This window comes from Indicator indicator, chromosome 17 (assembly GCF_027791375.1).
Source record: "Indicator indicator isolate 239-I01 chromosome 17, UM_Iind_1.1, whole genome shotgun sequence".
Taxonomy (NCBI): Eukaryota; Metazoa; Chordata; class Aves; order Piciformes; family Indicatoridae; genus Indicator; species Indicator indicator.
This window is the reverse complement of record NC_072026.1, coordinates 12,615,958-12,760,136: the sequence shown is the minus strand read 5'-3', so window position 1 is coordinate 12,760,136 and position 144,179 is coordinate 12,615,958.

Below are 144,179 nucleotides of genomic sequence, written 5' to 3'. Positions count from 1 at the left end.
ACTGATGTATGGGTTCCAGGGGACATGATCTAGTTGGGGTTGGCCCTGCTGCAAGGGGGTTGGACTGGATGACTTCTAGAGGTCCCTTCCAATCCACCACAATCCAATCTGTGACTATTCTGTGATCTTTCTCTGTAGGAGTTTGAGAGTGGGGTGGGGAATGCTGGATATCAGGAAATCTGAGCAGAGACCCAGATTTCCAGCTTTTCACATCCTTGGATGTCCTGCATGTTTAGCTGGGAATCTCTTTCCATGACCCCAGGAGGGCAGTGAACTCATAGGTGGTGTGTCTGCTGGAGCTTGCAGGGAGGAGCCTCAGCTCTTCATTTCACAGGGGACTAGTTCTACTTCTGTTAATAATTCTTCAATTGATAGCATTCAGTGAAGGAAAACTTCATGGTCAAGAAAGGAAACAACGTAGTAGGATATCAACATGCGTGTTTTGTATTCTTGCTACTCATGTTGCCATCATTTTGGGGATGAACTGATGTACCTGGTTCAGCTGTACCTGAATGTGAGACAAGCTGAATTATTTAACAATGGGAAGCACTGATTTGGAGCAGTTCTAATTTTAGGAGCTGCTGCAATAACAGTTCTTTATGGCTTTACGCAAATGATGAGTGAAATATTTTCATGTGCAGATTTTGTATGACTTAGCTTAAAGGATAGGAAGAGTGAACATTTTTATCATCTCTTTGCTGTGTATTGAAAGTGTGTGAAACCCTTACTACAAACCTGACAGTGTTAGTCATGACTCTGAAGCCCTTGTGCTCTATTGGTAAAGAGACTTCTTTTAAGTCAAGTGTTTCTAGACCACAAGAGCATCGTTTGTATCTCTTCAAATGAAGATAAAACCAATGCCTCCAGTGTACAGTACAGTGGTAGTTAAATATCTCGATTCACAGCTGTATACAGTGGGGTGATGACAATGTAATGATATCCTTTATGATATGTCAAGGGGACATATAATTTGTGTTGGCTTTTACTTTCCCCCTCGTTTTTTCCTAAGGTTAGCTATTTCACCTTGACTTGAGGCTGTATTTTTTTTCTCATTACATTCCTCTATTATACATTATTTGGTTTGGTTACAGTCACTGGACTTTAACTGCTCTGACATATTAATTTTTAAGGACATAAATGACTTCATTAAAATAATGTCCTTCAGATAAATGCACTTGGTAATGTGATTGGAAGTGGATGAAAAGAAATATGAAGCATCAGCTTCTCTACATTAATAATACACTATGAGCACCGAAAACAGCACAATGTGTATTTTAAAAACTACTTAGTTAACTTTCAGAAGTTCAATCTGTAGCCTACATGCTTGATTCAGTTGTGTTCAACCATTTGTACAACTGTCAGGATCTTCTTTTTTAATATGCTTCTAGTCAAAACTCTGTTTTATGTTTGGAGTATTCATTTATATGCAGTATCAGTTTTTTGGTATCCCTGCTTATTCTGTGTTATTTTTTGGTGATAAATACCTTCTAGTTATGAATCTGAAACAGAGAGGAGCACTTTTTTTTGGATCCTGATACGAGATGTTTATTGGAAGTGTATTACAATTACAGGAGGTGATTTGGAACCATTTCTGGACTCCTTTGTTCCCAGTTCTGGTCTCCTTTCTTCTCTGTCTCTAGCACAGAGCAATCATGTTAAACCTATTCTGCTAAAAGGTGGACAGAGTCTCTGCTGTTGCATTGTTCCAAGAGAAGTGGGGACAGCAAGTAGCTACTCCAAATCAAGCATGAATCTCTCTGTAATGGTCCTACTATACCTCTTGCCAAGAGGTGTATTGTAAATACTAATGTATCTTATGGCAAACCTCTGAATTAAGCTAATGAGCTGTGATGTGCAGTAATTACAGTGACTGGAAACTTCAGATCTCTTCTGTTCTCCTTTCTGGTTTCCCTTCTGCCAGACCTTTCTCTTCTCCCTGTGCTGTCTGTGGGAGCTCCCAGAGCCCTGATGTCACCTTGCCTGTGACTGAAGGAGGACGATGTGAAGCTGCCTGGCGGACTCGCTGCTCACCCGCGCTGCCCATGGCATCTTGTCAGCTTGTTTCGAGGTGACCTGGTTTGGACAAGTTGTTTCAGATGTGCACTAGTGTGACTGAAAGCTTTTAGCTGAGTGGTGATTTCTACCTCCCCTTCTCCAGAGCTGTCCTTAGCTTCTGGAAGGGCTTTTAGCTTTCTTCATTAATCAGCAAGTTTGTATATGCAAAATGCTTTGAGATAGTAACTGTGGTCCAATGAGCCCATGAACATATGCATGCTGGAGAGCACGTCCTAAAATCCAGCTTTACCAAGCAGTATTTGTGCTTCCTGCTGGAGGCTGAGGAGGTCCTGAGCTGAAATTATAACCTACTTGCCCTGACACTCCCCGCAAGCCTCACAGCACATTTAAGGGACGTATTTAGCTGCTTTGGGGCCATGAAGCCTTGGCTACTTCCTTCATTTCTTCAAGAGTAGTACTGTAAAATGAGGTACATAAATGCTGGGCTGTTGCAGATTAAAAACATTTCCTAAAAAATAAAGTCAAAATTGAAGCTGACCCAAGTTAAAAAGCAATTTTCTGAGAATGTAAAGGCATAAAGGAAAGTACCTGAACATGATTTTAAGTGGGCCTGTGAATGTGGAAGATGGGTAGCAGGGATAAAAGGACTCAAGCAGCAGCGGGGTGCTGCTGATGGGGAGAGCCCTGGACTCACATGCTAGAAGCAAATTTCAATTAAATGAGCATACTTCATGTAACTATTGAATTCTCTCTGGATAAATGGATTTTAGAAGAATATATGTATTTTTTGAAACCATGAAGTCACTTGATAAGGTAGTAATAAATCTGTCAGGATTTCTACTTTGGGCAAAGCTGAGCTGAAATACTAGATTCATTTCAATACCTAAAGCCGTTTTGGGGTGGGAAGAGACTTTCCCAGCTTTGGAATTAGATTTTTCTGCAACGAGTATTATGTTCTTGACCCCATATCATTTCCTTTGAGCAGCAGCAGTGTTTAAAATTCACTGTAATGCAATAAGGCTGAGTTCCATCTAAGCGTGTGCTGTGCTGCTGTAAGGCAGCACTGGCAGTGGCTGTTAAGGCATTGAACATATGTGAGGTAAACACAGGGCTTTCTTCAGGAGTAATTAATAATTTAATCTCTGTGAAGTAGAGGTTGCACTTCGTTTATCCCAACTATTCTTTGATTCTTCACTTTAACCCATTTTAACTGGCATTTCTCCCTTTATCCCCTCCTCATCCACACAGGCTGTCTGTATAACAAGCTCTTTCAGCCAAGACTGATTTTATTTCTTTGAGATTGCACTAAGCTTTTATTTCTAGTAAAAAATAATTGTGAGTTACTGTAAAAGACCCTCTCTGATTGAACAGACCACCTTTAAGAAAATGGTGTGATGAAGAGACACAGTCCCTGCTGTTGCTGGTACGAAGCGGGCCCTGTCTTGGTATAGCCATTGTTCCTAGACCAGGCTGTGGAGGCTTGGGCTGACATGTCAGTACATCTGTCTGCATGTGCCAAGCTGTAACGAATCACAGGCAACTAACTTGCTCTTTGCTTCTGCTCTCTACTTTCAAGTCTGCCACAAGGCCTTGGACCAACCTGGCTGGCACTAGAAGATACTTGCCTGTATCCCTGTATGTGCTGATGTATTGTAATCCACCAACATCATGTCTTTAGGCTGGGTAAAGTTTCTCCAGTGGCATAGCTTGTCCAGCTCTGTACCCAAACCAGATAAAATTGGCAAAACACTTGGGGTCTTTTTAACTGAGTCTAAAATCAGGCTTTCCCTACCATAACCCCTATTTTCCGTAAGCAGTAGTATTCACAAAGCCTTGTTTTCCATGCATTTGTATTTTGTGCTTGAATTTCCCCTAGATGTATGCAATTTGGAAGACTTTTTTTCCCTGCAGTTCAGACATCTCTAAATTCTGAATTTTCTGGTGTCTGCAATGCACAGTCTGTGGTACCCTCTTTCCTGTGATGAAGCTAGCAGAGTCTGTCACTTCACAGCCACTTGGGTTCAAACCCTTTTTGTTATTTGTGTGAAACTGGATAACGAAGGTAAAAATTCTTAGTGAAGGATAAACAGGCATACAGAATGATTAGATAGGACTAATTGTTTGGAATACTCATATGTTCATAAAGAAGTCTTGTCCCAAAGTGCTGGAAAAGTGTATCTAGAAAGACAGTTGTTCTTTAACAGGAGCAGTCATAGACAATGGACCACTGGTTTTAGGTAATCCTTTCTCTGGATTTCCACTACTCTTCTTTTGTCACTGGAGGATGGGGTTGATGAAAATCTCCATATTACAAGTACAACCTTGCTATCTTATCCTTTCAGCATCTTGCTGCAGGAGACAGACTGGCTGATGGGCAATGACTCCAAAAATGCACCCACACCCTTTGGGTCTCTGCTGTTCCTTTTGTGAAACTGGGGTGAAGTCTGGAGATTTTACAGCTGAAAAAGGTTTGTAAAAGTCAGGGACCAAAGGCAGAGAATGAGTGTGCTACCTGGCAGTCTGCTGCTACCCTTTCTCATGTGAGCAGCTGGTCAAACATGGAGTCATGTGGGTTGTTTCCATTAGTGGAATTTAATGAAAGGACTCATTTATTTTTTATGCACTTTTTTATTTAAAAAGAATGCATAAAATTCCATTTTATTAAGTATGGCAGGAGCTGAACAGTGGGAGGCAGACATTGTCTCTCTCGCCTTTGCATTTTTTAAGTCCTTTTTAGCAAATATGAAAAAGCCTCTGAGTAGCTGTTGGTGATCATCCAGGATGCATTTAGGTTTTCTTGTACTTTCTGCCCATTAGCCTGGCCTCTGCTGCCTCTCTTGCTTGGGCACATGAGTCATTATAAAGCAGTAGCTTACAAAAATCTCTCTGACTGCATGGGCTTTGGTTTCCCTCTGGAGTGTTAAGGTTGTTTCCTGAGCCTAAACCCATACCTAATAATTTCCAAAGAATGACCCAGCACTCTTGAGTTCGTATTCTTTGTCACAAAATAAACTCTCTAATATATGTCCCAAAGAAGCTAATAAAATGCTGAAGGTTATTTCACTTTTTTTATCATTTTTTGTAGTATTTATTCATTAGTAACCAAGACATTTAATTTTAAATATTGCTGATACTTAAAAGTGTCTGAGTGATTTTTTTTTTCTTTTTTTTTTTTCTGTCGGCTTGTGTGTCCTTTAGCTGAACTTGCTGCAGCAGCATGGGAAAAAGAGGTCTCCTGGAAGGTTTGTGATTCCCTTGAAGTTTCTCATCAGAGCCAGTCATGGTTATACCTAGGGGGAAGAACTGGGTGGCTGTATCTCATGTGAAGAAGAGGTTGTGATGGCTCTTTAACTGAATGTGTCGGTGTGAGCTGAAATTCCCCCCCCACCGACAATAACCAGGCTAGCCCAGTCTGGAAGCAAATGAAAAGCTGTATTTACAAGCAGAGTCTAAAATCTACAATGAAATGCAATGAATATGTGCAAATATACAAAATTCACAACATTCACAAATATATACAATCAACAGAAAAAGCACAATCGATCTCCCTTTGCTTCCCCCCAAGGGGACCCTCCCAAAAGGGCCTCTCTCTCCCAGGAGCTTTCCACCCAGGCCCCCCTGGACAGAGAAGCAGAGTTAGTTAAGCAGAAAGTTGTTAACTTAGCTGCCAAGGTCAGTGTGTTATCTTCAGCCAGAAGAGAAGAAGAAACAGCAGCCAGACAGCCCAGCAACTGCCCCCACTGCCGAATGCAGAATGTGCAGAGTGCCCACTTTGTTTTGGGTAATAGTTCTTAAACATTTCTATCTATCCAATGGAAGTGTTTAGAACAATCGTTATTTTGCTTTCTTACACCCAATAGTGACTTATTTACATTCTTTCACTTTCTCTGTTCTGAACTTTGCAAGGAAAAATTAAAAAGACAGTTTCAAACCACCACACTGAAGTACAGGGCTGGCTTAGTGGAATCCTTGGCATAGTGATGGTGACACCCCTTAACCCTTTCCCACATTTGTGTGAGGCTCTTGGTGCATACGTAGGGAAGCACTTTCTCTGCAGATCATGTGGAGTTTAGGAGCTACATGGGTGCCTTATTTCAGCTGTGGTGAAGCAGAAGCTGGGCAATGAGCTGGTTTTTCCCAAGTCACAGGGTGGCTGCAGCCTGGGGCTTTGAGTTGAGCACTGTGAAGGAGAAGTAGCTGCCATGGGCATAGATCAGAGCTTGAAGATGACAGGTGTTGCTCAGGTGTCTCCCAGTGACCTCTGGTAGGTCAGGTTGCTTGTTGGTACCCAAGTAAATTTTGGTTTCAGCATAGTTTTACTCTACTGGATAAACTGACAGTAAATGCAGTAGCACCAATGAACTATTGCAGGGTACCAGTGAGGGAAGGTATGAGGTTGGTAAGCTCTAACATCATCATTTACAAGGTTCTTGTCTTTGCTGATTGTTAATCCATCCACAGCGTTGACTGTCAGAGGGGCTGCTGGCTGTGCTGCTGCTGAACTCCACAGGCATGTCAGCCCTGTGGATGTCTTTGTCTCCAGCAGCATCTACCAAGACAGCAAGTGGAAGTCTGCGTTGGATACCCCTTTTCTTGCCTAGGGTGCAGCTGGAGACCATGCCCATACTCTTTGACCTGGATATTGTGCACCCAGACATTTGAAGTACAGCCAACCCTGTGAGTGCAGCCTGCACTGGAGTTGAATTTTGAAGCAAACTGTGACAGTAATTCAACATAACACTGGGGAGTCAAGGTAGAGAGATATGTCTCTAATTTATTTTTATTCTGTAACACAGAAACAAGTTCTAGCACATTCTCATTTCAGACCAACTGGCAAGTATTTTCAATATATTTTCAAAATATTTTCTTCTCTAAATTTAATTTGGACTAACAATTCTTTAAGTGCTCCTGTCTAAATTGGCTGTGGCACTGTCAGGTTGGCTTTAAGTATTGCCTTTCCCACTCCTGCTAGCTGGAACAGTTGTGCTTTTGTTTTACAATTAATATTTCCATGAAAAGTTGTAAGGTACTGTAGGCATAAATATTTAATATCTTCCCTCCCTGTTTCTTTATTGCTGAGCTTGGTGATAAGTTAGTAATTCAGGCTGAAATGCAGATAAAACAGTAATGTGAACAGTTTAAATCTGCATTTTTCCAAAGCTCCTGTGGTCAAGATGACTGTGTTCAAGCAAGAGTATTGCTGTTTAAAATTGTTTACCTCTACACTTCAGCTGAATGCTGCTGTACATGATAAATGAGGTAAATAAAGGTGCCTTTCGGGTCCCAATAACTGCACAAGAAACCTAATCATTCTCACTAACATAAAATAATTTAACAAATGGAACAATGTCATAGCAGCCTAATAAGAAATTTCTCTATACTCTACCACATATGACCAAAGCCTTTCCACGCATAATTCAGGCTTTTTTTTTTTCCTTTCCCATTTATATTAGGTTTGTTTCAAGTTTAATATGGAATAAAACTTTGTGTGCAACATCCTGCATTTTGTTTTTTTCAGAGTTGATTTCATTTTTGGTCTGGACACAAAACATTAATTACCTCTCTGTCCCCCAGGGTAACTGGTACCACTTCACCTCACAGGTAAAGAACATAGGGATTCATGGCACTGCTCCTCAGGAGAAGGAAGACTGCTGACTTTAGGTTCAGATTTTCATCTCTCTAGAGACACAATTGTCACTTAAGTGAAATAGAACAGTATTTTTAATGACAGATGATAAAGTCTTTGTCCCACTCTCTTCCTCTCCCTCCTTCCTTTCCTTCTCTGCCCCCCCCACCCCCCCAAAGGAAGTAATTTCTGAGCAGAGATACTACTATTTAGAAAGAGTAGTATTTGCACAACACTGAGGGGCTTTTGCTAGCCAAGACAGTGTCATCTGGCTTGGTGTTTTCAAATGCTGTTATTTTTAACAGCATTACCATTTGAGGCAGAAATTAATCCACTGCTTTGTCAAAGTAATCGGGGTTATCTCCTGCAGAGATGTGCCTGTGAGACTTTGGTCAGAGGGAATTTGTCTGGAACTTAACTACCTCTCTGCTTGTTTAAGCAGGATAAAAATCTTGGTTTTCTGTCTAGAGTACACAGTCAGAGAGCACCAAACAGAGATTTAATAAAATTTGAAATTCCTCTCCAAAGCACAGTTTAGTTGCAGGTTTTGTATGTTTACCTGAAGAGCCAACTTGTGCCCTAATTCTCCATTTTGATCCGCTTTGTAAGCCCTTCTGTCTTGTCTTGCAGATGCTGGGGGGGTACCTCATGTAGCAATGCAAATAAAAATAGAGCTGAGGGGAAACACAACTTTATTAGAGCACTGGGATCCTGAAGAAATGTTTATCCCAAAGTCTGCTGGTTAAAACAAACAAAAGAACCATCTGTGAGAGTGTCTCTCAATTCCAGCTGCTTGAATCCGACCATTACTTGAAATCTATGGATACTAAAATCTCCTTGGCCTCATTATGTCTTAATTGGAAGAGAGACTGGATGTTGCTGGTGTGTTTTGCACCACCTTCTCTAGAAAGCTCCTGGCAGCTGTAGAGATGAGCTGTTCCTGTTGGAAGGTTGGCAGTTGGATATGCTGTCACCTCCTCGCTCTGCTCCAGCTTCCTATAAGCATGTGCTTACTTGCAGCTGCAGCTGCTGGGTGCAGCTTCCTGGCTACTGGTGTGTTTAAAATCACTTTTGAGCCTTAAAAATATCAAGAGCTGTGTTTCATTAACGTGTTCTGGTGGAAGCACAGATGGTGCATTTTCAAAACAAACCAGGAAACACTTTAAAATAAATGAGGAGCTGTTATCCTCTCCTTTGGTGCCTATTGTAACCAAATGTTAATGGGGTTGGGCAGAGGCATGGCACAGGCTAGATGTTTCTCTTTGGTGTGATGGGAGCAAATGAAGACAAAGTGGGAATTAAGCTAACTATGTCTATCCATCCCAAACACAAATACTCCCATCTTTGAGTGAAGAGGAGTCTGAGCTTTCCTGATGAGCAGCTCTGCCATGAGGGCAGAGTGGGGCAGCAGCTGAGAAACCTGTAAGTGACATCAGTGAGCTGACCATGCTTCTGAAAGAGAATGTCTAGGAGTCCCTGGGTGGGGAAATGTTTTAAGAAGGCTGGATTTGGAATATCCTGTCATGAGGGGCTCCCATGGTTCAGAATGAAGCTGATGAGTATGTTTCATGCTGACATTTTCCTGTCAAAGCCAAGCCTGTTTATAAGGAAAAAGGGTTAATTTCAGTGAATTTCCTATTTTGAAAAAGTTTGTAAAAAATGTGTTCTCAGTTCAAAGTGTATTTATGACCTGACATTTAAGCTATAATACAAAACAAGCCTCTAGACTGTACTGAAAATACAAAGGCCAAAGCCACTCTCAGGTAGTTTTAAAACCAGACCATTTTTTTCCTTAGATTTTTTTTCCTTTTCCATTTAGTAGCTTTTTTTTTTTTTTTTTTTACTTCTTGTCTAGTTGATGAGTATTGCTATATATACATATATATTTACTTCCTAAATCTCAATTATTTTTATTTTTTAGAACAGCAGAGCAATTTCTCTGGGTGAAGGTACTCTTGTCCTGGCAGGGTATGAATGATGGCGTTTCCCAGCCTGCTGGCACTAGGTCCCTTATTCCAAGTGGTGGGTGCAGGATACTACTGTTAGAATGACTTGTGGAGTTGTGACAATGGGCAGGAGGGAGTCAACACTGAACTCTTGCTTGGTCACTCTTCTCTTAAAAATATCTTCAGGATAGGCAGACTTCTACAGTGTGACCACAGGTAAGCTTTTCCCCCCCATCTGTTTTTTGAGATCCCATTGCAATTACCCTACAGAAAGCCTGTTGGTATTTAGCTGGGCAGTTTATAGCAAAAATAACAAGTGTATCTGTGTGAGATTTGGGTCCTATGTTCTTTTTGTAATTCCTGGTTAAAATGCTGTTTGGAAGTAGCAGGACCCTGAGTCTGGCTTTGTGTGCAGTTGTAATGCCATGTCTCTAAAAGAGATTGGAAGAGGCTGCCCAGGGAGGTGTTCAAAACACTTGTAGACATGGCACTTTGGGATATGGTTTAGGGGGCATGGCAGTGTTGGGTTGACTGTTGGACTCGATCTTAGAGGTCTTCTCCTACCTAACTGATGCTCTGATTCTGTGAGATTGCTGCTGGTTTCTGTTGGTGAAAATAAACATGGATGAAGGCTGGTTTGCTTGATGGCTCACTCTGCAAATGCAGCTGGGGGAGTGGACATCCAGGAAGAGCTTTGTGCCCTTTGAGAGACTTGGGGAACAAGTCTGAAATCCACATTGAGGAGTCAGTGGAAGGGAAAAGGTGGGAAGCTTTGTTTGGATGGTGGTTCAAGAGCTGATAGCACTAATTGTAAGAAAATATTTCTTCTCCATTAGAGTCCATGTCTGAGTATCCTAACAAATGTGGGAGCATGCCTGTTAACAAGGAATCACTGTCTTATGTGGTGGTGAGGGACATGGTTTAGCACCAGCCTTGGTAGAGTTAGATAATGGTTGGACTTGATGATCTTAAAGGTCTTTTCCAACCCAGACAGTTTATAATTCTATGAATCTGTGGTTATTTTTCTTGTGTCACTGTTTCTCCTGCCCTTATACACAGGATCTTGAGTTAAAGGTATTTGTTTTCCATGTGGAACTCTTGCTGTTCATCAGTGTGTTGCCATCCTGGGTTCTGTGTGCTTCTTTCCCCAAGAAGTCCCATATAACCTGCTAAAGTTCAACTGGTGAGGGTTCCCCCAGGCTATAAACAGTTTCTTTTACTCCTATTAGTTTATTTGGAAAGTTGAAAAGCTGGAGTAATCAAAAATAATCATTGGTGTCAAAACTATGTTGAATTATTGAAAGGAGCATAGCAGTGGGAGCTACAGATAATTCCTCATTCTGAAAATGAGCACGTCTTCTGTTATTGCTGCAGTAATTACCTAAAAATACCTAATACTTAATTACTTCCAAGGTGTCAATCTTCATAACAGTTTATTAGGAGATTCTAATGGATGGAGCAGCTGCTTCCACAAGCAAATCTATTTGTGGCTGAAGCTGACATTCTGCTCTAAATATTATTCCACCTTGATCAACTTTATTTCTCCATGTGCATCTTGTTACAGCTGCAACAGATTGAGAAGGGAGGGTTTATCCATCTGCAGTGGGAATTATGTTGCTCACTCAGGACTTCCAGATTCATCCTGATAGAGCAAGTAGAAATGTTTGCAACCCATTTATAATGATGAAGAAGCTGGAATGGTTGGTTCAAGACCCTGGTCGTAGCTTCTTGATATTTCATCCATACAGATGTCTGATTGATAATTCAAATACTCCTCTTTTGGGAATTGTCAAATGTATGAGACTGGTGGTGTGAGAGGACAGCATCCACTTGTCTCTGATGCACAGTGAGCCTTAAGGAAAGGGTTATGGACAGGGCTGCTCTGTGTGATGGTGTTACTGGTAGGGGGGCTATTCCCTAAGGGTCTTGGGCAGAAAGAGGCAAGTTTGCATTTGTGACTGAAAGATTTTATATAATTCTGAGTCCTTCTTTGTTCATTATTGGTGTTGATTGCCAAATGCATACTGGGCATTTTGAACCAACAGTTTCAGTCTGGAGAGCACACAAGTTTTGCCTATGAGGAGCTCAGTGGAAGTGGTGACTAAAGTAGGACACAGTATGGTTCAGAAGCCTAAAATCAGTCTCTTGTTTTGTACAGCAAATGTTAAAAAAGCCCCAAATTAATAAACAAACAAACTACTAGAAGCAACTTGAAAGCAATACTCTCTAATAGCAAGCTCAACCTTAACTTGATTAATATTGAATTCTACAAAGCTGGGACATCAAACCCTGTTGTGTTTCTGCAGCACTGTTTTCTGTGCTTTTCTGCCTTTTGAAAAATTTGCTGGATCAGGTACTGCTAAGAGCTCCAGGACTGCCCCCCCCTTCATTTCAGCAGCAGGACTTTCATGCCTTTGAAGCACAAAGGTTTGAGTTTTATCCTTCTACTCCTGCAATTTCTTTGGAGACCAAGACCACTTTACAATTTACTTTAGACCTTGCACTGTCCTACTTAGTGTCAAATAAGTGACTGAGCCACTTAATGTCCTGTCTCCTCTTCTGAGCTGTCCTTCAAATATCCCTACACCTTGGGCAAGTTAAGATTGGATCCAGGTTTTGCTGTATTCCTGGTTTTCTTCCCCACTGGAATTTGGGACAGCAAAAGACTTAGCACAGAACAGTCTGCTTTGCTGATGGTGCCAACCAGAGTAATAAATTAAAACCAACCTGACAAGAATGGCTTTTCTTAGTTCTGGTAGTTTTCATCCATTAATTCTCTGAGAGCAAATAACAGGTGTCGCAAGCCATAATATTTCTATTTTGAAGCCCCTATATTTTTCATTTAACACTGAGGAAGGTTATCTGTATTATCTTACTGAATCTTCAGAGCTGCTAAGCTGTATTATGCATGTGTTGCATTGCAGCTAGCAGATGCTAATTTAACCAAATGTTCCTCTAACAACTGCTTTGAAAATCTTGTTACAAAAGGTGCCTTGAAAGAGGAAGATGTGAGTGCTGTTGGCAAACTGAGCTGATGTTGTACAAGTTTTCCTGTGTTAGCTGTTCCTTGTATTTGCAAATGTAGCTAAACCAGCACAGGAGTGCCTCCTTGGAGGGCAGCTGAGTTTTCATTAAACATGCCTGTAAAGTTCAAACTGGGTTGCGCTGAGGAAGAAGTTGGTATCGAGTGGTGCTAAGCAGTCAGCTTGAGCTCAGTGGTAGCCAGTGAGCATTAGCAGTCCAACTGACTTTTCATGAGATAATCTGTACCAGTCACACATGCAAATCCTCTGGGTGTGGATAATTGAATAAGGAACAAGATTGTGTGTTAATTTTCATTTTTAAAGACAGATCACATATTTCTGTGGATTGCCTCTCATATCTGTTGGGAAGATACCTCAGGAGACAAAGCTTTCGTGTGACTAAGTGAACACAGTCTTAGAATCATAGGATTGTTTTGGTTGAAAAAGACCTCTAATATCACCAAGTCCAGCCACTGACCTAACACCACCATGGCCATTAAACCAGGACTGACATCAGACCACACACCTGTGATTACTACAGTAAAAGTAACTTGTTTTTTTCTGATGAATTCTGTCACGAGGAGTGTAGATCTTTGGGCTTTTATCCTGACTGAAAACTATAACTAGCAACTAGCAAGTACTCATAGGAATGGCTGCTTACTAATAAGCAATCCTCCTGGCTTCTGGATGAGTGAAGGAAGCGTATGAAGTGGGAAAGTTGGTGGCAGCTGTCTTAGCCTCTTGATCCAGTTCCTCCAGGTTCTCCTCAGAAGATGCCCTGAGACTGAGCAGCCTTTGGGACCCCACTGCAGCTGCTGCCTTGGCAAGATCCGGATGATCTCCACATTGTGGAGCGGTTGCTCACTTGTCTGTTTGTCAGTTCTGAGGTCTGGATTGCCTACTGTGACAACTCCTTACCCATAGTTTACGCTTATTTTCTGACACTTTCCTCCTCAAATCTCATCATGGCTCTAACATCAGCCACCACCTCAGTGATTATCTGATGACTAATACGGCCATGCTCACAGTGCTGCCCTGTACCACCCTTCTTCCCTTCACGTTTCATTTGCTTGTGTCTCTGATACTTCACTTAGATACTAAATTCTTAGTCTCTTGTAATTTTTGTGAGTATCATTGCTATGGTGCAAATGAAGTAAGAGTAGTCATCAACACTGATGTCCATGAAATTAGCCGCACCCCTGCCTTTGGTTTGCTAAAGATCTCTCTGGCTATTGAACACAAAGTTGTGGTGTTTGTGTTTTTTTGTTTTTCCCTTTAATGTCTTTGGCTGAATTAGGCTTTAATACTGGTGTCAAAATTACATTTGTGACCCTCTTTTTTTTTTTTTTTTTTTTGTCAGCAGTTCAGATGTTACACAGATTGTGACTGCTCTTCAGAGCAGTCCAGGAAGGAGGAAAAATATCTCATCAGAAAATGCTGCCTCTTAGTCTGGAAAAAAAAAAAAAAAGATTAAAAATGGAGACATGCTTTTTACATTGGTTCTTGTTCTAAAGGATAGGTATGCAACAGAATTACCTCCTGGCAGCCTGGTCTGCATAAAAAAAGTTTGACTTTGTAGGAAAATATTAAAATAAGGAAGAAAATGAATTCAAAGCAAAGGCATATAAGCAGAGAAGCTTAGAGCTTAGTTACAGCTTTCTTGAAGTCAAATAAAGAAAATGTATTGTGATGGGTCATGGGCTTGTATCTTATCTTGCAAAGGGCTGCTACTGTGAGCAGGGTGGTGTATGTTGCAGAAGCTCCAGTTTATTCTCTCTGTTACTCTGGATAATGAATATTGTTCAGAAGAGAATGCAAATGCTTTTTCTTATTTCCTGTCTCTAAAATCAGGACAGAGAGTTTGTTTAAAAAGCAACAAAAGGATTAAAATGGGATGGAAAGCCTGCAATTATCTGTGATAAACAATGCATTATGTTTTGGGTTGTGGGCTGCGAGTCTGTCACTGAAATGTTCTTCATCTCATGCAATATTTTGTGCTGCTGCATTGCTTTTCAATTATACAGCTTAAAGGAAAGTTTCCACTGACAAAAGCAGCGAAAGCACATTGCTTTTTTTTTTTTTTTTTTTTCTTTTATAAGTCTCAAGTGTCTCTTCAAATGTAAATTCAAATGACAGGAGTCCAGGAGTTTGAAAGTTATTAGAAAGATATGGATATATGCAGCTAATGAAATAATGCTCACTTATAATATTTCAAGACATGCAGAACATTGAAGAAAACTCAGCAATTTCAATCTTTAATATAAGCTGGAGTTAAAGTTTGGGTGGTTTTTTTGTGTGCTTGCTTGCTTGTTTGTTTTTTCTCCATATGCAGCATATGTTAATCTATTGCTGAGCATTCGTCTTCCAGATTCAATTTCCACCCATAATCTTTTATTTATTACTTTCTTTCCCATGAACACAGCTGTGTATTCTGATCTATGCTGCTGAGATCTGGCGTGGTGCAGTGTATGGGGAACCCAAGTGATTTATTGTGGAAAGCTGGGGAGGACACTGAGGGGGGCTGCAGAACAATCTCACAATAAATATTAGGTTTGATTTCCATTCAGCTTTGCAAAGTTTTTACCCCAAACTTTCCACCAGTTGCTGATTTTGATGGTGAATGGATAGAGGGACAATTTTTTAAAGCCATGTTGAATCTTGGGAATAGCTAGCAGTTTCTGCTGTATTTGGCACCAAATATCTGAAAGTTGTGGAATCTTTAAAGGTCGTTTAGTTCAACCACCCTGCAATGAGATCACATTTGGAGTGAAAAAAGTCTCCTGATGGTTTAAGGTATCCACTATTTCTGTTCTGGGAAATAATTCAGCAATTGCTGAAAAACATGAGGGTAGCTGGTCAGATCCTGCTTTTGAGATATTTTGAAAGGTACTGGATTAATAATCAAGCTAAAACAGTTCAAGAGAACAAATAGGGTATTTAGAAATAAAGAATCATAAAGGTTGGAAAAGACCTCCAATATCATCATTATCTCAACACTGCCACATCACCACTAAAATGTGTCCCACACTTTTGATGGCTTTGAAACCCCTCCAGGAATTGTGACTCCGCTGCTGACCTGGGCTTGACAACATTTTTTGGGAAGAAAACCTTAACCTCCTCTGGTGCAGCCTGAGGCAATTTGCTCTCCTTGTGCTTGTTACTAGGGAGAAGAGCCCAACCCCCCCACCTGGCTCCAACAGTTGCAGATCTCTGATATGCAAATCAATTTTTAGTGCTGATATATTGATGAGGATCATACAATGCTGATAACAATCCAGCTGCTGCTCTTCTCTGGTTGGCAGCAACGTACCTCTTAACTGGGGGTTTTCTGATACTGGAGCATCATAATCAAGAAGCTTGTAATTTTGAAGGCACAGAGAGAAATGATTGTTATGTATTAAATGTAATACTGAGTCTGCCACTTGGCATGCAGCAGCTTGTTTTGGAGTGGTGGTGGTTGTAAAATTGTTTAAAAAAATACAAAACAAGATCAATCCCCCTCCCCCAAACAAAAAAAAAGAACCCAAGTCTCCATCTTCTCAAGCAGTTTCCTTGCTGTAATGTGTGTCTGTAAATCAATATGTATTTTATTTTACATTTCACACTAGGATACCTTCTTCAGGTACAATGGCTGACCTGCAAGGGGATGCTGGACAGCTGCGTGGGAACGGCTTTGGAGTTTCAGTCAAAACCTGTATGAAGTTATTGAATAACTTTTCTTTGACTTGAGTGCACTACACTTCGACCCCCTGTGAATGGTTGTGTCTGTGCTGTCAGGAGTGTGCTGCACAGAATAAAAATATCTGTTGTAGGTGCAAGGAAAATAAGTTCAGCCTTATCCCCTTGGGTTTTTTACTCATCTCCCTACAGATGTGCTCAATTCTCATCTCACCAGTGATTCCACCTACTTCTTTCACTCCACTGTTTCCACTGTCTGAAATGTGGTTAGACACAGGCTCATTTAATAGATTGCACTATGAATTGATTCTTCCTCCTGCCACCAAGGGAATATTTTTCCCATTGCTGGCAAATGCATGTTCATTCCTGGGTGTTGCTTGACATGTGAGCTCCATCCTTTCGCTGCCCACTGTGAGGCAAGGAGCAGAGCTGATGGCCTTCCAAGAGGCACTTAGCTGACCTGCTCCCTGCTGATCCTGATTTGTGCACTGCTCAGTGAAGGAAGGTTTCTGGGAAGAGATAATACAATTTAATAGAAGAGCTGATAGAACTTGGAAGAGGACTCTTCTCTTTTTATAATCTCTGTTGGTTGGTTTAATGAAATCCAGTGCGTATCAACAAGCTGTCTCTTGGTTGTATCCTTTGTCATTTGCGGCCAAACACTGCAGTGACAGTATTTCTTTAAAGCTAGGGAAAGCTGCTAAGGTGTGGTATATTTATTATCTGGTTATTGTGAAAGCTGTCTCACTTGTGAGTCCTTTTTTGCTGCAAACTGTCCACACTCAGCTCTTGGCAAACGCAGTGTTCCAGTTCTGTGCTGTTTTGTGATCATGCCGTGATGCTGAGGGAAGGATTGTATCTCAGAAAAGTAAAGAAACAGTGCTACATCAGAAAAGTCTGTAACCTCTGGGGTTTGGCCTTTGAGGCACAGGCAGTGATGTTCTGCAGAGCAAAAGAAGAGAGAGTGTGTGGATGCTGCTGGGTGACAGCTGCTCAGGTGAGCAGCTGTGGCAGTGGTGGTAAGTCATAGAATGTTTTGGGTTGGAAGGGACGTTTAAAGGTCATCTAGTCCAACCCTTCTGCAGTGAGCAGAGACATCTTCAACTAGATTAGGTTCCTTAGAGTGACCTGAGATGGAATATTTTAAGGGATGAGGCATCTACCACCTCTCTGGGCAACCTGGGCCAGTGCCTCACCACTCTCAGCATAAATGTATTTGGTTTGGCTGAGCTGGAGTTAATTCTCCTTGGAGCATCTTTCTGGTGCTGTGTTCTGCAGTGTTGTAGCTGGGTGTTGATAACACAGCAGTGTTTTGGCTACTGCTTAACAGGTGTCCAGGCTGTACTTTTCCAACATTTCCCCACCCTGAGAGTATGCTGAGGGGTGGGCAAGGTCTTGGGAGGGGACACAGCCACGCCAGCTGACCCAAATTGGCCAAAGGGGTATTCCATGCCATATGATGTCAGCTCATATATATATATATATATACTAAGTGAAAGAAGGAAGTGTGGGGATATTTTTCCAGGGCATTTTTCCTCCAGAGAAACTGCTAAGCATGTTAGAACCTGGGACTGACTGCTTCCTGGAAGTGACTGCGGATCATCTGCTGATGGGAAGCAGAGAATTACATCTCTCTTTGCTTTTGCTTCCATGTGTGGCCTTTGCTCTTTGCTTCTGCTTAACATTATTAAACTGCTTCTACCTTACTACTGTTTTTTTTTTTTGTTGTGTTTTCCCCTCTCCCCTGTCCCTCTAAGAAGGGGAGTGATGGAGTGGCTTTGGTGGCCATTTGGCCCCCAGCCAGGACCCAACCACCACAGCAAACAATTTCTTAGCTTAGCTGAGTCTAAATCTCCCTTTTTTTTTCAGCTTGAAAACTGTCAACCCTTATCCTGCTGCAACAGACTCTGCTAAAAAGATTGTCCCTATCTTTTTGTCCTGAGGCATCTTCTCACAGGAGTCACAGCTTGTGGAGATTCTGGTGAGAGACCCACTTTGGCTGATTGAATGTCTGGAAGGTGTCTGGCTTGGGAAATTCCTGTGTTCTGAGTAGTTGGAGGCTGGAGGAGTATTCCAGGAAAATGTCATGTGATGCTGCATTGCTCTTGGATACACATTTCTAGGCATTTGCTGGTGAGAGCTATTGGAAATGGGACAGTGGGTTAGCTAAATCTTTGGGCTGATCCAGTACATCACTTCTGTATTCATATGCAATTGGCATGCTAAACACTGCTGTTAACTGCACTGAAACTTGCAATGATTAATCCTAATTGCTATTCATTATTTCCATAGCATGTCAAATGTACTTGAAACAATATCTGGTAGGTACTAAGTGTTACGACACGGTTGCAATAAGAGATAACTGCTGTTCTGTGCTGTGGTGGGTGTTTTAGCTTGTGTCTGTTGGCACGTGTGCCTCTGCAGTATGATACAAAGTTTGCTGGGTGCTGAGGCTGGGTCCTCAGCTGATGTAAATCACTATAATTTCTGACTGGTGGAGCTTCACTCAATCTCAATTTAAATCTGACCTCTGGGCTTTGGATGGTTGCTCATAGCACTGTTGTTACCAGGTCTGGTGACAGGCCACCTTTGCTTTGGAGTGGCACATGGGGATTTGTCCTCCTCAGAGAGATGGCTGTAGCAGGAGAAAGTTCTGCCAGTTGCCTCAGTAACTCAGAGGTGTATGTTTGGATAAATGTACAGACCATGCTTCACTCTTTTTCACTTCTCATGCAGTCATTTCCTTGGGAAACACAGATGTAAGCCTCTGAATGTGAATGTCACATTGAGCTGCTTGGTAAATCTTACCTGTTACAGTTACACTTAGTTTACCCCTTTTATAACTGAGAGTGCCACGGAGGTGAGGTGTGGGGCTTTTAAGAAGTACTAGGAGAGAAAGCATGGCTGTTTCAGCTATTTTATAGCAAAAATAGGGTAAATCACTGCTTCAGTGCTGTAAATTACTTTCAGCCTACTCCAGGATTAGTGTGTGTGTGACAACTCCTGCAGAGAAGCTGATGTGCTGGAAGTATGTGCTTTGCAGGAGCTAACAATACCTTGTTTGTGTACAGGTTTTTCATTATTTTAGTTTTTCAAGATCATTTTAATGAGTCTCTAACCCAGGTAGGGGCTCCTGACTTACTCCCAGGGTGAGTGCAAGTTGGAGTTGGAAGTTTCCTGGGGCATTGCAGGTGGCTTCTGGGGCAGTACCTGGGTGGAGTTTTGCAGCAGAAGAGAGTAAACAGGAGAGGGAGTTCATTAGGCAAATATAACTTTCAGGCAGCTTATTTCAGCTGATAATTTGAAGACTCTTAAGAAGCAATCTGTAAGCAAAATTTTAGTCCTCACAGAGATGTTTTATTTCTCCTTTTACATCCTCTGGCAATCTTGTCTGAATTAATATATAGCTGGATAGCTACTGACTGTGGCCACATAGACTTTGCTTACAATGTAATACTTGGCCTTTGGGTAGACCTGCAGCAATTTTTAAACAGTAGTTTGGTGATGGGGTGGTGAAACATGTGGTTACAACTCTTCAATTACAGGGAACATCTGATTTAAGCAGAATTAAATGGGTGGATGGTGTAAGGAATGTTTTCTGATCCAGTCTCGCTGAACAGACAATTAGCAAGATCATTAAACTGCCTCATTATTACCATGATAATTACAGGATTAACACACTTGACTTCAATATCTCTAATTTGTTTTGTAATATAAGAAAGATGGGGAGACAATTTTGCTACATTTGAGACTTCTGGACATCTAGCATCAGAAATAAGGACCTCTTGGTAGTTAAAGAGCAACAGAGGTGAGATGGCTGGAGGACAGGGGTGTGTGTGGCAGCCAGAGCTGCCAGCTCTTCAGGAATGCCATAGGCAGCCCTTAGGTTTTGAATTCAATGCATTTTGCCTGGTGCTGTTTTGGTCTGGGAGGAAATTTCAGATGATTTCCCTTTGTGAAAATCTCTGCATCAAGGGAAAAACATCACCCTGGGTAGCATATTTTAATAGCTCCAGCAGCAAAGCTGAGGAAATGGGTGGTCCATGGTACCTTAGTGAAACTTTGTCTACGTCAGGTCACTGCACTAGAAAAATCAGCAGCTACAGCTCTTCCAGTGTCTGCTGGGAGCAGGCACCTCCTGCTGCAACCCACCTGCTGAAGCTGCAAAGGCATCTTGTAAATGCTGAACTCTAGGGCAGGCACCTTTCAAGTGCTAGGTGTGCTTATTAAATAAACAAGTCCTGTTTCCACCTTTCCTTACATCAGCAAAAATACTGGGAGTATGACAATGTTCTCTGATACTTTGCACAGTAGATGAAGTCTGTAGAGCAGCAGGATGTGCAGCAGTGTGTCAGGATGAGTTCAGGTGTCCCAGTGACTGTTGTCTCCAGGGCTAGTGGCACCTTCTAGAAGTGTTAACATCAGTGTATCAGTATTTTCACTGAAGACCTCAGAAACATGCTGCAGGCTGGTCTGGGCAAGTTCCCAGCCAGCTGTTCAGTTCAGTGTTTGCAGCTGGTGGCACGTGATGCAGGTCCCCACACTGTCACACCCAGTTGCTATGGTATAGGTTGTGGAGCCAGCCAGACATCATTTCAAACCACAGAGAAGTTAATGTGGCTCAGAGGGAGTCTGGGATAAAAATCTTGAAGGTAGCAGGCACACCATTACCAGTAAGGTGGCAAACCCTTCAGGAGCCTGGTACTTCTCAGGGTGCCCAAGAGATGTGAGCTGGGGAAATAACACAGGGAGCTGTGTTTAGGGGTGAGTTGTACATCACCCTAACCATCTTCGTATCTGCTGGGAACCTAATTTTCTAGAGAGACAAGGCATCTTGAAGCTCCTGAGATAAAGTCATCCAAATATAAAAGCTTGCCATGGTGCATGGATATTCTGCCAATACGTTCAAAGGAAAACTTCCTTGGTTTACATGCTTGTTTGTCTGTCTGTTGGAAAGGACAAGAGAATAGAACCAGCCTGTGTAACTGGCTATCAGGAGTCACCTCATGCTTTGGTAGACTGAGGAGCTGTTCAGTCACTGCAGTGGCCCTCTGTAGTGCAGAAAAGTACCATCCTTGAGGCTAGCCTAGGAGGAATTTGCCTGAGAATCTCCTTGGATATCAAAATAGGATGAGGCATAGGTAGCTGTGTATCCATCCACAACTAAACAGAGTCATACATATTAAATAGACATAACAAAGCTACATATGCTAATACATGGTGTGTGTGAGCTCCAAAGATCATTTACTCCAGAGATAAAGTAGTAGGTGCTGAGTTTGATCAGGATATCAAAGGTACTATAGGACCTGTCAGGTGTGTCTCCTTCATGTTACTCTGAAAATTTTAACTTGAAAAGACAAGGCAGAAAAGGGTCTGACATTATTAATGATGACAAGCTGCTTCCCCAGCACTTCTTGCTTATTTTCCCTTAATGAGCTTTGGTGGGACAGCTTCTCTGATGAGATGCTGTTGCTGTTGCAGCTTGTTGTGATGCTGGGAGGTGAGGCTGGTCCCTGCCTGTTCAGTGGATCCATAGGCTCCATGGTGGTGGGACAGAACCTGGGCAGCTGTTTGCCAGGGGCACAGAAACCCAAGCGTAAGCTCAGGTTTGTCAGCAAACAAACATAATGTGACTGCATCTCCTGTCAGAATGGGAAGAAATGGAGGCCTATTCATGTAGGTTCAAAGAGTCTGGAAGAACTGGAAGCACTGGGGGAAAGTGCAGAAAAGTAGATAAAAATTGCTTGTTGCACCAGGGGAGGTTTAGATGAGATATTAAGGAAATATTTGTTCGCCAAAAGGGTCTTCAGGCACCAGAACAGGCTGCCCAGGGAAGTGGTGGAGTTGACATCCCTAGAGGTGTTTAGAAGATGTTTAGATAAGCAGCTTAGGGACATGGTCTAACCATCATGTACAGGGAGATGTTAGTCTGTGGTTGGATTAGGCAATTGTATGATCCTATGCAAAATTAAAATGGTTTCTCTTCAAATGAGACTACTCACAACTGTAATAGCATGGCAGGACAATAATGCTGTTGGGACAAACCCTAACTTTATTTGGGCAGAAACGAAGCCTTGTGAAGTCAATGTTCTATGCCATCTGCTAATTTCTTTTGCAGCTCTCACACGTTTCAGCCCTATGGGCAAAGCTGGATTGCAGCATGAGGAGATGGAAACCTCTCACAAGAGACTGCATCAAAACATAGCATGATGGGTATGGCTTGTTATGGGCTGAGTATGACAGAAAAAGCCTGGTATGATCTCAGTGTGATGAGGAAAAATACTGTTATCAGCTGTGGAAGTGAAGGTTGATTTATTGTATCTGTAGAATAAAAAGATGACAGGTCAGAAAGAGACAGGTGTTTCTCAGGGCAGTTTCTTAGGATTACTGCTCGTTGGGAAATATCTCTTGCAAAAAACATTATTCCTCTCACTAGGCAGATCAGGTTGTGACTGCACCTTTGTGGCAGGCTCCCTCTGATGCTGCGTGGTTTGACTGCAGGCTGTACTAGCTGTAATGCTAGCTTGTTTTTTTTTTTTTTTTTTTATACGAGGCAGGACTGTAAGTTCAGTTTCTTGATGGCACAGTGGAGTGCTTTTGTCCTGAGAGAGCCATGTCAGTACGAAGCTGCAGTACATTTACTGAGAACTGAATAAAACATTTCCCCTCCCCTTCCCTGTGCTGCCTGCTAAGAAGCGCAAACCTATCAAAATCAGCAATTAGTAGTGAGAGAGACTGATAGCAAACCCATGGCTTTTCCCTTCTTGATTATTCTGACATAGTTCTAGTTATGTATTCATTACTTTCTACATCATTATGCCAATTCGACAGCACTGCCAAGTGAAGGAGGAGGCAAAGCCCCGCTGCATCAACTTCCATCTTCTATTGTGCATTGTAACTTTGGTGTTTTGCTGTTGTATTGTCTCCTTTGTGCTCACAGCTAAGTATCCCTCCATTATTATTTAGCTGAAGCTGCAATTGCAAAGTTTATCTGCAAATGGAACAAAGCAGTCAATCATACCCATTTGTTTCTGCACAGCTGCTAGATCTTTTACCTCTATAGTTTATAAATCTGGAGCTTTTCTTCTCTTGCTCTTATTTATTACAGTGATGTATTGTCTGGTTTCCATTTATATCTAGTTTCATACAAGAGCTGTTATTTTTAGCCTGATTAGAGGAGAATTGTTGGGTGCATGGCTCCAGTTTTGTGGAGATATTCCCACTGATTTCAGTGTAAGATGGATCAGGCCAGTGATGCATGAGGCTGTGACTAAAGTTGTACAGCTTTTCCTGCAGCAGAAGCATATGTGCACAAAAAAGTGGCTAAAATTTATCTGTGTTGCGTGCTCCTGTTAAACAGAAAAGCGGTAAATGTACAGAGCTGCTTCTTCCTCTGATGACCAAAGCAACATCTCCAAGATTTTCTTCAGGAAGATTAAGCTGATTTGAACAAACTATTGTGAAGTGAGCCAGGAGTCAGGGGTGCTGTGATCACATTCTGGAAAGGAAAAGGCAAATCTTTTCTGTCCTGCTCTGCTCCACTGTTTCATTTCCTAAATCAAGACAGAAAATAAATATGTCCAAACAGGAAGTTAAGAATGCTTTAAAATATAATCTGGCACAGAATGAAAGAAATTCTGCAAATCTGGGACATGGTAAAAATAAAATACTTGCAGATTTCCAAATAAATGTTTAACTTGCTGAACTGACCTCAAATATTTCGCTCTACTTTAAATTGCATTTCCATCAGATGACCTGATGCTCCATGATGTGGATGCCTGAAATCTTCACTGTCTTTCATGGGCTGAGCCCGTGTAAGACTGCCATGCAAACCCACAGATGCCTTATGTCTGTTCAGGGTGTGTCCCCCCAAAATGGAAGAGATTCCCTCCTTCTCCTAAGGAATTGCCTTTTTGTTTGTTTGGTTTTTTTTTTTTTTTTTTTTTTAATTTGTAGAGGTTTTTCTTTGTGTCCAAATGAAAGTGAAGCTAAATCTCAAATACTTGAAATCCTCTGCAAAACATCTTGCTTTTATTTCAGCTTGGTGATGCAAGTGAATTCTGCAGTAGCAGCATACACTAAATATAATTTTTGCTTTAGCCCAGGGGCTCTGGCTTTTTTCTTGTTTAATATTTGAGCAGCAGATGGAGCAAAGGACCAGATAAATACCTGCTGGATCAGTGTTCTTAAAGGAGGTGGAAGGACAGGAGGAAAAGAGAAAAGTAAAACCAGAACAGTCTCTGGTAGCAAAGGGAACAATGAAAACAGGAAACAGGTACCAGGAAGGGACAGGGGGATGAGGGGTGCTGTGGAGTGCTGGGGGGCCCATTTCCAGGAGGCACCTTTTCTTGGCCTACTCTAGCAAAATCCAGCTGAATACTATGCCAAGGGCAACATTTGTGTGAATTTTGGGGCACTAGGAGGTTAAAGGGCAGTAGATCATTATTCCTTCCACCCTGCCAGCAAGAAATTAAATCAGTAATGCTAGCACTTGGAAGAAGTGTGTCTTTTTTGCTCCCCAAGTTCCAGCATCTATCTATTTCTGTTAAAAAATAAATCATATTTCAGAAAGTTTCAGAAACAAAGATAGAAAATGAAAGAACTCAAAAAAACTTTTTTTTTTTTTTTTTTTTTTTTTTTAAGGTAGTGACTTCAGAGCCTGACACCAGACTTCTCAGTACTTCCATGTGGCAAGCTGAGGTGGAGTTGTTGTCACATACCTAGGCCAAGATGGGTCAGAAATAATTATGTTCTAGTTGGTTCTGTGTGAAGGATGGGAGGTTAGATGTAACTGATTTCTTGTGTGTGCTGCCAGCCTTACTGCCTCTTGTGTCCCTCCTGATCAGAAGCAGCTTCTCTGTGACAAGATCTTCTGCAGAAGGACAAAAGTATTGCTTTGATTTTCAGGTATACTTCTAAAGACATAGATAATTCATATGCAAATTTCTACTTAAAACAAGAGAGGAAACAATCACTGGTGTGTTGAAGGGCTAATCTGGCCTTTATTTTGTAATGTGCACTCTTACTTATTAGATAACTAAGCAGCATGAAGTCTGAAACGAAGGTTAAATTTCTCTGAGCCTACACAAAATATTGGCTGTCAGGTGTATTAAAAAAAAAAAAGCCCATGACATACTTCCAAACAACTGCAAAGCTATATATGTGCAAATCATCTCCTGAACAATGATGCCTTTGGTGACTTACTGGTCCATATCACACCTACAGCGTTATCACAATAAGTAAATTTTCCTAAGCGTCTAGATGTTTCAATTGCAGACCTGATTGCAATTCTGTTTCAACCCATTGATATTCCTATTAAGTTTGGCTGAAAGGTGCCACATTTTTTGCTCTGCATGGATTCAGTGCTGACAGTTATACCAATGAATTGAAGCAGCTATTCCATCTGCAGTCAGACACCCATGATAGCATTCCCTGCTAGTCAATAAATTAAAAATGCTAACATCTCTGCTTTTCTTTTGCCTGATGCCTGTACTACTGTTTATGGCCATCTCCAGCCTGAAAATTGCATGGTGGTTTGCATTTGATAATTCTCCTAACGCACTGGAAAGATAGATAAGTAATTGCCTCTTGCATATTGCAGATGTAGAACCAGATGAAAAAGATGGATGTTAATACAAATGTGGGTATGGAGGGTCCTGGAAGGTCTTGTCTTCTCAAAAAGATAGTGTGTCACATTCGTGTCCGTGCCAAGTCCTTGTCTTCAGGGCCTAATGTATTGATTAAAAGGCCAGTCTAACCCTTACTCTATATATCTTGTAATGCTCATCTTTCATATGTGACACTTTTCTCTTAAATCTCCTGTTGAATTGTAAGACAATTAATCAGCCCTTAACCTTTTCATGGCTGTTTTAATTATGTCAGGTCTTCCATTTATGGATTTGATTTGATCTGGCCAGCAAATGATCAAGTTAATCATGAAAATGGGAAGAGTTCTCAACATTCTTTCTTCTGCCAGATCTTCTGCTTTGACAGTGACCTCATCACTATCAGACCAATTCGTAACATTCTCTGAATTTGGCTCTTTTCATTTTCATTAGTTATAGCCTCTTTACAAATCATTTATTGGTTGATGAGATTATTTGTAGAAACCTATTTAAGGATGTGAATTGATGAATAAAGAATTTCCTCAGACTGTTTGGAACATGTTAGGACTGGTACTGCAGTCCTGCTAGCAGACCACTAGACTGCTCTGCATGATATCATGTGACTCATTTCTTCAGCAAGATCAACATTTCAAAATAAAAATAAAAGGATTTTTTTTTAAGGAGAAAAAAGGTGAATTTTTAATGAGACTGTGCCATGATGCTTATGAAACATCTGTTCCTTCATGGCAGCTCTCTGTCACTGGAGACACAATGGTTGCACTGATGTTATAGCTCTCTTTGATCTACAATTCACCTTGTCTGATCACAGCATGGCTGTCGTGGTTGTGTAGCTCTAGCACTGCAGCACCCTTGTCCTGATGGAGTAGCTTGTCTCTGTGTCTCTCCAACTGTCTGCAGTTTCCTCCTTAGCACTAACAGGTGCTGGTGAGCTGCAGAGTCTCTGATCTGTGCATAATATTGCCTTGTTTTCATTCAAATGTGTCTGAAGAACAACTATTCCCCAGACATCTATGCACATACAAATCTGCCCATGGAGATTCTTGCAGGCTGCAGATAAAGCAAGGAGATAAGACAGACTGAATGGTTTGAATTCAAATAAACACGAAGAGAGAGTCTGGTTTAGGGGCTTGCCCTCTGTCCGGACAGCTTTCCACCACTCTCTGTGGGGAGGTATGGACTTTAAAAGAAGCTGCCCAGCTGGTGTTAAGCTCTAGTAAAAATAGAGACCTGTTCAGGGGAGTAACAGTGTCTTTGAAGCAGCCTTTTATTTCACTTTTTCCGCACCCCCTAGAGAAATCTTTATACACCACCCAGGCTGGCCTGTGGGGGCAGATCATTAGAAGATTGAGAGACCTATAGGAGCAAGCAGGAACTTAGTGGATTTGAAGCCTGCAAGAGTTAATTTTCAGTTCCTGTCTTTTGGTACCAAATCCTTGTTATAAATTTGTCCATGAAGTATAAGTTCGTATCTGCTCCTGCCACAAGAAGGAAAGCTATTCCTGCCCACATACTGCTTTGGAAAGGAAATAGCCCTAGAAAGTAAATATGACACAGCTGAAGGACAACAATTTCTCAGCCTTTCTGGTGGGCAGATTTCATTAACCTTCCAAAGTATATCATGGATGCTTCTACCTGAAGCTACTGATCATATTGAGAGAATTCTTGTACAGATCAAAAACCCCATAGATAGCCATTGTGCTGTAAGGAGTGTGGGTAAATACTAGGGGAAAGAATGAATGAGGGCTGGCATTTTGTTCCTGCTCTGGCCCAGCTGAATCTTTCATACACCTCTATGCTGACAGTTTTGGTGTAAGAGTTCCTTGAAAAGAGGATTATTTATCTATTTCTTTCTGTAAGTTTCTCATGCAAGCAATGCTGGGACTGACTTTCTATCTATTAATCTTCTTGGAGGTTTAGGAGCTCCCTGGGTTGTTTAGGCAAGGACACTGGAGACAGAGCAAAATCTGCCTCAGGATGCCCTTGTCCCTCGTAAGTGTTTATATGAATATCATTCCCACCATGTCATTGCATGCACTGTGTTGATTACTTCAGATACCTTGATGCTGTAATATAAATGTGCAGCATTTAATTATGCTGCTTGGCATATTTCTTTAAAGAAGACTCAAGAGTTCATTTCCCAATATTATTTGGGTCCATAAATGATATGGAATGTGTCAGAAATAATTAAGAGAAATGACAGTGAGCATTACAACCTCAGAAATACTATTTGCAAATAACTTTCAGCTAAACTTCTCCATCAGCACTGAGAATTTGTTGCAAGAGGAGGAGCTGTCATTTAGTTTTCTTAGCAGTGCTTGATGTTCCCTTGCCTTTAGTGTTGTGTGCAATCATGAGCAATTCCACATCGTTCTTGTGAAAGAGCAGGAGGGATCTTCAGACATGTTATCTTCCAAAACAATTAAAAAACTTACTGCACTTCCCCAGTGCTAATAATTGGCAAAACTCAACACGTGGTGAGAACACTAGAGAAGGTTGAGTTCTTTTGTACTTGGGCAAAGCTACTTTCCTCTTTACCTAAATTACAAGACCTGTTTTTCTTCAGACTTGATTGTGAAGCCCTAAAGGCAGCACTGGTGGGACTGAAAAGTTGTGACAGCAGCAGTGTCAGCAGGAGAACAGGTTTTTTTTTAATCTGCTCCCTTGTGTGCCAGGCACAGAACTGATCATCGCAGCTGTTTTAAAGGAGTGTTGTGGGGTCAGCTTGGCTGGGGCAAAAGTGTGGGTACCTGCCTCTCCTGTTTGGTGTGACAGGTCTTGCAACTTCATTACCTCAGGCTACTTATGACAATTTGAATTTCATGTTGCTTTTACCTTAGAGGCGAGGTACATTGTCTGTAGCACAAGTGTCAAGGATGAAAGGTAAATCAAGCAAGCCCTGCTGCCCAGTTTTGTGCACTGGTAAATCCAGCCCCTTCATGTGCAGACACAGCTGCTGCCAACCATGCTGCAGGCACAGGGAGGGCACTGTCTGCTTGCTGAAGCACAGCTGCTGACACGCACACTGAAGGTTGGCAAGACATCTACTTCTGGTGATAACACATCTTTTTAATCCCTCCAGGGATGGTGACTCCACTGATTCCTTGGGCAGCCTGTTCCAGGGCTGGACAGCCCTTTCAGGAAAGATACTTTTCCTAATATCCAACCTAAACATCCCATGATGCAACTTGAGGCCAACAGAGTAGGATGCTATGGGGAGATTGGCTTTTTGCAGGGTTTGGGTAGGAAGCCTCTCTTCTCCCTACATTGGGGTTCCCTTTTCTTCACCTGTCCCCTTTTAAGACTTGCAGCAATTCTGCTTTGTATTTCCCTACCTCTGACCCTCCATCTCCAGCAGAAGTAGTATCCGTCCCTATTTCCCTGTTGTGTTTTCAGTTTCCTGTGGAAGGGACCACCACTTGAAAAGAAAGAAGGAGGAGAGAAGCAAAACAAGTGGTGTAGGGCTGGCACAGAAAAGTTGAACAAGCCCCTAGTGAGGAGGGTTCCAAGGGCTGGGTTGGGGTGAGCTGCTTTAGCAGAGCTGTCCTTTGTACCAACCCTGCACATCTTTTCCCAGAGCAGCAGACTGCACAGGTTTGAAATAGTCCATTTCAGTCTCTTCTAGCAAATGCAAAGCAAACAGGCTGTCCTTTTCTATAGGCAGCACCCTGGCAGCTGCCTCCTTCACCTGTACCTGTGCAAGTTCTGTGAGCATCATCTGTTCTGCTGTAAAACCCTAATGGAGACATGACAGGGCTGGCCTCCACTGGTGGAGGTCAGTACTGAATTCACCTCACTGCAGTTTTCCTGCAGTGCTGGGTCTCCACTGAAGCTGAGCCACACTGAGTTACTGCAGTGCTGGGCTCTACAGTGAAGGTAAAGCCCCAGTTGGCACAGAGACCTGCAGCTCTCAGTGACTTTGCAGAAAGCACATAGTGCAAGACAGAGCATCTGCTGCTGTCTAGGAAATAGCTGTTTGATGGGAAGTCTTTTATCACTGGGAAAAAATAAGAACTGAAGAAATAACAGATGACACTGAAACTTGAGGTGTAAGGTACAGCGATTAAAGGAAAACAGAAAGCTGGTTTTAGGGCTGCATAGTCTTGGTCATTCTAGGAGTTCGCACTCCAAAGTCATATTCTGTGGGTTTTATGCCTTGATTTAGAACACAACTGCCCAGACTATGTGACACTTGCTACAGAGCCTGGACAGCATACAGTGCATAAGAGGTGTGGCACAGAAATATCCATGGTCAGTGTTGCCTTATTCACTTGTCTAAACTTAGGGTAAAGTTTATTTTTTCAGAATTGTTGTGTGCGATGATGTAATTAGAAGCTGGGGTACATGGATGTTTTCTGCTGGGCATTTCTGCATCTGAGACCTGCACCCAGCAGGTTTATGGCTTTTTAGTTGTGGTTGTCTGCATAGGGCTTACTTCCTGAGGAACTCCAAGTGTTGCTTTTATCTTTAGCATTGATTGCAATATAAATAGGACAGATGTGCAGAACAGTAAAACTAAACAAGAGGAGTTTGTTGGATAATTAAGACAATTAGCTAAAATTGTTAAGAATACTCTTATAGTTACTTCCATGAAATGTTTTGGTTTTCATTGAAATACAAAGATTCAGGAAATACTCACTAGCAGGTAACAAAACAATCTTGCAGAGGAAGGGTTTACTGACTTTATTCTCTTACAAGATTGTGGGAGACTTGGCACAAGGCATTTCTGGGTTAGGTAGAAGATAAAAGGGAGATTATCAAGACGATTAGATTTTTCACATTTGTTTGCTGAAAACTAGGCATTCAGAAATGCCTGGAAATCCATTACTGCGGAAATCAAAAGCAGATTTCTCTCAGTTGCAGGAATGGAATGCACCTTTTTAACTTTCTTCCCAAATATCATGTTTTTTGCTCAGTCCTCTTTAGTGTTGCAGACTCTGTTCACCTGTTAGCAGAAAAATGTGCCCATTCTGAGGTTTCCTGAACTAATTTTTCTGATCATGACCAATGTGATGGTATAACTCAGCAGTGTATGTGATTGGTTCTTGCTAAAAGGAGAGTCTCACTGGAAATGAGAGAGGCCCAGGTTTCTTCTAGCCATCCCCACAAAAGAGAGGGTTTGGGCTCCAGATTTAAACAGGTATCCAAAAGTCTTGCCCCAGTTCTCATTAGTTTTATTTCAATGTTGTGTAGACCTTTGGGGTCTGATCTGAAGCCTCTCCTACAGTTTTCCACTGTGTATTTGGTGTGATGGGGATGAGTTGTGAAATATTGGTAGGGAATTAGGACTGTGAAGTTCCACTGGATTTCATGGCTCAAAAGCTTTATGTTAAATAGCTAAAATGCGTTAAAACTAGGACTTTTAAGAAGTGGACATTTTGGACGTTAAGGTGTTAAGAGGCATTGAAACATCTTGGGTGCACTGCTTTTTGGTAGAGCAGCTGTGAATCATTTAAACATTGAGTTTCTTTATTTGATGTGTTTTTCTGATAGATCACAGAAGGCTTTTAAACAAGGACACAGTAATGCTAGGAACAAACTAATTTCCCATGATCTCTTGTTGAAGTATTTCAGAGCTGTTGAAAGGTGCTGTATTTACACTGCCCCAAATACACATTCAGCAGGAGGAGGGAAATGAAAAGGATTTATTGTGTAGTAGTTTATCAAATGTCAAGTGTATGAAACAAATTCCTTTTTATTTCAAGTAGAGAGAAATAATCCAGGTTGTAGACTGAACTTTCTTATACCAAAAGACAATTTTTCTTCATGTAAAAGAAATAAAAATGTCAACTGGCAGCAGGTGAAGAGGTTGTTTCTTCTGAACACCTCCCCTCATACATCAGCCTAGTATCTAAACGAGTTTGACTGTTAACTTTGTAGAGCTTTTCTTTAATATAATCTCATTTATTTCTGTCTTGTTCTGGAGATGAGGGAAAAGAATGAAGAGTGCTGCTCCTGTATTAATGCTCCAATGAAACGTTTCATTGACACACAGGTGTTGTACTGCAATTCCACTGATCTCCCAGACTTGTTTTAGCTACCTTGGGCTATGTGTCCTGGGGCCAGCTGTGTCTTGGGCTCCATCATGTGTAGCATGCAGAGAGCAGTCTGCTGTGTTGGCTTATCAAAAAGCTCATACTGATCATGGCTTGAGATCCTATTGAGATCCTAGATGTGTGAAAGCACAAACTCTTCGTTACAACCTGCATGAAAACTTTGACAGTCTGGAATAACAATAAAATTTCTTTTTAAAGGCTGCCTAATCTTAGGATAGTATTGTTGGTAACAGTGTGTGCTCAAGCTATGAGGACTGAAATCTCACATCTTAAAGACAAAAAAGTCACATATAGCCAAGTAAGATTATTTAGCCCAAATTGTGGCATTGTAGCATTGTGTTACTATGTATAGACAAAAGGCAATAGAACTTCAAATTCTCCTACAAATCCACAGAAAATGCCTTATGATGATGCAAGTCTTATTTGCCATTTATTCATATACGTGTTAATGATGTTTACAGTCCATGAGTAAGTTACCCAGAACATATATGTGACAAGATGGCTTCATTCCCTATGCTTTGATGGGAGAATGAGTTCCTGCAGGAAACTGAAAACTGCTCCTGCCCCTTCTACATCTGAAACATCCTTCATTATGTGAGACAATCACCCAGATGCATGTGTATGTTGATTTACTTTGCTTATCTGCACAGTTTTAACAACTGAAGTAATAACATTAATACACAGATGTATCCAAACTCTCAGCCTGATATTCCCTCTTATAGCAGGGCAAAGCTTGGGATTTTATGGGCGCATGAAATCCACTATAGGTGAAAGTATCTAAAAAAAAATTGGATGTAAGAGGCTCCTCCAGGGTTGTTGCTTGTTTTTGGGCTGGGTGAATTTATCCTGTTACTTCCACCTTCTTTGCTGGCATAGATGTCTTTTCCCATTATATGTATGAGGTTCAGTGCCATCATAGTGAAAACCTCAAAAGACAGAAGTTGGCCAAGGAAACTAGGGAGCTTAAATGAAATAACAATCCCTAGGACTTTTCACAGGTAATAGTCAGAGGGGAGGAAGTGCATGTTGGTTATTGAAGCTGACATGCCTTTCGGTTCTCTGATTATTTTTCTTCTTGGTGTACACGTGTTGGAGCTGCTTAGGGTCAGTATTTTCTGTGTGGCTTGGATCAGTCTCCCAGCTCAGAAACCAATTACTCCTTTCATTTTGTTTGGGATCTCACTGCTGCTGGCAGAGGATGGAGTTGACTGGCTTTGTCAAATGACTTGAAGGTCCAGTCTTTAACTGAAATCTCCTTACTAGTGCTGGATTGATGGAGTTAGCGGCAGAGGATGGCACCTTGTTACTGAAGTAGAGCTGAGGTGCCCCTTCTGTGTCAGATGCCTGCCCTGAATTGCAGGGTGGGGGAAGACAGCTACTCACAGGTAAATGCTAGCCCATGAATCTTCACAGAAACAGCTTTTAAAATGGTCTCTGGAAGGTGAAAATGTGTTTTGCAGCTCTGCATTTGCTGCAAGAGAGTTGGATGAATAGTTTTTCATGTGTGAAGTTTTATTGCTGACTTGATCCACCAGAGGAGAATACACAAAAGCCCAGCACAAGTGGATTGACAGATTCCAGGAGCTAAAATATGAATCTTGAATGTTTGTCAGATGTTTTGCCCCATTCTTGGTGAAGACATGCCGTTTAATCAATAAAAATGAATAATTTAAATTCAATATCTTCCTGTCACTATCAATAATACTTTTGTGAGTGATGTATTACTATTGTAATTCAATTTGTCAGACACCACCAGTTTTACATGACAGTTTGTTAAAATTTTAAACTTAATTTACTATAGGCAGTTGACTCAGGCTGTTTGAATTACATTGATATTTTATCTTAAAAACATTGATTTTCCTCAAAGTCTCTTTTCTGCCTTTGTGTTTACTGCATTTAAAAAACAGGGAGAGGAAGACTTTAGTAGGAAGGGATGGGCAGAGCTGGAGGCTCAACTCCCGTCTCCCACCACCCAAGCTGATTCTGGTAAAGCAAACAGAGTTTGAGTTCCAGGAGGTGATGATGCTCACCAGGCTGTGATGAGCATGCTGGTTCTCTGCCTCTTTTGTGTGCCTTCTGCTTACCTTTGCACTCATGTCCAGCTGCTCAGGAACTTATCTTGGGTCACAGCCTCAGTCTTTCCAGCTGCAAGATGGTTGTGTGGAGCAAAGTAAGATGGCGTGGCCTGAGTGGATGCCTATGGCATGGGATGCTTTCGCATCCATCAGCACTGCAGGGCTGGCACTTTTATGGCTGCAGAAATTACTCCTCACCTTAAGAGACAAAGGGCACAGTTCATCTCTTAGGCACATGATTGCTTTATTGCTTTGTTAATTCACAGGCGTAATTACTTCACACACAGACATTCAGCCCTGTAGCTTTCTCCCATTTTTTCTCTCTCTGTTTGCAGTGTTTTACCTTTTTCTGGTGGCTGGCTTTCAGATGCTGCTCTCCTCTCCCCCTCTGCCTTTGTTGCTTATGTATTACTGGTTTTGAGGAGAACAGCACTTGCTCAGTAAATCAGGTTCATTATATATAGATCCCTCATACTTTACAGAGCTGCTTGGATGAATACAGCCCACCATGTGTATAAAAAAAATAAATGAGTGAACACCAGAAGATGACAGAGCTCTCAACTTATGTTTAAGCATTCAGAGAATACAGATTCTATTTAAAACCATTATGAATAATAACATATTTCATGGAAATAGCCACTGTTTGAAAGCTAAACTGAACTTCCTAAAACATTGGTTAAAATGATTGGTGTTTTTGTCCACTGCATGGAAAGGAATAATCAAATGATTATAGCAATCCTTATAAGAAGATGGGAGGGACAGAAAACATGGTAGTCAGCAGCCAGCTCCTCCTAAGAAAGCAAAAGCCACAACACGATTGACAAGGGTGTCTTTTGAGTGTGCAGTAGCTCCTGTTGACTTTAACCGCCCCTCCCTCCCACCCCCCAACTTGATTCTGGAACCACAATGCAATGTGAGTAATTGCATCCTGGAAAAGGAAAGTAGCAAATAGCAGTTTGATAGCTGCAGAGATGCTCTGGGGCAGGCACTTTGATAGCAACAGGCTTCGTATCTTTGCGTGGGAATGAGCTCGCTGGGAGAAATTCAGCCCCTGATGAGGGCTGGCACAAGGTCTCTGCAGCACTTAAACTAGTCTGAGATAATTTTTTCCTGCACGTAGGTGGTTCTTGCTCCCTCTATGCTAGGGTAAATTTCCTTGGCCGTGTTCTTGCAGAAATAACATTCTCCCTTGGAAGTTAAATGCGCCAACTCAACACTAGAAATGTTTTGGTGTATTAGTTTTACACAAGGAAAAATGGTTGAACTGAGCCCTATAGATCTTATTTCACCATAAACATAATTTCATTGTTTGGCTTGATGTGTAGGGATTAAAGGCCAGCAAAAACAGTGGGAGATGAGTGAAATGAGCATATGCCTGTTCTTTTCATATTTCACTGCTGCTTATTATTTATGTGCACCATTTCTGGTGCCAGAGCAAGCTGGAGCATTATTCTTGCACCAAAATCCCAGTAGGAACAAAAGATGTTGATTACCCTAAAGGAGACACTGTTCAGAACAGGAAAGAGCTGATGGAGGCAGTTCTAACAGCACAGGAGAAACACAGGGTGATGTCAGCCAAGGGGATTGTAGTGATTTGCTTTTTGTGAGGCTCTTTGTTGTCACTGAGGAGTTAGAAAAGGGTCTGGGAAGAGTGAATGGGACTCTGGCATGGTTTTGCAGGTGGTTCCTTTGAAGTGTTAGGGTCAGCATGGGAGAAAGGTGCTTGCATAGGTACCAGGTGGCCCATGGCACAGAGGGGAAAGGGGCAACGATCAACCACGTCTTCAGAATAAAAAGCAACAGGCTAGAAAAATGCTCATTGCAACAGTCTCCGGAGTGGATTTGAGCAAGGATGCTGAATAAAAGGTGTTGCACCGGTTGTCTCTCACACCGTGGTGGTGCCGGATTGTTGACTCAGGAGTGGATTCTCCAGAGACTCTAGTGATTTGTGTCATCCCTGTGAGTGTGTTGCTGGGGAGAAGGGGCAGAGGTGGTCTTATTCCGCGTTGTGTGTGAGTGTGGAGAAGGATGTGCTGCACACCGGCAGAAATTCCAGCCTGACTCACAGCCATGAGCACCGACAGTCAGAGAACTGCTGCTGAGCTTAGCAAGCTTTTAGATGTTGGCAGCTGCCTGTTTGGTTTCTGCACTGATTACCAGGGGTGACACTAGCACCCAGCCTTCCTCCTGAGAACTCATCAGGCAGCTACGTTTTCTCCTCTTTGCCCACACCACAGTAATTTTCACAGCATCCCACTCTAGCTACACAAAGAGAGGATTATAGGTTCAAGTGCAGAGAAAAAAAAATAGCAGCAGCAGGAGTAGGTGAACTTTTTGAAGAAGGAAGATGCTATTTTTCATGCAAATGTTGTTAGTAATGGAGAGCGAGGGGAAAGGAAAAACAGAACATACATCACACAGAGGCAAAATTGTTTCAAAATAGGACATTTTTCACAGGTTGCCAGGAGATGTCGGCTACTCTTTAAAAGCAACTTGGTGATATGCTGGGAATCGCTGCACTGAGTGCACGCACACGATTGAGCACTATCCCTGTCTAATGTAGGATATCTAATTGCTGCATCCCTGTTTCTGAGGAGGATACATAACTACTGCCAGTGACCAATGTGAAAAACAATGGAATAATAAAATCTGTGGCAAGTGTAATGAAAACTTGATTTTAATTTCAGCTGTAGTCGATGCTTTCCTCTGAAACATGAGGATGAAATATGTTCACTATCTGCAGTAAGAGCATATTAAGACAAGGATGACTAAAAGCTTGGCTTGCCCTACAAGTCAGGGGTACTAATGAGTATTTCGTTATTGTATTGTCAGGTTTTATAGGAGTGAATTCATTTTCTTGCTGTTGTTTCAGCACTAATGAAAGATTCTGGCCTGGAAGGTTTTGGGGAACTGTGCTTTTCTACTCACAAGGTGCGGTGGAAGTATGAAGTCTAGACACACTCAGGCCCTTGAAGAGGACATACACAGTAGCAGTAAGGGCTACTCTTGGTTTTCCTTTTAATAGAATGGCTTTATTTAGAAAAGATCTTTAAGATCATGAAGTCCAGCTGCTAGATGTTTTGTTGGATTGACCCTGGATGGAGGTGGAACTGAGAGATGAAAAATCAAGTTGCCAACAAGTCATTTAAATAGTACTGTTTGATGTTCTACAAAAACTTGATTAGATGAATGTGCCCATTTCAGTGGGCTTTTGTAGAGTGGAATTATTCACTAACAGTTATGAGTGGAACTTAGGAAATTACCTAAGCAAGGAACTTTTACAAAGCCCTAGGAAGACCCTGCTGCATATTTATGTATCTAAAAACAGTTGCATGTCTGGCCCTGTTGGAAAAAGGAGAGCTTCATGCTGGGAATAGATGATGAAACACTACAGAGGCTGCTTTGGATGCACTTGTAATCAGATTTTTTTCCTGATGTTATTAGTGAATTTGAAATGTGAATACCATACCAGTTTTAATTACTTCACAATTTGACATGGGCAGGATTTTTTTGCTGTGTTATGTGACCTGTGATTTATTTGGTTTACTGCAACATGCCTAATAGAAGATCTCATGGTGTAGTCCAAGAAAGAGCATGTGTTGCTATAGTAATTATATGCCCAAATCTCCAAATCTCCCTGTCTCATTCATTAGCTTCTAAGGTTTCTACTACAGGTCTTATTGGTACATACATGAAAGGCACCAAGTCCAGTTCATTGCAAAATTAAAGCCGCTGAAACCCCAAGGCATTTTCATCTCGACAGAGTTCTGATAAAGGGCCAGAAATGCTGGCATCTGAGAGATTTCTTGCTAAGGGCTCACACTAGGATTTGGAATAAGCCCTTCAAGCACTTCTTTAGATTGACAAACCTCTCTGGCAAATGTCACATCTCAAAAGAGTCTTAACAGCACTTTAGCTTCTGCCCAAGGAGAAGATTTGTTCTTTACACGTAACTGCAGCCAAGCCCCATGCAAACAGCAGTGTTCATGTCTAAAGCTGCTTCATTGTGAGCTCTGTAGCTAGCATTTGGTTTCTCCATTGCTCTTCTGTGCACATGATGGATGTGCTGGAGTACCATGAAGGCAGTGACTGATGCTGTAAGATGACAGCAGCAAAGCTGGATACAGGCTGTCAGGTTTTTCCTCCCAGTAGCCACCAGCCACCCTGCGTTCCCAAGCCCCAAGGGTCTTGTCTTCACTCCTTTCTGCTTTCGTTCCCCAAATCGTAGTTGGTGTATTCAGACTGGAGTAATACAAGCCCTGAACTGTCACTTGGAATTCTTTCGGGCACAAGTGATTCTGATTTAGGTGAGAAGCAGCCTGTTGACCCTCTGCACTCTGTGAGAGTTGATAACTGTGAGCTGAGATTACCTGTTTATGGAAAGAGCTGTTAATCACATATTAATCCTGCTTTTAAATAACACTGGGAGAATCCTAGCATAAGGTGAGGATGAGTGTTTTTTAAAGACACTTTTGGTGGACCATTTGATTTCTGCAGTGGTCAGGTACCAAAGAAGATACTTTTACTGATCTTGAGATCATGAAGGAAAGGACTCTATCCTGTAGTTATGCACAAATCATCCTGAATTTGTGAACTGCAGCCCTGTGGTTCAAATCAATGATTTTAGGTTTCTCTTGTGCAATTAAAAACTTTCAAGTGATGGTGGAATATATGCACGTGCTCGGTCTCCATGTGTCACTATGCCTTGTGGTCTCTTCTAGTTCTTTATGGTAAGAATACAGAGAGTTTGTGTCTTTCCTCTCTCTTCTTTCCCCCATGTACCTTCTGAAAGAAGGAATTCTCCCATTAATGACATCTTTCAAAAAGACAAAGCAGTAAATGTGGGGTTCACTAACCTGTAGTGCTTCATCCAATTGTAGTATCCAGGGAGTCAACAGGATCCAAACTCTTCTTGGAGAACCAGTGCCAGAAATGGGTGGTTTACATTCTGGCTGTTCTCTAACATTTTCAGTCTAAAGAGCAGGAAAGAGAAAACAATATTCATGATTATGTCCAGGATCACGCAAGATCTGAATTTCTTTTTGAAGGCATTTTTGGTGCCCATGATTTTGCCCCTTCCAGGTTTTTGCAATGTGAGCTACAGTGCTTACAAGCTACTTGCACAGATGCTTCTCTGATGCAGCCATGCCAAGGGCATTATAATGCCATGTAGGAGAGGGATGTGAAGCCCTACGGACTGATAGTGATGCTGAAATATGCTTCTGTTTCCTTACCTCTATGTCTGTCTTAGTGTGCCCATACACATCACATCCCAGGCATTAAACAACCAGAATCTGGGCTGTCAGGAAGGCCAAGCTATGCCCACATGAACTCTATTTCATAATTCCATTTTCAGATACAGCTCTAACCCTAAACAAAGGATCCAAATTTCATTTTGTTTCATAGAATCATAGAATCAAGAAGGCTGGAAGAGACCTCAAAGATCGAGTCCAACCTGTCACCCTAAACTTCATGACTATCTAAACCATGGCACCAAGTGCCACGTCCAATCCCCTCTTGAACACCTCCAGGGATGGTGACTCCACCACCTCCCTGGGCAGCACATTCCAATGGCCAACCACTCTCTCTGTGAAGAACTTTCTCCTCACCTCCAGCCTAAACCTCCCCTGGCGCAGCTTGAGACTGTGTCCTCTTCTTTCATGTTTCAACTTCTTTCATGGTGTCGAGGATGCATAGCAGCGTCCTTCACCATTGTAAGGGTCTCCTGTGCTGAGATGAATGCTTTTCAAGCACATTGCTTTTGCTTCAGCAGCTGCAGAGTAAGAATAAATACACTGATCTACCTGTCTCCCCCTAACGTGTATGAGCAATGTTTTGCAGAGGAGATAAGGCAGAAAGCCTTTAAGAGCCACATAAACCTAAAACTGGCCTCTGCTTTATTGTGTTCCTTGTACTTTTATGTAGCCAATTTAAAAAATTTTACAACCTTTGTGTTTGAAGTGATACAGCAAGACAGTGTGTTTGGGGGAATCCAGATGGAAGTTTATTTGTCAGGCTGCAAAGGCCAAAGAGAATTAGGAATTAGATGCACTATCATTTTCCCCCCTTACTGGAGTTTTTACAGGATGCTAAACCAAAAGCTGCATTCTGTGTGTGAGACAGTGATGGGAAGAACATCTTTCTCTGACACCTTTTCCTTAACTCCCATTGTGCCCCTCTCTTTATTTGGAAGGAACAATGCCACCTGATAATGAACTACTTTCTATTCAAGGCTGCAAGTCAAATATTCGTTTCTCATTAATAATTCAATGTGACAAATTTATTACCTTGAAGGTGCTGCGAGGCAATTAGACAATGGGAAATTGTGTCTTCCTTTCAGCTCACTTAATTGGCTTTCAAGTGTGACATTCATCAAAACCTTGACTTTCCATGTAAACTTTCCATTATGCAAGGCATGGTTCTGACACTGGAACTATGAGCATTTGGCAAAATTCACCTGGGGGGTAACTCCGCTCTTTTTTAATAACAAAGAGAGCAGGAAGGAAAGTGTGTGAGAGAGGCTTCAAGAAGCTTAATTAAAGTCAGTGGAGAAATTATCATCACTTGGTACTTTTCACATGATAAAATGGCCTGTGGTTACGATGTAATTTTGGAGTTATGGCTGTTTGCTCTCTTTGAAGGAGTGCTACAAAATTGTCAGTAAAATTAACATCTTTATCCAGTTCTTTCTAGGTTTTTTTAGTTTGTGTTTTTTTTTTTTTTCTCTGATGAAATGGAATGAATTGAAGTTAAATATAATATTTTTTATTTTTCAAAGTAATGATATGTTATTAAACAGTGATAGAAAAGAGATTACTTTTCTAATAAGGACTGCATGGCAAAGAAACCATTTGAATGTTTGATTTCATGTTCTTTGACTTATTCTCCAGTGTGACTGACCAGTGCTGACCTTTAGAGACTTCCATATGAGCTCTTGAGTCTGAGGAGTGTCTTTGACTAAAGCAATTTATTTTGCAGTTGTTGCATGTGTGTTTTGAATTGCTGACATTCACCCTGGGTTTTTTGTTATTTATGTGGCTTTCTTCTGTATTGTGTAACTTATTTGTATATGGCCGCAGTCTTTCAAGGACACCCTTAAAAAATGAAATTGTTGGTTTCAAAGGTCTGAATTGTCCTTGTAAGCTTACGTGCAATTGAAAATTCTCAGCAAGTAGCTTTAAGGGTGTGCAAGGTTCAACAATTTTTCTGATTCCTTTACTTGATGATAATGAATTTGGTTTATTGAAAATGCTTGTCACTAGCATCTTCTCCTGCCTACAACGTGCTTTTAAAAATATGTTGAAAAACTTTCATTTGTCATCTTGTGTATTTTTTTCTCTGTTAGCCTGTGCTCATCATTCCGTGTTCTGTGCTTTCTCTTCTGAGAATTACTAAGGCACTACAATGTACTTTTCCAAATATGAGTTGAAAGTTCTTGTGTTCACTTTCCTAGAATTTTGCATGCAGTGGATGGTATAGTGTTGTGGAACTTGTGAATACAAGGAAAGGGTGTCACATTAAAATATGCTTATATATGATGTGCACAGAATCTTTAAGGTTGGAAAAGTCCTCTAAGATCATCAAGTCTCTCAACCCAAAATCACCATGCCCACTAAATCATGTCCTGAAGTGCCATGTCTACACATTTTTTAAACATCTCCAGGGATGGTGACCCAGCCACCTCCCTGGGCAGCCTGTTCCAATGCCAGCTACTCTTTAAGTAAAGAAGTTTTTCCTAATCTAAGCCTTTTCTAGTGAAATTTAAGGCCACTTTCTCTTATTCTAACACTTGATACTAGGGAAAAAAGACCAACACTCACCTCACTGCAACGCTTTTCAGGTAATTGTGGAGAACAATAAGGTCCCCTCTGAGCCTTCTCTTCTTCAGACTAAACTATTTCAGCTCTCTCAGTTGTCCTCATGAGACTTATTCTTCAGCCCTTACCACATGTGGAAGTGCTTTTTTGTCAGGAGCAAAAGTAATAGAAATAAGCAGTCCTAGAACACAGTTGTGCTTAACCATGCATTCGTAATGTTATTGATACAAGGAAAATTCTTAGCAACATCTGGATAGAATGCAGATAATAGGAGTTGATGTAAGACTTGCTCATTTCTTCAGGCATTTTCCTGTTTGTAATATGAGTAGGTGATGACTAGAAGAGAGATTTTGCTGGGTTAAAATAAAGATTTAATTAAAAAAATACAACTGCCTGAACCAAACAAAGTGGTCCATCAGAACAGTGTTGACTTTGGGTGCAGCTTGACATTTAAGACATATGTTCTATTTGGAAATATAATTTAGGCTTCAGTCCAGAACAGTTAAGCATATCTTCAGCCTTCACTACTGTGGTGATATTGAATATTGGTGGATCAGAACGTTACTGAGATAATGGCCTAATTTAATTTATATTCTAAGAGAATGCAAATTCAATCTTTAGCATATGGAGCTAGTATACGTGTGCCTGGATTGTGCATGGTACCATGTGAATTACTGGACCCCTGAGTACTTGCTGATGTTATATTCCATTGGAATGAAAATATAGTACATACCCAAGAGAAAAGCTGAGTATTTATTACCAGCTTTACATATCATTTTATTGATTTGGAGACAAGTTTTTAAATTAGTGGTATCTGTGAAATATGAGGTAGCTGCATTGTCTTCTGTGAAGGTACTACATATCCAGAGACATGACACAATCACTGTACAAAAAAGACGGTAAAACATAAGACATTCAGAGGTATTTGCCCCAGCCCAGCATGGCTGGTAAGATGCCAAGCAGCATTTTGCTCTTTGAAGGTAGATAGAGCCAGAGCTGGTAACATTAATATTGTGAGAGAAACTTTCTGACTTGGCAAAACTGAAGTTTAAAGCACTCCTTCAAAAGTCAGTACATGCTTCTTGAGAAGTGCTGATCAGGAGCTTTTAGATAAAGCAAGTACTTTGGCAAGGAGACTAAGGAAAGCAGTTATTTGAAGTGCATGTTTGTATGTTCTGCAGAAACAGTGTGGGACTGAGGTGACTGATACCCATGCCACTTTGTGAACTTTGTTAATCAACCTTATATCTTCTGCAGCTAAAGCAGGCAAAATTAACCACCTAAATACCTGTTGGTTTAACATCTGGATGGATCTAACCCTATATAATTTGTTTATCAATGTTTTGTGCTATGTAGTTCAGGCAGTGCTGCCAAGGAAGACTTCCAGTATCTAAAGTTATCTTAATAATAATCTTGTCTTTCCATTGCATTTTTCACTCAGAGACCTCAAAACATTTCTTGATCAGACAGGTGTGATTTACATTACTTTAACACTCAACCTCAGAGAGGTAAAACAGCATCTGTTATTGACTACAGATATTATGAATTTATGTTAGCTAATATTTATACCCTTGATGAGGTTTTGCATTCCTTTGGTGGCAGGCTTAAGCCATCTCTGGATTGGATTGGACTGGAGCTAGGTCTTTGACTTGAATATATTTCCTTGTGAGCCACAGTTGTTTGCCCATGATGACTGAAAAAGTTTCTACATGAAACAGGATCTTTGTTTCACACAGTAAGCTTTAGACTATCCGCTCCTATATTTGGCAGAGCTTTTCCATTCATTTTTATTTCTTAGCAAGCCTATTATGGAATTGATGAAGAGGAATTCAGGTAGTCAGAACATTTGTGAAAAAAATAAAAAAAACCCCACGTTTTAAATAGGAGCATGAAATGTGGCCTGGTAAGAATGAAAATGACAACAAACAAACAAACAAACAAACATTTATAATAATTCTTGTACTTACCACAACTTATTTTTCTTTTGTTAAAAAAATGCTTTACTAAACACTCATTTTCTAAAGCTTTTGTTGCATTAAACCATGATTAACATGTCAAAATCAATCTTCTTCCTTTTTTATTTTTTTCCCCTTTCAAGTCAATCAAAACCATTCTATTGTCAACAGGAGAAGTGGGAAAAATGAAGGTCAACATTGCATTAGTCTTTCTAAAAAACTCTGCATTGTAAATTATTTAGGTGCTCAAAACAATCTATTTTTTCTTTTCAGTGGTTGGACAATAAAAGCAAGATTTACTACAGCAAGTGAATAATAAAAAAAGAATTAACAGAAAACAAACAAAAAGCCACTTGCTCGGCAACCTTCTGCGTTAATCAAAACCTGAGGACTAAACTGAAAGATCAATATTTGGCTTCAAAATGAAACATAGCAAAAATTCCATTAAAAAAAAAAACCTGAATAAAGAGGAAGATAGGCTGTGTTAATCGAAAAGAGGCAAATACAGAAATCCATATAGTCTTTTGATTATCTGTGATAAAATGGCTCCATTGGAGCTTGACAAATTGCAGTATTTTTATGCACATATCAAAGTTCAACTTGATTGTCTCATATGGGGGAAAAGACCATCTGTCTGCATTCTAGAAATAATCTGCATAATTGACTTTCAAACAAGCCTCAAAGAAACGGGCATTTATCACCTTAATTGTGACAGGCAGAATGTGTGTCCCTGCTATTTTTTCAGGGTAATAGTAATAGCACTCCGGATACCTGGTATCTTGTCTCGCCCTAAATTTTTGTCAGTGTGCGTGGGTGGGAACTGAATCCCTTGAGTTACAACTACTTTGACAAATTACGTAGCAGGCAGAATCACCTATGACAAAAACAGCAGAGTGAGGCACTACCAAAGGCTGGGCTTGCTCTGTAAGACTTCAGAGAGACTTCCTGGAACTGGGTGAGAGGAGCACAGGCTACTGCGGGAAATCTGCAAGTGGGCAGCTTGAATGCTAGTCGCAGAAGCAAGATGTGCTTATAAATTCCATTTACTAAGGTTCTGGGACAATTGTTTAGCCAGTGAAGTAGTTGAAGTCATTCCTTGGGCTGTGTGATTCAGTGGGCGTGCAGGGCAGGTGAGATGAGCAGTGCTGCGCTGTGAACATCGTTACTCTATGATGGCCACCATGGGCTTGCAGCTTCTCCCTGGTAGACAAAGGTCTTGGGCCTGTTCAGAAGTTTGACAGGGAAGGACTTGCAAAAAGCAAAGTGTTACAGGAAACATGTGGGACACCCAGTTTCTAATCAACGCTGAAGCATGCTTAGGTGGGATTCTGCAGGGCCAGGGAGTGAATGGGAAAACAAATCCTGTATCAGACTAAATACGATTACATTATACTTCTCAAGGGTTTAACTCTTTGCAATATCTTACTGCACTTGTCTAACTTGTAAGTAAATGAGTTTATGTAAAGCTATATGGGCCTTCTCATTTGAAATTATGCTCCACTGATTTAAGATAAGTTAGGAAAAGTGGTCTTAATCTGTAATAAGTACGAATTCACAAATGCATGTACAAATGTAGTTAGGATTCACTTGTTGCCTTGGAATTTTGGTGACTTAACAAGGAGGTCTATGGAACGGCTATACTTTGTTGTTGCTTCAGATTTTAATTTTAAGAGTAGCTTGCTGTCTTTATAGTCGACCCTTTACACGTTGCACAGTCTGTAAAGGTTGCTTTGTCATTCTAACCTAATTTCCATTTTTTTTTTTTTTTTTTTCAAAATGGGGGTGTAAAGTTTAATTCAGTGGTATGGCATACCAACAGTGAGCTTTGGCTTCCATGCTGGAATATCCTGCTAAGCCTTATCTGGATCTTTCTGTGGCTGGAGAACTTTGTTTTCATAAACCAACAGCAGATAGAACTCTAGCATTTGAAAACAGTGGGCTGAGGGGAACTGAAAATATTTAAAGTTGAGCAGTAGGTGGAAATCATGACACAGGTACCTTCAAACCTGTGGATGCAATGGGCTGTTTATAGATCTCTCTCCTGCTAGAATGTCTAAGCACCTCACTCTATAAAATGTTGTAATAACAGCCCCTTTATGACTTACACCTGGTTATAACATAAAGGATTGATTAGGTCTTGACTCTTACAAGGAGAGTAGACAGCATTCAAAATATATAGCCTGACAATATATTTTCACAAGATGAGCCAACACATTCTCCTGTAAAGTCAAGCTGGCAAACGTGGCTTGGACTCAAGGCAGTAAATAAGGGGACTCTGGCCATGGCTGTGCACACTTGTGTCCTCCAGGCCTCTTTGGAGCCGGGAGTGACTGACAAGAAGGAACAATAACTCTTCCTAGCATGCTTGATTTTTATTTATTCTTTAGGTCTTCGGTAGAAGGATTGCAAGGAAAATAGCCAAATAGCCCAGCCTCCCCCTGCCTTCCATTTGGCAAGTTTATGTTAATGTGGCATGGTATTTACAAGTGGGGCATAAACAACTGACAGTTTTATGTTACCAGTAAACAAGCTTTTTTGTAAGCAAAATGTTCTTGCATTATATTCAGAAATCCAGTTCAGAGAAATACACTTGCATGTAGGAACTAGCAGAGGTGTTGTGTAAATCTGAGCTGAAATACTGGATACTGTGTGCACACACAGCACTAAAGAAATTACTGAGAGAAATAATATCAGCACACATAAGCATGGTGGAGGTAATGTTTCCAGCAGTGTGGGCTGATTAACAAAGGCTGCTGGGCAGAGCATCACAACAAGATGGACAAAAGTGTGATGATATATAAATCGACTAGAAGACCTGAAAGCTGGTCTTCTTCAGTATTAATAAACTTAGTCTGAGAGGATTTTTTACCCTATACTAAATACTGAGTTTAATTGTGTACATCACATTTATTTGGAAAGATTTAATGTTTTAATTACTTTTTATGTATCACACTTCTGTAAATGTAAATTATTCCTTTGTGCGTTGTAGGAAAAGTAGGTACACAGCATGAGCTCCTCTGCTGGTGTAAGTCCACGGAGCAGGAGTTTAAGGGAACCACATTGAATTACAGTATGTGCCCAAGGAGTCTGTGTTACACCTAGTGCTGCCCAGCTCAAGGAGGAAATAAAGTTCACTTTGGCATTCAAGTGAAAACTGCTATAGTGGCTGCCAAGTAGGTTTTTAGTAAGGAAACTTCAGTCAGACTTCAACCTGACCACTTCAGTGTCACCACAATCGTAAGAGGAGGGATCCCAACAGAAGCCTTAATCCTGCCCATTTGCTTGCCAAGTGTACATGCATGTTTTGGGGCACACTGCTCACTAGGTAGACATTTCCACATTTCCTTCACTGCAGAGGTGAGCTTTATTACATTCAAAAAGGCTGCATAAAATAACCCGAGGCAAATGCTTTACTTGATGTCATTTCATTTAGCTCTAGCAAAGGCAATGAAAGTGATAAGTGAGTTTTCCGAGTCATACTAAGAGTACTCTGTAACAAACCTCTGTGGAAAAAAACGAGTTTTTCATTTGACATGGGAACATAATATTGGGTGGTTGCATTTAGCTCTTTTGTGGATGTTTCTATGATCTACGGTGTTCAGTTAAATGCTGTGACTACCTCTGTAGCCATTCTTTTTCCCATCAATGAAAACCCATTAACTACCATTGTTGTGTGCTATTAAGTTTATTTTCTAGTTTGTTTGGTCTCGTAAATTTGATTATTAGAGTATCTTATTTCACCTAGAAGGTACTGTCAGGTTTTGCAATTGAGAGACACTGAAAAAAAAAAAAGCATGCATCACAGAATAGGAATGTTTTAGTGTGTCTTTTTTGGTTTTATATGTTTATGCAAGTGTGTGCATCTTTACACTATACACATATTTCACACACACCTGGAAAAAGTATGCTGTATTTGTAATTCCACCAGACTTTCTCCCTTGCAGTCCACGTCCCTTGTTTTTTACTGTACAGCTACCACACTTCTGTCCATACTGGGTTTCCCTTACCGCTTGCCATGTCCTGCGGCATTAGTTTTTGTGTATTTGAAAGGTCATCAGATGTTTTCCGTGACAGATGGAGATTTTGGCTTTTTTCACCTTGTTTCAATTTTTTGTTTGTTTGTTTTATAAAAGGGTTTATGATTTATCAGCTTGCAACAGAATCTGCTTGCAACAGTCAGGCAAGGAGATTTGTTTTATTGCATCAGTGAAGCCTGACCTGACATTTGAGCAGTTAAGTGCCCTTGCATATACTTCTAGTTTCAAAACACAACACCTGCAGAGGTCTCCAGCCTCCTGAACCCACTGGTCCCTCTGGGTCAAAGGGGCTCTGTGCCTTGCTGTCATGCCCTTGAGCACCAGGGCTCTTGAGGGGTTGCGACAGGTGTGTGTGTAGGAAAACCCCCTTGGGGTTGGTCATCCTGGGTTTGTGATGAGCAGCTCGAAGTTTGTTCAGAAACTCCCTAAAAGCATGAGCATGTCAGGTCTTGCTCACAGGTAGAAGCCAGCCAATACCCTAAGAAAACCCCAGACAGGATCTGCCCCTTACTGTAGCAATAATTGACATGTGGTTAATAAAATACTCGGTGTTAATTTAACAATAGGGGATCTTCTGAGAGTTGTCTTAACTTTGAAACTCCATCACACTCCACATGAGTTCCTCTGAAATACAGATAGTGCTGTTGTTGCCCAACAAATGAGATCTGAGGTTTCTTTTGTTTTATGGGGCTTCTTTTTGTTTTATATTTGCTTGGTAGAATTAGAGATATTTCTGTTCATAGCTTCTGCTGTGTTAGTGGAAGCACCCATCTGAACCCAGACTGCTCCTTGCTTTGTAATCAAATGAGAAAAATGTAAATTAGCCTCTCACTTCATAGCCAAAGTCTTTGAAACATGCTTTGTGTTGTGACACTTTGCTTCGCTGCAAAAACTTAAAAGTTATACATAGATTCTTCTACTTCAGAGTGTATTTTTCAGAGAAGGCATCTGTCAGGTTTTTATTTGTTTTTAGGGCACTGTGTACACCTTAAGTCTAGTTTAAATAATGCTAATAGTAAATAGAAATATGCCATTTGACCCAGATGACTTTTCTTTATTACTATTGCTACCTAAAGGGCTGTATATCCATTCTGCACACTGAGCATATGGGAAATGATGTTATTTTTTTCTTATTGTTTTGTGGTTTAACGTTGTTTTGTAATAGATCTGTAGAGCCCCTGTAGGCTTTTTTTTTCAGATTGCTTTAAAATAATTTCCAAGTATGTAGTCATTTGTTACAGAATAATGTTTGCTTAATTTGTAAATGTGGGTGCCTGAGGATTCCCATTTCTGCACATTCGTGGAAGAGTGAGACTATGAGGCACAAATATCCACTTCAGTGCCACTTGAGTGTTCAAAAGGGGACAGAATCTCATAATTTATGAACTCAGATTTGGAAGACAACTTGCATGGGGCTAAATCTGTCCTAACTTTTCTGACAACACCACTGTAATGGATGGCATGGTGAGTAATGTAAGTCAAATGATGTTTTGTTTCCTTTGTATGATATAATTCTTATATAAAAGCCTGGATCCATAGCTCCACACTGTGCTTTCAAATTTCTGTTTGTTTTTTTTAGCCCATTTCAATCTGTTCAGTGGATGTCACTGCATTAGTGATGCATTACTTTGTGCTTTTGTCTTTCTTGATTTTGCTTTACTGTCCCGACCCAGCTGGAGTTCTCTTCCTTGCTTCTTCAGGAAATGTACATCCTCAGCTGGCTGCAGAATTATAATGTATGCAGGTAAGATGCATACTTACTCTCCTCTGTAGGGAATCATATTTAATGAAGTTTGTGGTTGGGATTCAGCAAGGCATACAAACAGCACGGAGCACACAGCTGCAGTGTTAAGTGCTACAGGTCTTATTTCAATGCTCATTTTGTCAAGTTGTCCTAACCTTGCAGAATGATGAGTGGTTTTTAAGTCTTACATTTATCTCATTGATATTAATGAGAGATTGTTGCACAATCTGCTGTGAAAAACTGGTTTGTGATGTCCAGAAATGCTGTGAATCAACTACAATGAAATTAGAGCAAAAATATAAGTGATAATTTGGAATAAACATCTTTATTAAGCACCACAATGTCTTTAGAGATCTTTCCAAATTGTTTGAAATGCTGAGAATGTAACTTCTTACAACCTGTGTAGGACTTCAGCTTCATTAAGGCAAACTTTTTTCCAACAGTGCTTTGAATCGAGTTGATCTTGGTGAAAAAATGCTGGAGTCTCTAATGACTGGCAGTCTATTCCACTTAATTTTCATCTGCTATAGATTGTTCACCTGATCTCTGTGCAGTTCACCCACTGACATTATGGTAATTTGCTATCAAATCCAGAATATTCTATTGAGACTTGCAGGATGTAGGTTAGAAAGAATGTGTTTATATGACTCCATGTCTCTAACTATATGTTAGGATCATATAATTAGAAATATTAGCATTGTCTGAATGCAGTGTTGGACTCCTGCTCTCATTTTTTTCCAGGATCAAAACCTTTAAGAATATAAGATTAAAACGTGTCTGTGGTCCCAGTAGTGTATCTTAAGGGACCATTAATGCATGGCTCTGGAAATCTGGCCACTGCAAGGTTGTTTCTTCTACTGGTGAAAGTTCTCTTGTTGCCATCTACCCAAAGTTTCTCTTCCCAACTGCTTGCTTATCATGCCAGTCTTACAAATTCTGTTGCCCCCATGGTTCATTGCTGGCAACTGAATTAACCGTATTAGCTTCTATGTCTGTTAGAAGAATTTTCTTTCCCTTGTTTCACTAACTTTGCTGGCAGATGCCACTCTGTTTTGGATGGCTGTCCTACTGAAGACTGAACGTTTTTTTGATTTTTAAAGCTTTTCAGTTCTGTAGTAATTCTGCAATTTAAATGGCAGGAAATGAGACTTTGAAGCCCTATTATTTCAAGTTTACACACTTCTAACGTTTGAAAAGCTGTAGGGTCTTGGATGTGAAATGAATAAAATAATTCATGGTGCTTAGTTGGGGGTGTTCACAAAATGTCAAACCCATTTTACAAATTCATCCCAAACAGCAGGCAGCACACTTTCAAAGGTACAGACTTGAAGACAGGTGTAGATTCTTCCTAAATCTGCATTTTCAAAACCCAAGTTGTTTTCCAATTTCTTTGCTGTGACAGGTCAATTGTATTGCATTCTTATACGTCAGGAACATAAAACAAAGCAATGACTCTGGCAACAAGATGTAATGTCTCAGCATTGTGAAGTGCCAACATGGGCATTCAGAGACCAGCAAGTCTTGACAAGCACTGTTATTGCCCCTGCAGTGAAAAGTGGCTAAACTTTATGCTTATAAAACAAAGTTTTATGAACTATTGCAGAAAACAGAACTTGGATTGAGTTATTAAGTTGTGAGTGCAGTGTATCAAAGTGCATGAATTTGGATGAGGTTTCTACACTGTTTTTAGAGATTTCCATAGCATGTTTCACATACCATAGTGGGAGTTGGATGTTGAAATCCATCTTAGCTTAGTTTTGTTTCTCCTTAGCACTATGTCAGTGATTAATTGGAAATGCAACAAAGCCAGAAAGCAAGTCTCAATGTAAAACAGTAAATGGCTGCTGTCAGCTGGCATTGTAAGAAGCACTTAGAGATTGGTGTTGCACTTTCAAATGCAGTAAGACTTTTCCTCTATTGACTAAATACTATGTGGCATAATAGAAGCTATAAAAGGGTTACCTGTAAAACTGAGGGAGAGCTAAAGGGCAAACTCCTTGGATGGTTATAGTGGGGTAATAAAGGGAAATGAATCTAGTTATGGTGTTGATCAAGTTTCCACAGTGCTGCTGCTCTTCTCCAAAGCTCAGAATCTCAAAGCTGCATCTGGCATTCTCAGTGATTTGTTTAATGCAGTGACTATGCCCTGATACCAGCTAGAGCAGAGTGTGAGATTATAGCCCTGTGTATAGCCCTTTAGTCACAATATTCTCTCAAAACACTGTTGTTCTCAGCTGGGGATTTTTACTGACTACAGACCACAGAGTGTGTTACATGGTTGTAGATTACTGAGAGAAGGCAGCAAGGAGAAAACTGACACCCAGAAGTTTTTGCTGCAGGTAGCTGGCAAATCCTCTCTCATGTATGTATCATCATAGAATTATTTAAGTCAGAAAAGACCTTTAAGATCATTGAGCTAAACTGTTAACCTTGCACAGCCAAGTCCAACCTTCTCCCAGGTGTCATATATGTGATAGTTCATTTGATGGACTGCCAGCAGCTGCATTCATCGTGAGTTTAACATTATGGGACAAATAATGACGGAATTATAAGCAGGGGTTAGAAACAGAATCTTCCCTGCCTCTGTTCCTTGCATAATATCCAAGCAAGTAAAAGGAGGGCCCTTAGCTGCCCAGCTGCAGTTCCACCTTGGTGTGCCCAAAGGAAATGTGTTGCTGTGCTAGCTCTGCCCATGTGTCCTTTTCCCAAGACACGTGTATAGCAAACTCCAGCCCAGGTAGGGGAGAACTGAAATGGCTCTATGATGCTGAAGGTCAACCTCATTACTAACTGACCCTTCTTTAGCAAAAATTGAGCCTACACTGAAGGTGAAACAGGTGCATGTCTAGGTAAATAACACACCAACTAATTGCATGATGATCTCTTGAAAACATAAAGTAACATAAACAGCATCCTGCAGTTAACTTTATGCTGTCAAGTCTGGTATGTTCTACTTGGACATTGTTGCTGTTGACTGTTTATGTTATTGCAAATAAAGTTAGATACTACAGCCCTCTGTTCTACCAGTAGGATAGATATCCTTTGGGTTCTCCACAAATCTTAATGACATAGGTAAGGCCAATTAACATTTTCTCAACTAAAAATATATTTCATCTGATTCCATATATGTCTTTTACTTTTTGATATAAAGTTTATACAGAGACTTTTCAGAATGGAGGTAATTGCCGAACAGTTTTTTTCAGTCCAATTGCCAAGCAATTTGTTACTACAATAAATTATTGCATGATGCTTAGAAGGCATAGGCACAGATCAAGCATTTCAAAGAGTTCTGTTGTTTAAACAGCTTATTAAATTGTTAATGGCTCTATAAGTTTTGCATATTATTATTTAAAAAGAAAAACCTGTATGTGTACAGTGTATTTAATGATGAATGAAAACTTTAAATCACTTACTGCATATAACTGCTATAATATGGCGTGGGATTATGTGAACATATTTGTTTTGTCCTAGATTGAAACTTGCATAAAATTGTTAAACACATTATGTTAGCTACATGCCATAAATTTTGCACACATTGAGCAAGTGGTATATTTTCCTTTGTCTGTTCCTATCTGTTAAGTAAATATGATCCCAGTTAGCTGAGGAGAATTACTCAATTCATGAGCCTGTTTGCATGACACATGGGACGGGAGAGTTGTATTTTGTGGAATACCAAAACATTTGATCTTGAAAAAGTCCTGCCTATAGGTTTTGAATGTAGGTGTATTTAAAAAGTGAATCTAAGATGGAATTAATTCCAAGGGCCTCCGTATCTGAACCTACAGAACGTACCAAAAAGATGAGGGCAAAAGTATGTGCCCTGACTTCAGGTAAGTACATAGGCATATGCAGAGTTCCCAGTGCTGTCAAGTGTGTGTCAGCGTGTGCTTAGGTTTAAGCATGCACTGCATTATCTGCTGAAAAGGAGTATTTGAGGTCAAGGGAATGCTTAAGTACAGGCTTAGTGCTGGCTCTGCAGCCATCCAGCACCACAGGTCCTTGCTACACCGGGAATTCTTCTCTGCCTCATTAGGACAGCCACCAAACAGCCAAGGACCAGTCTTGACAAATACATTAAAGTTCATTTTGTGAAGTATTTGGGATGTGGAAAAGATCCTAACATAGTGAATTAGTGCTTGGTCAAATGTATTTTTGCCAACTAGAGTAAAACTAATGTCTTTCAACTCACAACAGAGTGCATCTTATTTTCATTTACATCATCATTAAATGGATTTCTTAATTTAAAATAGATTATTTTGCAGTCATTAGAGGAAGATACCTGGCACTTTTCTGCTGTTACTCCACCCACACATAACAGATATGTGCACACCAAATGTAGGCTGAATGGCAATGAGGGGTACTTCAGAGCCTTAGTATTAATATTTCAAAAATTTTTTTGTTGTCTTACTTAATATTTTATTATCAGATTTCTACTCATTATGTGTATGGCCCTATTCCCTATGTGGATTGATGAAGTTATGTTGCAGTAAATTGAAAAAGAGAACTATACATACAGAATGATTTATTGTTAATGTGAAATTCAGCATAAGCCTGCAATTGCACTAGCAGAAATCCCTAGCTATTTCAAAATTCATATTATGAGACAGACAATCAGATGCCCAACAAACAGAACATCTTGTACTCTATTAATCCTGCAGTGACAGATCCCTTGCATGCATTTAGCTTTCCAAATAATACAAACATATGTCACCATTTTGGTTTTATTGATTTTGGACTTTCAAAGTACAGCTACAGCACAAGGCATTATGAAGACATTTATTGCAGAGTTTGCTTTGATTTGTTGTAGTCAATTGAAATTGTGTCAAAGTAAAGTCTTTAATATTAAATATGATGAATTCCCTTAGGCCTTAATCCTGCAGCAACATCCAGCTCTCAAGGTGACTCCTGTCCCTGGAGCACCAGAGTGCTGGGCTGGACAGGGCTTCCCAGAGCATTGTCCAGCAGTGTATCGGTGCAGGAAGTTATAATTCTGCTCATGGCATACGAAATATTCCTATTCACAAATACATTAAACTTATACTACTTCCTTTTCTGATGTTTCCATTATTTGCACATTCTTTCAGAATCTTTCGCTATATTTCACACAACCCCTCCGCCCCGCCTCAGTTTTTGTCTTTAATGACAAATTTAAAGACCACAACCAAAGCCTTGAATTTTCCCCTGTGCTTGGAGACCTGCATTAGTAAGTTCATATCCCTGCTGGACCTGGATGGTTGATGCACACTAGCAATATACTGGCTCTTTCTGTAGCCACAGCCAAGTGTCCAAGTTTTTCTCTTCTCAGTCTTTAGAGTTTCCACTTTACAGCAAAATCCTTATACTTCTTAAATGCTTGATATTCGGATTTGATCTTGTAGATCTTCTTCTGTGATACTGCATTTCCCCCTTGTGTATTGATCAGGTCTCCTACCCTGATATCATCAGCTAATGATTTTTCATTAGCACACTCTTAACTGGTAGCCTGACTCATGAATAAATATATCAAAAATCGGGAAAACCAATCAGGATTATTACTGCAGAATTGTTCTAATTCCTTCTCTTCACCTTAACCGTCCCGTTCTCACTCTTGACTAATATTTTCCATATAGCATTAAGTTGATAGATGTGCAACTACTAGCAGAGTCCTGCCCATCAGGAGGAAGATAGAATTTATATATTTTTTTTGAGATTTCTGTGAGAGAGCTGGCTTTATCTGCATTGTCTGCTGAGATGAAGGGCTGCTGTTCTTTCTTAATTCTGCTCTCCATCATGGGATGAGAGAACTGTTTTCAGCAGGCAAGTATTTGAGGCAACTATTTTCAAAACATAATTGGTTGTTTAAATCTTCAGCTTGTCATTCAGCTTGGCAAGTGAAGCTAGATAAATCAGTTTTGGGTTGGTTCCCAGTGGTCTCATGTACTAGCCCAACTGTTTGGTCACAAATCTTAAAGCAGAATATTATAATAGTTAATTTTTTTTGTTTGTTTGGTTTTGTTTAGCTTAGAAGAAAATTGCACATAAAGCCGTTCAAGTAACAGTATAGTATTTGGTCCAGTAAGACTGGTATTGTCACTTTAGGTCCATCTTACTGTTTGGAATCAGTGGAGTGGATGCAAATCTGGGATTTCTTGCAATTGTGTTGTGATAAGACATGGTAGTGCAGCTGCAGCAGCTTGTGGAGCTGGTTTTGTGGAACAGGTTGCATGGAGCAGTACCTTGCAGACTACCAGTTCATCAACAGGCAACAAAGGAAACTCTTCAATAAAGGAAATATTCTATTGCCTAGCTTTGATTTTATGTAGTCTGTAGTGCAGGTAGAGAATAGCAAGCAGAAAAAGGAATTGAACATCTTGTAAGGCAGAAAGAGACAATAGAATAAGCTCAAATAACATTTTATCAGCTGAAAATTAATGGAGTTTATCCCTCTAACTCACAAAACCCAGCCAATGCCAAGCTAAATTTCACTGTAGCTTGTGTTAGTAATAAGGAGGTGTAAAATGTGGGTTTCTGCTTTTAGAAATTACTCTGAGAGCTGTGTTAAACAACAGAATCCTTTATCTATTGACCTGGGCTGTGGTAGTATTCATTAAAGTTTGTTTGTGTCTTCCCAGTAACTACAGTGAGAGCAAACCTCTGCTATTGCCCATAAACAAGTATATAAGTACGGTGAGTTGAGAGTGACAATGGCTTTTGACATGGATCCCATTCTCCTTGCCCTTGGAGCCTGGTGGCAGGTTTTGGTGGGAATGTGCTCAGAGTGAGGAATGTGCATCCTTCATTTCTGGATAACAAAAGAGACTTTGATCCATAGCAGTGCCAACACTGTAACCTTGTTGCTCGTTGGCATCGGGCTATGCCAAACCTGAGAGCTTTTGAGGAAGGCAAGGGAGGAAGAGGACCACTCCTTTTCCTTGCTTTGGGGAAAAGGACAACAGGGCATCTTATGCTTCAGGCTCATGATGACTTTGCAGCTGTGTTCTTGCTGCTAACCCCTGCAGGAAGCTGCTTGAAAAGGGGTACAAACTGCCTTCCTTTCTCGAGGCAGTGGGTGATCCCTCATTACCCTGTGTTTGTCTGCAGCCCCTACATCACCTTTCTTAGCATCATCCTGTGGAGCTGTTCCCCTGGGCAAAGGTCTCATGGGTCAGCTTGCCCCTTTTCTGTCTGCAGCAGTGGGCAGGATATCCCCATGCCCTGGCACGCTGTGACAGACAGCAATTAATTTTAAAGTACAGAGTGACAGGAACCATTGGCTGTCTTGGTGCCCTCAATATTTTGCATTCTTGGAGGGCAGGCGTGTGAAGCAGAGACCTGGTCAAGCAGCCAGTCTGCTTTTGTGTCTGCTTATGTCTGAATGTGAGCCTGGGTGAATTGTAGGTTTGGTTTCTTGAATTTATTTTCTAAGCTGCTTCTAATTCCCAATATGTGTGAACTAATGAATTTCAGCATGCTCAGAGTTGAATTCCTACATGTGTTGACAGAGGCGTAGGTCATCTGAGCTCTTGCAAACAGTGCAAGTCTCTTAATCAAGATAAAAACATCCATTTCTGCACTAGTGGTATTTTGATGTTTGCATGGTGGTTTGGGGAATTTCCTGGGATCCTGAAGGGAGTTTGTTCATGCTTCTATGAAATTACTGGGTAAAAGACACAAAAATTAAGAAAACTTCATTATCGGTTATTTAGCAAAAAGCATATTTCTATGTGAGTTCCTACTTTATTTTTTTCCTGTCCTTTTCAGAAATGTGTGAGGGAGATTACTGAAAGGAGTGCTCCTCACTGTTTTCCAAGCTGCTTAGGTTAATAACCACTGTGTGAGCTTTTTTAGGACAGATTGCAGGGTGGAGTACAGTGAGCAAAAAAGCATCACTATTCCCCTGGGCCAAGTGTTTTCTTTTATCTGAGTGTGTGTTGGTTTTGCCATTTCATCTAGTCAAATCCAATTTTTCCACAGCTCCAAATAAAAACCAACCTAACTCCCCCATAATACTCCATAATGTGAAAGATATTTGGAAAATCCTGATGTCAGTTATCGTTCACTTTGACAGAAGAATAAGGATGTTATTAATTTCCAATTACAAATTACTGTCCTGTGGTGAGTTGACCCTGGCTGGATGCCAGCTGCTGACCAAAGCTGCTCTATCACTCTCCTGCTCCGCTGAACAGGGGAAAGAAAAAACAACTAAAGGCTCATGGGTTGAGATAAATGCAGAAAAACAGATCCAACTTGGGGTTATTAGTTTATTACCAATCAAATCAGAGCAGGATAATGAGAAATAAATCCAAATATCAAAATACCTTCCCCTTAACCCTCCCTTCTTCCCAAGCTCAACTTCACTCCTGATTTCTCTACCTACTGCCCCCTGAGTGGCACAGGCAGAGCTGGAGTGGGGCTTGCAGTCAGTTCATCACATGTTGTCTCTGCCACTCCTTCCTCCTCACACGCTTCGCCTGCTCCTAACCCTGTGAACTCCTCCAGTGTGGGTCCTTTGCGTGAGCTATAGCTCTTCAAAAACTGCTCCAGTATAGGCTCTCCATGGGATCTAAGTCCTGTCAGGAATCTTGCTCTGGTGTGGGCTGCCTTTCACAGGGTCACAGGTTCTGCCAGAAGTATGCTCCAGAGCTGCCTTCCCACAGTCACAGTCTCCTTCAGGTATCCATGTGCTGCGGTGAGGGGTCCTCTACAGGCTTCAGCTGGATATCTGTTCAACCATAAGCCTCTATGGGTGGCAGGGGAGCAGCCTGCTTCACCATGCTATTCATCAGAGGCTGCAGAGGAATCTCTGCTCTGTCACTTGGAGCAAGTCCTCCCTCTCCTCTTTCACTGACCTTGGTGTCTGCAGAGTTGCTTCTCTTACATAGTCGCTCTACCCTCTCTCTCAGCTGCAGTTGTGTAGGGGTTCCTCCCATCCCCTTCTTAAATACTTTATCACAGATGTGCTACCAAAATCACTGATGGGCTCAGCCTTGGTCAGGGACAGGTCCATCTTGAAGCTGGATGGCATTGGCTTTATCAAATACAAAGGAAGTTTCTGGCATTTTCTCATTAGAAACCACTCCTGTAGCCCCTCTGCTACCAAAACCTTGCAGCACAAGTCCAATACACTTCTTAACCTGAACACTGGTTGTAACTTAATCTATTTTCTTTGCACTGAGATCCCACAGAGTAAATATTAATGGAAGGTCTTTTTATGTTGTCCTCCTGGGATGCTGAAACTGAATTGGAAGATGGTTTTGAAAGATGTCAGTAAAAAGCTGGATTTCTTATTCTGATTATTGGAAACAACATCAAAGTAGAAATCAAAGGCAGACCAATAGAAAGTGAACTAAAAAAAAGGTAATGAAAATTTGTGAAGGATCACTTGAAAAAGCCAACATTATTTTCACCTCCCCAGCTGGAGGGACAGGACTGTAAGATGCTCAGCAGGTAGAAAACATCTGGGTTGGTTTGGTGTGAGTGTCAGAAATATTACTGCTGTGTGGAGTGTCAGCAATCACAGAGAAAATCAGCTGGCAATTTGGGATGGGCTAATATATAAAGAGGATAGTAGTGGGGGTTTTTAAAATCTAATTTATTAACCGTGGTGAAAGCAGTAGAGGGAATGAATCTATTCAAGTGCAGCCAAAGGAATATCAACTAAATTAAGTAATTGCACAGGCAAAGGCTTTTGTGGGGTATCAGATAACAGCAATTGTAACACAGATGAGCAGTGAACACAGAGTTTGCCAGGGTATGTTGTGGGGAAGCGGGTGACCAGATCTCTACACAGCCGCTCACTCGCTGCTCCACACCATCCATGCCCTCTGTTCCTGTCAGAACACCAGCTGCCCTGGATTCCTTCATGAAGCCTTTTCTCTCCTCCTGCTTGGCCCTCTGCCTGGGGCTGTTTGTCACCCTTTACTCCTCACCTTTTGCTTCCTGGCAGCATTTTGCCCTTTCCCAAACACACTTTCCCCTAGGTGTCATCAGCCTCTCTGAGGTGCTCTCTTGCGCCCTGTGGTGCGGCAGCTGGCACCAGTTGGAACTGGCTGCGTGTGGTGTGGGGCAGTGCCTCAGCTCCCCTCAGAGGGTCCTGCAGCCCTGCTGCCAGCACCTCAACACATGCACCGAGGGCAGGTTAGTAGATGTGGCTTAAAATCTGTCTCCATCTCCTTTTCAGAGAACAGGGGTAAAAAAAAAAAAAAAGTCAGGTCTGTGGCCTTGGTGGCATTCATTTCACCCATCTTTACTTGTGCAATGCACAGACAGAGCCCCCAGTCTCTCTGGACCCTATGGAGAGGAGCAGGTCCTTCTAAAGTGCAGCTTGTCTGATGCTTTTTGGATGTCTGCTTTAGGACAAAATGAACTACAACCTCAGTGATTTAACTGCTGTGAGGTCAGTCTATGATAGATCATAGTTGCTTTTTCATGGAGAGCAGTCTTTTGAAAGCCGTGGTGTCTTCTTTTGGGGGTGTGTGTGTGTGTAAGGCATATTTCAACGCTATTGAGTTTCTTACTTTGGAAAAACTGTTATTTTCAAACTTCATTAAAATAAGTGTATTCTGTTACTGGACACAAGGTTTTGACAAAGCAAAATGTCACTGCTGGTTTTAGTGAAGCTTAGAGGAAAACGTTGAGGGGGAAAAAAGAGGGCAAAACTTCATTAAAAGAGGCCAACTTTAAATACTCTGGAGAAGAAAAAACTTTTAACAGTCACTTTTATAAAAGCTCCATTTTACTTACATGTATTATGGCATGAGTACCAGTCTGGCACTCATTTTGTTTCCCTTTTGGATGGGAATCGCACACGTAATGGTGAGATGTTGGAGGCTTTTGGTGAAACCCCAGCAGGGCAGGCTGCCTTGTGCAGCATTCCTCTCCTCTCTTGCCATGTTCTTTGTACTTACAGCTGCAGATCTTACACCACTAGTTGTTCCATCCAAACCAGTGAGGAGTGAGAAATGCAGATGAGTCTCCCTCAGCATGTTGTGTTTATCATCTTCAAAGCACTGCTCGATTGTGATAGAATTAGAACACAGTCAAGGTACAAATTAAAAAAAAAAAAAACAGCAAATGACAAAACCCACCCAAACTGCTTTGATTATCTGTAAATGAACAAAACGCAACAGTGGCTTAGACACACCAGGAGTGTGTTTTAGAGGATCTGTTGGGTGACAGAGCTACACAGCTTATTGCTTGAGTCAGGCAGCTGAAGCCTGAGGAAGCCCCTTGTACAATTAGCAGAGGAATAGCTACATGGAATATACATACAGGTTTGTTGTTCTCTAGATCTTCTTGTCACTGTCTTGCATGAGTCAGACTGTTTTTTTTTTTATTTTTAGAGATGTTTCTCTTTTAAAGACATTTAGTTTGTTCATGTCGATGTCATGACAACAGGTACCAGCCTGCATGTTTACCAGACTTGCACTAGGAATCCAGCAGAACAGAACCCATGAACAGAACCCAAAGGGGTGAGCACATCTCTGCTCACAAGCAGCTCTTCATGTTAAAGCATGTCCGTTGCTTTCAGTGGGAGCAGAATAATCCATTCACACCATTTGAGAGTTGAGTACTTCCATTTTTTTATTCCTTGACTCTAAAATGCTTCTATTTGAATGATGCAAGTACTTTTCCACTGACACATGTAGCACAGCAGTGGAAGATATCCTGTTGTGGCATATATATCTCCTCTTTGACGATGCAAGCTTTTAGTGTATTTATGTGTGGTGCTTTGTTCCCTGGGGGAAGCATTCAGATTTACAATTTTAAACCACCCCTCATCTGAATTCTGGCATTCAGTCAAACAGAAATTTGTCATAGTTTATAATGCTTGTTAACGAGGGACATCAAAAATTAATGCTCATTAGGGCACTTATTAATATGCATGGTAGTCTCAGTTTTGGCTTAATTATGTGAAGCACTACTTCATAGTGGTATTGTGTCACTGCAGTAAAGAACACTTCAAAACCACACTGCAGTACTAGGGTGGAGCAATGCTCCTTTTGGATGGCATTACTCCATATTCTGTTGTGGGGCACTGCTCCTCTGCTGCTCTCTACCTTCCTGACAGCTAACAAGAGCAGCTGCTGTAGAGCTACTGTTGATATTTGTTATTCAGTGTTGCTACTTGCATTCCTCAGAGTTTCCTGAATATAGTGCACAGCACAGAAGTAGTTACTAGATTTGTTGGTGCCTGCCCTAACACTGGTCTGATAAAGATTATTTCTGGGGAGAACCATGGCAGTTTCTCTTCCTTACAAAGGTTTTACAGGTCTCTGAAATGCTTAATGCAAGTTTAAATCAGCATTGTAAAAAGTACAGTTGTGAATGTTGATCTAACTGGCACATGTAGGGAAATGTGCACTATGCAGCTGCTGGTAGCCCTTCGTAACTGCTGCCCTTCCTGAGCTCAGCTGTGTCTGTCTGTTTCAAGCAGCCTGTGTGAAGTCCACTGGGATCTTGCTCAGTTCTGCTGTCTGACTGGAGTGGGGTCAACATATCTAAATGCAGTTCAGAGCATGACAGGACTTCTGGTTCCTTAGAGTATTAATTAATTAAACAACTGCCATTAATGCCTTACCACTCAAGCCATGGGAAATTTGAGAGTAATTAAAAAAAAAAAAAAAAAAAAAAAGAGTCCAGCTGGGGATGTGAACTTGTCAGGAAGGTTTAGCACTACCAGCATGCCAGCTGAGAGTTTCCTGGCTCCATGTCTCCTTCTCTGCCTGCCCACCCACACTGTGACTTTTCTCCTGCGATGGAAGCACCTGGCCGGGCAGCAACCATGGCTCTTGTGCTGCTCTCCTTGGGCAAGCATTGCTGCCCAGAGCGGGGTACCCTGCTACAGCTGGAGGCAGGTAGCTGAGAGAAGTTTGGGTGAGAGCTGGCAAGATGTGAGGAATAGATAAAATTGCTGCTGAGACAGAACTGTGACTGACACTTGTGTGCAAAGGACCAATTTGAATGAAGAGATAGAGAGTAGAGTAAGGGCAGCGCAGAGCTCTGGGGTGGCAGAAAGCATATCATCAGACCAAGGTCCACAGCAGGTTCCCCACTCCTCTAAGAAACACCTAACAACAACTCTTAAAACCACTGGATAGACAACAGGCTCTAATTTTTCTTCTTCTCCTGTTCAACTTTGTGGTTTCACATTCCTTAATAAGAATTCAATTAAAAAACACAGTACAATAGGTGAGATGCAAATAAAGCTCATTTAACCCTCCACTTACATCCCCTACATATACGCTGATCTCTGCTTTCCATGTGTTTCAGAGTTTAGACTATCGGTGAGGCTGAGCGGCGGTGTTTGGTGAACTGAGCACTGGTTCATACAGGATGCTTTGTGTGTCATCTGTTGTTACAGTCTTAATGTCTTCAAGGAATTTGTGTACCCAAATCAGACTTCATTGGAAGGATGCAATGGCTTTAGATGTTGCTGTAGCATTTAATTCCAAGGACCTCCTGGGTTTTTGAGCTGTTAAGTGCAGAAAGTTGAATGTAAAATGAGGAATTTGGTGTTCTTTTCTTGATTTTGCCCCTTAGGAGACTGAGGTACCAGGCAGTTTTCAGTGAGTATGAAATGCCATCTTGCTCCAACAGAGAAAAGAATTTTTCCTTCTAGTTTTTCATACTTGTTTTGCACACAGGTGTTTATTATCTAACAGACTATACGGAATTCCTACTGACACCAAGGAAGTATTTCTAACTATGGTCATATTAAATCAGGCCAAGAAGAGAAGAACTTTCCAAACCCAATAGAGCCCCAGAGCCATACTGCTAGGGAAACAGTAAGATGTGATGCCACCATCACATATTCAGATGGGCTGGATTCAAACTCTAACTTCTCTTTGGGGGCTTCTGAAGTTCTTGAGTGTGTCTGTGGCTGAAGGGCCACAGATAGGCAGAGACCACTTGCCTACTTGGGCATCAGAGCATAACGTGCAATTGTGTTACACCCCTAAACAAACCAGATATGCCTCAAACCTGAATGCCAGTGGTCAGTTAGTGAGCATGGGTTACCACATAGTTAATTGCTTTCCTGTGATACCCTGCCTTTTTCTTGGTCATTGCTTCATTGGCTTTGAAATTTGATTCAAAGGCAGAAGGTACTTTTCACACCAGCCCACTTTAGGCAAGCAAGGAGCAGAGATTGCCTCTGCATTTTCAGGGCACTTCAGTACAAAGTTATTTAACACAGGGATAGCATGGTTTTGAGTAGGCTACTGAGGTTCTCAAGCTCTGATTCCACCACTGTGATACAGTGGCCCATTTATAATAGTCAGGAATGTAGTAAAACAACATGAACGCAGACACATTAATTAATTCAGGCTTTGACGTTGGGATATGCTCCTTCTTTATTCATCCACATACTTTCACTTCCTTCTAAATTCCCTTTCATTGCATTTCTGGAAGGGATTAAACAACACTGGCATTTAAGGTGCTGATGGAAATTACATGCTCCTGCAAAAGTTGTGGAAAGGCTGGTTAGAAAATACAGCTTAAAATGGCCCTGCAGTCCCAGGGGAACAAAAGGTAGAATTTGATCTTTCAAACAGAGGTGGTCAAATACCCCCTACTATCTATCTGGCCAACAGCAAAGCTAACAAACCTTACAGGTTGTGAGAATGTTATGGAAACTGGCAGTCTGTCCTCTATATGGAGTGCATCCATCCTGTGAAGTTTTGGAATACATGTGATCTGTAGAATTCAGAGCTTTTTTTTTTACTGGCTGTCCTTTAAACTGAAGTCAGTCAGTTTCAAAGGAAGAGCATAGTGGGGCTGGGCGAGGAATAGATCAGGTAGCCTGAATGCTTCCAAACAAGAATAGTATTCCTAGAAAAAGAGCAAGTGGATATGAGGTGGAAGAAGAGTCATGTCTTTTGCATGTGTTGACCTTGATGGGCATGGCCTTCCCATACCAGGATCCTTTCAGTATGACACATTTATATAAATTGCTATACTTCCTGATCAGTTTTTCAAAAATCCCACAGTCTGGGTGGGTAAGAAAAACTGTAAAATTTTCAGTTCTTTGTTTCAATTTGATTAATTCTTGTCAGCAGAACTTGTTTTTAAATAGGTATTTGTGATGATTTCCATTCTGCCCTCTAGTTCTGACACTTCAGTGTCCCCCCTAAGGTACTAGGAACTCCCAGGAACTACATATATTAAGCACATGCATAAGAAATTGCATGTCAGGGGCTTGATGCAATTTATGCAGGCAGCTGTGATCTAGAGATTTGTAGCTTACTGAAGAAACTGCTGCTTTGCATGACTTTCACGGCTCTCCAGGTTCAGATGGAAGATGTGGCCATTACCACCTCCTCCCAATACACCTTTGCACAAAAGTGCTAAAATCAGACATCTGAGTTCTTTGTTTTTTCTGCCGATATAAGGAAATTCTTGTTAGCTTCTCTCCCAGTGAAGGCATATGCAGCAGCTTTGCATGCAAACAACAATTACTGGCAGGATAAAGGACTTTGGTATTGATTTTAAGTCAGGGAATTTTCTCTGGCTGAGTATTTGTAGGATTTTCTGAATACCATAATATATAAGGAACGGCATCAATACCTGATGTGTGATGCTGTCAGAATTCCCTTTCAGTGCCTTTTCCTTAAATGTGATCCCTGTAAGAGGGTTTTTCTTCCTCTAAGGAAGCAAAGGCGTAGTTGTAAAGAGTGGGGAGGTGGTGAAAGAAGACAGACTTATATTCTCTTGAATCCGTATCACTGGCTTGCAGTATCAAATTGAAGAAGTCTGGTGTTTTAAAGTCCTGAACCTTGAACATAATTCTCAACACACTCCTGAACACTGATCTGTAAATGTTTGTATCTATATCTGTATGTTTCTCTGTTTGGTTTTAGGTCCTTTTAAAATACTGGGTTATGTTAGTCCTTTGTCTGCCATCAGGGATCTTACTCAGCTGAGCTTGTCAAAATGCCTCCTACAGGTTTTCCAATTTCTGTCTCTGTTTCCATTAGCACTTTTGGATGAGTGTCACCTGGACTTGGTGCCTTGTCAATTGGAAGAATCTCTGACCTTTTAATACCCGTTTTGAACTGTTGTCTGCACTGGAGATATGCTGAACAGGGGAAGTCAGTTGATACTCGCTTTACATCCACCTGCCACTTTTGTTTAGGGAAGCAAGTATTGATACAGCCCCTGGGAAATTCAGGGAAAGGAAATACTTCTGATGAAGTTAAGAGACAATTTGATGTCAGTACTGATGTATACAGATGTAGCTGAAAGAGGAGATGTGTGGATTAATTAATTAGAAAATGGTTCCTACTTGTGACTACCCAAGGGTAATGCTATGTGCTCAGCATATAGAAATATCAATCCAGAGGACCCACGTTTCCTATTAGTAAACCAACACTTTGGGCACTAAAATACTGTCATTGGAAGAACCTGTCTGAAGAGATCAACAACGTGAATGACATGACACAACATCTCTCCTGAGAATGAGCAGCAGGGACAGATAAGCAATTTATAAGCACCTGCAGGCTGATGGGTTGCTGGCCAATTTCCAAAGCCATTGTTGTAAAAAGGCAGTGCTTGCCAGCAATTATTATATAATGCCCTCTAAGCTACTTCACGTCTTTCTCTTTCCATGTGTCTGCCTACATTAGCATGTGGATGCATTCCTTTCCTACTGGTGTGCTGCTGAAATATAAAATGCAGCCTCATTTTGTCGGTTTTCTAAGTGTTGATGGAGCATGCTAGGTTGTGATTACCATTTTTAAGATCCAGTCCTAGTAGTAGGGAGAACTGTTTTGTAATACTTAGCAAAAGCTGACTTTTAAAACTCTGTTTCTTTAAAGCATTGCAGCTCTTGCCCTGTCTCACCCCTGGCATTCCAGAACCGTTGCCTAGTGAGGGCAAGGTAATTTCTGAAAATATCAAATCAAAATAAATGCCAGAGAATTTCAGTGTTGACTTGTTTATTAAAAAAAAAAATAGGAGAAAAATAAAAAGATTTTCAAAAACTCCTTCTCACTAGAGTTCTACCTTGAGATATTTAGCTTTTCTAACCTGTGTTACCACACTTGTCTAACACAGGTGCATCAAGGAAAGATAAAAATCTGTCAGATGATATCTAATCTTTCAAAACTGCAAATTACCCATCCTGTTACAATCTTTCAGCTGTATTCCTTGTATGGACAGTCACACTACTGGATGAAAGCTCTGCAGAGAGCTGGTGTGGTGTAGTGTAGCTCTGTGTTTCAGTTGAGCAACCATGTTGATACAGGTAGGAACAATGAGTGTATGGGAGAGGTGCACAGGTTATTTCTGTGCTCCTTTCCAGGGGGCTGGAATCTTTGCTTTTGCAGATGGCCTCTTTAGAAAGGTTTTTTTAACTTTACTGTTGAGAGGATAGATATTAAGGCAGATTTTTGCCTTCAGTGGAGCAGTGGGTTCAGAAGCTTGGATATTCCCTTCCAGGTTTTTTGAGGTGTTTCTCTTGGCAGTTGAACTGGATTTATTCCATATAGTTCCTTTGGCTTCAGAAAAATTACTCCTGACTGATGGCAGAGTACTCAAGCAAAGAGCCTGGTGCACATTACATATGTGGGGCAAGACTGGAGGATGGTCAGTTGGTGGGATTGAGTTATTTTCATCTGGAATGTGACATTAGCCTCAGATTTGTTGTAGCTGTATTTTACCAAGCTCACAAGCACAGCCACAGAGCAGAGATCTGCATAAAGAAATAGGTAAAATACTATTGAACAGATGAATAAAGGGAGCTTTTATCGCTGAATTAAGTTCAGAAGAGTAATTGAGATTTTCAGGCACATGGGAGGTTTACCTTTCATTCATTTTGATGGAACATGTGTATCTAAATCCCTTTGAGTAGCTCAGGCTCATTTCTGCTACCCATGTGCTCCTGCAACTCCCACTGACTTAAAAGAAAGATCATTGATGTGAGAAGATTGGGTTGGCTTTAGGTTAGGCTCAAAGAAATTGAGAAACTATGCTGTACAGCAGAGAAAATATTTTAAATTATAGTAAATAATAGATGATTTTTATGATGGGTGGCTATCTAGGCATAGACAAATGGAGGCTTAGTGTATTTTTTGAACAAAAAGGAAACCATGTTCTGCTTCTTCCTCTCCTTGCCTGTCACCTCCCTGTTTTATAGTGCACATAGTCTAAAGAAGAGAAGAAATACTTTTAAAGCAGTGCTCTTATTGTCCTAAATGGGTCATTTGCTCAGAGTCTTCCACAGGATTCAATATGGCATATATACTTAGGATTTTAAAATGCCTTTATTCAGATATGTATGTTAATTAACATTCAAAATGTATGTTAATTATTGTCTCAGGGAGTATGTTTTGATTTGTAATGTCTATTGACTACCTGTGTTGAAAAAAAAATCATCTCAAAAGGATTTCACACTGTTTGGCTTGGACAACCTCTAGTTTTATAGATCTGGTTGTAATATTCATAACTGAAAGCAAACATCATCCATATTAAACCCCAGCTGAAGCACACGTGTCTAATTACACAGTGAAGTGAGCTTTGGCATGTGTCTGCAGCTGAAGCTGTTTCTTAGAGAGACTTATACTCTGAATTTATCTTTATTAAGGCCTTGTCTAAATGATATATATATGCTGCCTGCTTGGTATGTGCCACTTGGAAATAAATCACTTTAGGATTGATTTGCTAACAGCTTTCTTCACTCTGTGTCTTGCTGCCCAGGAGGGCATGCTGGAGTAACATGGAAGCAACAAATAAGTTGAGCTGCTGAGAGAAGCAAGCTAACAACAGTCTGACAGATCACTGTGTGCTCACTGGCACATGTCATCATGACTGTCATGATTTAAGCCTTGTGAAAGTCCACACATTACCAGAACTTTGCATAGAGGCTGCTGGCAACCCTATTTCAAGCTTGTTCTGCTTCAGCCCAGAGCTGGGCTATAAATGTGTCTAGCTCCACTTCCACCTTCCCCTTCCCTAAATTCTACAATAGCATATGCAGAAGAGCCTGGATTTTGGAGTCTTAGCTGTGCAAAGCCACTGTACTATGAAACAGCCAAATCTGGAACCTCTTGCTGATTTGGGACAGCTTAAAGAAGCAGCTTTGCATGATGAAGGTTCTTCAGGGCAGAGACTGCTTTTGTGAAGGAATGAAGCAAAATCCCAAACAGTAATGCTTTGAGAAGTTAGGAGCTCTACTGTTCACTCCTAAACTCAGATTAATTTTTATTGCTGTGGCTCATCTACTCTATATGCAGAGAGGCAGACACAGACAGATGCTGCTGCAGCGTGAGTACCTTGGTAAGGGAAATGGCCAGCATGGCAGCGCTGAGGCTGACAAGGAGCATGCTGGGCAGCAGCAGAGAGCAGCAGTTACTCATTTGGTCTGGCACAAATCCACCTTCTCTGGCAGTTCTAGGCAAAGCTGAACTGGGACATACAGCAGCCTCTGTAGGGTTCACAGCATCTTCCACCTAACACTTATGAGGATTTTCTTTTTCTTTGGAGAGGGAGCAGTACGACTGTATTACTGTGTTAGGATAAATATAGTCGAAGTGCTTTGAAAGAAAAGGATGCATTGCCAAAGGCCTTGCAATTCTTAGGTGCATTGATACAAGTGAGCCTTAAGTGCTTAAAATTGACACATGCTGAAGTACTCTGTGCCATTGGGATGGTACAAGTCATATGTTTAAAGTCAGGTACTTGAGTACGCTTTTGGCTAACTCCGGGTCTGAAAAGGGTTTTATGGAAGTGATTCTGACAGCTGATAGAATTTAATAGAGTTTGAGATTGCTTTGAAATTTTTGAACTGTATAGTACTAGTTAATAGAAAAATATGCCTTCTCTAAAACATTGGTTTTAAAAGTCCTATTGTGTTTTATGAAATTCCTTAGAGATTTTCCATAATGGTATTTAAGCTGGTGTGTACTGTAGTGCTTGATGGGCCTGTGCTACAGCCTGACTTTCATGTTAATACAAGCCCTGTGTCAGCGACATTGTGTTTTGGAGAAGCAAGAATTACACTAAAGTGCAGCAATTTGCTATTATATACAAACAGAACTTCAGAAGTCACCTCTTTAACCTGAAAAGCCCCTGGAGCCTGATCTTGGAGTAAATCAAACAAAATGCTTTTGCATTTTGGTCTTCTACCTGGTACACAATGCTGATCTAAAAAAGCTCTCTGGTGTTTTTGAGGATATCCAGGCTGTTTAGCAGTGTAATAACTGAAGCTGAAAATTCTGTCTTGTCGAAAGTGTGAAGGCACTTTGAGTGCAGCTAAAATCCTTTGTGAAAGAATCCAGGTTATACGTATTGGCTTCTTTCTGAGTTAGTCATGGCAGATGATTTCCAGGTTTGGGAGTCCATTAATGAGCTCCACTGACATTACCTGGAAAGAAACAACTTCTGTCCGTAATTCACATTCACATTCACTTTTATGCCCTGCATAACCAGTTCTGTGATTTGCATCTCTTTCATTTAAATATATGGAGAAAGTTCTAGCTAAAGGAGGATGATTAATAGAACAGTCACTTTAAAACTGAGAAGCATTTGACTTTTAAATGCTTTGTCAATTTAACAGTATATGAGAAAGGGCATGACAGGTGAGCATGAAGATTAAATAATCTTTTTATATGTTGTGTGGTTCTATTTCTCCACAGAAATATTGACTAGAGCATATTAACTGTGCAAGTAATGCTTCTTGGTGGAAGGAGAATCTTTCTACTCAGTGCAGCCAGTGAAAACTGTTCTGACTTGACCAAGAATTAAGTAAGTAGAATTTTTAAAGGATTTTCTCCTCTGTGTTTGCTTAAGAGCAATGTTGATATTGAAATGGTATTTCCAGATTGTGGTTGAATCTAGAGAGCTGTGACAAATGAACAGTGATGGGCAATTGTCTCCAGTGTGTTTATGGGAAAGCATATGTATTTCTTTCTAAGTTCATTAAGAATTGGTTCCTGTAATAGATGCCTCCCTTAAGGATAGCAGCAAAAATCAATAATAATGATTGTTAAAATGGATTTTGGGTGTGTATGTCTTTTCCTAACTTTTTCCCCTTCCCATTTTCCTTTGTTTATTTGCATATATTGGAGGCTTCCTTGCAGCCAGGCTACTGCCTCAGGGGAGAGGCCTGATGTGTTTTCAGGTTGGCAGTTTTATATCAGATTGTCCTTCCAGTCACTGCTGCACAGGAGCTGTGTGTCATCTCTGTGGCTGTTTTCTCCCAGTTGCCCATCTCTGAAAGGCCATTTGCAAAGAACAGCTGATGTTTAGTGCAAAGATCTGGCAGCAGTTCTGCAAAGTGACTGTTTTACCCAAGAATTTGATGGCTTTTTCCTGGTTAATTCTCTTCTAACTGCTCTTAATTATACAGAAGATGCTAAGGAAAATGGAGACTGGAAAATTTCAGAGAAAAAACAACAAAAAAAGAATACTGCCCCTCTTCCCCTTCCAAAACAGAGAAACTGAGCCCTCCAATCTATTTCCCTGAGACTTTAATCTGAAACAGGGAGCAGCTGATCCTCTCTCAGTGGAGCAACTGTGGTCCCATGTCTGAGCTGTGCTGCTGGGTTCTTCTCAGGGCTGTACCGAGGCTGTGTGGAGGACTGTGACACAGGCACTGCTGAGGGTGAAGCACTCTGTCAGCATCCCTGCTGCACTAGCAAACAGGATTAGGGGCTAAAAGAAGATAATTCTTTTGCAAACTCACTTCCCAAGAGAGAAACAGTTGCCCTTGTGTTGTGTAGAAGTGTGAAGGCACTGTTCTGAGGACAGCTGCTGGGTGCATGCAGAGTGCATGATTCTTTAGCTGACCAATTCCTTAGCATGCTGCATAAGAGCAAAACAGTGACATTCCATGTGTGCCAAGAACAACATCTTCACGTTGGCACCCTTTGATTGGAACATGGTGCGGAAGCTATGTCCTTGACATGCTGGCACCTCTTATTAGTAAAGGATTTTAGCTAATATATGTGGTTGGATTTTACTGGCTAAGGGATTGACAACAAAGATGTGATGGTTTTAGGATTGTCTTTAATTTTTCTTCTCACAAAGTTCGTGCAGAGAAAGAATGTAAATAACTTGCTATTGGGTGTAAGAAAGCAAAATAATGATTATTCTAAACATTTCCATTGCAAAGAGAGAAATGTTTAAGAACCACTACTCAAAACAAAGTCACTCAGTCTCAGCTTGCTCGGTTTCTGCCTGCTTCCTCTTTCTCCTGGCTGAAGATATAACATACTGACCTTGACAAGCTAAGTCTAACAAACCTCTCTCTGCTTCTTGGCTTTCTTCCTTTTTCCCTGCTCTGGGGGATGGCGGAAAAGGAGGCACAGCCCCTTGAGGAGGGGCAGGGGGCTTTGTGGTTTGTTTTTTTGTTTGTTTGTTTTGGTTTTTTTCCCTTTTTTTTATTGTAAATTTGTAAATGTTGTGAATAGTGTATATTTGTACATATTCATTGCATTTCATCATAGATTGTAGTTTTGCTTGTAAATACAGCTTTCATTTGCTTCCAGACTGAGCTAGCCTGGTTATTGTCGGTGTGGGAGGGGAATTCCAGTTCTCACACTGTGACAAAAGAGTGTAAAAAACAGCATACTGAGCAACAGTCACTTCAGTTAGGGCTGCTAGGGACTTCTGCTTCTGTTAGCTACTTCTTCTGGCAAGAGCTTCAGTGTAGGGATGCTGCTAGGGATATGCCTGGGACTTCTGTTAGCTGCTTTGTCTCTTAAGGGCTTCCAGGACTTCTTCTGTTAGTGGGACTCTGAGACTCTGTAATTCAAGGGATTCTACAATGCAGCTATAAAGGACTTCAGAGAAGACTCCTGAGATTCTCTGCATTTCTGGAATCTCATTGCTATATGGCAGTGGGGTTCATGCCTTCATTTGTCACCCAATGGCCCCCAAACTGGGTAGAAGAACAACACAGAAGCATTGCAGATGTGGGCTAGTGATGGCCACATAACTGGCATGGCAAAATCTAACAGGGAGCCAAATGTTTCGGGAATTCACAGAAACTCTGAGGAGCTCAACATCTCCTTGGAAAGGGCTTCTCTGGGTCAGTGTACATGAGGCAGTATGGCTCTGAAGGAGAAAAGACTCCCAGATAGTTTTCTTCTATCTCAGTAAATTACAGCATAAAGCAATCTGAGTTTTATCAAGGATTCAATTACGTGAGCTGCTCAGGCTCTTTCCAAAATGGTCCCAGGTTTCCTACCACCACTAGCCGTTTCCAGCACTGCTGAAGTAACCTATCTATACTCATTCAGCCTTTAGCTGAGTCAATTACCTAAGTGGGGCCCCATATGACATAGCAGGGGAGATGGGTTGTTCAAGCAGGAATAGATGGAAAGATGGAGTCCATTCCTTCTGGCAACAGTAGTCTTAGCCTGAGAAACCTCATCCCAAATGCCTCAAAGCACCTACTCTCAGCCTGGGGCTGCTGTGCTCACTCCTCAGCTGATTGCAAAATGTCTTACACTGAAGCAGTTTTCTGGCTTCTTTGTTCTGCCTCAATTGATGATAATTAGGTATCAGCACATATATTGTGCCATACTGTATGTCTTGGGTAATTCTCGTATGGATTTAATTAATTAAGCCAAGTGCAAATGTGTAAATTCTGTATTTGTAAAAGTAAAGTGCTGGATTCCATTTTCAAAAAGGTTTTATTCTCTGAAACTGCTAAAGTATTTCCATTGCTATCACACTTTAAATGAACTCATGAGTTAAGAGCAGTGACAGAGAATAAATTATCATACAGCTGGTAGGAGTGAGATAAATAAAAGGGTATACATAAAAAATAAATGGATTCTGTCCCTGTGTGTGCAGAAGAACCAGTCCTTGATGGTGAAAGGCTATTAACTAGCTTAGTGTAATTAACTGTTTTACTGCTGCTTCAGAAAGAAGGGTTTGCAGCTCTTCCTTTGAAGTCAAGAGTTGCAAGCATGTGCAGAGTGCAATAACAGCTCTTCTGCACTGAAAAACTACTTAAGAAATGCACAGAGGAAGAAGGTGAGGAATTCTGGGACAGAGGAGTCACTTCAATCTTTTAATTTCTATGTATTTTTTTCTTTCCCCCATAAAAGAAATCTGCAGTCAGCTGAAAGAAATTGACAATGAAACAGAGAGTTTTAAACTGAATTTGAGGGTCTGAGCATTATCTTGCAATAACCTCCAGGCCAGTGGGAAGGTCGCTCTGTGTATGTCATCCTAAGGTTAGTCAGTAAACATCCAAGAAGAAGAGCACGTTTCATCCTGAGTTGAAGGCAGACGAAAAGACAAGGCTAGATCATGTTTCTCAGCCATGTGCTTCACAGTATGTGCAGGGTTTGTGAAATCTGTTTATGGAAGTCAAAGGTTCTATATCCATTCTGTGGTGAAGGTGGTGTAGGAGATTCTCTTCCTCTGCTGGTCACCGGTTGCTGTGTCTGTGCTGCTGTTGGCTGCTTCTTCTGTCATGTGAAGAGGGGGTAGCTGGGGACTGTAACGACTCAAGCTAAAATTAACATCCAAATAACATTGGTTTTTGTTGGTTTGTTGGGTTGTGTGTTTTTAATTGAATGATTTCTGTGCTCCAGTTTCAGCAAATCCAAGACAGCAGGCAGCTATGCAGGGGTCTAAGTTCCCACTCCCAAAGGGAGGGCAAGCCCCGCTCTCCCTCTGCACTTTGCTGCCTCTCTCTGCTCTCAGCTGAATACAGAACAGCACCATGAACCACTGGACCATGGGTGAGCAGTAGTAGTGGGTGGGCAAGGGAGCCCTGCACTGTTTCCAGGTGTCTGTGCTACTGCTGCCTTTCTGCTGTGCCCCATGGGCTCAGATCCTTTGCATTGTGGGGCTTTGGCTTTCTTTTTAAGATATACATCACCATGGAATATGCCTATGCTGTTCAGAGGGGCACAGACTTGGTGAGGTGGCAGGTGATGTGAGTTTGTGTTCACCTGAGGAAGAGTGGGGCCAAACCTGCCTCTCCCCTAAGCAGTATGGATGCCAATCCAGGCTGTTTAAGCCATGTTGAGGAAAAAGGAGGAAGAACAGTCTTGCAAGGAAGACCTGAAACTCCTTTGTTTTGTGTTTTTCACACATGCTCACACACAAATAGGGATCTGACCCCAGACCTTTATGTGCCATATTTTTTGTAATCCAGAAAATGTGCACACACGTATCATTTCATTACAGAAGTTTAATAAATGGACACTTGAAAGTATTTCCAGATTCTCTGCTGAAAAGGAAAGCATTATTGTTATTAGTGTCATTCTTGGTGCAGGCTCTAAGCCTGTCACTGTGCTGAGATTTTCCTACTGAAAAAAGCACAGATTTTATCTTTCCTTCTGCTGACTTCTCTACACTGAAAATTTCTCTGTAGGGAAAGGATGGACTCAGGATTTAATGGGATAAATTGAGATTTAAATTTAGCTTGAGACTTATTTCATGTGTCCAAACCAGCTCCCTGTGTTTAATTTCCAGGTTAATTTGTTGCTCTGAATATACATTTCTTATACCACTTGAATTGATTTTATTCTGCATCTTGAATTCCTATGAGCAAATGATGTATTTCACTGAGATTTAGTCCTGTCACTTTTCTTTTCAATGCTCTTTAAAAATAAGGTTGTGCAGAAGGGCACAAAATCCTTACGCAGAAAAGAGAAATGCTGGTCTTTGCCTACAAAGTGATGCTATTGTCAGTGAATGTGAATAATCCTTTTTTCTTTCTCATAAAGGTCTGATCATTTTTTCCCCCCACTTAAGATAAAACAGTCTGCCTGTCCTATAAATGCACAGTAGGTGTAATTTCACATCAAATCTTTGTCCCATGGTCAGGGGTAATGTGATGTTCACCTAAAGGATAAGAGAGCTTGACAAGCTTCAGCTCACCAAAATGGTAATGTTCATCACTGCCTGAATCTAATTTGAGCTTCCTTTCTAGTTTGGTTTCGCAAGAAGGAGACCTGAGAGACTGAACGTGTAGGGGACAGGCTGTTGAGGGACATTATTACAAATAACTGGAGAAAGAGAGCTACCCTGTGAGAGATGGGGCATTTTCAGTCTCTTTCTTCTCTTTGTTATAAGAAAATCAGATGAACGTTAGGATTCTAGAAAAAAGTACTTAAGTAATGTTTCCTGATTGTTTTTTCCTCCCCCCCCCCCCCTTTTAGTTTGTTTGTGGAGTTTTTGAGTTGAAAGACTCTTGCCAGTGTATGTTGTGTGTTTTCTGTTGCCCTTTGGAGAACTATAGTGGTGGTGTTGATCAGTTCTTCTGTGCCAGTAGGTTCATTTGTATGCCTCGTACACTGTTTATATTTGATTTTCTAATAGATAGATCAAACACTTTTATTTTTTTCATTTTCACCCTGAAAATTTGTATGGATCAATCTTATTGACCTTCCTATCCTTTGACAAACTTTAATTAAGTCTCCTACACAAAATCTCATGTAGGAAGAGAAAAGGTCAATATCATGGGCATTTTTTGTTTATGTTGCTCTGGGTCAAGGGCACTCAAATGTTGCCAAGACCTTATTGATCATATATGAGTCACTTGTTCAAAGGTCAGATCTATTGCAGACTATGGATATCTTTTCCTGGGGCCTGCAGAGACACTGTTTCCATTTTCTGTTTAGGTCAAGATGTGACAATGGTAGTCTAAAACCGATGTGCTTCTTATTAAAGATGAAACTGGGTTGAATAAATCAGCAGGGTTTTGCTCATTATGCCTTCTAAAGGTAATGGGCTGAATCTTCCACACATTGGTAAAAGTTTGTTAGCTTCAGTGGAGCTACTTGCATTGGCTAGGGGTCTGATGTTTACCCTATGCCTCATATAGGGATATATTAAAAAAATGCCAACAATAATAATTAAAAAAACCCAACCAAACAACCCAAACCAAACAAACACCAAACAAAAACCAGAGGTAAAAACTACAGAGAATATAGTCTGTTGGAAGTACATTTGAAAGATGTTTCATTGGGCATCCTTGCAGGGCAGGTGTAAAAGCTCTGGTGAGTGTCTTTTCTCAGAATACATTCAGTCAACCGAATGTCACAAACAGGGACATTCTTTCACTAATTCTCCTTCTAGAGGGAAAGGCAGAATTTGACTCACTGCTCATAATTCCTTAAAGTACATGGAGGCCTGTGAGTAAAGCTCTGTCTATAAATTAAACAATAATGCTAATTAATGTGGAGCATTGCAATCAGCCTGTGTGCTCTCATCACATGAACCTTTGGTCCTTGCCAGTCAGATTAGGAGCAGCTTTTAAAACAGTCACATAACAGCACTGCCACAAAGGTTTATAATAATGGTTAGGGAGCACATAATTAAAGCCACTCCCAAACTGGGAAAGCATTCTCAGCAGACCTCAGAAACTCTAAAATGCTTGTTTATTCAATAATTATGGAGCATAATTATGATAATGAAGTTAGCTTGGATTTACATATTAGCAATGCATTTTAATGATCTGATTATACAAAAGTGAGATACAATAGATTAAATTTTATATGGAATATTTGTTGCCAGACTGGAATCATAAGATAAAAAAACCCAAACAACCAACCCCACCAAACAGATTTATAAGAGCCCAGGGAATTACCATGTAATAAATCCTATGATTGTAATGAAATAACTAGAGCAGAAAAAAATTGAAACCATTGTATGAACAGAAATCCCCAGCTGCAGAACTACTGCTGAGTGACATTAAAGAATATAGTTTTCTTTTTCTTCAAACTACTTTAAAAATATCATCAAATGAGCTACAGAGTCCTTGGAGACAATTTTGTGAAGAACAGTCACTGCCTTTGTTTCTGAACAGTGAAGTTAGCAAGTCTGGATAAAGGAAATGACCCTCCTGTTTTCTCACCCGGCTCTCATCTTTGCTTTCATCTGTCTCATCCTTTCTTCCTTTCATCCACTTTTTGCCTCTCTTGCTTTCATTCGGTGGTGTTCTCTCACAAAGCCTAGCTGTTTTATACCAACAACATTTGTATTTTTGTGGTTGGGATAATTGTATTTCCTTTGTGTATGGCTTTTTGTTTGCTTTCCTGGGCTCTGTGTAAAGCTTTGAAACTTTATTTTAAAGGAACAATTTAGTTCTTTTAATCTTTACTTTAGTAATACAATATTGTCTTTGACTCATTAAATGTCTTTTGCTGTTTTAAGAGGTTACTGATTTATTTTGTGCAGCATTGCAGCAAATTGGATGATCTTTAAGCCAGGGATATCAAGGCTGCATGTGATGTGCTAACTGGCAGAAGGGGATAACATACCGAAATACTCTGTATTTGAGGGGCCTGATAGTTGCTATTTTTCTTCGCACTAAATAATTACAAGACTAGGTGGAATAGTGTGAATGATAGTGGAAGTGAAACATGAGAATTAAACAGTCCTGTGGATTTGAAGACTGAGACAGTGATATTCTGTCTTTCCAAGGCAGAGTGATACGTGCTGGTGTTGTAATCAGGATTCAGTTTGTGCAGCAGTTTAGATCAGCTGGAAATACCCTCTGCTCCAGCCCATCAAGGACTACCTAACCACAAGGGCTCCTTCAGTGAATGAAAACTGCTAATCAGACATGGATAGGAAGATCTGGCACTGTAAGAAGCAATATCTTTGGGAATAGTAACACTGTTTTACTATTGGGTCCCAGTAGCACCTGAGACACTGAGCTTTGCCCAGAGCTTGCCACAGCAGCTGTTAGAAATTTGTATTATGAAACAGCAAATGTCAATATGAATCATTAACATCCAAAACTGTTTGTTCTGAATTCGAGTTGCCTAAGTCTGAAAACTTGAACCCTTAAACTAAGTAAATTTTTTAAACTAAGTATATTACTTAGAAAAAGAACGTTTTTGTAAAATTCAGGGTGTTTTCAGTTACAGCAGGCTGTCTGCAGGAATGAAGATGGAGAACCAGCAAACACCTTGGAAAAGGGGGAAGATCAGGAATTTTGTCCAGGGTAATCTTATTTTTAAATATCCACATTGTCAGTGGTCATTCCTGGCAATGCCAACACCAAGGAAAAATTTTTTTGCTCTTACTTGATTCCACAAAATTCTAAGCACCCAACCAAACCCTGTGTTTTACGCTCATCATGAAAAAGCAGATCCCTCAGAGGCTGTATTTCCAAGCTTGTCCTCAGCCAAACCCTCATTGCATTGTTTTTCAGACACAGTTTTTCAGGTTGCATTGACAATATCATTATTTGTTCTTTTATATACCTGCCTTTGAAAACCTAGTCTGAAGTGTACACTTAAGGAAATTTAGCCTGCAAAAATATAAAATATTTGTCATCTCTTTTTGCTTGTTTATATTTTCCTGCAGTGTGAGTCATTTCATCCTTCTGTATCAGCATACTAGGGATGGACTTTGCCAGATCCTGTATTCTCTTCTTCCCAGAAAAGGAGAGATGCTTGCACTCTCTTTGTCTTTATTTGCCTACAGGTGCTCTGGAGCAAATCTAATCACGCTGTTCACTGGGATTGTTTGCCCATGTTTTAGGGCTTGCTTGCTGTTCACTGTGTGCCAAGGAAGAGAACTGAATTGTGCTATTTACACTGCTCTCTGTGTTGGACAAGGGCATCTCTCAGATGCAAGGCACAGCATTTTGATTGGCATATTTTTGCAGGGGACTCTATTAAATGACGAAGTATCTGCTTTAAGTCTTAGCAGCAGATCTTGTGAGAACTAAAGCAGCCCTGTTCCAAAGGCCCATTATTGCTTATGGGTTTCCACACAAACATCTCCTCCTTTCTTCAGTATTGTCAATATCAAAGAATTGACTAACTTTGGATTTAGCAAATCCAAATGTTGCCTTTGATAAAACTGGATGAGAAGTATTATTTGCATTTAAGGTTTTCTGCTTCCTACTGAAATTGGTGGGAGATGAGCCACAAAAGTGCAGAGACAGACAAAAACAGTGTTTGTGAGGAGCAACCTCTTTATCTTCCTTCTCCAGAGCTCCTTGCAGGAACATCTCTGGTGGTTGTCTGGAAGCAGTTTCATTGTCACGTATTCAATACAACCTTCCCTTTTAACAAAAAAATCTTTCCAATTAAAGCTTAGACTATTTTTTGAGGCAGCAACTATGTTTTAAAAGAGGAAGAATAATGCTTTCTTTAGGGGAAAAAGGTCTCGGTACCATCTCTACTTTGTGGATTTTGAAGGCAGCCCATGAACATTGTGAACTGCGTAAATCCGATGGACGTTCACTGCTTCAACACAGAAACACATCACCTAGGACATTATTGCCTGAGGCTTGGAATAGAGAAACTTCAGGTCCCTGCCAGACACACTGCAGACATACTGATAAATTTCTCCACTGTATTCTTACTGTACAAACACTAGCTTGATAAGTTCATGTAAAAGTCAAGCAATAAAAATATCTCTATACCAGGCTGAGGATAGCTTTATCCTTTCTTTTTCAAAGTCCTGCTCATTTAAAAAAAATCTCTCTGTTGTGTTGCTCTAGACAATTTCCCTTATCCTATATCTCTAACTGTGCTCTTTGTTCTGGTCCATATTTGCCATTTTGAGGACACTGAGGGAGGAGGCAGAGAAATCTCCACTTTTTTTTTTTTTTTTTTGCCTGTGTGCCCTGCATGGGAATGCTTCATGACATGTTTTTCCTGTGCCAGCTTTGCTCACAATTTTCCTTTCAAGCCATCTTTGGTGAGGTTTTTCAGCTTTCTGATCCCTCTTCCTGAGAAGAATATGATTAGAAGGAAGATGATGGGAATTCTGTCCAGGAAAAATAATTGATCTTTGAGATCTTTCATCTGCCCATGAACTTCTGGGCTTGTGTGAGTCCAGTATTAGCTCTGCTGCCTTTGAATGAGACTGGTAATTGGCAGTGAAACATTTTTGTAATCTTTGCAAGACAAGCAATAAATTACACCATGTTCTGCTTTATGAAACACACGAGAAACTTAGTGAAAATAAAACAACTCTGTAAATCCAGCTACTCATATAAGATTTCTTGCCAGGTGAAATCTCTGTGCCTCTCAGTGTTATTCTTAAGGGCAATGGTCTCACAATAACTCAAATATGTATTTGGCAAATCTGTACAAATACATATATGTATGCATATCTACATTATAGATAAATATAGCACATCACTTCCAGAAAAATGCTACCCATTTCTTCTCCCTGAGTTTTTTAGGTACTCCTCAAAGGGCATGCCAGAGAAGAAGATTTCTTGGGGTGAAAATGGGGTCAAGGAGATCTGTAGCCATAAGAAGAACAAGCATGGGGCCATATCTTAGGCTTTGAAGCTCTGTTTCAGAGAGAACTATGCCTCCCCATGTGCAGATTTACATTAATTCATTGTATAAAAGAAATGTAGAAATGCCTTAAGTTAGCAAGTAGAGACCTGGGGGGCTCTCTGGAGACAAGGGTGTCAAATATCTGCTGCCTCAGGACTGCTCTGCTGATTCTGGTCCAGACACTAAGCTGCAATTCCAGCCAAAGACAGGGAAATGGGAGTGCCTCATGGGCAAGCAATGGTTAAGACCAGAGCTATGTAGTTTCTTAGGTTTAAATGAATGATAATTAAAAATTCAACAAGGAGATGTGTCTAGAAATGTACAGTTGATTTTTGTTACTTGATATACATGTCTCTCAAAACAGCAGAGCGCCAGCAAAGTGGGGAAGATTTCAGCCAGCCAGCATCAGATACGCTACAGTTGTTGATTACAGATGCAATTTATTCCCCCAAATTTCTGCTAGTTCCATTTCAGGTGTATAATTTATCTCATATGGGCCCAGGTATAGGGGTTGTCCTGAGCCACCTCATCCCCTTCCTCCCAGTGACTGACCTGGCCAAGCTCCCTGGTTTGGAGCTGTTTGACATTGTTTGTTTTTCTTCTCTGCCAGATTTCCTTTCCTCGGGACTGGTGCATGGAGGGGAGAGTCTTGCAGTGTGTATGAATTAATAGGCAAGATCTGGGCAGTGAAGGCAAGGGACTGGAGCTGCTCTGAGCATTGTGCTTATAGTCTGAGTCTGATTTATTGCATGCCATAATCCTGACACCAAGTGTACAGTCACAGCCTTGGTGACTCCAGCTCATCACACGAGCAGTGGAGATGACTCATTCCAGTAGGTTGATCCTAGCAGGAAGGAGGAAGACTAAAACTTCCTTGCTTAAAATGAATAAAACTGCACAATGATAGTCAGTAGCCCTTCCCATCCTGAGAACTCACACAGCTGAGTTTTAACATGAATCCTGTCATTAGTAGCCTAGCATACCGGTATCTCCGGTTTCTGGGTTTTTGTAGGGGGTTGCTGAGGTGCAGGACAGAAGCAAGCTGCCAAAGGCCTCCATAAGTATTACTGTAGATCTGGGGATAGAATCTGGACCCCATCCCCCACCATTTCCATTGCCATGTTTAAGCCATTTCACATTCAAATCCTGTCTTTTCTCTCACTTGCTGCAGGAAAGGTACAGAGTGGTAAACAACTACTGGGGATAAATGAGCTTGTCATGCTAAGTGTATTCCTAGAGGGGTGCTGTGCTGCCTCTTTTTTCTCTGTAAAAACAGCTGGTCCATCGTGGCTGTAGCATCTAATCCTATGATAAAAGTAGGATTCAAGTCCCCCGGTCCTAACAGAGCATCTCCTGCTGCCTTGTTGCCTGCTGTTGATTGAGAGCACCTATGGCTCTGTTGCAAACATCACTCGAGCTGCTTGGTGAGATCTTTCCATCAGCAGCTTTTGCTACATAGGCAGGAGGTGTCTCTTCGATCAGTTCCTTGGAGCCTGCTTTACAACCTCTCTCATTGACTCAGGTACAGAACAGGCAGGATAAAGCCATAAGCAGAGCCTGGAAGGGCAGATAAAGCCAGCTGATTTGGGCAGGAATAGAGTGATCCCTGTGGCAGCAACTCAGAGAAAGAAATTTGAATCCTGATTAACTCGCTGTTTCTCTGTGTCTTTGATTCTACAGAACATAGTTGTGAAGAATGAGGCAGTAGCAGCAACTGACTGCATGAAGGGCAAAATAATGAAAGCCATTGCCCAACCAGAAAAGGGGTTTCGTTTGCTGAGTGAGTGGTTGGTGGCTTTTGAATACTGTCGTTTTTGAACACTGCTACAGTAATAATGGATAATTAGAGTAATAGAGTAGTTGTATTACATCTTGAAGCAAACAGTCATTAAAAATAATTAGTCTTAAAATTTATATACTGCTGCACAGAGAGATTTTAACATTGTAAAGCAGAAATCATTTTAACCAGTAGGATGCTCTATATCCAAGTCAACACAACCTTTTTTTTACACTAATATTAAATTTGTTAGATTCCAGGATTTCACTAGTACTTATGACTGATGCTCTTTCAAATGTCTTAGCACCATCTCCACAGCCTCCCACCAAACAGGCAAATTCTATTCACTCTCATAGAGAAAGAATCCCAAGATGAGGATAGGTGCTTAGTGAGGATTTGGACACCCCATCTAAAATGCTGATTCTGAAACCTTGCTTATCTGTCACCTAACACTGAAGATAGTTAAAGTCTAACAGTTGACTCGTCTTTATTTTTTGTTTTCCCGCACTAAGAGCTCTGCTTTGTCTCAGAGTGTCTCTGCCTGCACACAGCTGTGATGGTGTGATCCCAGCTTACTTCTAAGTGAAATGAGTCTCTAAAGTAGGTGTTCTCCTGTATGTGACTTGTCATGCACTCTGGGCACATGCCAAATACACAATGAATGAAAACCTTCTGTTACAAAATTAATGCTGCCCTGGGTTTGTTCTTTGGACATTGCACAGGCAACTTGAAAATAAGGGCAGGATTCAGTCCTACACCAAGACCTCAAGGCATGAAGTTGCAGTACCTGATTCTAGCTACAAATTCATTTGTGACTGTGCTTGCAAGGAACCTGCCTGGAGTCAAAAGGGAAATCTTTAGAATTATAATGAGCTTCCTGGGTCACTAGTGAGGTGAGCTATACTGTAGAGCAATTTGTTTTCTATTTCTACATTTTGATGCTTTTGCTTCTTGTGAATCCTGGCTCTAGAAATCTTGCTAGAACACTGAAGGTAGGAGGATGTGTGTGTGAAGTGCTTTAAGAGGGACTTTATTGAAGTCCCACCTTTAAAAAGTGTAGTCTTTTCCACAAGATGGCACAAAAGAAGATTTATTCTTGCAGTACTTCCTGGCCCTAGTCTGCATTGCATTCCTGAGTAAAGCCAGAATAGTATTGGTAACAGTCACTGTGTGCCCAGCACCATTTTCTGTAGATCGTGTCACTAACAGCAGCCTCTTTTCCTTTTAACTTTGCTTCTGGTTTGTGGAGAAAGAGTGTGAGAAGGTCTTCCAAGGAGGTGGTTGAAAGAATGGTGACTCAGTAGGACTTCAGGTGTGTGTGTTTTGCCCAGTAGCCCTTCCTGCTGTGGAAGCAAGCCTCTGCAGCGTGGTGAACTGTTATAATCTGGAGCCTTACAGAGAAAAAATTGCAATGCCTCTTACATCTGGTGGGACCTTGGTGGTTGCTTATGTGCATACCTCTTACTGCACTCTCTGTTTTCTGTAGATGATTTTTAGAGTGTTTTCTGCCTGAAGTAAAAGTTTAGTTTAGATGTTTAATCAGCTACTGTACATACAATTTAAGTTAAAAAACAAACAAAAAACAAACAACAAAAACCCCCCAACGAACGAAAAGAAGCATGTATTTGTGCCAGTAGATTAAAGTCTTCTGCTAGATAGAATATGGTGTTATGTACTTTGACATGTTTTGCTTCCTCAAATACCTGACAATATGGAAAATTCTAATATATCTCAACAGAAAATTTGGTAATACAAATTTCAGAGTGAGTGTGTAAAAGATAACTCTAAGCCATCCAATTCCGCTGTCTCTGTCTTTCAGCTCTGTTCTCCCTTAGCTTTGGTATTTTCACTTCTGTTCTGATGTCTACCAAAGAAAATAATTTGAATCAACTTTCCTGTTTATCTGCACCAAACTTTTGTGACCAAGCACTGGCTCTAAATATCTGTGCAGGAATTCAAGAGAAAAGAGTTTTCTTTCCCTGCTTGCCTCTGTCATTCCTGCACTGAGATGGTGAGAACAGTGTCACTGGTTTGCAGAAAAGGCTTTGGAGGATGGGACAGACAGGTGTAATCTCAGCTCTACCCCAGCAAAGCTTGCCCAGCAGGGCTGCTTGCTTATTTCTGTGAGCAGTTTCCCTTTGAGTCCTTTCTCATGGCTGTTCCTGGAATTAGTTGGAAATGGATAGTTTGACATTTCCAATGATAAAGCAATTGCAAATATGTCAGGGCAGGACACTTGGAAGCTTTTGAGCCTTCGTGCTTTTCCTTCTCACGAATATTTGGGTGACATGGGGTATATGCCTTGTGAAGTATGGGTATGAGAAAAATATGTGACCTGAACATGTTTCATTCCCAGGTTTCTTCAGATCTGGGTCAATTCCCAATATCATTCTCTTTGGGATTTACCAAGACGAAATGCTTTTCATTCATGAGATTTTTCTCAAAATGCCTGCTCCATGCCATTTGAAGTGTTTGTCTTTGAATTTGGGAAGCAGTAATTCCATTGTTTTGGAGTGTCTCATTGTGGAGACTGCTGCAAAAATAAAAGTGTTGCAGGGAGAAATAACCAGCCACAGATACAGGTGTGCACCTTCTGCTGGTTGTAGGCATCAGGATGCACAGTGGCATTTCCAACATTCATGCAAAAACTCATGTTGGCATGGAAAAAACATATTTTCTTGATTAATTGACATAATTAATAATGTGAACAGTAAGATGACTTTGGAATACAAGCCTAAGTTCACTTTATACTGTAACTCTCTGAACTTTTGGCACACCATGTTAAGTTCTTCACCAGAGAGGTGTATGCTGTTATTACCTTTTTTCTGTTGTTTAGCCATACGACATCTTACATTGTGCTGATCTAATAACTTCCATGATTGTGTGAAAATATTCCCTTGCTTGGTTAAAAAGGTGGATTTTTATTCTTTCTGTATTCTTCAGACCTCATCTGGAGTACTATGTCCAGCTCTGGAGCTTTTAACACAGGAAGGACATGGACCTGATGGAGTGGGTCGAGAGGAGGGCCATGAACATGACTGGGGGTCTGGAACATCTCTCCTACAAGGACAGGCTGAGGGAGCTGGGGGTTGTTCAACCTGTCAGTAGTTTTAAATAAGAGAAGAGTAGATTTAGGTTGCATGTATTCTTTATCATGAGGGTGGTAGAACACCAGAACAGGTGGCCCAGGGAGGTAGTTGAGACCCCATCCCCTGAGATATTCCAGGTCAGGCATGACAATCTCTGAGCCACCTGATCTAGTGGAGGATGTCCCTGCTCACTGCAGGGCGGTTGGACTAGATGACCTGTGGAGGTCCCTTCCAACCTAACCCATTCTATGATTCTATGTGTGTGTGTATTTTTAGGTTCCTTTCTTATTCCTCAGTCCCTTGGGGCTGGTATTGTTTGCTCCATTTGCATGCTACTGAAATACTTGTGTTTTTTTTCTCTGATCCAAATTGCAGAAGAAACAGTGGAGGAGATTTGTTGCAAAAGCTGTGCAAATAGTCAAACAAATCAACCAGCTTCCTTGGCAAATATACTCTTGGTATTATGCATTCCTTTTTACTGAAAGATAATGAGTGCAATGTTAAAAAGACTCCTTTCTGTGACGTTCTGAAAGAGTTTTCAGAGAATGAGCTGTTGTGGTCGAAGGAGGGAATTATTTATTAATTACCCTCACAACAATAATAAATGATATGGCAAACGAGTATTAATAAAAATAGTAACCCTTTATTAATAAAAACATACCAAAACTCATTGAATAGGATCGTTGTATGGTTAGAATATATATTTGGAATGGAATGGAACATGCAGTCTTAGGGTAAAATACAAACTATTCTATGCAAATTAGGAGGTAACAACTTGGAAAGTGAAAGTCCCTGAGAGCAGATAGTGCTCAATTACAGCAGGAGGAGGCTCAGTAAGAACCTTTAAACCCAAAGGGCAATGAACTAGTTACTCACAGTTAGTTTTACCCACATGGGGATACTGCTGCTGCTACTGTGTGAGAGTTTACTGCATGGTCTCAGGCTGATCTGGCTTCAGTGGATGACAGGCAGTTAATGACGCTCTTTGCAATAGGTGCTTGCTTGGTTTCTGGGTAAACTGAGGCATGGCACTATTCTAGTAGCAAGGGGAAGCAGGCTAGGCAGATCCAGCTTCTAGGCTTGTGGCTTCTCCGTCTTGCATGTGTATGGCTCATGGCTTTATCTTAGGCTCTGGACCAGGCACACACACACAATCAGACACACAGAATCAAGAAGGTTGGAAAAGACCTCAAGGATCATTAAAGTCCAACCTGTCACCCAAGACCTCATGACTACTAAAACATGTCACCAAGTGCCATGTCCAATTCCCTCTTGAACACCTCCAGGGATGGTGACTCCACCACCTCCCTGGGTAGTACATTCCAACGGCTAACAACTCTCTCCATGAAGAACTTTCTCCTTACCTCAAGCCTAAACTTCCCCTGGCACAGCTTGAGCCTATGTCTTCTTGTTCTGGTGCTGGTTGCGTAGGAGAAGAGACCAACATCCTCCTGGCTACAACCTCCCTTCAGGTAGCTGCAGGGCAACTCGAGGCAGCTTCTACGAGACAGGTCCAAGTAGGCTTGAGCAAGGCAAGGCAAAGGTGACTACCAAATCACTTGTATATATAGAAATTGCCAGAGATCTATTGGTCCAATGGGGCACTGAAGCTAATGCGTAGCTGCCCAATGCAAAGGCATTCTGCCAGGCTATAACCATACAAGGCAGAAGCAAAACTTTGTTTCTGGGGGAACGGTGGTCAGCTTACGTGCTCTTGTTTACCAGACAGGCAGGAGTCCTGTCCCCTTTGTTCTTTTTCCCACGTTGCCCTGTTTTCTGCAGGAAGGAGGGGAGAGAAAGGGACCCTGTCTAGACATCTTAAGGCCTGTCTGGGTTTGTACTGGGCCATGTCATGGCCCTACCATGACATGAGCCTAGTGATGTTGAGGTGTGGTGCAGTAGTTATTTGAGAACACAGCCTTAACAAAGGGTGTATTCAGGGATTGCAGCACGTCTGAGATAAGAATGAAGCTCTGTGTCTTTAGCACACAGAACCCATGCTTAGTTTGAAGAAATGCCATGTGTGTCTTCTTTAAGAAACCACTAATTACACACCATTAGACAATAACGATGGGACTGCTAATCAGCTGCTGCTCCATATTCTACAGTGTGTCATGTTTGCAACTCTTGGAATTATTCTTTCAGCAATTTTCACTGTTTTTCATTAATGAGATTGTCTACTCTTCCAGTTTGTTTACTTGAATAAAAAATAGTTTTGACTTCAGTTTTACTTCATGAAGCTCCTGGGAAAACAGTTTATTTTGCAGTAATTTAAATAGACACAATTAAATTAGGACTTGCTTCTTGCTGTATTTTTGCTATCAAAAGAGATTGCAGTGCCTCTTCTCCAGGGTAGAACTTGGCTCAAGTCTCATTGCAGAGCCATAAAGTGAAATGGTCTCAATGAACAGCTTATCTTTTGTTATTTTCACAGGCTGAATTAACCTGTAAAGCCCAATTCCCCCTGGAATTAAGTAGTTTGGGTGAAAAAGACCTGAGAGAACAGCATGGTACCCTTGGTTACGGACTATTTAACAGCAGGGGTGGTTTGTTTCCAATTTGGAAAGACTTTGTCTGTTTCTATTTTATGTTTTTTCTTACTTAATGTTATCTTCTAAATACTTCTCTGCTCTTCCTTTATAAATATTTAGTTGCCTAGTCTCAAGAGGCAGCACAATGTGAAGAATCAAGTGTTGGAACAGAGGGGTGAGATACCAGGAGTCTGGCTACTGTTTGTATCTGTGCACCATTCATGAAGTGGTCTCTTTTGCTTCAACTTCCCCAACTAACTTGGGGAGGATTAAGTTTTCCCATCTTCTCTTATGGGGTCCATATATAGAGAATAACTATTTCATATGGTATCTTTCGTAGCTTTCATATAAAATAGTAATATTTGTCAGCTATGGTTCATCGTGGTTTGTTTGTGTAGTTTAGAAATAGAAGATATCTGCTAGAAAAATCAGAGTAATTTTTTCCATGACTCTAAATCCCTTATGATCAAGGACTGAACAAGATTATAACTAATTAAGATGTTTTACTGCACAATTTGCCGGTCCACTCAGCTATACCTGTGTAATGGAGATAGCATTACTCTTCTTCCACCTGTTACTTGGCTCTGCCATTATGAATGACAGAAGCATTATGGCAAAGGGCTGTCGTGCAAAGCATGAAAGTACTGCTTATCACAATGAAGCTGTTACTGCTTTCTCCGTATGCTTTCATTTGCTACATATCTTGAAGTACACGATCACTGAAAATTAACTGGATGTTTCTGTTGTTTTATTTTTTGTTGCTGGTTATCCAAAAATCCATTACGGAGAATTCGTGCTTTTGTCAGAAATCCTAGTGGTTGCTAGCCACCATACAGATGTGCTCTGTGATTGTGGCAGCTTTGGATTTGGTTTCGTGGTGATCAAACAAGTATTTGTGAAAGTGGAATAAGGGAGGCAGGAGAAGTGTTAGCCCATCCAGGTGTCTTTATTCATCAGCAGCATCAATATTACTAGTGCCTGAATAAATATCACTAGATATTATAAATGCTTATTGAAAGATATCACCTTAAGGAGGTTGATCTTAGCAATCTATACATTATTTTACTCAAATGTGACTCTGATTAGGCATATCTGCTTGTAAATATGGAAAGGAATTGGAGAAAGGGAGCATATATTTTACACACTTGCAAATACAACTGAGAATTGCATTGCCAGTTTCCATCTCATTTTTTTGACACTTTCAATCTGTAGTACTATTCTTTCGAGGCAGATCGATGACAGAATTAATCTAGTTGTTCAGCTTTCATTTCCACTGCTGTAGGCCTATGGAAGGGTTGCTCATACACCCACCAGGCTTGTGGCTGCTATTGTGCCCCTCCCTCACTCCAGCTTCACATTCTGGATTTGGAGGCAGCTTGTACAAGTGCTAATAATGGACTGTCCCCTCTGTCTGTTGATGTGATTTCTACATGACATTCTCTCTGCAACTTGCCTGACCACTCTGAGGATTAGCTGACCTGAGCAGAAAGTAAAGGGCAGCTAATTCCCTTTTTTCTACTTGTTAGAGTGCTCAATTACATTAACTATCTCTGCTCATTTGGAGGGGCAGGATGGCAAATAGAAGTGCCATCCAGAGATTGTTATGCAGCAGTATAAAGTGGCAGAAGGCCAAGCAAGCTTGCCACAATTAATCTCTTTAGGGAAGATGCCAGCCTGAATGCTCATGTACCATCTTCTGTTTGCTGATTCATGGCTGGAATAAGTATCAGCCTTTTTTTATCAGCCTTCTGGCTGAAGGTAATAATGAGAAGGAAAGGAGACTGGCACTATCAAGAAAATAAAATGGAGCTAGATTGAATCAACAACATCAAACCCCATGTGGGTTAGCCCTGATGCTTGCATGATAAACTATTTGGCTCTGATTTCCAGTTGTTCCCTCCCCTGCTTGGAATACATGACTAGATAAAGATTATCTGTAATTTGTTTTTGGAGGTTGACTGCATATCTATGCATTGGTATGGAAAAAGTACATGCTTGAGTTGGTTACTTGCTATGTGGTAGAGTGTGGCACCACACAGACCTGTGGCTGGTGAGTAGAGTTGTACCCAGATTCTCCTGAAAATTAAATTATGATAAATAGTACATTTGGGATGAAAAGGGTCATAGAGTTTAGACTCACCTGTGGATTGCTGAAGAGTAGACCATGTTGGATGCAGTGTTCTAGAGAAAGCATGAGTTCTCAACAAGCATTACAAAACATATGAGGCAAATAAATTGTGGAGAAAAAAACCTCACAAGAGCACTTTGCAGATTAGGACATGACAAAGCTTTTATTTAAAAAATGAAACAACCAGAAAAAAAACCCAACTCATTTGAAGAAAGACGACAGATTGCTTTACCAAAACAGTGGCCATTAGGAGCCCCTGAGTACAATGGAATAGCAGAGATGATGTGGGCTTCCTCACTCTATGGGGAAGACACGAGAGCAAGAAGTATTAGCCAGCTCTTTAAAGAGGATATTGCAGCTTTCCCCCGTTCCTCTAAGGTGTCAAACTGAGGATAAAAAAACTCCCAGTTGCTCCATTCAAGAGGTAAATAATCAGGGTAGAGCTTCTTGGCTTCCCATGATCTGCAGCAGGGCGTGAGCCTGCCCTATCCTGCCACCTCTGCTTCCTCCCTCCATGACTTGGAAATGGCAGGGCAGTTTCTTCAACTGTCAATGTACCATCCAAAGGTACTTCACATCTGCTCAGGTACCTACCTGATTTTATGAGCATATAATAAATTATTGTTAAACCAAAGAAAAAGAAATTCCAGTTGATTTATGTTCTTAAGGATTCAGAAGAGCATTTATTACAATTTTTACTAATACATTGCCGGCCATCTCTGAGATAGTTGGATTAAAACAGCTGCAGTGTTCTCAATCAGTGTAACAGATTAAGATGATAAATCCAACAAGGCCTGCCTAGCAAAGCTAGCACTGAACTAACATATTCTTTTCTCTCCCTTAAGAATTGCTTCCATTGATGGATAATCTTTGCAGAACAGGAAGCTTTTAAATCTCCAGACAGTGGATAATAGATGCAAATTTGTGACTGTCATATGCAGTGAACTAATAAGCTCAGCTGATCAGGGAACATGATAAGCGTGACACTTTATCAGGCAGTAAAAGCTGATTAGTTTGTGCATGTTTAGCTGTCTATATGCCTTGTTATTGGAAAGGTTTTAGATAGCAGTAATAATTGGAATGGATGTGGCTTTATTTTCTTCAACATAGAAAAGGGAGGAAAGAAAAGGGAGGAAAGAAAAGGGGAAAAAAAAAAGTGAATGGAAGGCATTCATTCTTTACCCTTAGAATGAAACAGGTTGAGCAAAGTAATCCTGGAGGATTCAGAGTAACTGGATCTCTGGCTCCATCTGTAAGTTGAGTGAGAGAGCAATTTCACCGTGTTGCGGTTTGGTGTGGAACTATGAGGAAAAGAGAGAGAAGATAGGGTTACTGCAGAAGTTCTTGCACAGGTCAGCTGTGGTAGATGAATGGGTCAAGCGAGTGTAAGACCAGCATAAGATATCAAGAGGGGAAAAAAACCCCTACAAACCCCATTGATGTTATTTATAGATAAATACTTCTAGAGACAGAAATAAGTAATTTTATGGCAAACACCTTGGCCAACTGGTGCCTGAAATGGAGTCCTTTCCATTTCCTGTCCTGTGCCATAAAATATCACTTGAGCACAATCAAGGCTGTGCTGTCCTTGTCCATCCTGGGCTGATTGAGGTCGTTGCTTTTTGTGTTTTGTTTTTTTTTAATCCTGTCCTGTGGTGGAAGGATCTTTGAGTGCAAAACAGTAAATAAGATCATCTCGATCCACTGAATGATGTGTGTGGTCCCACAAGGTTTTAGCAGTAAAAAAAGACCCAAGGAGTTCTGAAAATGCAGTTGAGGCATTGGAGAACAACGCTTAGCTGTAGCAGGACTGGGGCACATGGTGGTACACAGAATAGTCCTGGAGAATCTCCCGGCAGCAGCTGTGGTTATCTGGGAAGTGACATGCAACCCCACAGTTCATACAATAATTTGGGTTAGGAAATCTCGGGTGAGGCTCTGAAGATCAGTCAAAGCTCACAACAGGCTGCCCATAATATCTTAGAGCAAATGTCCTGTTTAGCTCCTTCGTTATATTTCCAGTTTTTGCCTGGCTTGTTATAGGTCAATATCAACCTTGTGGTAGATGGTGTGGGCTAAAGTACAAAGGAGGTATGAACTCTCACAGAGGTTTCAGGCAGAAGCCTATGAATAAAGTTGGAGCCTGTTTCTTTCCTTGAGCCAACACACTAATTCCAATACAAGAAGCTGAAGAATAGTGGTTTGCTGTAATTCAGGCAGCAATCCTTGCACTTGATGTGTGTAGATTTTTTATTCTTTGTGTACTTTTTTATGGACTATACCTTGGAACTACTGAATATAGCTCTAGATGTAGAATGGAATTTTCAGCATAGTTCAGAGAAGCTGGTATCCTTGTGAGAGCCCTCGGGAATGTGCAGAAGAGTGTGAAAAGAACCTGGATTCCAGCACAGTTTAGTCCATTCTTCCTCTAGATAAACAGAGCAGAAAGCAATTTTATGCTTGGTGAATTTTGCCATGAAATTTTGCTTACTGCACATATAGGGCCTTGGTTTGCTCTATGAAAATTCATAAAGTCCTTGCTTAAGGCCATGTCTTTAGTAACAGTGGTTGTGACTCAAAACCTGCTCCAGAATCATGGGGTGTTCCTAAAAGGGTTTATCTTTCTGACATCAGCTTTGTCTGATTTGGTGGGTTTGCTCTGAGACTCTGTGATACTGAAGCTAGTAATGCATTCACCTCAGAATACATTTCTGCACCTGCATGCTACTTTGGATATCTTTCAGTAGTAATAATAGACATGCTTTGAACATGAAAACAGCCTTTTTCTTTCTGAGGCAAGCTGAGAAGTGTTGCATCACGGATGATAAGACTGGCTCATCAGTGGTACAAATAACAAATGTTCTCACCTTCCCCAGTCCTACAGTGAATGGGGACAAATTGTTCATTCAGTAATACTTTTTCTTTTGTTCCAAGCACTGGATTATCCAGGGATCTGCACCAAGAGCTTGGGGGTATGCCCTGAACATCTCCTCTGAATCTTGCACGTATTCCTGATTCTGTTGATCTTCCTCCTGCAACTCCGACTGCGTGGCTGTGGTGGTGCAGGAGAGTTGGCTAGCATTCTCTACAGAGGAATGAATTCATGGACCTGTTCTGTTTCTCAGGAAAAAGAAATTCAATTCAGTATTTACAATGTGGTCTATTCACAGTTCTGGGTGGTTGATGTTCCCTGTATGTCCAATGGAAAGTGGGGAGGAGAGGCTATTACTCTCCAATTGCACCTTTTCCGTTACTGCCTCTCACTATGGGTCTTCATCACTTCTTGGTAATTCTTAGGAAAACAAGGACAACTGTCAACAAGGACATCAGAAAGCCACTGTTTGCTTGTTATTTTATTTTTTTTTTCCCTCTGGATCTTATTACTCATTCAGTGGGTACGCTACGAATCAGATTGATTGTACAGATATTTGGTGGGGAAAAAGAAAAAGTGTATATTCTACTAGCAAACATGAGATTTGACTAGAATTCAGATATGTGTTGGTTTAAAAATGTGCTACCACTGTTTAGAAATATTACCAAACCTTTTCTTTCAAAGTTTTATTTCAGTGGAGAGCAGTTTTCTGGTTATTTCCATTGTATGTCTATAATGTTAAGATTGTTTTGTTGAAACAACTGAAAATTTTTCAGTTTCACTTTTTTTGACAATAATACTGAAGTCTTCAAGGGAAAATTATTGAAAAAGAGATAAAGGTTTTTATAGGCAGTTTTAGAGTCCTGCAGCTTAAGGCCATCATAGGTCATTTTGCTTTTCTGCTCTGCCACATCTAGTGCTTTACTCAATAACTTCTGCTAAGACCTTTGCAGCTTTGAAATGATTATATCACATACCATAGGAAATCAGCTGGGTATAAAGATGCATTGAGATGTAGCAGCAACATGTTTAGGGAGAGTATACAAGCTAATGCTATATAGCAGGTCCAAAAAGCACTGACAGTATCTCATTTGATATTTATCTAACTTTATCATATACTGTTTGGAAATCTGTATTGTTTGTTTTGTTACTCTCTAAATAATTGATACTGCACTTTACAGAATATTGAAATACATGATTATAATCAAAGAGTTTAAAATACATATGACTGAATAGCAGCCTAAATTTAAGGAAGAAAATTAGACGTGTGAAAAAAATGCCAAGTGTCTAAATGACGAGAAAATGTTAAATGTTGTGTGGATCTGATATTTGTGCATACTACAGGATTTGATGGATGTCCTCCCTGGGAAATGCAAATGCTTCACAGTCATGCTTTAATTTCTGCTTTATTTTCACCTTTGGTTAGAGGCAGATTTTCTGTGTACCTGTGAGCTGCCATCACTCAGTTGGTAGATTGTTATACTGTTATGAAATTAGTCTGGGATAACTTAAGTCTTTAAGCATGTATCCTTTTCAAACTGCAAAGGTTCTCATGCTTTCAAAACCCCTCAGATTGTTTAAAATATATTTTTCTTTACAATTTTGCATTTGTCTTGAAATTAGCAGGTAAGTTTTCTTCTCTGTTTTGTCAAACAGTTTTTACCTTGTTTCTAGGCATGAGACTAATTCTCCTAGTTGCAGACAGGGAGAAATATCATCTTTTCCTCTTAGATCAGGCACAAGGTGTTTGGTTGGTCTCTTCTCCCAGGCAACCAGCAACAGAACAAGAGGACATAGTCTCAAGCTGCACTAGGGGAAGTTCAGGCTCGAGGTGAGGAGAAAGTTCCTCACAGAAAGAGGAATCGGCTGCCCAGGAAGATGGTGGAGTCACCCTCTTGGAGGTGCTCAAAAAAAGATTGGATGTGGCACTTGGAGCCATGGTTTAGTTGTCAGGAGGTGTTAGATATGAGGAATAGGTTGGATTTGATGAACTCTGAGGTCTTTTCCAACATGGTTGATTCTGTGATTCTGTGGATTGCCATGAAGAGAAGGAAATAGTACTTTTCTGCATCATCACCCGCAACCTGTGAATCTGTGGTGATGGGCATGCAAGTCTAATCTGGAGTAATAGGTGAGCTTGGACCGGTAGAATTGGACCATGATGGGAACGACAAACGTTCTTGTTCTGCAGGCAGAACAAGAAGAAATGATGTATGGTGAGCTTGCTATTTCTTGGCATTATTTGCTTTTAGATGCCTTCTGAAAGTTCATTTTGGCTTTGTGCTGATAGAGTAACTACACATAACTGTACACCCTGCTGAGACTGTGTGTTTCTTGGTGTATTTATTTGTTCATGAAGTTTTTGGACTAACACAGCATGCTATAAAAAGGAAGCAAAATGAGAAATTACGTTCAGAGTAAGAAAAATACACTGTGGCTATGAACACACAAGGTTAATTATAGAAAAGAACTGGTCACAGAGACTCACATAATATAAAACAAGGACTGAATAAAGGATGGACCTATAAAGACAGAGAGAAGTCACACTATGGAAGTGTTTAAAAAGAACCAAGCTGGCTCAGGTTTGAAAAGTGACTGAGGGAAGTGTGGTAGCTTAAATGAATAGCACTGCAGACTTCCCACTCTTATTTCTAGTAAGTTGTTGTACAGCATTGTGTGGGAGACTTTTGGGGTAATTAAAAGAAGAGTGAACACAGTGCTGGGAGTGGGTTTGTGAAGGTTAGCTAGAGGAGCTTTTAGTGCTACCTCATGTTTTAGCTTTCTGTGAAATTAAATGAGAGGAAGTCTTTGGGTTATTTCATCAAATTCCCCCTTCGAACTAGAACTCAATCCTTCAAGGACTTAAAACCTACGCTATTATTGGAAGTTTCTGGTAGTAGCGTGACAGGAGGGCCCTGGCAGTCCTTCACCCCTGCAAAAGTGTGTAGGTTAGGTGCTAATCTAATAACTTAATTTTTCTGCTAATAATGATCTTTTCTGATCAATCCTTCAATGTTAGGGAATGCAGGACTGTAGCAAATCTCCCTGTGGAGTCTCTGAAATTCATCAGCTGCAGAAAATGCAACAGTTTTGGGAGGCCTCCAGTACAAGTGTAAGAATGTCTGCTGACAAAATGAAGTGAGTCCCATAGCCCACTTAGGGCTTGCAGAGTGCAATGAGTGTCGAGTGATAGCTTTCATGTGTATGTTTCTCATTTGAACCTGGTTTTCCAAAACGTCCCTTGTTTCAGCTGAAAAATTTCCTTAGTCTCTAAACTGTCCTTGACTCAATAGTGACATTTTCAAATCAGACAAAATTCAAATCTAAAGGAGGACATTTACAGTTTTCTAAATATTTAACCTCCCCTTTCAGATTCCATATTCAGTTTAGGCCATTTGTCGCTGATCATTTATTTTATCCTTATTTCTGTATCATAAAGTTCAAGGCATGTGTGGGGAAAAAACGGAGTCCCAAAATGGCACTGAATGGTATGTTTATTACAGACCATCACTGCAGTTGTTTAAGTCATTGTATTTTAGGGAGCAATGATTAGGCACTTTTATTACCTTCTTTCCTTATACATAAATGTACCCTGCAGGGAAACCGTCTGTCACATGCTATCGGATTGTGTGTAAAGATTCCCACTGACTACCTTACTTGGGGAGCTGCAGTGGCTGCCCTTGGGTCTCTCAGTGGAGCTCAAGAAGCTGGTTATGATCTCTGAAGCAGTAAATAGGCTGGCACTTCTCTGCCTGCATGATAGCGCTGCAGCTGTTGGTCGGTGGAGGGTACTTGAGCCAAGAGCCAGTTGTCATAAAAGAAAAAAGCTGGTTACTAGGACTGTTGCTGTGGTTTGGGAATGCATGTTTCCTCCTCTGGACCCAAATGACAAGATTTAATAAAAGATCTCTGGATGCAGGATGTCTTTTCTAAATAATAAAGAATGAAGAAGTGGATTCTGTAAGGGACTGCTTGAGACCTCCCTGAGTGGTTATTTCGGGGCTGTTTAATGCCCTCTAACTTTGGGGTATTCTTGTTATGCCAGCAGTACATCATAGCTAGGGTCTGCTACTTAGCCATAAGAACAGGCTTCCTGGCATTCTGAGGCATGAGAGTAGGCAGCAAAGAAACAACAGGAAGGCAGCCTGTTTCTGTCCTTACAAGTCATGTAAAAACAGCAGCGGGTCTAGGGAAGTTCTTCTACCTCTCTACTCTGCCCTGGTGAGACTACACCTGGAATACTGTGTCCCGTTTTAGGCTCCCCAGTTCAAGAGAGATGGAGACCTGATGGAGAGAATCCAACGGAGAGCCACGAGGATGATTAGGGAACTTGAGCATCTCCTCTATGAAGAGAGACTGAGATCCCTGGGTCTGTTTAGTCTTGAGAAGACTGAAAGGGGATCTGATCAATGTCTATAAATATCTGAGGGGTGGGTGTCAAGTGGAGGGGGCCAGGCTCTTTTTGGTGGTTCACATTGATAAGACAAGGAACAATGGGTTCAAACTAGAACATAGACGATTTCACCTCACCATGAGGAGAAACTTCTTTACAGTGACGGTGACAGAGCCCTGGAACAGGCTGCCCAGGGGGTCTGTGGAGTCTCCTTCTCTGGAGACTTTCAAAACCCACCTGGATGCATTCCTGTGTGAACTACCCTAAGTGATCCTGCTCTGGCAGGGGGATCGGACCTGATGATCTCTTGAGGTCCCTTCCAACCTCTTGATATACTGTGATACTGTGATATTTGCCTTCCACAAAACAGAGAAGATAGCAAAATGAGCTGAGTGGAGGCAAGGAATGTAGCATGGGCAAACAGGAGCTACCTGGGTGCATATTGTGCATAGGTGTGGGGCCTTTGTGTGCCCCTGGCACTGCAGTGCCATCTCTCTCTCTTGCATTGCTTGTCACCACAAGCAGATGTGTCCTACTGTGGATTGATAAACAAGACTCTGAGGGGAGAAAAATAAAACAGGTTAAGAGTGTCTGCCACCCAATTCCCTGATGGCAGCAGTGGAGTGCAGAGGGAAACTAGGATTTTTGGAAGAGAAGGAGAGCACTCGGCAGGATTTCCAGCCAGCCTCTTTGTGTAACAGTTGAAAAGGGAAATTTGCTGCTGTTCAGCAGCTTTCCTCTGAGAATCTCGAAGCATTTAACAAGAGTGGACATTGCAAATATTGTCCCATTCCTCTTCTTGGGGGAAAGGCAGACCCTGCAAGTGTTGCAGTTGCTTGCTCAAGGTCAATATGGAATAAAAATCTGGAATCCCAGTTGCTTAGTTGTTGCTGTGTCTCTGGGAATTTGCTACATGCACTAAGAGCTCACTTTTGTAAGTCCATCATGGTAATGGAATAGATGCTCAATGGGAAGAAAATAATTAGCATTTGCGGACAATCATGTCACTCTGATTTATACATGAGAATCTGACTGTAAAGCTGTGTAAGAAGAAAGCCCTAACCTTTTATCAAATGACACTGTGTGATTTATAATTAGATAATAGTTGTTGTCTCCTAGGGGTACTGACAACCTGAGATGATTTTCAGATTATTGGGGGATCAATACTAGCTGAATAATTAAAATTCAATACTACGATGTCTCTATCAATAATGTTGTAGGAATGATGTATGACAGATTTAATTGAATTTGTCAGACACCACAGCTACATGCACAGATCACAGGGATATTTTTGGAGTTTTGTATTTAATTTCCAGATTATACTTGCCTTGTAGCTTTTAACATTCATGGCTACTTCCAAGCAGTAAGACTGCTTGCTCAGGGAGCACTATAAACAGTCACCCTGAGTTTTTGCTGAACTTTTTGTCTAAATGTTAAGAGTATTAACAGAGATTTCCACTAATTAATTCATAGTAAATATTAAATTATGTGACAAAGCAGAGGAAACAAAGTTTTTGTTTCTCTTTCTTAGTGGTTGGGTTTTTAACTCCTTCATTACTAGCCCAGCAGTTGCTGCTCAGTTCATATTACATTCATCTAAACTAGAAATCTAGGATGTGAGATAATCAAGCATGGTGTCATGTTAAATGCATTCACTGAGCATAAGGGTTATTGTGTTTAGAGGAATGGGTTGCATTTATGTTTGCTAGGTATTGGAAGCATGAATGGCAGTGTTTAGGTTCTGACTAGACAAAGTAACTTGTACTCTTCATGAGGATTTGAACCTTAGCATGCAGTTATCTGTCTCTGAAGAGCTGGCCATTACCAGTGTGAAATAGTTGGGCACTTTTTCATGTCACAGTGCCAAAATACCCTGGAGAATGAGAGAAGTAACATTTCCACAAATTGGTCACCATTTCCTAGGATCAAGATGTAGCTCTCTTGTTGCTTACTTTGGACTGGCAAACTGTACTGTGCCATGAATTCTGACACCAGTTTTTAAATAATTAGCAGCATGATGGTAGGGAGCAGCTGCTGCCACAAAGATGCTTCAGCCTGTTAAGAAGGCTCACACTGTTCAGTATGTGACACTGTGGTTACGATTTATTTGAAGAATTGATAGTTATCTTTCACTGCGGAAAAAGCAAAAGAAAATTAAGCTTGGGTACCTCTGTGTATCAATAATTTTCTCGCTGGTTATTGTCAGTTGCAGTTTTAAATTCCATCATCTATCTTGTTAGTGTTTAAGATGCTAATTAATCAATTTCTATTCACCCTGTCTGCCTGGTTTCATGCATGTGAGTGAGATTTCTTTCTTGCTGCATCCCACCAGCAGTGTGTGCTTACAATCTGTGCTCTAGGCTTGGCACAGTGTTCCCAGGCCAAGCTTTCAGGCAGAGTCTGCTCTGCATAGTCAAACATACATTTTCCTATTTATCTAAAAGTGAATTTTTAGTTGCAGTTGCATCGATCTTTCTCCTGCTAAATGAAGACTTAATTTATAAATTAAAATTGATATTTACATGAAACACTAAATGTTGAGACTTGAGGGAAAGCCTCTGCTGCAGCTCACAAGTACTGAAATCTGTCAAAGATGACAGGCAATAGTAAATGATTCTGTGAAGCATTTTTCAGTTGGCACACAAGGAAATGGGTTGAAGATACAAGATTCAGGTACAAATGTTTTCTTTTGCAGTTATTGTAGACAAGACTCTATTCCTCTAAACTTTTAATGAAAAACAAAACTAAACCCAAACCAAACTCCAAACACATAAAGTAAAAAAAAATTGTGATGAATAATTCTATTTACTTGCAGACTTCCTGATGTTTTGTATGTGACAGTGACAACATCTTGTGGGTTAAAAACCTAGCTTCTGCCATGCCCATCTCATGCTACTTCTGCTTTACTGCCTCTGCTGTGATTCCTTGCTTGAGACTTTTCCCATGGAAGTTAATGGGAGTTTGATGGTTTATGTTCAGTAAGATCAATATTTCACACTTTGCTTTTGGTTATTTTTGGGACAACTTGTGAAATGTGCAGCTGAGAGCTTGTAGTTGGTTTTGGGGTGGTTTTTGTTTGGTTGGTTTGTTTGTTTGTTTTCCCCAGGACTTTCCAAAGACAGGTAGCAAGGACTTTTGAGTCGTGGTTCTCATTTTTCTGCTTAAACGTCTCTTACCCGCATTGATGAAACAGTGACGCTGATGAATTAGCATGAATACTACCTTTGACACAGTTTATTAAGAGCCTTTGGGAGGTGGTCTGTGTTTTCAGAAAGGGTCTGGTCTTGTTTGGGATCCCTCTTGAATGTAGCCTCATTTATGGCAGAGCAAACCATGCTCTGCCTCTATCAGAACTGACTGCCTCCATCTCTGTCAGAGCTGGAGTGCTCAGAATCACATCTAATGATTTGGAATAACAACTGTCTCCATAGACTGTCCTATTTTCTCTCACTTGTTTTGTTCCAAAAGTATTCGGCATTTATTTCCCCCTGAGCAGAAGGCTTTCATCCTAACAAATGTATGGCTTTTATCTTTCCTGGTCTGTTTCTTTTTTGCACACCAAATAGGATAATCTTGTCTGGCTATAAAACCCCCAGCTTCACAGTGAACATATTTCCTTCACACAAACACTGGGCTGTTAAGGATCTTCCTGATCACCATGTCTATGTCTAATACCCTGCTATTACAAGTGTATGTCATACAGATTCTTACTTAAGCTGATCAAGCATCCTTGCTGCTCCAATATTTCCCTGTTGATTCAGAACCTTCTAGTAACTTTTAACATGAATGCTTTCACTTCTCAGTACTCCACTTTAGTGTGCATAATTTTGCTTCTGTTCTATGCCTGCCCTACTGGTATACTGAACCATTAAACTCAAGTTCTTTAATTTTGCTTTTATATTCAGCCATTGCTGTTAAATCTTCCTCTCTTTTTGTTAAATATGGCCACCCAAAAATTGGTGACACGTCTCTTCAAATTCTTTCACTCACTTATTTGTTTCAGAGCTGGAAATAGTTCCTGATAGCTGAAAAGATTTTTGTTACATTGGTGGCTTACCATCAAGTCTTTTGTTTCCTAACTTGTTTCCAGTTAATGAGGATATTGCTTCAGGTGATGTCAGTCAAAAGCAGACAGTTCTTGTTTTAATGAAGCAATCAAGAAGTAATTGACAGAAGAGAGAGACAAGGTTAGATCAGAAAACGGAAAGAGTAATTTAAATAATCGTAAGGCCATTTATGAGAAACAAATGGATGCTTATTATTCTGTAACCTGGAGGAAGAAATGAGTTTTAGAATACAGAAGTAAATATTGGTAGAGATAAAATGCTAATATATCTGAAGTGATGATACAAAAGATGTGTTTGTAAGAGGAGAAGCACCTCAAGTGACGTTCAGTGGTCAGAAGAAGAAAGCAAACCTGAAAGCAGTGTTCAAATCATGATACAGGGATTTGACATAAGGTCAGTACTGGCTACTTATGGTATTACCATGAAAAGTAAAATGTCCTGCAGAACCCCTGGAGATGAAACGAATCATGACCTACAGTGGAAATACTTTCTTTCCTGTCTTTTCCTTTCTTTTTTTTTTTCCTTTTTTTTCCCCTTCACTACATGAGCATTCACATTTACTGAAAATGTTGCTAATTTGTTCTATTAAAGTTGTACCCTATCTATCAGAAAGGAGAAGTTGAAATATGCCATTTTCAAACTGGGCTTGTCTTCATCACTATGTTGGTTAAGTACAGGCTAAGCTGTGAAATAACTAAAATAGGACTGGTTAGAATTCAGTAAAATAAATCAAGATTATCTCAAAATATCGTTCAGTGATAATACAAGAAGAATCACTGTTATGTGCACTCTAAAGTGTTTTGTGTCTGTGGACTCGCTTCTTGTCTAAAGGTTGTTCTAGGATGTGCTGAGATTTACGGCCTTGAGGTGATTCTTACAAGAATTGTGCTTAGTTAAGTCTCTCTCTGTTACGTTACCTTTGCTCAGGGTCAGGGAGTTCATGTGTAAGTGTTTAAAAAAACAGACTAGGGGAAGAAAAGAGGAGGGGAATTTAGTCCTGTATCAAAATAATCTCTGTTGGCTTCATAGATTCTTCATTTATACTTGGAGCACTGCTGACTAAACTATGAAAGTTGTTGTCTGTTGCAGTAGTTTCAGATCAGTCCACACTGCATCAGTGAAAACACCTGTCTGTACAGTCAAAAAATTTATGATTCACATATTGGGTCATAAAGGTTTCTGAAGGCCCAGCCTTCAGCTGAGGTGACCCAGAAGCTATCTTCTCCCTGCAGGATTACACATGTTCATGTATGGAAGTTTAAATTAAATTGTCATAAGGAATGTAAATAATGTAAATATTGCATTTAAACACTTTCCACATATTGTTATCAACTAAAACAAAGTTTTATGGCCAGCTGTTTATTTTTGTTTCCTGCTGTAACCCATTTACACATGACAGAGACTGGTGCGATGCCACATCGTGCTATGTACTGCATGTTCATGTAAACTCCTTCCTTGTTTTTGAAAGAAAACCTATCAAAAAAGCCTAAATAATAGAACAGGACTTCAGATTTCTATTAGGTCACTTAGTTCAATGAACTAGTAAATAATGCAGTCTTTACACTGGTATAATAGGAAAAAAAAGAGCAGCTAGTCACCAATTTATACCTTCTGGTTACCCCACATAATACATACTCAGATGCCCACTTCTGAGGTTTTTATCATATAAGTAATTCTGCAGCTTAATACTACAAGTTAACTGCAGGGTAACAGTCACTAGACACTTGGCATTGCTTGAAATGTAAGTGGAAAATATTGCCATGATGTTAACAAAGCTCCTGTTGTTGGAGCCTGTCAGATGCCAAAGATGGTCTCTTACATGTTATATAAAACGATAATCAAAAAGGAGTAAGATAAGCTGACACCAGCAAGTTGTGTGAAATAGTAACTAAGTGAAACACTAAGGCCAAACATCAGCCTTGAAGGCTGATATGGACTTTTCATGACTGCTTTGGTCTACAGCAGTGCTTGAAACGTAAAATGTGTCAACAATAACATGTTTCATGGGGATATGTTGGGTTAAAGTTGATTATCAGATTTAAATAGGAAAAGAAGGATTAAAAGGATGGGGAAATGGTTGATTTGTATTTCCAGGGCTTATGAACACAGATTTTGATGGACCATATGGTCTCTTGTCTTTTTGCTACTGCACTTAATGCTTCTACCATGCTAATATCCCTAATCTTTATTTTAATTGTTTTTAAATGTTCTTGTTTATAGAAGAGAGAAAATATTCAGCACATGCAGAACAGGAAAAGGCCTGTCTGCCATGCAGAACACTTTGTGTGCAGATGGGAGCTTTATGGCAGGCAGCCTGGATAGCCCATAGGGTGGCTTGTGCGCCAAAACTCTCTTGTGTAGATGGGGTGCTGGAGCTCATTTCCTTTTGCCCTACGTACAGTCGATGCTTTTCATTTTGCAGTTCAATACATCTTAATTTTCTTCCTTCTTGTATCCAATCCTGGGCTGCATGTTTCAATATAAAGTAGATTTTCAATTCGGTGACCAATTTTCTCTTTATAGTATTATCGCTGGAGTCTGACATTTAAATGCAGTCTTGGTTCATAAAGGGTACAATGCAGGAGGGGAATGATTTAAAAATTTTGCCATGAGTCCTTGAGGACACAAGGTTGGATACTGTTTGCAGAAGTCAATAGGGTTGTTGTATGCAGGCTTTGTGTGTGTGAGCACAGGAGGCTGAAACAAATCAATTTCCATTGACTTGTCTAGCAAAGGAGCCATTATTTAGAACTGAATAGCCATTGCTCCTGTAATATAATGTGAAAACTTATTGTAGTTTTACTGAGAAGTGAGTGTGTTATGACGAAGTTATTTGTTTAAAAGCAAAGCAAAGTTGTCTTCTGAATATAAATTTTGGATGTACTGATTGAGAACTGTTGATGAATGATTTGTGTTTGTTTTTTAATGCTTTTATCAAAAGTAATGTCAATCTGACATTGACAATGGGGTTTCCTGGTAAAAAGAATTTGCTGGCAGTTATTCAAATGGAAGAAGGAATTACAGTCCAAAGGAAAGCAACACTATTTAAAGAAATGCAGTGGTAATACTTGAAGTACCAGCTCCTTCACTGTTAAAAAGTAGCTGGACTCAAATTCAGTTCTTCAGCAGACATACTGAGCTCTGTGCTAACCCAGCTCTCCTGCTTCCTATGATACCAGTAAATTGTTGAAATTCACATTAATTTAAGGCCTGAATCACTGAAATTTTTATGCTTCCTTTTGTGTGTGGTTTATTTTAACAGAGGAAGATGTTTGAGATCTGAAAATTATTTATGCAGTAAAATTGGCTTATCACATCTTTTCAACATCCTCCTTGCCTCTTTGTGCATCTTTTCCCAATCCATGTTACAGCTCAAGAGTCCAAGCAGTAACTAAATGGAGTCTGCTTAGAGGAACTGTGAAAAGAGTACCAGCAAAACCAGTTTTTGCATAGCAAATCAATCTAACAGGAAAACAAACCACAACAACAACAAATTCTATGAAATCTGTAAAATGCAGCACTTGCAATAGGAAAACTTGTTGGAAAGGAGTGCCATGTCAAGAAGCACATTGTAAATATAAATTAAACAAATGTAAAAGGACAGTGATCTGCCTGCATGCTACATTTCTGCTCTTTATTCATCCTTCAAGGGGAAACCCCAAAACAACACCCTACCCCCCCAAAAAACCCTCCAAGCTGCACTATTTCTGCAGTGAATTTATGCATTTAAACATTTTCTGCTGTTAGATGGCGCAGAACATGCCCAGCTTCATCAGAGCAAGATTTCCCTGGAGTATTTGTACAAAAATGCTATTCCATCCATTTTCATTTACTCCCAGAATGAATGTGCAGTAAAGGGAATTGCCTGTGACATGTGTCTGTGGGTGAAGCACTGCGCATGCCATCACATTTGTGACTTTCTGCTATAAACTGTTATCAAAGGGAATCACATTAGTGACATACAGCTCTGCCTGCTGCATAGTAATGACATCAACCAGTTATAATTTGGGTCTAAGCCTCTTTCCTTTGTCATTCCTTTGGATTTCCTTTGTCGTTGTTGGTTTACTGGAAAAAGTGAGCAAAGAACAAACCTATCCCTCAAACCAACAGATGGCATTTGTAATCAACTGCTGGTTTCTCTTTTTAAGAGTAAATCATTTTACAGCTAGAAAAAACTCTCTTCTGTTTTCATCATATAAAGCGAAATTGTTCTTTAGCTGCAGGTAAATGATGATTGGAGTCTTAGAAATATGGCAAAGGAAATGCAGACCTAAACCCTGCTTCTTTCTTGAGTGGAAGAAAACAAATTCAGTTTGGAAAGAACAAACCACATTCTCGGTTGTTGCAGCTGAAAGGACCTATCCTTAAGTAAGAATCCAATTCTTACAAATCAATGGGTATTTTAATTCCTATTTTCTGGCAAAGCAACAGAGGAGAAGGATGAGATATGAACTGTCATTAATGAGGTGTCTAGTCCATTAAGTAAATGGAATTGATCCTCTATTTTTAAATATTTATTTTGTCTTCTGATTTTGGGATTTATGCTCTGAGACAGATTGAAAGAATCATTTCGACCAAGTGAAAACCAGGTGATGTACCTGCCACTGGGTTTTGCTGCTTCCAAAAGACTGCATACAATGTATGGTTTAGCAGTATGTAAAGCCTGGATATTTTGAAGGTTGCTCTGGACATCTTTTGCTATGCTCTGGGTGGAGTTATAGCTCATGGTCAGGAAGTTTGTCTCCTCCTTACTCTTTCATAGCCTGGCCATTACAGGTTGAATGTTCTAGTTCTGGCAACATCCTACAGTAAAATAATATTCAAGGGTTTGCATTGCTTTCTGAATTATCAGCATGAACACACTAGAATATGAGAAACACATGAGTTTGAAGAGTAAATGTCTGTACTTTCTTTAATGTGTTTGGATCAATCCTCCGTGGTTACAAGGAGCTGGAGTAACTCAGCTATTGGCAACTTCCCCAGCTTTGCACCGTCACAGCTAAGAGCTGATCAAGCTGGCATACTTGCACTTGATTAACATATTCTTTTGACATTCTGTGTGTGTAGCATGTGTTTTAAATTTTAATAATACACAGACCTTATGCTGCTTGTTTGTCAGCATTCTCCTTAAGAATTCTCTAAACGGAAGAAAAATTGAGTGAAAGGTATTGCAAACCAAACAATGCCATTTGTAAGCCTGTGCTTTCAGAAGCTAATTATTATTTATATGCTGGAGCCTCTGTAACAGCCTCAAAAGTTACGGCAAGGAAAGCAGGTGAACTTCACGCTGGTAAGAGACCATATAAACATGCAGTCAAAGCAATGTTAGTGGAAATGAGCTACAAACATTCTTTTCTCTCAAGTTGCTATTAGTACGCTGAATCTGTGCTTCAAAGGCCTATGCTGAGCCTGATTTTGTTCTAATTTAAAGTAGTTTTCCCTTGGTTTTTAGTCATCCAATTTGGTAATGCAGCTAAATTACTGTAATGATCAGTTGTCTCTCTCTTCCCCTGTCTACTCATGCCTGCTACTGCCTTGCTCTAGCACTAGTGTTGTCTGATACCTCGAATTCAATTGTGGGGAAAAAAATAATCTTGAAGGGGAAGAAAAGAAAAAGTCTTGTATTAGTTCAGCTTCCTGCAAGATCAGAGAATGCACAGAGGAAGGGTAGGGATACCTGGCTAACAGGAAGATGGGGAAGAGCAGGAGTAAGGGGCAGAACTACCTCTTGAAGCTGACTATTAATGTGTCTAACTTTAGGCTTGAAGTCATCTTTCAAGAGTTACAGTTTAGTTTTATAGTATCTCCTTAGAGGATAGTTAAAATTAGGCATCAAATTGTTTTGTCACTTTATGCACACAAATCTGACTGTGATTGGATATTTCTAAGCACATAAAGACTTTTCCACAGTACACACATAAGAAGGAGCGCAGGAACTGCCTGTGTGAAATCATATTGCAGTTCTGAAAGTCAGATCTGAAAATGGTTAAGGCTGGGATACAGATGTGAAATGCATGGCTTAATGTTGAAGACCTACAGGAATGGGGAGACCTGGAAGTTATTGGTATGCTTTAAACTAATAAGGGCACATGCTCTTACTTTGGCTGGCTATTAGTCTCAGATACTAATAGATTAATGCAATAATTTTCATTTTGCTTGCTAATTCAGAGTTTGAAAGGACTACCTTGTAGTAGATTGTTCATAGATCTGAGCTGAGGCTTGGCTCAAATTCTGCTGAGCTACCAGCATCCTGGATGACCAACATATGGTCTCACGCTCTGAGGAAAGACATTCTTTCCAGTCCTGGCTTTGGTAATTGACTGTCTCCTGCATAAATGCAGGACATGACCCAGAAGCATAATGCCTGGCCTGGGCTCTGTTCTGCATCAGTGCATTGGGTCTTGTCAACAGCAGAGAGAACTGAATGAGCGCTGGGGGTCAGCAGAGCTGGGGAGCTGAGCTCTCCTGTGTTCCTGCATGTGAACCTGGTCATAAGGAAGTGTGAGATGGTGTCATGCACTAATCTCCATGCACATCAAAATCCAAAACCCAAAAGTGAACAATCCTGTTTCACTTATGCCAAAGTTGGGTATTAATGCATGAGCAATCACAACAAAATGAAGAGAAAAAGGTTTCACAGAATCACAGAATGTTAAGGACATTGAAAGATCATCTAGTCCAACCCATCTGCCAGAGCAGGATCACCTATTACAGGTCACACAGGAACGCATCCAGGCAGGTTTTGAATATCTTCAGAGAGAGAGACTCCGCAATCCCCCTGAGCAGCCTGTTTCAGTGTTCTGTCACCCTTACAGTGAAAAAATTTTCTCTCATGTTCCCATGGAACTTCCTATGCCTCAACTTCCACCATTGCTCCTTGTTCTGTCATTAGGCATCACCGAGAAGAACCTGACGCCATCCTCTTGACATATTTATAAACATTAATGAGGTCACCCTTCAGGCTCCTCTTCTCCAAGCTAAAGAGGCCCAGCTCCCTCAGTCTCTCCTCATAAGGAAGATGTTCCACTCCCCTAATAATTTTTGTGATTCTGCACTGGATTCTTTCAAGCAGTTCTTTCAAGCAGCACTGTCCTTCTTGAGCTGAGGGGCCCAGAACTGGACACAATATTCCGGATGCAGCCTTACCAGGGCAGAGTGGGGGGGGAGGAGAACCTCTCTCAACGTACTAGCCACACCCCAGAATGGCATTGGCAACAAGAGCACATTGCTGCCTCATGGTCAACCTCCCATCCACTAGGACCCCCAGGTCCTTTTCCCTTTCACTGCTCTCCAAGAGGTCAGTTCCCAGCCTATACTGATACATGGGAGTTGTTCTTTCCCAGGTGCAAGACTCTACACTTGCCCTTGCTGAATTTCATTAAATTTCTCCCTGCCCAGCTCTCCAGCCTAAGTCTTGCTGAATGGCAGCACAGCCTTCCAGTGTGACAGCCACTCCACCCAGTTTGGTGTCATCAGCAAACTTGCTGACAGTGCCCTCTGTTCCCTCATTCAGGTTGTTGATGAATATATTGAACAACACTGGTCCCAGTACTGATCCCTGAGGGACTCCACTAGATATTGGCCTCCAACTAGACTCCATCCCATTGACCACAACTCTCTGACTTCTTTCCTTCAACCAGTTCACAATCCACTTCGCTACCTGATTATCCTGACCACACTTCCTCAGTTTAGGTGCAAGGATGTTGTACAAGACGATGTTTCGTATTTTCTGTCTTGGTGACTTTTTCCATATATATCAGCTTATGTACTTATTCTGTGGACAAATACCAGTTTTCTATTCTGATGTGTCAAGTGTCAGTGTAAGTACAAGGGAAAGAAATAAAGAAGGAATTTGAGTGCTTAAGGATGCCAAACAGTTCCTGGAGCAGAATGTGTGTTAGGTGGCCTCTGCAGGAGCTGATAAATGAATCTCTGTGTGTATCGTCAGTGGAAACACATAGAACCAGCTCTGTCTCTAGCCCTAAATTCAAATGCATCTGTCCAGCTCAAGGCAAATTGTATCATGAAGGTAGTTTTCACTGGCTTGTAGTGTTGCCAAGTTACCTACCATGTAGATTCTCTGCAATTGCTATCCTGGTGGTAGTAAGCAGACAGGAGTACAAAGTATGGAGCAGCAAAGCAAAGCAGACCACACAGCAATGGCCCAAAGGAAGCATAAAAGCATTTTTTGTCCTGGATTGTATAATCAGATCAGTGTTAGCTGATCTTTGAAGCTGTATTACAGTGACTTTCTGTGTTTTTTTAATACAAAACCCAGGACACTACAGAGTATGCAGAACCCATTCAAAACAACATATGGAAAAATGCGAGTGGTCCTGTACAGCCTTTGAAATTGTTTTTCATAACTTATGTCTCACTAATCAAATAAAACTTGCAAGGGAATAAGAACCACCAAGCAGGATATGACAGATATTTAGCTTAAGAAGGAAATGGGTATATCTGTGTTATTGTTTTCTCCTGCAGTAATAATCAGAATGCCCTTACAAGTGATTTTTCTGTATTCTACTTTCAAATGGGGCCCCCTGCCCCAAACTAACATCAGGTGCAGCTGCCTCCTTATCTTTTATCTACTGAATGTTACACTGTGGTATGTTGGTGGGTTTTTGTTTTGTGGAGATGATACCAACTCTGCATCCAAAAGGAATCTTTACCCAGGTCCCAGTGCCTACATTGCAAGATGGAGCAGACAGGCAGGTAGCCATGCCCTCCGTGAGGCATGCAGACCCCGAGTTTTGCCTGCCCAGAGAGGACTGTGAAGAGCATAAAGACAATCCTTACTAAGTTTAAAGTTAGAATCCAATTGAATGATCACATGGTCACTGTTCTCTTCAACCAGAAGACATTATATCTCAAATATGAACTGAATGATGCTGAGAACAAGCTTCACATGACTAAGATGAAAAGCTCTTCCGCAGAAAGGGAAGTTTGCCCCCTATATTTTTATATACACACACACACATATATATACACATATGTGTATATATATATATATATATACACACATATATACATAAAAAGTCTAAACAAAACTTTATAGATGACACATTGGCAAAACATTGCCAGAATAAATTTTTGTGTGGGTATAAAAACATTATCTGTGGGTGTAAATTTCATATGCATTTCAAAATCAAAACTTGACAAATTGATAGATTTGCAGGACATATCTTTATTATTTTTTAAGGTGATAAAAAATTCAAGAGGTGGAAGATCAGATAAAAATAAATGTGACCAAATAATGCACTTGATTTAATTTCTGAAGCACTACCTGTCCTCCTTTAGCAGGCTACTCAAGACATGTTAAAACACTCTAATGCTATGAGTGTGTGAGCTTATTGCCTGAGAATTTTAATTCATTAATGTTAAATGCTGTCCTTAGTTATAAGTGTAGATGGCACTTTTGTACCACTATTTACCTGTGCTTCCTGTTATTAGCTGGCTTTTTGCTTCCTTCATAGCTTCCATGCTGTCTAGTTACAGTTTCTCTACCTTCACAGTAACAGCTGCTATTGTACACCTGTAGTGGGATTGTAAAGAAAGACCCTTCTCACACCCTTTCCCTGATCTTTCCACCTCTTTTTGCATAGTGCTTTGCTTTCTTTCAGTTAAGGCCTTGATTCTATAAGAAGAATGTTGGAGTACTTCTCTTTGTTAATGCCTAGTGGTCTTTCTACACAAATGTGCTATGCCTGTCTGTCTGGGTTAAAACATGTCGACTAACCTAAGTTTGGACTGCCCTAGGACAGCTTTCACTGAGAGCCAAAAGCTCTCAAAAGAGAAACAGGCTTTCTTGGCCAACTTAAGTTCATAAATTTTCAACTTTCAGTTGAGAAAAGTACATGGTATCTGCATTCACCATGCAGTGGCCCCAGTATTAGACATATTAGAAGGCTCACCAGATACTAAATCCTGTGTTACCTGACACATCAGAGCTCCTCTGCAGGAGTGAAGATAAGGTTTCTCTTTTGTCACCAGCTGAAGCGCTGGTACTGAGTTAAACAGTTGCAGTAAGCAAAATGTTCTTGGATCCTGACAGATTCTTGTGACCAGTGTTAACATCTGTAGTATGGTCCATAAAGTATCCTAAAAATGGATGCCCAGTGCTTGATTCTGGCTGCAAACACCTCTTATCTGACACAGAAAAAAAAGACACAGAAGAGGAGAGAGTACAAATGGAAGTGTACTTCACCACCAGAACTGCAGATGCAGTATTAAGTGGACACATAATATTTGCAGCATTTCATAGTAGTTAATAATGTCTTTTTTTACTCTCTTGTGATCTGACTTCTTGCTGCTTCACTGTTCTAAGCCTTCCATATAAAAAATGTTCATAATAAATATGCCTGTAATAGCATATCTATTCCAAGAAACAGTAAAGGTTCTTTGGATAGGAGTAAGCTTCAGCCCGTTAGCTGCCCACCTCCAGCCAGACAAGGCTTAGCTTTAACCTAAGGGGGACAGAAAAATATTAGGCTGTGCCATGAACACTAAAGGGGGATTGGAAAGTGCAGCTGTGTTTGCAGAGAGCCTCCAGAGCATACAGCCTGCATGACTGCTAGACAGTCTCACTGTTGAAAAGACTGGCAGTGAGAAATTGCAAACAGGGTGAACACATCATTTATACCCTCCAGCTAGTACCTATCTTGGGACAGATGTTTGATGGAAAGTGTTTGCTGGAAAGAAGCTGGAATAAACAAACATTATTCATTCAGAAGGCAGTGATGAGAATTATGAAGCTGGTAGAGAGAGCAGGGTCAGTAAAAGTTAATTTGGAAAACTTATCTTTGTCAAAATGAAACAATTAGAGTATTTAGAGAAAGCACAGCTATGTTGGAACAAGGACATGTTCTTGGCAGACAGAGGGTCATACTTTGTGCACTTCTACTTATGAGCAAATGCAGAATCTTGCTCATGGCCTAATGTGATGTTGAATTATTGAATATTCTTAGTTAAATTACTTCTAAACAATCTATGAAGTCTGAAAAAAAAAGTGATTGGATAGAGTTTAATTTTGCATAGAGTCTGAGAAGTCCAGTTGTTTATGTCTAAAGCATGACTTTAAAAAACATATTTGTTCTGTGATCCCTGATCTTCAGCTATTGATGTCAGAGGGAAATGTGTAACTTTTCAAGACATCTGTAGACTTTGTTAATAGATTACTTTGCACTTGGGTAATCTTAACATTGCAAACTCAATATGCTTTGGGAGAGAGAGCTGAGTTCTTTTCTGCTTCATGTACAAACAAAACCATGAGTTAAGTAATAGTTCTTTAGTATTGATTGCTTAATACTTACAGTGATTTTTGTAAAACAAGGTAGAAATACCACTTCATTTTCAGTTTTCAGTTTGAATTCATAGTTTATCGTTAAAGCAAAAGTAAAAATCCAAACAAAAAAGGCTTTCAAACTGATCACCTTTTATGAGGAAGTTCAATAAAGGAAGCTTCCAATACTAGCTCATGGAATATGCTGGTATTTAAAGAAAGGTTGAGTTAGCATTAGTTAGGAGAACCCAGATTTGGTACAAGAATGTGAACTGTTTTTCTTAGGTTTTTTGCAATGAAGCAGCAAATGCCTATTAGGCATTTCATGTATATCAGTGTGGTCTGTAAAGATATTCTTGAAACCAGCACCTGTTATTTTCTGTGTGTGTAAGGAACAAAAACGCCTTACCTGGCTTACTGGAATAGTTGGCTAGTTTAATGACATCATTTGCAATGATGAGCTACATACGTTAATGATTTGTTATTTTTACATTTGGGTCTGTACATTCTGGACTGTGAATGCCTCAGGGTATGAAAATCTTAATAACGAAGCTCATTACAGGCTAGAAAGACAATGTGTATGGTAAGAGATTATCCCTTTCCCCTTTATTTTGGTCTGCATTCACTCGAGAGAGAGACGAAGGGAAAAAATATGGTTAGGCTGAAATATTAAGGTCAGTAAGTCACCAATGATCAATACATGCTATATTTGGAGTTTTAGTGGAAGTAGAAAAGAACTAGCAGAAATATTTCTATTTTGTATATTCTGTAAAAGGAAAGAAGTCTTAGAGCCTATAGAATAAGCTTTGCTTGTAGACATCTGCTGAGAGGAGTATTGAATTTTTGAATGCTGGACTATTTAATAGGAAATCTAATCTGAAGATTAGGTAGAACCCGTTACAACACAAAGGTGTTGAGGAGCAAGGAAGGAGGCATGTAGAATATGAATGACATGATCAGTGTGTTCCTTAAATATATGATATACTGTAGGCTGTTAAAAAAGGAGGAGGAGATGAATCTCAAAAGTGGAGGAAATGAGTGCTGCCTGCAAGACTTCACAATAATTTATTTTTGGCATTAGGCTGCAGAAAGTGAAAATTTCTGACACGTAAAACTTTGAGCTTGGCTAGGAATCCTGATCAAAGAAGATGGACATGTATTTAAAACTGGGACATGGAAATTATTAGTCAGGAGGGCAAGAATGTGTTTTCCCTCCTTTTGACCCTGTACCACAGAAGAAAGCTCCTGATAATGTGCAGAGGGGGCTGGTCTACCTCACCTCCAAGACAGCAGGATTTCAAAAGACTACTTGCTTGAGCTTTAAGTGCATTTTTCTTTGTGCATTGAGTTCAAAGCCAGCCTGAAATTGCAAGGAGAACTCAAAGCCATTGTCGTTTCACCTCATTTTTACACAGAGCCCATTGAGGTTTGAGGGATTTAATCCTAAAGCTGTAAATCTGGGTAGGTTCACACAGAACTTAGTAAAAGGTTATTTGAAAGAATTGCAAACTCCAAAAGATGTCAGAGAACTTTGGCTGAGCTTATTACTTGCAAGTAATGGAGCAGGAGGTCAGGGAACTTTTCCAGGATTTTCAAAGTTGCTGGGAAAATTTTTCATAGCTCTGCTTCTATTAAGGTTGTGGCCAGCTGCATCATAGGTTCCTGCACAGGGTCAAAACACTTGTCCTGAATTTATAGTAGGGGACATTCATGAATCTCATTACCTAAAAGTGCCCTTCATTTCAAAAAGGAGAATAAAAACAAGCAAAAAATGTTAAGCATGGAGTTGAGCTTATAATGGTGGCTGTAAACTGAAAAAAAAGGAGAATAGAGTGAGGGGAGTGAAGCAAGCACTTGCACACAAAGTAGTAGAGTAAGAGTTTATCAAGAGTCAGTATCCTCAGTTTCTGATTGAAGTTGTAATGTCACTACTTGCACACAAAGTAGTAGAGTAAGAGTTTATCAAGAGTCAGTATCCTCAGTTTCTGATTGAAGTTGTAATGTTGCTACTTTCACACAATCCCTTGAGCTCTCTTTTTCTGCTACAACTGCCCATACAGTGGCAGCTGCTTGTTTCCCAGTTTGCGTTATGAGATCCATGAAATATTTTTTAAATAACTGCAAAAAAAGACTATTAGATTAAGTCTGTATTGGAGTTTCACACAATTTCCTCTGAGAAACTTGCTTTCTCTTTCCCCTCCTTCCTAGCCCTTCTCTATTTTCAAATCAGCAGCAAGCCCTGAATTGTGCTGTTTGGTTTGGGAACCTGTTGTTCCATGTCTTCCATTCCTTGAGAAATGTCAAGAGTGTCAGGCTAAGCAAGGGTGGACAGTGTCATTCCTTGCCTCTGCGATACAGGACTTGATGTTGTCTCTATTAATTGCTTCTGTGTTTATGATTATGGAGTATTTTGAAGCTGAAATAGATGTTTCGTTACTGATTAGGTGCATCGAGGTACCGGGGCCATATGGGAAAATCACTGAACTAGGCAATGACTCAATTTTCCTCCCTCCTCCACAGAAAAATGAGAAAATAATTTTGAAAAAAATTATTTTGTCTGAAAATCATTATTATTTTTCCTTAGAGCAAGAAAACCGTGTTGAATATAGGTTTACTATTTGGTGTCAAGATGGAAGTCAATTTTATATTTATTGTAAGAACACAATTGCTGCTTGAAGCAGTCTATGTAAAACACCTTTAAAAGGGATACATCCATGGAAAACTAGGATAAATCTTAACAAAACAGGGATAAAACTGAGGTGTCAGAATCATTTACTGTTTCTAAAAATCTTGGTCAGACCTGTCCCCAAATATAGACTTGGAGCTGAGGCAAAAAGTGTATGTTTCTTGGGCATAATTTTTGCCTGTAATGACTAAAATAGCTGTTCCAACAACAGTCATACATTCTGGATCATTATCTTTTAGTCAAGCTTGTGTGCTTCACCTCTAGGAAATTACCACCTACTGAAAGAGAGTTGCAGAAATATCCTGAGTGTTTTATTAAGTTATTTCAGCCTTTCTAAAAACTGCACCTTTTAGTAAGAGATTGAGATTTTGCTCCCAGTCATGCTGGTCGCAATCTTGGATAACAATACTGATGTCAATACAATTACATCAGCTTGACACTGCGTCAGTGATGTCAAAATCTGGCTTAATATTCAAAACTTTCTAGCTCAAAAGCTAAATAGATGCTTTCAAAGTGTCAGTTATAATTCAGCAGAATTCTACTTACTTCCACTGCCTTTTAAAATCTAGAGGATCTTGTTACAGTAAGGGAAAGAGTCTTTCCTTTACTCTCATAATTGGTATTGATTATAATGTGAGATGAAGAGTCCTCTGGTAGAATAACATTACTGTCTGATTTAATCAGATAATTGCTATCTTTATTCATAAATATTGTGTTTTATTGCTTTCTGTTCATGTGGCACATATGGGATTCATAATTTATTTCAATTACACCAATCATCAGACAAGCTAGTGAAATGTGATATTAGCAATGCTGCTTTTACTGTAGCACCAGAGATTTTCTGGAAATTGATGGGCTCACCCTCTATGGGACCAGAGCTCTCTTCCCGTCTTTTAAAAGCACCTGGTATTTGTGCTGGTCAGGCCTCACTCCAGAGAGAGAGGAAGGCGAGGCATGGGCAGAGCCTCAGCGGGCTATTTAAACGCCTCAGGAGTGCAGGAGTGAGAGATCCCTGCGCACCGAAGGAGGCTGAACAGGAGGGGGCCCGGTGAGTCATCCGGGCGTGCCCCGGCAACCTGCGGGCTCAGGCGCAGCGGTGGTTGAAACGCGGGGTAAAACTGTTAGAAAAGGAAATGTGGTGACCCAGAAACTGGTCCCACATAGAGAGGCAGGTGTCCAGGCCCCTGAATGCAGGGAGTGCCAAAGCTGTTTGCAATGGTGCACTGCAGACAGAACACCTGTGTTTACTGTGAGCAGAAACAGGATCTTAGCTTGGTGGCTGAGCTTCAAGAGGAGGTCAAAAGGCTGAGTACTATAAGGGAGGGTGAAAGGGAGTTTGGTGAAGACAGGCTCTGCCCTCCCTGTAAAAGAAATGGGAGCACTCACCAGATAGCACCCATGATCAAGTGGCCCTCTACCCTGCCCTGGTCAGGTGGAAGACAGAGTCCAAATGAAAGAGGTGAGTGGAGGTGAGTTCACGGCCATGGCAGAAGGTGAATGCTGTCTTTGCCTGCCTCACCTCTCAAGGTGCCTCTGAGAAACAGATATGATGCAGTCTGGACATCTACAAATCCAGGGGTCCTGATGGGATGCACCCGTGGATGCTGAGGGAGCTGGCGGAAGTCATGGCTAGGCCACTCTCCATCATCTTTGTTGAGTCATGGGTAATGGGAGGGGTGCCTGAGGACAAGAGGAATGTGAATGTCACTCCAGCCTTCAAAAAGGGCAAGAAGGAGGACCCAGGTAACTGTAGACCCATCAGCCTCACCTCCGTTCCTGGAAAGGTGATGGTGCAACTTATCCTTGGCATTCTCTAGGTGTATTAAGAAGGTCTTGAGAGCAGTTAGCATAGTTTTATCAAATGGAACTCGTGCTTAACCAACCTGATAGCCTTTTATGAGGACATAAACAGGTGGATAGATAATAGTGGATGTGTTTTATCCTGATCTCAGGAAAGCATTTGACATCATCTCCTACATCATCCTGCAGCTAAGCTGAGGAAGTAAGGTCTTGACAATTGGGTAGTGAGGTGGATTGTGAACTGGTTGAAGGAAAGAAGTCAGAGAGTACTATTCAATCAATAACCTGGATGAGGGAGCAGAGAGCACTGTCAGCAGGTTTACTGATGGCAGAAAACCGTGAGGATTGGCTGACACACCTGAGGGCTGTGCTGCCATTCAGTGAGATGTAGGCTGGAGAGTTGGGCAGGAAAATGTTTAATGAAATACAAGGGCAAGTGTAGAGTCCTGCATCTGGAATGAGCAATCCCATGGACCAGTATAGGCAGGTGGCTGATCTGTTGGAGAGCAGCTCTGAGGAAAAGGACCTGGAAGTCCTGATGGACAACAGGATGACCACGAGCCACTAATGTGCCCTTGTTGCCAAGAAGTCCAATAGCATCCTGGGGTGTATTAGAAGAGATTCGGCTAGTGGGTCAGAGAGAGGTTCTCTTCCTCCTCTATTCTGCCCTGGTGAGGCTGCATCTGGAATATTATGTCCAGTTCTGGGCCCCTCATTCAAGAAGGACAGGGAACTTTTTGAGGGAGTCCAGCACAGAGTCAGAAATATGGTGAAGGGAGTGTAACATCTTCCTGATTTAAGGAAAGACTGAGGGAGCTGGGTCTCTTTAGTCTGGAGAAGAGGAGCCTGAGGCATGACCTCGTTTATGTTTATAAATATGTGCAGAGTGAGTGTCGGGAGGATTGAGCCAGGCTCTTGTCAGGGATGTCCAATGATAGGACAAGTGGCAATGGGTGCAAACTGGAGCACAGGAGGTTCCAGATGAACATAAGGGAAAACCTTTTCACTTTGAAGTTGACAGAGCACTGGAACTGACTGCCCAGGGAAGCTGTGGGGTCTCCTTCACAGGAGACATTCAAAACCCACCTGGATCCATTCCTGTGTGACTGGCTGTAGGAGATTCTGCTCTGGCAGACCAGATGATTGTTCAAGATCCTTTCCAACCCTTAACATTCTGTGTAACCAGTAAAGGAAAATTAATCTACTTGTCTTAGGAGACTTTTAGCCTCACTGCCAGGAATATGAGCTAAAGGGATGAAGGAGGGAGAGAGAAATGGGGAATTGAAAGTAGGAAACAGGTAAGAAGAAAGGTGGGAGGAGTCTCAGAGGTGATAATGATGGCTAAGAAAGACAGGGTATGACTACAGGAGTAGTATGGGTCTACAAATGTATTTTCTATGCACAAAACACATAAGGACTGGAAGGCAGTAATAAACAGATGAGAAGTAAAAGCTGGCTTTCCTTAGATTCCAACACTTGTGGGCTCACTAAAACTGCCCCCTAATTTACACTTCTCAAGAAATGCAATACTCCCAAGCTTTATGCAGCTTTGCTTCACACTCTCATATCACAGCCCATAGTCTCTGAGTCATATTCTCTACTTTATCAGAGCTTGTGAAGCTCAGGCTGAATAATAATGCACTTGGTGGTGCCTTTCAGATTTTGGGGTCCTCTGGTTTCAGTAACTGGATTTTGCTGGGAGAGCACCAAGAGGGGAGAAACTCTGTTGTTGAAACTCTGGTAACTTCTTGTGATGCTGTAACATTATACTGGTAGAAACATTTTGCAGGTGGTGTGATGTATACATGGCATTATTCAAGAAGCAAAATGTAATGCCCAATCTATTATTTATAGAGCAGATTTGTTTTTTTATCATGCTGGAAAAAACTGCTTTGCTACTTTCTGAAATTCAAGCAGGTCAGGAGAGAATATTGGAAATTGAACTTTTCAACCTGGTGGCCCCTGCTGTCATGGCAGCCAATAGTCTGACAGGAACACAAGTTCAGCAGTAGAGAGTAGTAATGAAAAATGGGGCTTTGCAACTTTTCTCTGTCAATAACAAAGCTCATCTTTTTGTGCCAGCAAGACATTGCATGCAGCACACATTTCAAATTCAGTTAATCTTGAAATAATTCAGAAATCAAAGAGCTTATTCAACCATCAAGACATACCAGATTGACTCACTGTGTATTCATGGAAGGGATAGCAGAAAGAAAAAGAATTCAATATCAGAATCAGTAAAAGCAGCATTAGTTTTTGTTCAGCCTAAATTGTTTTTAGACCACATGAGCACACTATGAATGTTAAAAAGAGGTACCAAAAGAATATTTTATGACTGCATCATTTGCATTACTCATCTAGGAATAAGATTCTTAGAGGTGTCAGTTGTACATATGTGTACATGCTCTCTCTGCCTTGCTGCAAGAATTTGCAATTTTTGACATTATTTTAGGGCTGTGTATGCATCTGGTGTTACCACACACAATATCAAATCCAGTGTCAAAGAGGATGTGTGCATGTAGCTGCTGTGCTGAGAGATTTTGCTGTGGTATTAATATTTGTTTACCCAGTTTCAATGTTTCCTGTTATGAATGGTGCACAAAGAATAATTCAGATACCATTAGGAATAGAATTGCTGTTGCCAAATTCATGTGCATTTATGCCGGGGCACCTGCTGGAGATGGGTGGTGCCTGCAGTGGGTGAAGGTGTATGGATGGCAGTTTCTTATTACTAAAGGGATGTATTTACCTGTAAAGCATGTCAGGATGCAGGACTGCACCTCAGATTAACAGCCTAGTCCCATGGGCAGCAGTGCTGCTCTGTGCCACTTGGCAGGGCACAAAGGGGGTCAGCACCTGGCTCAAGTCACTGAGATTAGGACCAAGAGCTATAGGAATTGGGAAGTGACAAAGCAGAGGAGCCTGCCGTTACAGCTGAGCACAGGGAATACCTGGGAGCCCACAGGGCACCCTGGGGTGTGCTACTTTCTTAATGCTCAGTTTAGGCTGAGCTGTTGTAAGATATATGAATCAAAGGCTCTCCTCACTGCTCCACCTAACATTTTTGAGCAAGAATAGATTATTTGGCAAAAAATTGCTCTCATCTCTTGGGCTCTAAATTTATGTCATTCCCATTTTACCTTTTATATGCATCTGTAGAAGTTTTCCAGACACTGAGCACTGAATTGCTGCAGACACGCAACCTAGTTCCACTGTTCTCCTGCATGGAGTGTGAAGGGCTTTTATTCTTGAAACTTGTAGACAGCTGAATAAACTAATTTCTTTCAACTGTTAGTTAGTGAGGCTTTGTTTGTCTTTGCACATCAGAGTGTAATCCAATATAAGTCAATTACCAACCCCTCTTTTAATTGTCAGTCAGTGAAAATGGTAACAGTCATGAAACGCTTATCCCTGTTCAATAGGGAAGTGTGCCAGCACCAAGGTGATGTGACACAAGACGACTTCAATTTCCATGGAGACTTTACCAGAGTGATGCTTGCAGAATTGGGGTCACATGATGAACATTTAACCAGCTAACAACCAAATAATGAAAAAGCCCTACAGACCCTGTATGATTTCTGCAGAACTTGGAGAGATGCTTTTTCTTCCCTTCACATATTTCATACAGTATTTAATTGCTGAATGGCAGGGCTGCTGTGGAATAAAGATTTTAAGCTTCTGCTCGGAGTAGGAGCTCTTGGATCAGGTGACTGAATAAATTATTTCATTAGCTTCTAGCCTACTTGGTAGTGGGGAGAAAAAAAGTTTGTGAACACCACTTAATTGTATCTTTAAAGTGGAATAATATTTTAAGAACAGGTAGATGGGATCATGCCACTATCTGTGGCAGTGACCAAATACCAAGAGTTACAGGGAAATTTTTTTTTTTTACTCTCCTGATCTCTAGCAGTCAGATATTTTCACTAATCTGCAGATATGTGAAAACTACCCTGGGACTGTAACAATCCTTACTCATCTCTCTATTACCTGTTTACCCTATTGAAGAGATATTTATTTCCTCTCTGAATTGAGGTCCACAATGGCATGTCATGGCAAAGAAGCTGGGAGCTAGGACTAGTAAGCCAGTTTGCTGTTTATAACTGTCCTGTAAACCTGGCCGCTTTGCATTTTTGGCAGAGGTTTAACCAGCGACCCCTCTGGAAAGCTTTTTTTTTTTTCTTTTTTTTTTTTTTTTTTTTTAATCTTACAACATATAAAATCACCTAGAATTTAAGCAGATTTGTGCTGTCTTCCCAGGCAACTATGCTGCAGGTTTCTCAACTCGCTGCCAGCCCGTGGAATTGTGATAAACTGGGTCACACCCACGAGGAAGAACAAAAGATAAAAGGAGATTACAAGAGCGTATTTGCTGTTGAAATCTTGCTTTAGTTGTTCCCTGTTGACATGAGTGCTGCTATATGTTCTTTATGTTAGCATCAATTATTTATCTTCCTTTGGCAGCATGCCACTCTTCTACCCACTTTCAAGTGACTGATGTGGTGAAGTAATGAGAGATGGCACACCATGTACCAGTGCTGCTCAGCTTAACTAAGGGCAGGATGAGTGAACAATAAATGCTCTAGTTTTTACACATACATTTTTGTCAACAACATAGATAGGGTCAGTTGCATTCCTTGTTCATAAATGATCTGGCCCACAGAGCTGATCAGTCCACTTGTCTACTGTGCACAAGCTGCATGTGATGTGGAGAAGATTAGGCAAGTAAGGGCTGGTGCCTCCACTAGCTCTATTTTGTGTTTTCACTGTTTGAAAAGGGTTCATCTGCAAAGCAGGCACACGCTGGCTTTTCTAGACTGCTTGCTCACATAGTAAGAGCTCTAGGAAGTATTGTCAGGTTTCTGCCTTCTTGCCTACTAATAAAGTAAAAGCCAGTAAAGCTCTTATCAGCCTTTTGTGTTGTATGTGGGCATTGATTATGGAGGATTACAGTTGTTGCTATTGACAAACTGCTACTCACTGTTTCAGCTCTTTGGTGAGGGAAGAGGACAAAGGGTAGTGGTTCTCCAATAGTAATGTGGAGAAATAATCACCCAAATCAGGACAAAGCATTAATGGGATGGAAAACAGCTTGGGGTTCACTCTCTAGTCATCAGCTCTGCAAAGTTGCATCTTTCTTGCTTTAAGCTCAGTGTTACAGACATTTTTGTGTTTGATACTGTCAACTACAATTGCTTGTAATAAAATCTTTTTGCTGTCTAGCTGGAACCATTTATTTTTAATGTAAAAGACATAGAGAATTTACAGCAAAGAGTAGTGGAAATGTATTATAAATGTTAGAGATTCTGAGCAGGCAATATGTTATAAAACTTTATGTACCCATTTTACACATGTACAGCTCTCTTCAGTTGTAATGAAAAGCCCTAGTTAACATTATTTCTTACATCTTCATTCTCATTAATGCCTTTTTCACATCGCAGCACACTCTAGTTCATCAACTGCCACATTAGAAATATATAGACCCTTACATAACATAAGGACATATCTATAGGTTCAGTAAAGCTTTCTTATTACAGAAGATCATTGATTACCTTGCAGAAATGAAGTTTGGTGTGCCAGCTTGCAAATGTGTTGGTGAAGGGAGGATTCCAACCAAAGCCTTGAGCATTTATCCAAATATTTTAATTTACACTCTCTGGAAATGATGAAACCTTTAATTATATTAATAAAATCTGTTGAAAAAGTCTAAATTTTACTGAAGGCTGGTGATGTGTTCTGGTTTGGAAACTACCGCTATTGCTCCTTCTGAAATATTAAATACATGAATATTATAAATTTCATATGGCTTTGTACCAAATTCCCAGTTAGTGTAAGAACCAAAGCAGGTCTTATATTAGCTGTGGAAATCCAGCCTTTTGTGCCTACAACAGGGAACATACCACACTTTCTCTTGAAAGCAGTCTTAGCTCAGAGGTTTTCTTTTTTTTTTTTACTCTAGATTCTACTGAAAGTTTAAAGTTTGTTACAAAATCCATCATCCAGTCCTTGCTGCTGAGTGTGATGGAAATCCCTTCCCGTCTGTAATGGTCTGTGTAATTTGGAGTGCATAGGGGCATGGGATGCTCTTTACTGACTGCATGAAAAAAGCAGACTGGAAGGATCTACTAATGTTGTTTTTCAAACATGTTGTCCTTTGCCATAGGTGATTGGAAGTTTTGGATTTTGTCTAGAATTATGTGCAGATATAAGGAATATGAATTTTTCATATTGCTTATTGTGGTTTTATGTTTCCGTTTATCATATTCTCAGAAAAAATACCACCCCTTACTCCTGCTAGGCTCAGGAAAATTACCTGAGCAGCTCTAGTTCTGCTGTCCCAGATATGCTGATCCAGACTTGACTGCTGTGATCCCAAGTTTGGGCTGAGTGGAAGTACAATGTGAAAATGAGCGTGTGGAAAGACCTGTAGTGAGGGATGTCTAAAGTAGATACATTTCCTTTCATGTGAATTTCCCAGTTTCCCTCTAATCAAGGCAGACATCCATGGGAGGTGGTTGTTGCAGTATAAAGAGGTTCTCTGAAGAAAAGTTTCTGGTATGGCTAGGTATTTTAAATAAAATCATTAATTTCTAGCCTGTTTAGGTATCTCAACGTGTTTTCCCTGAGCAGAGGTCTATAACTGTGTGATTATGTGATTCCTTGCTGGCTAACTTCAAAGGCTAGAATTTCAGTTCTTTAACACTAAGAACACAAATACTTACAGCTTACATGAGTGCTTAGGAGAAATGATTGCTGCTGCTTCTGAGTGAAGGGCTCAGAGAGACATGTCTGAAAATTGTTGTCTTGGTACTGTTAGCAAAAAGATGCAGGGCAGCTTTTGTATATAGCTAACTTGAATTTGTGTCTGTTGATCTCTTGAAAAGGGTGATGATTTACATGCCATTGGCACTGGTCACAATTGCAATGAATATCTGTGAATTCTTTTGCATTTAGAAGTCATTCCAACATGTACATCCTGCCCCCTTCACCAAAAGTGCTTTTCTGATTAAATCTGACTGAATTTATTGATAATATGTTTGATCAAACCCACTTTTCATTCACCATAAACAAATATTTTGCTTTCCAAAATCATTCACCAAATGAGTAAGATAAATAATTCTCCATGTGTTCTTTGGTCGTGACCAGTTTGCTATAAACCACTTTCACTGAAAACTAGGAGGTATATTTACTTGGACTTAATGAACCAATCTCATGCTATTTTGATGCTGCTTTTAGGCTGGACCTAGTTGAGAGGTCACATTTCTGTATGCCAGAGTTTGTCCTGGTTTTACCAGAATTTCAAGGGTATTGAGGCCAAGGAAAAAAGCTCTTCCAGAAGTCTGGTAAATCTTTTAGTAACTAGGCAGTTAAGCACAAAATGTGTCCCATGTGACAGACAGTTAAATGATAAAATACCTTTCTAGTAACTACTGAAGATAGGAAATATTATGTGAAAGGGGCAGGAAGTGTTTCAAAGGGCACTTGATAATAAAGGGTCTGCAAGTGTTACTTGTAAGTGATTTATTGATTTGTTCAGTGTAGCATGTGAGACTGTACTGATTTATACAGAGCATATACAAGAACCATGTCATTACAAACTGCAAACCAATCTTTAAAATTAGTTACTGTCCAATAGGTTTTGGAAAGATATACCTGTCCTGCTGCCACCCACCCCAGAGCACAATGATTAGTTGAAGATGAAAGTTGATGTGAGTAGATCAAAGCTCAGTATATTAGGTCAAGCAGGTTTAACACAGATTTATGAACCAGGATTCTGATTCATTTTGTGTTCTCTTGGGAAAGAAAAATTGAAGTACTCCAAGGATTTTCCTTTTCAATATTTGGAGCTATCTTGCACTTTTCTAATGGAACTTCCCTTTCTCTCTGCTTTCTCTAGTCTATCCAAACTCCTCTTTTCTTTTTATATCTGCTCTTGGGGTGTCAGTACCTTACAAGCTGTGTCTTCATCAGTTCCCTATATGAGTATTCGTTATTTCAAGATGCAAAACTTGTTTCCTTCTTGAAGTCTCATGTTCAATCCTAACTGATAACCAAGATCAGCATTATTATAGATATATCTAGTTTTTCAATGATAAAATTCCATCTGAATGGTACAGTGTACATATAATAAACTATCTGTGTACATATAATAAACTATCTGAGCATCTATCACTTGCAAAGGATGGGAAATTGAGACCTCTGAAGAATTGATTCTGCAAGATGTAAAGACCTTCAACTTTAGAAGAAAGTCTGTTGCCCTGGAAATGGTTGCTAGGGCACGGAAGTGCCTTTTGGCACAGATCTCTGATCTTTTAAATGCAAAAGTCTCATAACATGAAATGAAATTGTGTGGCTCATGAGCTTCTTAAAAGAAGCTCAGGTCCTGCAGAGTTTCATATTTCTCCAATATAAAAGCTTTTCTTGTCAATACTTGATGATCTGAAAATCCTTCAAGCCCTTAGCACTCACTAAGGAAATGACAAGAACCTTTACTGCACTAGTAAACACACGGCACTCTCAGATGTATACACCTTGATCTGTTCAGCCAGTGCAGAGCTGGAGCCCAGCTTCCAAGAGGTTATTCAGTTAGCAGCAGACAGGTGCAGAGACAAGACAGCAGTTTCAGTCACTGCTATTTGCATTCCCACAGTGCCCAGAAGCCCAGCCATGGGATATAAAGGATAGTGGTGTGCTGTGCACACTGAACAGACAATTGCTGTAAGATGAGACAAAAGGGCTTATCAAAGATAGGAACACAAACAAACAATGTGATGACAGTAGATGGCATGCTAGGTCTCACCGTACAACTGTCCATGGTTGGCCTGAAACAGCAAGGAAGTCTGTAGAGGGAGTTGAGGACTGTAATAAGTCAGTTTGGAGATGTTCAAAATCAGTTGCTTCCTAGCAGGAAGGACACAGTGGCAGAGAGGATGAAGCTGCTTTTGTAATTTTGTTGACAAGTGGGTGCTGAAGGTGGGAGTCACCTGTTGAAGAGAAGTGACAGCCTGTTTCACGGTGAGGAACAAGAGATGACAAGGCAGGGACAGGTGAGAAAGAACTTAGAAAATGAAGATGCTTTTTGTTTGATACAACATAAAAGAAGGAGCCCAAAGTGGACAGATAAGACAGCTGATGTGGTCAAAGTAACAGAGTAGTAAAATAATCTTTTCAGAAGTATTGCAAATTGATGTGAACAGTGCTAGATTTGCATTTGTCAAGCCTGAAATTTTTTTTTTTTTTTTTAAAGACGGAAGGTGTTGGGAGCCTGGAGAGAGCTTTTGCAGTGTGATCTGATAAGAAAAAACCTTATCAGAATTTGTTATGTAGAGAGCATCTGTAGGATTTACATGTAAGCTGGATTTGGGAACAGAGAGAATAGATCTGAGTTGTAGGTTATCCCAGGTTATGGATTGCAGCAGTCACTAGGAAAGAAAAAAAGATTTTAGAAGTCTTGCAATGTTAATCTTAAAATAATGACTAGATATCTCTGAAAAGACTTTAATTCAAACAGAGTATGTTGGAGCAGAAAGATACTTTTGTGAGTTGCAATGATTAAAATATAAATTGAATTTATGTGTTCAAATCAACTCTGAGCAGCTAAAGTTGATAGTTCCTCTCTCATAGGAGAAGGAGGGGAAAGCATTTGGGATTCACTGGTGGAAAAACTGAGATGGAAAATGCGTGACAGTCTACATCATTCATAGCAGGTCACTAGGTATGGGGTGTCTTGAGGCTTATGTAATATAGAGGGTGATAACTATGGAGCAGCTGTGGATACTTTCATGCTTTTGCAGTTGCAAAAGGTAGCTGCTTAGGCTGTTGCCTTAGATGCTGGTAGAAGTGATTCAAAGTCCTGTTTTATCCTTCAGGAGAGGTGCAGGCTCATGTGACAGTGTATTTTTCTCATTGTATCAATTTTTCATCTGCCTGTTGAACATAACTGCTGTTACATTATGTTATATGTTATTTCCTCTTTGGCTTTGTGTCATAGACTCAGACTGTTATCCTGTCTTTATTTTTCAGTGTAGTAATGAGAAAAAGGAGGGCAGAGGAAACCAAAATATTTTAGGTCTAATGGCTTCAATTCAGTATTCTGTGTGGGCTTAATTAGCTGAAGGTATTTAACAAAGTGAGGGGTTTTGTTATTTAATACAGTCTGAATTCCAGAAGTACATGCTCTATGTGTATTAGGTACAATATATGCTGCTCTTCTGTGCTGAAAAATTCCTATTGCTCCACTGGAATAATGGTCCTAGTTTGTACGAGAGGGATACAAACCCATATTGGTGCAGGAGCTGATCACAGCCATGGCATTCAGCAAGGATTGTGGGTTTGATTTTCAAAACAGGTACCAGGATGGAGTGTGGCAGGTATGGTGCTCCCTGAGGCCATTGGCAAGCTCAGTAGGCACTGATTGTAGCACCCAGCTGTGGATTCTTGACGTGAGTGGATCCAAGGAAAGGCCAAGGCTGAAGGGACATCAGTTAACTTTGTTATGACACAAGTTTATATTTTCATCACAGCCCACCTTGGTGAGGTGTTTTCTGGTTTGATGGGCTACTTGAATGGGCTTGAGCTTGGGTTTCTGAGCTTTCAGAACCACAGGTGTCACAAAACTTAATTCTGGTCATTGATCCCTGCTGCGCTCTTTCCCTACTTTATCCTTTGCTCTCATTTTTTGTTAGGGGTCATATAAAGCATGCTATTAAGCTACCTAAAATTGGAGTGACCATCGATCATTTGATTTGATGATTGTGAATGATCATTTGATTACTATTTTAGTTGCCTCACAAGACCCATTATTTGTTGTTTTCTGGCATACTGGAAAGATATGAGCATACAGGAGGACACCATCATGTTAATTAATTTCTCTGTCTTGTGCCAGATGGGCTACTGGCATCTGAAGCTTCTTATTTTTTCATGTTAGAGCTCACCTGCAGCTCTGCTCCTGGTGTTCAAATTAGGATATTATTTCACTGTTTGGAAGCTGTTTATAATGCCTTGCACACAGTGAAGTTCCCATGCTAGCATTTTCCACAGTGAAAGTGTTTTTATGTTACAAGAATGCATCTACAGTAAAGCTGTAGTTCAGATCAGTAGCTGGCTTCTGAAATGAGTCTCTCCATAACCCCTAGTTATGGTATGCTTTGACTTGCTTCACAGAATAGTCTTGGAGAGCAAAAAGGCTACATTATTTTGTGATATAGTTGGACTGGGAGATGTGCTGTTGGAGCAATACTCCAGCTGCTGCACATACTATGTCCACTGGATCAGACTAGAGATACTCCAAGCTACTTCCTCTCTCATCTCTAAATGCACAGTGTGATTATGTCCATCAAACCCACCTGTTTTCTATAGCGATGCTCTCTGCAGTGCCAAATAGCCCAAGACGGCCAGGATTCTGTGGCACTTGTATACTTTAATAGGTGTCATTGCCAAAATAATTGTTCTTTTAGGGCTTTTTATTTTTTTTTTCCAGTTAATGTAGACTGCATACAATGTTATCATAGCTGCCCAGTGTGGTTTTGTGTTGCATTACTGACAGTAGTTTGTCCCATCCTTACACAGCTGTAAACACATTTTGGCTGTGGTTTATAAATGGTGTCCTATTTTATACTTAGACTTCATGTTATATTTCAGCTGGAAGAAAGTATCACCTTGGAAATTGTTAGAAGATGAAGGCAGATAATGAACAAATATTACCAGCTGTGTTAAGTCCCACTGATTACTACATTTATGGTCCATATCACTGCAGTACTGGAGCATCTGACATCTATGAGGAAGAAAATGGGATAACCAGTTTTACAGGCTGGAGAACGAGGTACAGTGCAAGCATATGACTTGTCCAGGTAGTCTGCATCAGCACAGGGGGTGAAGTCTGAGCATAAGATAATGCCTTAATCGTTAGTTTCATTCTTATATTCTCAATGGGAATGAATGAGGAGAAAAATGGGAAGGAAGACAGGCCCAAGTCTCTGTCTGTGCCCTTATTCCACTGTGTTTTGGGTATCTGCAATTACCTGTATTGTCTTTCTTTGCCTTAGCAATTTGCATATTATTTTGTTATGTAATTTTCAGGACATTTATCCCTTATTTGGCTAAATTAAAATGCCATGGTGCCCAAACTGTCTGCTTGCTTGTATCTCCTCAAGAGACTATTTTCCCTAGGGAAAAAACCTCTGTTGCAGTAAATGTTTTCTGAAATACACTTGCTGTTTCTTAAATTTGAGTGGTAACAAGAGCATTGCCTTAACGTATAGTGAAACAACAGCAGCAGAATTTTGGAAATAAGCTTTCCATACTAGAGCTGATAGAACTTTAATTGTATCTGGATACAGATAGGTGTAAAACTGGCCACCTCCAAATTACTTGCCACTTGCTTTGGTGTTTCTATCATCCATGGAATGAGATGTGTCTTATGTGACCAGACAGTGTGGTTGCTTTTGTTGTGCATTCCTTTCAGATTCAACATATGTGAAAAATTAAGCCTCTCACATAGATTTGCAGAGAAAGAATTGGTTTTACCTGGACAGCTTCTAGTGTCAAAGAATGACCAATCCACTCGAGATTTAATTTGCGCACTGATCAGTTATAATGCTTAAATTTAACAGGAATTGATAGGCTCCTTGTGAGAAAAGCCAATTACAACCTCACAATATATTGTTTCAGTCAGTAAGAGTCAACCATTGCTCTGTAGAGAAAAGTCCACTCAGCAGCATTTTTTCTGACCCTTTGCAAACAGGCTAGTTGTTGTGAAGCTTATTTATGTACTTCCATTTTCCTCTGCATGAATTAAAAAAAAAAAAAAAAGAAAAAAATCCTAATTTAAAGTTATAATTTATGATATATTTTTGGCACTACAAAGGTTGATCAGAGAAAAATGTAAATATTTGATGTTCATTTCATACATATGATGTCTCCTATGGCAATGGAGTTTAACTGCAGGACCACTCTTCCTTCTGAAATGCTAATTGGATTTTCAACAGTATGTTCATGAGTAAAAGATGGTGCTGCACAGTGACACTTTTTTTCTTTAAGCAGTTCTGCTTAATGAAATGTATAAAAGTCTTCTATTGTTCTGTCAAAATAGAAATAATGTGCTTACTCTATTTCCTGCTGTGGTCAACCAATCTGGTAATTTAAATCTAAATGTGCCATAATCTTGAACACGGGGAGGATTAGAAAAAATCATAAGGAGAACACCCACATTTACATTTAATACATGGCCTCTTGAGCTCATTTTCAATCTAATGCTGCCCTTCCTTGTTAAAAACAAAACCAAATTTCCTGAAAACAATATCAAAACACCAAAAATGCATCAATTAAGCCACATGATTCAACAGGGTATATTTTAATGGGCCATTAAGCCTGGAGTGTATTATGAAGTACCAGGGTAAGGGGTGGATTACTTAAAGTACCCACAAGATATATTAATGATTCATTAAAACATGTAATGCGAACAAATGGTCATGTTATAACTAAGGAGCCTGATTTCAAGGTAATTTTTAGTGTTGTTTTAAAGGAGGAAATCTACAAACAATGAGTTAAGAGTTGGGTCCAACCTGTTAAAAGGAAGACTAAAGTTTCTTTATAAACCTGCAATATATAATATATACAATTTTCACAACAACAACATTCCTCCATTATTGAGGGAAGCAGATGTGCTGAGTGAATAATCTTCAAGAGCAGTAATTTGATTAAATTCCTGACAATGTGGCTTTTTCAAAGCATTTGAGTCTGAAGAGGCAGGTCCTGATCTCGAGTACATGGACTTCAAGAGCAAGAGGAGCCCTGTGACTCCTGTGTCTGACTTCATACAGTTGTGAAGGACGCTTTCCCTAGTTCTACTTCTCAGACTGTGAGGCTGGGTAAGTCCCTGTATCCTGTTTTCAATCAGCTCCTGGATGAAATGTGATGTCCAAAAAGCTAGTTTATTGTGGAAGTTTCAAAAATCTTAGGATTTTTTTTAGAAATGCCAGTGCTAGGTATCACAGGCTTTTGTCATGATGATGCTGTTGTGCAAAGTTGAGGGTATTCTCACAGGACAGCAGCTGACTACTCTTTTCAAATGTGGAGGTGTGCTACTGATTTGCAGTGTAAACAAAAAATACTTTTTCTTGGTATAACACAAATATAGAGCAGTCCTTCAGCTGTTAAGCTCCAAGACTGTGATTCTGTGACTCAAGGAAAACAAAGATGCTTCCGAAGAAGGGCAAGTTGCCTCAGTATATATCATTGGTTCATTAATATGTGACAAAGAGACATCACAAAACCCCAAGTTCCTGACAGTGGGGGACAGGCATATTGTGATACTGCACTGGTGTTTCCCTGGTATGGGAGTGGGGATGGTTTATAATGTGCATGCAGTGTTAATGAAGGGGACACAACTCTGTTGACATACAGGAAAATCTTGCCTTCTCTGTGTATGTAGATAATTCCAAATATCCTGTTCTCTAACCAGAAAACTGCATGTCCTTTTTGGTTTAAATAAACGACCAAATCAGCAAGGATTTTTATTCAGTGAGACATTACTAAAGCACGAGGAGTACATCTGGTAGAAATCCAGTTGATAACCACAGTGAGGTTTGGGTTAAGCTTGAAACACTTGAACACAAACTGTGCCTTTTAGAGTTATGCTTTGTGTTGTTTCAGTCAGACTGCTCGTTTGGATTTTTACTGGCATTGCTCAGTTGAGGTTGTTCCCATTAGAAGTGTTAAGTGAACTCTCTGTGAAAGAAGGAGATGTTTGGAAAAATGTAGTTCCAGAGAATGTGTTTCTTCCTTCTCAGTTTACATCAAGTGCAAGAGTAGTAGTCTGAGAAGCAAGTAATCCCTGTTTGTAGGGGAGTCTAGATTTAAGATTTTCAAGGGTTTCATTTGTAGACATCATTCAAATGGTGCAAAAAATGAATTCAAGGTGGCAGACTGGAAGCAAAATTTCTGCCCCTGCTGGTGGTTAGCTCAGGTGCAAGTGTCTAAACCTAAACCCTGGCATGTGTAATTGAGTGAACGGTGGCTTCTGATTAGTTCTTTTTATGAAAAAATAAAATTTCTCATTTTACTTAGCTGCACCAACTCACAGAAAATGGATTGCAGTGAAATTTAACATCACAGCAATTTCTGCATAAAACCATCCCCTACACACTGGGAATCAACAGCTTATAATGGGCATTACACCCGTGTCTCCCAAGGAACCATTTTCACTCTGTAGTTGGTCCATCTTTTATATGGATCAAGACAGTAAAAAAGGAGAATGTAAAAAGAAAACATTGAAAACAGTGTGGGCTGCATGTAATTTGTTCTTGATGGCTTTTAATGTATTACTGGTCTTAACATATGGTAAATAGTGCAGGTTCTTTCTTTTTAGTAGTGCTGTTTCCGGTAAGACATTTTTACCCTATCTTTAAACAGTGTGTGTTCTTAAGCACACACCTACTGAACATCTATAATAGAGAGGTATAAAGAGAGCTATTTAATGTGTGGTACTTACTGTGCATGCTTCAGCTCCTCCAGAGCATAAAGAGATCTGTGAAACTGTCATTTGTAAAAGCAAATAGTATAAAAACTTCATTTTAAAAACAATGGACACCACCAAGAAGAATTAAAGGTGGTGGTGCCCAGACTACAGAAATACTTTGCTAGTAAATGTTGGCACTGATAAGTGAGATGGACTTTTATTCAGGCACCTTTAAAATGTAATATCCTAATGAAAAGGAGCTTTGTGCATTCAGTTCCAGTTTTCTTTTGCAAATCCAGTATATCTTTATTAAAGCATAACTCCCTTTTCAATTGCTATTTTGTACAGGCAGCTTTCTGTTTCGTTGTTTTTCGTGTTTTTTAAATTAGTTTTTCCTTTTTAATTGGAGATGGAAAATAATCACAAAAATTCATTCTTATGGGAAGCATTCTCGTGCTTGCTCACTTCATGAGAAAATGTCTGAAGTAGTGGAACATAAGATGTTCTTCATGAGCAAGAGGAAGAGCAGAAGTCAGAGAGGAGCTCTAAGATGAACTTGATTTACGTATTTTTGAGAAGGTGGTGATAACTTTGTCAGATCCAAGTGTCTGCAAAGTTTTCTAATGGTTCTGACCTGGGAAATGGCACCAAGCCCGTGACTCTAATTCAGCATCTGTTCATTTTCTTCTCTTCTGAAACTGGTAAAGCCAGCTTCAACCAGGTAATGGGCCAAAATAAACAGGCTGTGCGTTTTTCTTAACCTCTTTTAGAAAATGAGCTCATTCCTAATTTCTTTTCATCATTCTCTTTCCTCAGGGCATATAGCCTTCCATGCCTCTGAATCTAGGGCTGGATGCTAAAGCATAAAGCTAATGGTCCTCCAGTGGTCTTTCGGTGTACCATCAGCTATGCAATAGTCAACAGCTTTCAGCCATATAGCAACTGCAGCAGGTCCTGAAAAATAGAATTCTATACCTCCTCCCAACACCAACTAATTAATTCAACCCAGTTTCTGCTTCTAGCATGCACAAACATTCCTCTTCAAAAATATCTTTTCGTAAGCCTTGCAGCTTAGAAGTTATTCAAATGATTCAAAGGTTTGGGTTTTTTTAAGACACATGATGTTAGGAATATAGGAGATGGTAGTCTGGGTATCATCTTGTTATCTCAAGTATGAAGCTTGTACCTGTATTGTTAGAAGTTTTGGAAACCTATGGAAGTTTTAACAGGGTTTTTTTGGTGTTTTTTTTTTTTTTTTTTCCCTGCTCCCCTAGTTCCCAGAGCCAGATAAGCCTGTGAAGCTTTTTGAATCTCAGGCAGCTGCTGGTGTTATAAGTACTTTTTAATTGCATATTTTGGAGAGGCTATAATGGCCCAGTGATTTCCTAGATTTTTAGGCCAGAAGGCATCACTGTGATCATCTAGTCTGACCTCCTTTAGAGATGTAGGAATCACTTGGTGAAATCCCATTAAATGGATAAAATAGCAAGTGTAAAATTAAAAAGATAATAAAATTGAATACTTCTTGGTGCTGGTCCAGGACTTAAGGTAGTGCAGTGGGGTAATGCAGTGCCGATGTACCTGATTGCTCTGTTTTCTCCTTATACTGTGTGGCACAAAAGAAGTCTACCATTTAGCTGATGTTGTGTGGTTTGCTTTTTCTTTAATTCTTCTACTTTAATACAGGAATGTAATCTTGGAGCATGCTAGGCTGTCCATGCATCTATAACTACTCTGGTCTATCAGCCCTCCTTGTAGCCTGAGACCTCATATATAAGTGTAACACATGGCTTAGCAAAGATGATGGAGAGGATGTGTGATGTCTTCAGAATCCAGGAGCAGATCTGGCCACCTATGTTTTATCTGCCAGCTTGTGTAAAACTGAATACACCTCAGAATGCTCCAGGATCTCTTACGTGTCCTGAGTGTTACAAAAAGCAACAGTTGTCTGTGAGGCACCTTGTCACCTTTTCTGGAGCTCTCTGGTTCTTTTCAAATACTGCTTACTCTGAAAAGATATCATTACTTTCTCCTTTATATTTGTTTCTTAGCAGTGCAATGGGTTAGGCACAGCACCTCCTGTGCAGCTGTTAAGATGGTTGTTTTAAAGAAAATGGAACCAATCCTGTATTGCAATCATTGCACTAACAAACTAAAAGTACCTCTCAGACTGACACAGTCTGAATTCTGGTAAAGGTGAAGTCAATAAAAGTGTAGCATTTGCTTTTCCTGCCATTGATTCCTTGTTTCCTGTTCCTCCCAACTTAACACAGGCGATTTACTGTCAACAGCATGTGTGTGTATGTTTGTAAGGGTCCTCTGTAACTTAGCAAGGAGATTCTTCAGGGAAGATCTGACATGCTGAGTTTTGTGGTTTCCTCTGAAAGGAACCTGGAGAAAGGAACCTGATGTTATCACTCTTTGGACTCAAAGTCTAGAAACATGTGTCCACCTATTCCCAGTGGTGTAGCTGTGGGAGGCTGCAATCAGAAATGTAAAGGCTCCTTATATCTACACCAGTTCCAGTGCATCCTATGTGAAATTTCCCGGAGCACTAATGGGCACAGATAACCCTGCCACCCTGCCCTTGGAGAAGGTGGAACTTCCTTCACATCAGCCCTTCACTTCTTGTAAGCCAGAAGGATTGTTACTCTTGTTCTGATCCTCTACAGAAGAGAGTCTTCAGAGCACAGGAATTTCCCCGGTGTGTAAAAAGCAGGCTGTGTCACTCATTACTGAAGTGAAGGCTAGTTTGTGCTTAATCGAGTGGTAAAACTAAAGCAAAATGTATCTCAATTGATTTAATCCCCATACCCATCCTACTGAAAACCAGACATGTCTTGCTAAGTAAGAGAGAAAGTGGATATTTTCAATCTGGAAAACCTGGTGTGTAGTGCACAAAAAAACAAACAAAAAGAAAAAAAAACTAAAAAAAAAAAAAAAACCAAAACAAGGAGAGGGGAAAAAAAAAAAAGAGACAGTGACTCTGGACAGATAGTTAATAAACTAAGTGCATTGCCATGGGTAGGGGCATAAAGCTTTGGGGTTTTTCTTGGCTGATGGAGTAGGTGACCTGGTGTAGTATATGTTTGTGCTGCTGGCTTCTCAGATGGCTAGTTCTGAAGTTATCACAGGCTTCGTAAATTGCTTGGAATCTTCTAATGTAACGAGATTCCTTCAACAGCATCAATATTGTGGAAATATTTTCCAGAGATGCAGAACATGCTGGAATTGCAAGAGGTGCTCACTTGAATAATCATTTTGGATAATGTGAAAAGGGTTATGAATGAACAGGATGGAAGAGTAAACAAAATTAGAGCTAAGTGCTTTTGGGCACTATGTGAGGAATAGTCACAGGCTAATTGCAAAGGAGTGGATGAAGCAAGCCATAAATTAGAAAGGGTGAGGGTGGAGAATGGACAGTTCAGGTAAAAATATGGTCAGATATAAAGAGCAGTGGAGGAAGTGAGAGGGCAAGAAAGATGGTGAGCACTGAGAGAAATCTCACAAAAGAATAATGATGGATGGGTACAGTGAAGAGCATCTTCTGAAGGACTTTAGCTTCACTTTCTTTTTTAAAACACTTGTTTCTGGACTTAACAGATAACCTATTGTTCTTAGTGGTTTTTACTGTTGAATGGGGTTTGGCGAGTGAGTGAAATATACTGTGAAAACTGGAGTGGGAAAAATTAGCTTTTATGGGTCTGCAGAAGCTGAAACAAATGTCCAAAGTTTATCAGCATCTTGATTCTTCCTTCTGATGGCATTGAGACACATTTCAAAGTTCTGCATGTGACCTTGTTCCTTACAAGAGAAGCAGGATTATTTTATAGTTGGTTTCTTCTGAGAAAGTATGGAATAGCCCTTCTGAGCTAACTCAGAACAAAAATGGTCCGGAAGTAGTACAACTGCAATCCTCAGTCCTAAGTCTCTCATAATCTCAATTTCTACTTATCCTGTCTTTTATTTTTATCCCTCCTGTTCTCCTCTTTTGCCCTTCTCAGCTGTGTTCTTGTGGACTGTTGAGCTTGAATCTGAACAAATGTTAGGAATAATATATGGAGTGTAAATGCATGTTTCTCTGCTGATTTTGGGCTATAGGTAGTAAGTGCATTGGCCTGAACAGCCTCAGGTTTTAACAGTGGGCATTATGCGAATACACAGCCACTAATAGTGACTGTGCAAGTATCTAAGCCTATTGATTAGCAGCTACATGGGCCATAATAAAACTATCATTATTAATTATGATGGAAACTATGTGTGTCCAGGTAGGAAGTTTCCTTTTTATTTTTTTGGGTCGATTTCCAGCTGAGACACAGTAGGCTGTAAGTCACCTTTGCATTTGGAGAGAAGCAAGCATGTAATGTTCTTGCATTATTTCAGACCAAAGGGGACATCTAATTGTCTTCCCAATTTCTACTGCAAGAAATCATTACTAATATTTGTGAGCTGTTCCACAAGGAATCACTGATTTTATAACTTCTATAGAAGAACAGTAATCTGTTTTTCCATATGAGCTCAAGTTGCACTCATCTAATCTTGTGTGTTCCTTTACAATTTCTAACATAGAACGTGTAAGAAAAAGAAATGCTCTTAGTGCTTTAGTTTTGAGCAAAGATTAGTTATTTGTCATTATTGATAGTGCCAGGTGTATGAAACACATTTTCTAAAGCCATGGGGAGCTTCCCTTTTCTTTATGGCCAGAGGTATAAAATGCAAATTGTATTAAAATATGTCCCTTCTTCTTTTTTTTTTTTTTTTTTTTTAAACACAATACGAAAAAGATTGTGTATTTAGTCTTGAAATTCTAACAGTTTCTCTGAGTTGAACTAATTATGATTTCTGTTACAATAAACCTGTGATTGTAGGCTGCTTTTTTCTATATTTCATAATTTAGCTAAAACACTGCTTTGTGAATAAAATAAATCCTAGTGCAAAATAAAATATTTAGGGGGGAAAGGATTATTTCTACTCAGTGGATAAACTCCAGTACTCCTCTGTAAGGTCCATACAAACCTTCTGGTTCATATGTCATGTATACAAGAAAACTTCCAAATAAATATTCTTGTCCTTTGTGTTCTCAAGCAGTGCCAAAGGAGCTATTATTTTAGAAAGAGTTTAAGCTATCTTTTAAACCCAGAGCTCTAGGTTCAAGATCTTTTTACTTTATTGTTTTGCTTATTTTTCTCTTCACTTCTTCTGTCCCATTTCAAAAAAGGTGATGTTGGAAGATCTCATTATCTCAGATGAACAGAATTGACTAATTTCTGGGAATACGGAGCTGCAAAGCTATTCTTTTCCATGAGGATGTGGTGCAAAAGCACTGATAGCAAATATGTTCTTTAAGCTTATAACACTATTAATTTTCTTTTGCATCTCAGAGAGGTCCTTAGCTAAAATAAATCTGCAAAACTAATTTGCAGTGGGGTGGTTACATCAGCTCGGACCAAGACATTCTCTGTCTGCTGCACTGGTGTCATACGCAGGTCTGGCTACTACTAATTCCTGCTGAATGTTCACTGACATTTTATGCTGGACAGTTTTTTTTTTGGTAAGAAGTTTAGCCCCTTGGAAAAAAGACAACTTATGTATTGAGTTACAGTGCTGGCACGTCACAGATACCTTCAATGGTCTTGTTACAGTGTTTTTATGCAGAAGTATAACTTATTAGGCCTCATTTTTGTAGCTTTGTATTTTAGTAACCAAGTTTTAACTATGGAATTGGGGGGGGGGGAGGGGGGGGTGGAACAGCTGCTGAGGCAACTAGAGTAGTTTTACTTTATGTTCAGAGGTTAAATTCAAGGTCAGAGCCTGAATTAAGTGTGTAATTACAGCTAGGTTTATTTTAAGACAAACTCTTTAGATAGTTTGAAGCATGCTACCCCTGCTCCACAGAGATGTTTATTCCCAGAGGCCTGGGCATGCTACTCTGTCCTAGAGAAGTAGATAGGAGTAGTGGTAGTGCATCTAATTTTTTTTTCGTTTTTTTTCCTCTGCTCTGTAAAATTTGCGGATTAAAAAGACTGCAAATTTTTGATCTTGGAGCTTCTTATTCTCATTTTTAATACTGATATGAAACCTACACTCATATGAAAAATAAGTAAATTTTTTTTGTACCTTGTCTTTGGAACCTGGGTTTCAATAATGATAAAAAACTTTCAAAGGAACTGTGTATGTTCCCAAATCTCTTCCTCTTTGATTGCTTCTGAAGTCTACCTGCAGATGATTCACCTGCCCTATATTGAGAGTGGAGTCCAATAAGCTGCATTTGCTCCAGTGACTTGTCAATAATTCCCTTGCAGGCTGTGCTATCCAAATGAAAGAATAGTGCTTCTTGTCTTTTCCTTTCTTTTTTCCACATCCATTCTTCCCACCCTCTGCATGTGCTTTGTTGCATTTTGAATTTAGATCATACTGGCTACTTCAAAAATGCATATCCTTCCAAACCATATACTTCAAGTTGTTTTTAATTAAATTATTTGATAAAGAGCAATATCAGGTAGTCAGATTTGATTAGAATGGAAGCAGCTTAATGAAAGATGGCTCAGGTTTAATTCTGTGGTTTATTCTCTCACTGTATTTAAATTATAGTAATAATTTTACAAATCAGTACTTGATTGCATATTCTGAGTCTTCCTTTTTGCTTTTGAATTGCCAGTACTATTTCTATGGTTTTGTTGTAAACTTCTTGTTTCAGCTCTGCATTATGTGATTTTTGAAAAGCTACCTCACGTAAGTTTAGATAGTCACACACAGGCTTCATTTGCTCTTGCAGTGATACAGGACAGAGAGCAGTGACTAAGGTCTGGTATGCCTCTGCTGAGCCGTGGTCATGTTGGCACTTCAGGCAGGTTATCTGCAGCTGCAGAGAACCAGGCTCAGCCTTCCATCCTCCAGAGATCTTTGTTCATCATGGTTTAGGTTCAGATGTGGCTTTCTTTGTACTGTGCATTAAGACGAGAGTGATGGAGTTCTAGAATTGGTGGGATAAGGTGTTTTGGGGGAAATGTATTACTCTCTCAGATATTAGTGCTGGAATAGAAACTCACAAAACTGACACAATTCCTTATGCACCTGACAGCTGTAGCAAGGCATGTGCTGGAGAATGTGCTGCTTGTGATGCAGCTTTTTATTCTCATCCTAGGTACATTGTAAGCCCTTAGTTCCATATCTGGTTTACATTCCTTTCATCACGTCCTGCCTTAGTTTTTCTGAAGGTAAACAATCTTAGTCTTTTCCATCTCCATTTATGGGAGAGCTGAGCTCTGCTCTGCTGCTTTCTCTGGAACTCCCTTGCGGGGGGTGTTTAAGAGCCATGGTGGGCAGCTGCAGAGTGTGAAGAGAAGATATTCTGGTAACTGATACTTTGTTAGTAATGAAGGTTTTATGTTTAAAAGTACAAAGTGAGCTTTTAGGGCACAATTCGATCTTTGTAGTAGGATGCTTCTGTTAGGATTACTTCTGTAGGCAAAGGGTTTCAAAAATTAGGATTTGGCTGTGCAGTTGAGATGTCTAATATCATCAGTGTATATGCAGATGTAGTCATTAAAGTTACACATTAAAAATATGACTCTCGGTTATAAGGTCAAGAACTGGAAAAATGGGAAAATCTAAATGTTTAGTTCTTTGTGCAATCTTAATTCTATGCATGCTGGATTTTTTCCAGCACTTATGTCCTTACACTGAGCTTTTATCTTGTTCAAAGTCCAGTGTTTTGAAAAATATTTCATGGTATTAGTAAAACAAGTCATAATCTTGGAAGGGCAGAATAAAGACCATGTGACAGCATCAAAGTCTGCTGTTTCCTAAGCTTAGATGTGTGATTTTTCTATCTAAATATTTTAATGCAGTTTGCTGTATGTCATTTCATATTTATTTTGTTAAAGGCAAAGAGAGAAACAGTTCTCTCATAATTGCAACAGCTCTTGTACAGCGTATCATCAAGGGCTGAGAGCTTTCCCTCCAGCACTGCCACATCACCTGTGGCAGCAGCTGGCACAATTAGCAGGCACCTGTGGCTGCCTGCTAGCAGAGTCAGAATGTGCAGAAGAAAAGTAGTCTGTGCAAGCTGATTTTTCTCTCTCCTTTTCTTTTTTGTTTTGTAAGAAGGGGCATTTCCTCCCTCTAGGGTGCTGCTGGAGGCAGGGGAAGAAGCAGTGAGGACATGCAGTGAATGCATCTGGTTGTTTGCACTTGGCTGGGCTGCTGTCACCAAGGCTTGCTGGAGAGGATGTTCAGCTGGTATCTGCCAACCTGTTGGCTGTGCTGTCCTGAGAAAAACAGACAGAAAACAGCAGCTTTTAGAGTTTTGAGAACTCTAGAAAAAGGGAAGAAACTGACAGTCCTAACTTTTCTCATCACTGTATCAGTTTCTACTGACATGCAACAAGAAAATATAGGATGATTAGTGGACAGGAGATTGATTTTGTATGTAGATATTGATGAATTTTTCTTTCTCTTATAAAAGGGTACACTATCACTATATCTTTCATATAGCAACAGTTCTTTGATAATTAAGAGAATTTCCCAGAATTCAAGGTATTTCTATTTGTTTATGTCCACAGGCAAAAATAACACTTTTTGACTAAATTGTCATTCAGGCTCCAATTGCATCACTGAAAACTGTTATTAACGGAAATCTGTTAATCTTCCTGGTAGACCTGCCAAGCCAAAGAATAAAAGACTGGGAAAGTAGAATTAATAACTGTTGCAATGCATCATATAGATAAGACAGTGATTGCAAGGTCAGATGGGTGTGCATAGATAGATGGCTAACTGGTTATGCTGTAATGGAAGCACAGATCTTTTACATATGTTTATGAATAATGTTTCTCATAAATACACCAGATTGATTGTCTACAAAGACATCTTTGAACCAGAAATGATCAACAATCACAGTAATGAAATATTAAAGATAAATCTGTGAATCCATATTAGAAGTAAATTTCAAGACCTTATAACTTGCTGCTCAGTCATTTCTTATTCCAGCAATGAGATAAACGAAAGATTCTAATAAAAGAATTTTCCACCTTTTTTTCCCCTATTAGCATATTTACCAATATCTTTGTAGTTGATGTGCATTCTCTTCAGCCTGAATAAACCAAAAGAAAGCTTCAAATCACTGACAAAAGGGGAGCTGAAAAAGACATAGTGTGAGTTTCTCTGAGAGATTCAGTATATAGTTATATTTTTGTGTTATAAGAGGCACAGGAATTAGATTTGCTGGTTTCCTAGCAACTAAGGGCCTCTGAATTTTAAAGCTGAAAATCAAACTTATATCACCTGCTTAGAAGTACAGACAGATGTGTATTAATAAAAACAATCTCTGTAATAATTTCAGCATAAGCCACTGAAGGTCTTTATAATAGTCTAATATTTATAGTATCTAGCTTTCTAGATCAATATCAACCAACTAATGTCTTTCTCACATTATTTAGGATATTTATCAAATTTTGTTAAATATGTCCTTTGAGCCTTTTCAGGGGAAAAAATAAGTTCAACTATTGGGAGACAGGAAGTTGGGACTTCAGAAAGAATTTTTTTTTTTTTTTGTGTGTGTGTGTGCATCTGGTTGTGCAATTCTAAACTCCAGTTGGTCCTTATTTATGCTTTGAAATCCAGACTCCAGTTTGGTGCTTTTATTTTTTTTTTCTTCTAAAATTTTCTGTGGTATTAGTACAAACAGCTTCTGTGTAGTAGCTTCCCAATCAGAGTGTTTTAATTGTTAAATGCAAAATTTTCTTCAGGATGAAAAGATGATCTGCAACCCCTACTCCTCTAATTTACAACAGTCTGAACATTCTGGTGTTCATGTCACATGTCCCCTCACCAGCATTTGAGCTCAACAAAGTACAGGTACTTCCAGCTGTTGCTTGCATGGATGGGCATCCATGCATCCATGCTTAGGCATGGATCAGTGCTGTTTTCTTTGTTGCATCATGTACCTTGCAGACATGCTTTAGCTCACATCAGTGAGCGCAGCAACTCACCACCGAACTCTGATTTCAAAAAGGCAAATATAAACTTGGTGGATCATCATGTGTTGAGTTCTGGGTTCATAAAGGTGGACACCTGCACTTGACACTTTATTCTAGCATTTTGAAATACAAATTTCGGACTCTCGAATGAGAACTGGCAAACAAAGGGTAGGCTGAAAAAAATCACAGGAAACAATAATGAAATAATGCCAAATGTCTGGAAGTTGTCACATTTATGAATGAAAGAGGGAGCTAAACTCTTCTTCCTGCAGTTTTGGCTGTAAATATAAGTAGTTTTGAACTCCATGTGTGGAGTAGAATGTTTGTTACTTAAGATACAGTTTCCCTGGACACTTGACTGGCTTTTAGCCAGTATCAAAAGAGACTAGACATTTTGCATGAACAACAGTTATATCTAGAGATAAATAACTAGTGGTAATATGTTTTAGGATCAATACTGTTAGCTTGCTAACATTGGTTTAAGCTTTTAATGTACTATGGATGGGTGCAAATGGTTCCATAATTATTGCAAATTTATTGCATTACTTCTGGAAAGAGATATAGACTATGGAACATGGGACATAAAATCTGATCACTTTGAAAAACATTTCTGTTCTTGATAGTGGAGCTCATACTCCTTTTTATGGTTGTTGCTTTTTATATCATGTTTTTTTTCATCTGAATCTGAACTTTTTTCTAACCTGATCAAGGCCATTTTCCCTATTCTAAGAAATTTTTGGTTTTGCCACAGATGAGTATGATTCCTAGGCTGTGGGGAAGGAGTTAGGACCCTGAGGAAAGGTAGGCATTGTGCTCCTTTCCTTCTAAATTGGAATTATGCTGTAGGGTGTTCATACTGTGTCACAATACCCTTCATCCTATGTGAAGTGTTTTCTGGTGTCCCACAACATTGTATGGACAAGGCAAAAGGGCTTATTTTCACAGATAATGTGCTAGCACCTTCAATGTGATTTAAGAAATCTCCAGGCATGGTGAGCACCAAGAAAACAAACATTCATTGAGCACAGCTCAGTTGTTGACATTACTGGTGGTTTAATCCACTGCAGTAGAGTCCTGGAAATGGGAAATTCTGCAGTATTTTGGCATGCTGTGCTTTAATATACACTCTGCTACACAGGGAGCATGAACCTGTCACCTGGCTTTCTTTGCCCTTCCTTCTGTCCAAGCAAAGATACTCAGAGCTCTGCTATTTTGGCCTTTAGTGCAGACTCCCATCTCTGTGCAGCTGTTTGCAACTAGGAATCACGAAGAGTCAAGCCCACCTACTTCAGCAGCCAGCTCTCCTTTGGTTTGGATTGCACTTCA